Below are 121896 nucleotides of genomic sequence, written 5' to 3' on the forward strand. Positions count from 1 at the left end.
AAATACACAAATTCTAGCTCGTCGAACGTCTGGGGAAAAACTCAGTCGAAAGAGCAAAGCATGTCTGTGTTTCTTCACCAGTATCGCCACCTGGCATCAGCCATTAGACTGTCATGTTTGCCATGTTGGCACCATGTGGGCAGGAAGAGCAGAGGTTTCTGAAAACTATGCTCTGTTGAAATGGCCACACATCATAACTTAGTTCGGCTCAACACAGGAAGATGTGTTTTACCGTGTCAAATTCAATCTGAGAAACGGTTTATCTAAACACAGTAATGGTTTGAATAGCTGCATTTGAATAATTGTAAATCATCAACATGAGAGGCCATCTAAGTGCCTGCTGATAACTTTAGTAGACACTTGATCACTTCGAAGAGACCCTGTGATCTAATTTAAATGAGCCCAATAACCTCCCCTCAGATGGAATGAATCATGTAGAGTATGAATCTGCTGATAAGCCTGTTTGAACTCAGCATGCCAAAGCCACGATAAAGGAAACAAAGGCTTTTGGAATCAGGGCTTTGCACTAACCGCAGTTATGACGTACGACTGCACACAAACGTGCGTATAACAGAGACGCGGATATTCACAAACCGTTGTGTTGCTCACTTCTGAATACAAAAAGTACATCTGTACTGTAGATGATAGATAGGTTTATGCTTGAGCTGAAACTGACATTTTTAAATCAGTTCTGCGGAGACGCATTTCCTTTTTTGGCGGGCATTTCTACAGGTACATGATTCCCTTCAACGCTTTGTGGACTTACCAACATTAGGCCTGGAATCTGAGTCCAAATAGCTTTTACAACCTATGAAAAATAGGTGTCTTTTTCCTCATATAAAATAAGTTCAGCTACCTGATAATCTCATCGAAACATAATTGAATCTATGAAAATCCTATCTCAGTGTACATGCTCTGAAGGATTAAAGCTTGGCTTTACACATGTAAGCTGCACACTGGACCTGGACCCACAATAAGTTCACTTCTTGACCTCTGAATTAACAAATCAGAACACTGATAATCTGTATTTGTGAGTGAATATTTAACTTTATGAACTATCTAGCCTTTAGTGAGTATCTTCGTTCCATGTGATCTGCCTGCTCACTCCACTGTGGTCAGACAGACCCCCTGGCTGCTTCTTTCTCAAATAAAAAAAGGGACCTCAATATGATTTTGAATTAAAAAAAAAAAAAGCAGGGAAAAGAAACCCACATGGTCAGCATAATTTAATGAGACAGAGTGTGAAAGGAACTAAGTGGATAACCAAATGCAGAGTAGGCTTGTGGGTGGGTGGTGGATGAAGTCAGTAATATTTCAGCATCCCCCAGTGGATTGCCTGCTGACAAGGAGGGGAAAAAAACTGAAGTGAGAGACATTGAGGGAGGTGGTGAGTGCAGGGGGTGAGTGGGTGGGACGATCGCTGTGCCAGAAATTAAAACAGGTTTTACTGTAGTACATGTGTAGCAAATAAAGCGATCACAGAGGGTATAGGAGTAAGGATAAAAGCAGAGTCATTATTTAAATATCCGATCATTGGCCTGTTTAGACAGGCAGGATTTGCATGCTGGCTTTTCAGCCGGAGCCCCAGGGCAAGGCGAGATGGTGTGGGTGGAAATAGTAGTCTTCTCAGAGCTGTGGGTGTGGCTGCTCTGGGAACAGGGAAGGACTCAGCACAGGTCACACATTGAACCTCAGGACACAAGATCACGCTGTGTTCACGTGCAACAAAAGATAGGTTCCTCTTTTGTTTTCATTTCAAATGAAACTGAACTGAGGTCTGGATTGAATTATGTAAAAATCCATGCAGACAAATAAAAAATTGTACAGATATGTAATACCTAATTTTAGTGTTCTGTCACATCAACATAAACGAAATCACCCCAACAAGTTTTCTTGAACTGGTTGAATAACTGAAATGAATGCAAACTCTCATTTTAAGAATAGTGAGTTCAAATGCAGTTTTAATTTGTGACAAGAGCATAAGCGCAGCTATAGTCTTAACTTGGAATCTGAAATGGAGATGATGTCACTCTGGAGAGGGCAAATCAGTAATGCGATAACTGTTTGCATGTGAAACATTAGACGTTGAAATAGGAGTTGTGATGGACTCGCTCTCCTCCTTTTCCCTCTTTCTTGGCTGACATGTGAGATTCTTTGGAGGCTCAAGGGTCAGCATGGACCCAGTGTTGTGAAGACTCATCACATAATGAACAGAACACCAAATGCTCTTTTCAAACTTTATTGATATTGAAATCAGAGGAAAACATTACAAAGCATACACCTTTAAAACATCCAAGGTACAGACATCTGTCAAAGAAGAAATACAGGCCCTCACACAGGGAAATATAAACAACATTTCTAGACAAACATGCACACACACATTCAGACAGTCGTGCCAAAAGGGGGCTCCCTTATGGAACAGGACATCCTGAAACTGCCAAGAAAAACATTCCTTATGCCAGCAGGCCATTCCAGTGTTATTCCAGTGATTTTGCTTTAATGATCAAGAAAAAGTTTGACCCTTTTTGCTGTAGTCTAGAAAAAGAAGAATTTAAAATAAAACTGAGGCTTTGTGGCCACCGGTCAAGTGATGATTTTCAGCTTTGTATAAGTACCTATTTGCTGCCCTTAAAAAACACTCTCTCAAAAGAGTTGTTCCAATAAAATGCAGCCTCCTACAAAAGAGTGGGTATTGAGCAACAGAAGAAAGTTTTCAGAACAACAGAAGAGGGAAGTGTAAAAGGGAAGGTGGGAGCTGGGTAAGCACTTTGTGTGCTATACCTAGGACTGGGTGTCACAATGTGATGTGTTGCAATAAGGTGTGTACTGTTTGGATTCTCTGGAAATTTAAGAGGATTGAGCCAACTCTCTCGCAGACACAGAAGTACACCACTGACATCACTACATCTGCATTTACAAACACGCGAAAAATACAGTTCCTCACATTAAGCCACATAAAAACCCTCATAGACGTCAGCACAGAGGAAATAAACAATAGACCCACGTCTCCGACGTTTCAGAAGCGGTTGGGATAAAGGGAAGTGACATCGTTTCACACACCTCTGAATGGGAACTGATGCTAACTGAAACAATGACACTAACAGAAGGAGGACAAAACAGGATGCTGGTCAGATGAAAGAGCCCGAAATGTCAGACAGCCTACAGACTGTTGTCGCCTTGCAATCTTAACAGCCAACACCAGTCTGATAAGCTATCTGACAGGCCGAGAGAGTGAAGGACATGCCTGAGACATATACATGAACAGATACAACAACAATGGAAAAAACAAAAACAACAAAAAAAGACAATCCTAATCCTACTTACCGTGAAAGGAGAAAAAGAAGAGATGTGAATGTTCTAGACTAGAGCTGGTGCAGAGCACAGGGTTCACTTCGCTCAACAGTACCCCTCTGTTTTGAATCTACTCGAGTGATTCGTCTCCTGGCTCCATGACTGGGGCAGTGCAACGAGTTCATTTGAAGGTTCAGCTGAGGTAACGGCACAGACGTGCGCTTGAGAGTTTTTTTTCCCCCTGCTGCATGTGCCTGCTCTAGCGCCCACTGCTCTCAGTCCAGCGTAGCACAGCAGCGGTACAGAGAGGGGGAAGAAAATAGCACATTTCGCTGGCAATTACAGGGAAAAAAGGAGGGTACCGAATATAAGGAGAGCCAGCTGATGTTATCAAACGAGAACAAAAAAAAAAAACAGCTAAAAAGAATATTATTCAGATAAAATGTAGCTTTCCTTTTAGGACTGCGCATATGGTGTCATAAATGAGCTTCCTGTCCTCATCTGGGGAAAAAGGGGCTTCTTAAAAATGCCCCCAGACGAGTGAAGACAAAGAACACTTATCGTGACACTGAGACAGCTTCTAAATTAAAGACAACAGCTACTATCTCGCTTACTAAGACTGCCAGGCAGTAGTCTATTAGTGGAGCACAATCCGCTTTAATCCATAAAAGATAAAAGGGAGAGCAACAAATGTGACAGCCACACTATCTCTGTCTCCCTCTCCGTCTCACACACAGTTGTAGATCTGATTCAATATATATGACTGCATCTGGTAAAGTAGCCCCGGGCTGACTCATGCGCTCTCTTCCTGGAAGCAGAACAATAAAGGCAGACAAAGGAACCAGCAGGACAATTCATGGTTGATTTATCCTTTTTCATTCAAAAGTATTACGATGAGCTTTACCGCTCACACAAAAGAATCTTAAAGTGGTCATCTTAAAGCACCACGTACAGTCTGAAACAATCATTAACATCCCTACTACAACTGACTTACAACAGAACAACAAGTAGACATGAGATGGTTTTGAAGAAGACAATGTTACGTGTCTCATCCAACCAGAATCGTTACTGAGCAACAACTTAACATACAGTAACAAATACAGACCATCTTATCAATAACCTAGTAAATTCAGATAATAAATAAAGAGATAATTAAATGATTTTGCAAACCACCACACGATTAAAACAACCCTAGCTTAGTCAGATAAATTGAATTCAAGTTTCCTGACGGACGCAAAGTCATTTTAAGTTCTTCATTTGGAATAAACTGTACAACTTAAGGCTGTACTGGGGAGACTTAATGCCAACAGCTTCTTCTCACGTGCTCGGGAACACTGAAAAGCACCGACATGGACACTTTCACGAGGGAACAGCTTGCACACACTCACGCTCATCGCAGTAAACACCTACCTTACAGGAAAGAAATCACTACCAAATGCAAAGCCTTCACCAACAAGTAAATGGAAGTCCCAGTTGAAAATAAGCATGCCGCTACAGTAGCAAGAGAGAAGAGGATAATTTGCTTCAGATAATGGTGGGGAATCAGCCAGGAGCGAGAGCAGATACGAGCGAAGGAGTGGTGGAAGCTCGGAGAAAGCTCCTGAAGTTGATGGTGATCTCTTGCTAGCCTTCACTCTCTCTTGCTCTCCGAGTACTTCTCTTGCTGCTTGCGCTTGGCGTAGCTCTGCGCCATGGAGTTGACAATGGAACAGACAAAGAAGCATACCATGATGACCACAACCTTCTCGAAAAGCCAGGACAGCCAGCTCTCCTCCTGCCAGGAACCACAGAGAGAACACAGAGAAAGAGAGAAGAGCTCGGTCAGTAAAGCTGAGGGCCACCCCCTTCACCCCCACACCCTGCTCTCCCCTCTACTCCTGATGCTGTAGGCTAGGTGGGGATCCAGCTCCATGTGCAGGACAGATAGAGATCAGGGGTAATAAAACACGCGGCAGCCCCCACCGTCCTCCCTCCTAACGCCCCCACTGACCCCAGCCTGCAGCCTGCCTCCACCAAGTTAAATTGCCTTGCTTCTCTCCAGTAACTGCTAGAGGCTCAAGTTACAAGAAAAAAGGAACATTGTTCTAGAAAATGCCTTAATCTGTCCTTGTGCAACACAAAGTCTATCCCTTTTTTCTTCCCTTTTCCTTGTAAGCACATAAAAAAGAAAAGTAGTTTTCAATGAATCACTAAGCACAAGAGAAAAAAGAGGGAGTGAGAATCAGACGAGGGGAAAAAAGCTTTGAAAAAGAAATAGGCTTCAGCTACAACTGGCTCTTTTTGTTCTAGACAGGGGGGTTTTGATGGATTGTCACTGGCAGAGAGAGGGGGGGGGGACCCCGGTCTACAGTTAGAGCTGGGTTCAGGCGGGGCAGTGAGTGCAAGTGTGTGTGTGACACATAGGGGAGTGACCACACTCACACACACTCTTCCAATTGGTAAAATGGAGCATGAGTCAGCACGCCCCGCGCTACAGTAGTACAGTTCAATACAAGCCATACCCCACACTGGCCCCTCTCCTCCTCCCCCCCTCACTCCTCCCTCCCTTCAAGCCCGTCCAAGGCAGTGCTAACCTACTCTGTCTTTCTGGCCCTAAACAAGCCTCTTGTAATTTACCGTATCACTTCAGGTTTTTTGGTCAAATCTACAAAAACATCCTATCGGTCTTACAAGGAGTTTAGGTTCAGAAAATACGAGAATATATGTTTCGATATAAGAATATAAGTGAAAGCAAGTCGCACAGGTACAGCAGGTATGAAAAAAAAAAGCAAACAAATTATGTAGATGACAGAAAACAGATAGATATAAAGAAAGTAGATAGACATAGAAAGATGGATATAAAGACTAAAAAAGAGACAAATATCTTTTTTTAAAAAGTGGAGGGAAAAGGTGTAAAAGAGGCAAAAGTAAGGGGGCTGCATTCTTTTCTTGGCGCGCACACGTGAATGAATAGAAACTACGAGCTGGGGGCTGAGGCCCCTGTACTTACAGTTGGGATCCCCTCTCCGGTGAGATGGTGCAGCTTGGCCTTCTGGGCCTCCAAGTACTCCCTGAAGGGCTTCTGCAGTGCCGCACCCAGCAGTGGAACAGCTCTGTTTCCACCAACCGAGGAGGGTGGGGTGGGTGGGGGGGACACAGAAAGAGAGGAGGGGAAGGGGGAGAAGGGGTGGGGTGGGGTGGTGGGGCACAAATCACGTCACATCATTGTTACTCACCAGCCCAAGGGCAGCAACAAAGGGAGGCATGCTGTCCTATCTCCTGTACAGTGTCGGCCCGCTTCCTCTCTCCGAGAAGAGAGAAAGACGGCGAGAGCAGCGCGTGCGATCCCTTCATTGCTCATCCCCACAAAAACACACATGTAAACACACACAAACACACACACTCACACACGCAGACAAAAAAAAAAAAAAGAAGAAGAAAAAAAAAGGACTGATTGTAACAGAAAATAGTGACACTCAAAAAGGAACTAAATTAAAAAGAGCAAAAATAAAGTTGGCTGGTCCTCATACAGCAGCTGCGGCAGCAGTAGTCGCTCATATTCTGCTCCGCTCTCCCCTCTCTGCTCATACACACATACTCGGCTTCCTCTCCCGCTCGCTCACTCACACACACACGTCGGTGAACCCGTTCAACTCCCCTGCAGTGCCTCCTCTGCTGCTGCAGCGAGGAGAAATGAATGACTTCTCAGAACTCTCACATTTATCACTGGCGGTTCCTGTAAGAACTGGTTTCAGCCAATTAATGAGGAAGTGAGTCGTACCCAAGCCGTGTCATCACTGGCTGAGACCTGAGGGGATGGCCTACAGAGGGAGGGCACTGCTTTAAGACGGCCCATATTAGGAAACCCTTTACAAGATTTAGCCACCAACTACAAGCATATTACTGAGCCCCCCTTCCCAGCCCTCTAACACACACACACATACAGAGGGTAAGAAAAAAAGACGTGCGAGATTGCAGAGAATGTCCTAGAATCGCGAATTAGTGGCCCATCTCTAGGCTGGAGTTAGTGATTAATCACTAAACAAATACATACTAAAGACCTTCACTAATTTTCTTTTGTAGCTGTACTACTCCCCTGAGGTTACATTTCAACGCTTTCCTTTTGTTCCACCTTTGCATCTTTTGTTCATATTGGGGAGGCATCATCAAAGCTCGGAGGCACATAAAAGACTTTAGGGCAGGTTTGCGTGGGCAGCCGTGTCACATACGGTTGAGTTTATGGCTGATAACTTTCTCTGAAGGAGGCAAGTCATTTCCGTCCGCTTTCCACCTCTGCACACAGAGATACATCTACACGCACCTATGTTATGGCAAGAAAAAAAAACCCAGATCTTGTTAAATGATTGCATTTACAACAAGGAAATCTTTAAGTAATGATTAACTTTACAACAGTGAATGAGCACAAAGCAAACAGGAAGTCTAGCGATTTACATTTCACCCTCGATTTTGATGAGTGACAAATAGTAGACAAGTTATCAAATTATAATACTAGTTTTCTTTCTTTCTTTCTTTTTTTTGGAGGGAAACAAAGGGTATCATATTCCCATCCCCCACGTCAGTAAATTCCTGACATCACAACACAAAGAAACTTACTAAAGTAAATCTAAACTATCAAACTTGGAGGACAAGCCAAATAAGAGTTTACAGAAGGGGGAAAAAAATAAGAAAATACACGACAAATACACGAGTGCAGAACCCAAGAAAAGAACAAAGAACGAGGGGAACAGCTTTCAGAAATGGCGGGCGAATCATCTCCTACACGATGAGCAATACTGAGTCATGAGTCTCTGCAAATCCACAAAGAAGCTCAAAGCTAGCAGCCTAAAACAGAAATTATTGCCACACAGTCAGGAGTGCCTCTTGGTCTCTTCTTTACATATCTGATGATTTTGTATTTTTTGGGGGACTATATTTTCACTTTCTGCAGAAAGTGCTGAGAAATGTTTGGATTTAGGAATTTCCACTGTATGTGTGTTCATATTTTACCCGTGAGTACCTGTGCTGAATGTCTTAGTGAAATATGTGTGAAAGGAGTTCAGAAGATTATCTCTTTCTTAGTCTGAGATTATGATGGCTTTCTTAGGTGGAATTAGGTGTGAATTTCTTTTGTCATCTATGCATGTCTTAAATACATGTAATCAATAATAAAAGCTGTACAGTTACTGCTGTAAAAAGTTGTTTTTCATGTCCAGTAAAAGGCTTGGAAATTTAAAGCTTATTTTTCAAGTTTTCTTAACTTGAGCTGGCGAGAGAGGGGAAACTTTTATTTAAAATTGGCAACAGCAGTAAGACGGGACTTATTTCAACCTAACAACCGGTCTGTTAAAATCCCTTACTTTAAGTAGAGTAAAACCAATGTTTTCTCTTTTATCGTTTTCCCCTCAGTGAGACTTTGAGCTCAGTGGCCTTGAAAATCAGGGAAATAAATCAGTTTTAACAGAAAAATTTACAGAACTGTCCAAAAAAGCAAACAGCCAAAATGTTTCAGCTCGAAAAATCTCATAAATTTTTTAGCTTCAGTTTGAATTTTCATTGAAAGCAAAAACTCAATAAATTGAATTTCTGTGGCGGGTACAAATTGTTAAAAAGTAATAAAGCTGCATACTACTTGTAGTTTGGTACTTAAATGTGTTGAATTCTAACTTTTAAATTAAATAAGTCACATTGAAACTCTAATCTTATTAAATTAAATGAAAAATCTGCCCAACATATACCATACAGTGGGAGCTATAATGTACTTTTTTGTCCATTAGTTTGCCTAATCATTTCACATGGCTTCTATTGAGAGATATTAACTAACTTAACTTAATTATATTGTATTATTCAAAGCTATAATATAACGTATTGTGTGTTCCATATGATGATCCTTTGAGTGTTTGCATCCAAACATAAAAATGGAAATGATGCCTTTACTATCAAATATATATAAAAAAAACACTTCAGCTTCACGTTTGAGACACTGCTCACTTTATTTTCAAAGGAAAAAAAGATAGGATGGTGAAAAAGGATCATGATAACGACAAGGAAAAGACTTCAAATGTGTTACAACAGTAAAACCCTGCATGTGTGGATCCAATCAAGCTTTAACAGTCGTGCTGTAATTGATTAAATTACTTCCAGAAGTTGTGTATAAAGCAGAAACGCTTTTGCTTATATGCAACCGCATAATAATGTTTTATATAGCAACACATGATTCTACAAATGAGTTGTGTGGATGGTAATTACTGAATTAATTAATATTGCACAGGGAGGCAGGTAAGCTTCTTGACATAAAGAACAAATTCCAGTCATGTGATTTCCCTCTTATCAATAAATTGATTCTGTAAAACACTTTTACAAATCACTCTGTAGCAGTCAATAGAAAATATAAAAAAGTAACAACAGGGGTACTTTATTTATTAATTTATCAGATGAAATGAACAACAGAAGCTATATAGGTTTTTTTTTAAATAAAATGCTACCTTGTGGCGAAAGTAAAAAATGTGTAACCCCTTAAATGTGATGAAACCTGCTAACTTCCTTTTTTTCTGATGTTGGCGGAAAACAACGTGGGTTCGTCTGGACTTTTGAGTTGAAATAAAAAATAAATTGACCATTCACACTTTCTTTGTTAGCACCTGTTGAATTTAAGTTTGCAAAATAGCTTCAGTCTAAATATAGGAGTGCCACATCACACAGGCAGCCGGTAGGATAAGCCCAACACAATGTGATCAATATTTCTAAACGTTTTTCATGTCCAACAGCCCTGCCACCCTCCTATAAAACAACTAAAGTTGTCACTTTTTCCATTTTTCCTCTCAGTGCGGTCTCACAGTTAATCTGCGCAACATAACCATGTGAACAAAAGGGAAAACTTTGACAATTTGTAGTGGTATGTTTTGTGAAATTCAACAGTTCTGCCCCTCTGTGGAGCTTACAGTGAACGTCAATTATAAATGACCTCATCAAACCAACAAGTTTGGGCAGATAATGTGCCCAAATATCCTGGGATGGTAAAGAGAGCTGATCCCCACAGACACACACAAAATGCATTTGAATGATTAATGTCTTCATATGAAAATAAACTGTTTTTAAATATCAAAGTAGTGCCCAATCTTACAGGCATGACATGCAAAGATTGGGAATTAATTAAATAAGAGAAAAAACTATTTCCTGTGAGTGTATCTCACAGGAAATCTAACTATTGCACAGTATAAATGCTCACAATCACCTACTATGTCTAGTTTTTCTGATAAAAAACAAACATGCAGTATTTGTATGTTGTAGGTACAAAACAGCATTCTATGCATCAAATTTACAAAAAAAAAATCTGTATTTTTAAATGCATTTAAAAACAAAAAGCCGACGACTTTATAGTTGTGCTCCACTTCACTTTAGCGTACGGTATGTCTGAAACAAACCAGGGTTTGAAACTTCATTAACAAAGTAACGTGTCAAATGGGATCAAGCATGAAGCATGAAAGAAAGATTAGGAGAATGTCGAAACAAGGAAATAAAGAGGGGAAACCCCCACGTCTTTTAGCTTCCTGCAGCCTGATTATTGCTCCGAAGGGTTAATTCGTGAGCAACATCTTAGCCTCTTATTTTTTAATGAACTGTCATTTCCTGCTGCTGTTCATGGAGCGTGTTTAGGCATTTTGTGTTGGTTTTGTGGCAACTAAATTCCACAGGCCCTGAGTCAGAGGTAACCTTTGACATGGCTGCCCCTTCTGAGGGCTGCCACCTTCAGTAGCACATGAGCAACATTCATAAAATTCATGATTTCTTGTTCTTTATGTTAATGATATCCCGCAGGCATGCACGCACAAGATCGCTCTCTCTCACAAACACACACACACACACATGCCCTGACGTCCTGGGCAAGGGAAGATAGAGAACAAGGGCTCACATGACAGCCAAACCCTGGCCAGGTCCAGGGTTACGACATCATCACAACAACTGGCTTAGGCAATTGCCAGTGTTACCCAATGCTCCACAGGGCCATAGTTCACACCTAACATAACAGCACCCACACTGCAAGACGGATACGCACAGTGTGGTAAATTTGGTGTTCTGACCTGAGGTGCTGAAGCTCTGACCTCTTCACCATCTCTGTGCAAAACACCGTTCCTCTGAATTTCTATTAGCTCAAGGTTGAATAAATTGTTGCATCTCCGATTTGATTAAGTGTTGGAATAATTCAATAATGGAATTAGGAGAGTGGTTTCTCTTTATAGTAAGGAAAATTGTATTTCACGAGCAAATGTCGTAAGGTAATATCTGTCTGTGTTTGCCTGTGGGTGAGTGTCTGTTCCTCCTCCAGTTCAACCAAGCTTTTTCCCAATGACTTCACCACTAAAACATGGAGCCCACTCCTGGATGGAGATCCCCCTGCCCTGGATGTTTATCACATCCTTGCTCCACAGCCATCTGTGTCATCCAGCACACACACACAAAGAAATAGATATTATAGACACAAGCTCGAACAAATGCTATCTTCTTGGGTATGCACGGAGCTGACGGAAAAACAAGGGCACCAACTATAGAAGTCCAATATTCCTCTCACTTCCCTGACAGCCACAAAAAACCAACCCCAACGATCCTCCCGTGTTTAGGCCAGCGTGCCCACACAGACCCTCTTGGTCTGGGTGTGGAGGTGTGTGCAGTTGCTAGGTCACTGGGTAACCACACCTGGACCCTTCCGTTGGTGAAAAAGAGTTATTCAGTGACTGGAGACACATCCAGACAAGTAAGACTGAATGGCAGCAACAGGCAGGCCAGAAATAGAAGAGGAGGCAGATGAATTGCAAAGGATGAGGAGATGTGAGGCACCACTGGTTCGACATAATGTTATGTTTGGATGGATGGCCACTGTATGGGATCTATGGTGACCCTGTTTAATCCAGTCCTTGTTTGAGAGGAACACCTAATCACCACACCCACAATATTTCAACATGAATTTACACTTTGTTCGTTCCAAATGAGACATTTTGGCAGAGAAAGCCAGAAAAATTTAAAAGACAGGAACACACGAGAGGAATTAAATGAACACATTATGACATGTTAAATGTGAAAGACAACATGCACCACAGAAACAAGGACAGGCAGTGGAAATTAATGGAAAATGGAATAGATGAGAGGTGTCCTCTGAATGCAATGTACGTATGTCTTTAATCCAACACAGACACTGAGCACAAAACTGTATCTGTGGTACATTTTTCACCATACAGTACACTGTGGGACTGTATCGAGTAAGTGAGGTACATCATATACACTGCGACATGCTGCTTAAACAACCACAAAGGTTACAGTAATCCGTAGATAGCAAAGCCACAATATGCTCTTTATTTTCTGTTTTCAAAGCTACTCTAGCTGCTTCATAAGTGAGTGCTTTACTAAACTACAAAAATGAAGGTCTGAGGCAGGAAACAAGACCAGTGGCACATGTTTTGTGAGCTTGATACGAGATAGAGGAAATACATCAGGATTAGGAATACATAAAGTACAGCTGCAGGCAAATGTTTGAGCTTAAATCGCACAAGTTGTGGTTAGAAGTCAGCAAATGCAAAGTGAAAGTGCCTGATGTTTTCATGTTGGTATGCAACACCATGTCCTATGGTCTTGGAAAAATATACAAGTTTGTAAATCAAATATATTATTTTCCCATATAACAGTTAAATTATATGGATGTGACCTAGGATAGCAGTTCAGTTCTCGATTTGAAGAGTCATAAACCCTGTCATAATACTTATATTTTATCGACTATAAAATAGTGATAAATTGTTGGCTGTTCTGGTTTTCATGCTGAGGCTTAACACAACAAGTTGTTATTTTCCCAACTGGAGAACACAGTGCATATTTACTTTCAGACTGACTCCAAACAAGTCTCTTTAGTATCTCTCCCTCCTCCCTTCTATGAATTGCTGCTGCAGAGAATAGAGCCGATTGGTGACAATAATTCTGTTTTGACTGAGGTATGATTGATGCCGGACGTCTGCCCAGCTGGCCTCTGAGTCAAGGCATGTCTGGGATGACTCCTCTCTCAGAAAACAGACGCAGTCACACATCCTCATGACAACTGGTGAAAGATACAGCACACATTACGATGTTCATGGGATGTACGAAACAATACACTTCAGTGGATGAAGATGATTAAGAGCTTGAGGTCGTGCTGAGCTCCCCAGATAAATGATCTTCTCTAAAAATGAATCAATGGCAAACTGTTTGCTAAAACAACATGAAGGCCATTTGCCATCCACGAGTAATTTCAGAGGTTTTGCCTGAGCGTGTGCAGGAATGACCTGATGAGCGAGCAGCATGTTTGGTGCGGCACGGTGTGTGATACGAAACAAATGAATGTTGGATAAATAAAGCAGGAAGTCCTGGGGTACAAACTGTGCCAGGGAGGCACATAACATGATACAAGACCTGGAACTCACATCTGACCTCTCCCTAGTTTTGTGCCTTTCTTTGCCTTTCTATTTTTCACACACACTAAAGTTTAGAAAAGCTACAATAAAGTTAAAATCTTTGTGTTACCCCTTCAGAGTCCCTAAGTGCTATTAACGGCAGAAACAAGCCTTAAGTACACAATCTGAACAATCAGTCTTCCTGATATTAATCATATTAAATATGATTCTATATGGCTAGAGTAAGACCTCTTGGCCCTGAGTCAAAGCTGTTACTGCTTCTGTGCTTCTGTCAGAGCTCAGGAGCCAAGGTAATCAGAACTGAAGTGGATGAGATGAGAAAACAGACGCCCTGCTGAGCCTCGCATTAAACTTAATGATGCCATATAAAAAGAGAGTCAGTTGCTGCCCAACACGCTGTCCCACACTCCCACAGTCTTGCCCTGTTTGCCTCTGATCCCGTCATCCTGTACAAGGCGTCTGGCTGTTTTTTTGGTGAGTATGAGAGGCAGTGGAAGGACTGATCAATGCCATCTTTGTCAAGTTGCTTCTCAGGTGACATGAGCACCCAGTGACTAATAGGATCGAAAATACTTCCCTCCTGCAGATTGGGTTAACAGTAAGACGTTGCTCATATGTTCAAAGCGGACTATTTATAGGAGCAATAATGTCGGCAAATGGTTACAGTTTACTGATCTTCAACACAAAAATTGCCATCAATTTCTGCTTAGTCTGCTAAGGTGCAAGGCATCAGCATTCCCTTTAAAATCAATGAGTTTTAGCTAGGACTGCAGGGTACTTTTAGTTTTAAATTATTATTGCAAACATATGCCCATAGAAAAATTACTGCCCCACCTGGATGCAAGATTTATGTAGTGATATTGAGAACATAAAAAAAAAATCCCTTGCTGCTAGGTGACTTTAGATCTTATATTTCCCAGGTATTTACAACTAAGACAACCTCAGTGTGAAAGTACAAAACCCTTGTTTCTGTATGAGCTCGGGGTGTGCGTTGGAAACAAGCTGTAACAGACTTTTCTGCTCTCAGATAACAGCAGTTCAGTACATTTACATGCATACAAGTACTTGCAATACTGTGAATACCCCAAATAGTTTGATTTGTATGACTCGCAGCAATTTCACTTCTCCAGTAACCCACGTCTATTTGAGAAACAGAAAATGAACGGCTTTAAAAGATTTAAAGTGCATCCTAACATAATTTTTATTTCTTAGTGTTCTTTGTGACATAAACGAAATGTTGCTCCTCCAACCAGAACAGTTTGTTTTTCAACAACTTTGCATCAAATCTATTCTCTTCTCTTGTTTTTTTGTCAAAACAAAAAGGGAAAGAAACTGTGTCAGTGTGTAAATTTGCCAGTCTGACACATGACTAAACTCTGTTAACTAATTTATTTTTACTCCAAAAACAACCAGAGAGCCAGGTTAAGGTATAGTGCGGCAGTGTCATTATAATCATTATTACATTCACATGCTGATTGTGATCTGGAAAGTTTTAGTGTATTAGGGCGAGAGGCTCAAACAACCACCGGCTGTCTCGCCCTGACCCATGATTCTCCCCAGGCCTCCCCTGAGCTGGCCAGCCTGCTGTGAGCTCCTAATGCTGACAGCCTTGTGTAGCAGGAACAGCCATCTGGAAGCCCATTGTGCTGGTAATGGACTCCTGCCTTGGAGATGGACTCACATGGAAATAGGTGTATTCTTATTAAGACGTGCTGGGTTGCCCCCATGGACCCAACACACCGGCTTCTACTGGATAAGCTTTTAAGGTCTTCATTCTTCCTGTCTGCATGTCAATAGCTTTCTCCCCAAGAGTCCGACAGCGATACCCCATCCCATGGCACATGACTGAGAGATTTATCAAGCCCCAGACAAGACACGGAGAGAGGGGGGTGACTCAATTAAGATGATGGATTGAGAGGCGTTATCTTAAATACAAGTGTGAATCCAGAAGATGAGATACTATAAAGTTAAACTTACTTTGTTACTGTTGCTGTCTTTTCCGTATTCTCATAAAAATATTCCACCTCAAATTCTGTCCTCTCCCACATTTCCACCCAAACTAAAGCCAGTTTCACCATAGTCACCAGTGACAGGGAGTAGGCATACTGGAATCCTGCAGACAATGAATCACAAGCACTTGAGCACCAAATCTTCGGATGGGCCTCAACAGGTTTTCTCAAAATCAGGGAAGACTTCTGTTTTTTGGCTGCTGAAGAGTTAGCACAAATCACAGCATAAACACAGCATCTCATTACAGCATGCAGAGGGTGATTTTGAGCCCTTCCTGCTTTATATCACCACCTTTGCTGGCTGACAAAGCCCAAGCTGAGATAAGAGAAAGGAGGACTGGGAGGATTGGGCACAAAAGAGATAAATCTGTTGCCCTGTTGTTCTGTGGAGCAAAGCAGCAGGGCATCACCCATTCTCTGGAGTGTTTCTAGGGTTATCAACCTCACTTGCATTTTCAAAAAAAATCCTCCCTGTTCAGCTAAAAAACAATCAAGACAAGAAGAGCCGCATGTTGTGAAGAAGGCAAGATATTTTTGTAAAACAAAACAAATTTCTCTCTCTTTTTTTAGTGTTAAAGACCCAAAAAATTCGGAAATGATAAATCACTCAGCAGTGAAAGGCATAGATAGGGAAACCTGTGTGAATTTTTCATGATTGCAGGTGAAAAACTTAGAAACAACTTTTAAACAATTGCAGAAAGACCCTCAGGTCTTGATCGAAGCCTTTTTCAATCCAGGTTTGCAGGATTTTCTCCTCACTGAAAAACTGACTGCACACACACGGCTGATCTTGAAGAGGAGACATCTGTATGTTAGTCACAGGGTGCAAAAACAAGTCTAATCCCACACACAGCTCCAACCAGCCAAGATATCAGTTTTTGTCATCAGCCCTAAAGGCATTTAAAGAGGACTTTATTGTGACTCTGTCACAGTTCAAAGCAAAACTATATATAATATCATCAAACTACTGCAAACAAATTGTTACAGATTTAGCTTTAAATGGTTCACATGCTTAGAAAACGAGAGACAGATCTGTTCCCATAATATACATGAAAAAATACATTTTTGAGTTCTGACTGACTTTTATCTATTTATTTATCTTGTTCTGAACAAACTGTTGAATAATCCAGAAAACCCTTAATTTGATTAAGTAATTTTCTGGGTACAGTTAATGCCTTTTCTCCACTGTATCTTTTTATGGTCTCGTTCTCAAAAAGAACATCATACAGTCATAAATGCATCATGGAAATGTTGAGTCACTTATGTTCTACATGAGCAAAAATGTAATTTGCATACTGAACATTTTTAACTGGTAAAAAAAAAATTTGGTCAATTTTGTTGATGGTTTAGATGAGTGATGAGAATGGCTGCTGACAGTTTTACAGCCTGATGACAATTAAAAGTTCAGATGCAAACTTCTTCTATAAAACTTGAATTAGTTAAGACAATGTTTTCCATTTGTAACCCAAAGGGGAATCACTTCCCGTACTTAAAGCTACTCATGAATGACAGAAAGCTAAAACGTCCTTAAAATGTGGAACATTTGGAAATAAGCTCACTTTTAAAACCAACCGAGACGACAATTTACCGTCATGAAAAAAAGCTGCAAGTGCTGCAAAACAGAACCTTTTTTTAAATTAAACTTTTACGAGTGTTTTCTGGACATCCCGAGAGTATCAAACAAATAAAACATTGATAAAACCATAATTCAGTAATTCAACATCTGATCTCATCAACGTTCAATGATCACACTCAAATATAGAGCACTTGTAAATGAGGCACCCCTACATGCGCCCCAAATGTTAGTACTTGCCACCAAAAGGGTTAGGGTTACTCATTTCATTATCACTGAAACTCAAGCTTTTATGTTTGAGGGAATTCACCTGTTAAGATTTGCAATAAAAGCCAAATTCTCATGAACTCACAGCTAAAATTCTTATTTTTATTTTTTTCTCCTCAGACAGTTGATCATTTGACTGACTAAATAAACTAAATAAATAAATAAATAAATAAATAATAGCATAATTATAAATAAACAATTTCCTCAAAGCAACTGTGCAGGATTTATGTGAAAATCCTAAATTATTACAAAAAAGTCGTAACCCCTCAGACCCACGGTTATAGCCCTGGAAATCTGTGCCTGTGCCAACTAGCTCACCTATTAAGCAAACAAAAGGGGAAAAAATTGAAGTGTAGTATTGCATTATGTCATGCCAGAGTGAGATCACCAAAGCCAAAGTCCAAAGGCCACTTCAGTCGCTCACAAAAAAAATGCAATTCTCTCGATTTAAAAAGGAACTTAATCCAGAGCCAAGCAAAAAGAAAGAAAGAAAGAAAGAAAAAAAAAAGAAAGAAAGAAAGCCAAAAATATTCCAATTCCACAAAAATGACACATAAAGTGTCAAATAAAAAGATTTCGTTCCAAGTAGTTAAAGCAAAATTTATAGCTATATTTATATATATAAATGCTGAAAAAAAAACAAAAAAAAAACAAAGACCAGATGTAATCAATTGTAATACAGAAAGCAGACTAAACATCCAATTAAAAACTAGTTTGAGAATTTTCAAGATAATTTACAAGAGATCTTAAATCCCAATTCCAGGGACCTGTTTACGCAATACTGAGAAATCAAATTAAACTGGAAATATTTTCCCAGAGTTAATGAATCAAAGGATAAATGAAGCTGAATAAGCTTTCGCTGCTATTCTAGCAGAGGCTGTGTTTGAAAAGCTCTTTTAACATTTCCGGATTTATTTCAAACACGATGATTTGAGGCAAAAATGTTGCTCTGTGGCTGAGGTGAGAAGAGAACCAGGCCTCCAGAACATTAAGAGGAAAGGTGGTTGTGTGTGTGTGTGTGTGTGTGTGTGTGTGCACAGAGATTAGGGCCAACTACAGGCAATATTGTATGTGTAAAGGTGACAATTCTTTTCTTCAAGCAACTTTACAGTTAACACTGCGGTCTGGCAGCACAGAAATGGTTAAGGCGGTAAGCCTGTCACCCATTCATAAGGTGATAGGTGACTGAGAGTGAGAGTGACACAGAATTAGAGCTAAAGGTGGAAGGAAGCTAACGGTTGACAAGTAGTAATGAGGGAAACTTCCGATAGAGAAGAAGCGAGCAGTGAGTCAGACTGAAACCTGTCACTAACCAGTCATCTGTCACACTGAGTCTGCAGCTGAATGAACAATGACTGCGATAGGGTATAGATCGTTTACAACCCATGCATACACATATAAAGCTGTGTATGCTCACAAATACGACATATCTAATATTTTTTCTTTGTTAAGCTTCAGTGAACTAATCTCCTCTGATCATGTCTCATTTCAGCCACATATCATGGCGTTACAACAGGATAAAAGTGCTGTCTCCAAAATAAAAGAAACACCGAAACAAATATACACAGAGAAAAGTGCAACAAAAGTCTTCTTAATATTTGATCTTAACCGAGGCTTTCCAAAACTCATTTTAGAAACAGATAAAGTACAAAAACACAACATGGCAAGAAGGAGGGCTGATGCAATCTCATCGCCTGATTTCAGCACAGCAAATGTGTGTGTGAGACCCACAGTGCTTAAGTGTAAATGGTGCATGTGTGTGTGTGTGTGTGTGTGTATGCATGTGCAAGGAAAAGAGCGAGAGTTTGGGAGTATATGAATGACTGTGAGTGTGTGTGCAATAAAAGGCACTCCCACCAGCAGGTGTGTCGAGGGTAGTTTCCAGCTGCAGCCTCTGGCATCTCTACAAGGACACCCATCATGGCACCAATCAGCACCCACACCAAACACAGGGGCTCTTTCAACTTCTCTTACATCGAGCCATCATTTCAAATGCACCAGATTTTTAGTTGAAAAACGTGTCTTTACCAAGTTCATTTTCTAAATGCTTAAATATCTGAGTGTGTTTGGGATATTGAGAAAACCTTCAGGGCATTGATATGTCCAGCATCCCACCAGCAGCTGTCTCATATTTTATTGGTATACCCCACGAGACTAGGTACAGTAGATAAAAAAGAGAGTGATAAACCAGAGAAGAGGTTCTTATACTAGACAAGAGTCTATCATGTCCTGTGAAGCAACCAGAACATGTTCGTGCCCATAGTCATCCAGTGGAAAAATCCAAGTCATTAATCATCTAACTAAGCCGAGAGAAAACCCAAAACGGGAAAAAATGTGACAAAACTCCCATTTCAACGTCTGCACAAAGTGTTTCAAGCAGAATAAAGCCGTACATCGTCCTCCAAAACACAATGTTTAACTCAAAAGCCCTTCTGACAGTCCATGACCTTTATCAGGGTCATGGAGAAGAATAAGAGGAGGAGGCAGAGATCACACATCTCCCAAGTTACCCGAATGCCCCATGGCCACCCAAAAGTGTACATTAACTGTCAAGTTCTGCATTAACTCTTTGATGTGTGATAGGAGTATACACGCACACACACACACACACACAAGATGAAGCGTACTCACCCAATGAGAGAGACCATCTGCTCCACAATGTGCCTGCTGAAGGTGATGATCACAAACAGTTTCTGTATGACAAAGAAGCGCACACACATCGAGAGAAAAGAGTCAGTTACTGAACCATAAGGCCACTGCTGGGGTGTTGAACCACAGTTTGACCTGCAGTTCTTTAATTTCCCATCACACAGACACACACAGACTCTCATACAGACACTACTCATTATACCCAAACCCATGCCTTGTAAGTCTAAGGTGGTTTGGGCTGAAAGAAGCCATGACGGGTGAGAACTTTTGTCATGGAGGGCAAGAAATAAAAGGCCTGGGCTTTATGACACATAAACCAACATAGCACTCTAATATCAAAGAGGCTATCATCAGAAAAGTGAGTGTGTGAACTAAGAAAACACATGAAAAGAGGAGCGACGGAATCAAAGATGATGTGTCATTACTTCAGAGGGGGTCTGGATTTGGCTGCTGTCCGGTCTGATTGCTGTTAGTCACTGAGACAGCAGGAAAAAACAGTCGACTGGCAGCCTTTGTGGTTCATATTAGCTCTTTGTCCTCCTGAGAGGGGGGCAAAAGTACTCATACTATTTTCTATTGTCTGTTTTGTCTATTTCTTTGTTGGTCGTTGTTGGTAAGTATACATACACACATATACATATATGTACACACACATTTTTTTTGCACAAACATCAAGTGTTCAGCCTTTGGAACTCTTCGCAAATCAAGCATGGAAAAAAAAAACTGATAATGTGCAGAAAAAGCAATAGTTAAAATCTGTTAACCCTTACTCTAAATCATCTGAAGAAATAAAGAAAGATGATACAAAAAAGAATCTTCTGAATTTTCATTTAATGCTGAAGCCATGAAAGCGACATCTAAGATACAAAGATTTAAATGTATAGTCTGTCACAAGAAGACTTAATTCATTCATTTCTAACTTAGGCAACAATCTAAAACAGAGTTTTGATCCAAGATGAAGTATACTGCAGGTGGACATGCATAAATATAGTCAGTACAGCATCCACAACACCAATGATCAGGCTACAGATCGCTCAGCACTAATCGCCTCAGCAACAATTTTAATTTCATGCGACAGGGCGCTTTGATCATTTCTTTGTTACAGTGTTCCTGTGAGCTTATGTAACATTTAATCCAGGTCATCCATGTATTGTCATTTATTGTCCTTTACTTTGCGTGGGAGTTAAGCCTCAGTGTGCCACTGGAAATTTAACAGAATGAATGAGACTTAATAAATATGAATCAAACTTAAACAGGCATGTACAAGATTTAAAAAAGAAGAAGACTGTTGGTTGCAACTGTTTCATTTGAACTTAAGACATTTTGCAGTAATTAAACTGGGTTATGCTTTTGTGTGCCCGCAGCTTCTACTCTAACACCGACATATGATCTGTCATCCTAAACAAAGCAAGAGACAGGAAAGCTGACTAAGATGCCTCAGATGGGTCTGCTCGGAAACTGATGACATTGTCTTGACTCGCTAATTTCTGTTCACTGATAATGTCAACAAGAGGCATACACATCCTAGTCATGATCTCTTTACACATGTACAAACTACCCGGTGGAAGGCATCGCGCGAGTTTTTAAACAATTCTCAACATGTTTGTGCGGCTCTGACAATGCAAATATTCAGATTAAAAAGTAGTAACGTGAAACGGCAACATCCCTCACCCCGCTTCTGCTGAACCGAGGTCTATGTTTTTCCTCCACACCTCACAATGCCTCAGTTCTCAGGATAAACGCCTGTCCCAAGGTCCCAAAGTGAGCACTTCGGTGACATCACTCGTGATCCTCAAGTGACCTGCCGCGTCACAAAAGCCGCTGACGTTAACTATTCACCGGTGCAGAGGTGAAGCTTAGTGAGCAATAAAGGGCGGAAGCAGCAAAGAATAAAAAAGCCTCTCCTTGGAGACAGGTGAGAACACACCTGAAGCACAGGTACAAAGATCAAAAACATGCTTTGAAGCACAGAGGCTGCTCATATTTTTACACACACACACATATGCCTACACACAGAAACACAAGCCTCAAAATCCCCTTTTGTTCCGTCTTGGCCAATGAGGGAGAATGTCACCTGCTCCACGGATCTTTTTTCTAATACTTCTTGTTTTCTGCTCACGCGCTGCAAATATCGGAAAACAATTTTCTTCGGAAGCAAAACTCAACTTTGAAGAAAATCAAACTAAGCAGCTATGGGAGAAACGGGGCCCCCAGGCATGTCGGAGAGCCGGGTAAGGTCTCTCCTTCTGTGAGGCACAGAAGGACACACCTCTGTCAGTGGGGGGCCCCTGGGACCCCTGGGTGTAATCTGGTCCTGTGTGTGTGATTGTGCCTCCTGTGCATACAACCACCCTCCCTTTCCTCACCCCCCCATCTGTCCCTCTCTCCTCCATCACCTCCCACAGACAATGCCGATCTGCTTTAACTTGTACTCACTAAGTTAACACATCTTTTTTCCTCAGTGTGGTGTAGGACAATGCTTTCTGTGTATAATAAGAAATTAGGTAGAGAAGGGAAAAAAATGCTTTGCTCTTAACCCCCAGCTGTGTGTCACAATGAGCAAATTCCTGCATCTGCTTAGAAAACAAAAAGTTAAGCCCCTGACAGTAATCACAGACATACTGCAAATTCCTGGACGCAAATTGAGGATTTTCCAGGATTAGAAGAAACATTAGTGATGCCAAGTCTTCGAACTGCTGTTTCCTAGAGGTTTAGAATGTAGCTTTGACTTTCCTGTAACTTCTCAGTCTGCCGTAGTCTGACTAGTCTACTGCACTAAGCACATGAACTGCCTCAGCTGCAGTCACAAAATGGTTGACTCTCCCTATTTTGCCTCCACAAAATGGCCTCCTTACGACCAGCTGCTCCAGTGCAGAGATGCTGTGCGTGAGTGTGAGTCATTACTTAAACACAGTTCTCCCTTTGAATCACATTTAAGGTGTATTCATATCTCAGACTTTGTTTAAATGTTTCTCTGCGACGTGAAACACAAAAGATAAAAGACAAAGACTTAATATCAATTGTTATGAAACCACACAGGCAAATATAAGCTGTATTCTCATGTAACATTTGTTTTAGGAGCTTTGGGGAAAGGGATGACCCATCTTTGCATTAGTTACTTTAATGTACATATAGTCGCAGCTTACCTGAATGTGCATCTTGACAACCGCCTTCCCAATGAGTGTTGCACCAAAAAAAGTCCAGAAGGGGACCAGAAAATGTCCACATGTTATTCCTGCCAGGTCAAAAAGGGGATTTGGAATCTGGGGGGAAATCATTTATATAATCAGACTTAGATTAGATATTAGACAAGATTGGATGACATATTTTGTGAATTCCCCACAAAAAAAAACAGATGGGAAAAGATGAGACAAACTTATGTGACAGAAAATTAAAGTCCTTAAAGTCCTATTAATTTCTTTAGCCAATTTAGCCTTAGATTTGTATCCTACTGAGAAACCACAAGAAGATGACCGATTGTGCCATCTGTTACTGTCAAATATACATTTCGTAATGCTCATTTTTGCTCACATGTTGAACTATTCACCACTGTCACTTCCTTTGAGTAGTATGGAGAATGTGGGTGTGATAAAATGATTTGGAACGATGAATCTTAAAGTGTGAGTGAGGAAATATGTAGTTGTATGATTTGACTTACAGAGGCACAAGCTAAAATCCCAAAGAATCCAACTCTCTGGATGAGTTTCTGCACTGCTACTTTAGCCCGGGAGGCAAAGTCCTGAAAAACAGGAAAAGAGGGAAATATGTGATAAATATCCTTCAAACCTGATAATGTTTACTGATCATATGATGTCTGTATACTAAATGCTTGTCATAGACGACATATTGTCTACAAGACTCGTTTCAAACCTGCTTCATTGCCTTTTTTTCTCAACTGTAAATTTAAGAAATAACTAACATTGTTCTAATCACTGCTGCAGAGTTTCAATAAGACACATATAACATTAAATTTACGAAGACCAAGTTTTTTCCCCGTTAATTACAATTTCAAACAGTCTAAAACCAACTACATTCATACATTTAATGTGACTAATGTACTATTAACTTCAGGTACATTTTTAAATGATCAGTAGATTCGTTTGAGCTGAAATCATCTCTGTAAATAATTTGGCTGCTGAAAGATTTGTTGAAGGAGAATTAAAGTAACTAGGTTTAGTGTTTTTTAAGCATGTATGCAGAAGAGGGAATTTCACAGAGTTGTGTGAAATGAATGTGTGCAGCAAGCTGTAATGTTGTTTTTTCAGTGATTTCATACAAAATACTTTGAAACCCATTCAAATGATAACAAGTAATTTTAGAATCACTTGATATTGGCAAATGTGGATGAAATTTTATGATCTGCTTTTGGAATTCTTCTTTCAGCTCTCAGTGTTTTTGTTTCATCTTATTTATAATGAAGAGTCTGAGTACTGGCATTCAAACTCTATTTCAACTTCCATTTTTTTCTCTTTTCTTTAATTCAAAAACACCTTAATATCCAAGTGAAACGAAAAATGAGCGAATGATCTGTTTTTTAAAATCTACTTGTTTCCAAATGAGTGCAAGAGTGGCAGCTGCAACAGGAGAATCTTCCAACTCCTGTAATGTGAAATGTGTCTTTAAGAAAAATATAGCTTAAAACAATTACTGAGCTTCAAAGCAACTGTTCAGCAAAAAAATTAAATGCTCTAAAGTTAGATATACTTGTGCAGAGAGTGTTTAGAATTTGAAAGCACAAAGATTTCACTTTCAACACCCGAATGACTTTCAGATACTAAATCTAAGAGGTTGTACTTCTAAACCCTCTCAGGTTCCGGTGCTTCATTTTAAACATGAAAAATCTAAAAGAGCACTTCAGAATGTACTTTTCTAAAATATTTGCATGGCTGTAATTCTGATTCGTTCACATGTACGGAAATAAATGTGAAAAGTAGATGGGAGAAGAAACTTTTGTGAGCAGATGGCAAAGCAAAACATCAACTCTTTAAACGTTAACATGTCAGATGGGGCAAAAAATGACAGTAAATGCTTGACTGAAAGGTAGATTTCAATGTCAAAATTGTTTGTGCACTAATTTAATGATCGCCACCACAAATATCTTAAGTAATAAGTTTACTGTAAAATGCTCTCATTCACCTGTCATATATTCTAAAAGAATTACAAGGCTTGTTTGTCACTATGCTTCTTAATTCTAAAAAGATACTGAACTGGTTTCAGCATGTATGCATCTTACTTCTGGGGCTTTATTAATTCCTTTGACACTGGGGATGTAAGAAAAAGGCAACACACTTTTGGTCATTCCAGTGACTCACAAAGTAAGAGCTTTTCCGCTGGTTTTGCCCTATCACCCCTGACGGCTCAACAAGAGCCTCTTTAGACTGCAATGACAGATTTTTTCTCCTCAAAATGCATTTTCTGGGAAGAGAAGCTTCAACCTGTTGATTTACTTATCTACTTCTGGGAACACTGCTAATGCAAAAGCAATCCTTAAAGGATAGCACACATTTTTGGAGGATGCCTTCAAAATCTAGGTAAAAAATAAAATCATTACTTCAATACTATGATGAATTTGCAACTGTTTTTCATTTGCATGTTTCTGTTCTTGTGGTAATTATTCTTGTAGGTATCAAAATGCCTTCACTAATAACAGAAGAAAGTAGAAACCATCCCGATTTTCCAAAATCTTCTGCACAAATTTCTTTTATCTATAGGCCTTAATATGTTGATAAACTGATCAAGAGCTGGTGAAAATTACAGTCTTCCCTGCAGAAAACTCTATGGCTTTCAGACTTTATCATTATTATTTCTACATTTGTCTGAGCTTCTCTGAAGAATTGTGGCACTTTAATGATAGAAAAACAGTAAGATTCATATTTTTTTTGCAAAGCTACTAGATCTATTGTGGCACTAGCACCTCTTTTTTATTCCGAGAGAAGTTCTCAATATTTTAAAGTAATTATTTTAGGGACTCTGGAAGATACTCTAGGCAGCAAATATTTAGCAGAATTAATCCTAAAATGTATGTCTAATTTATCCAGGAATATGTTTAAAAGCAAACTAACAAACAAGCGATTTAAAATGTTCATTAAATGAATTTCAATCTTAATTTTCTGCAGTACTAAATGCATGTAGTATAGTTTGAATTAACTACATGAAATACAGTAGATGAATCATATGAAATCATTTGATTTATATCTATCAAAAACAATTTTAACCTTATTAAAGTTTAATTTTTAAGGCACTTTAAAGAAGATTTTAGGCCTGAATAATTTACAAATGACTTTGTGAATGCAAATTACATTTTGTACTTGTAATAATTGGATGTTTTTTGTTCCAAAAGGCCAAAAATAACCCTCTTTTTTAATTTACTGCTGATACAGACTCATAATTATGTTGGTTTCACAGTTAGCATTCATCTTATAATATAACAATAAATAACTAATAGTACTGATGGATGCTTGCTGAATGGCACATTTTTCCTCACCTTAAACAATATGAACTCAGCTGAAAGATAAAATAGAGAAAACCAATTTTTGTTTTATCGAATAAGAAGGCCTCACTTTCTGGGGGTGAAAAAAATCTTTTTTTTTTTTTTTTAAATGAGGTGTGGTGGGGAAGCTTGCAATCCATGATCATACCTAATATGGTCAACAAAACCAGTACAGTGCTGATGACATTCTTTACAGGGTGCAACCCAGTGGACAGGAAATTTGAGAGACATGGGAGGTCGCCTAATAAGGTGGTGGTGGGGGGAGCGAAGGGACACTGAATCTGATTGGTTCATGATTTGAATTTCTGCCTCCGCTGATGTCCAATCATGAAAGTTTCTCCTTGGACAACCCTGTAGTTTTAATTCTAGCCTGTCCCCATGTGTGCATATGTGTTTATGCATGCATGTGTGTGTGTGTGTGCATGTGAGCTGCTCAGCTGGTGGGAGACAGGGAGGGAAGGAATGTGCATGGTTGGTTTACAGCCGAACCGCTGAGGACCGTTTCTGAACCAGGGACACCTGACAACCACGACTGTTACAGTACGGACAGAGTCCTGCAGAAACAATCAGTACCATCCAGATGGTGTGTGAACCCCATTTGCTTTCAGACATCATGACACTTGCATTGTTACATTGGGTGCCGTAGTTGAACTTTTGGCTCACGGAGTTAGAGAGCATGAAAATATCACTGCTGCGTGAACAAAGGGTCCCTGAAGAGATGCAAGGGGAAGGGCGCAGAAGAGTGTTAGTATGTGTCTGTGTCAACTTGTGACACTGAGATTTACTACAGTTGAACAATGCGCTTGGATTCTCTCTCCATACTGCATTTCTGGACCATGGAAGCATCTATCTGGGATAGCTGGGATTCAGATTCCAGACTGTTGTTTGCGGCTTATGGAAAATCACCATATTTACCTGGCAGCTTGCCAAAAACTGCCTGCTGTGCTATTTGATCTGTTATGGGTTTGGATTTTCCGCCCATATACATCATATCATCAGTTGAGTCCAGTCTTTATTGGGATAAATAAATACATACAGTAATAAGTGCAACTACAGCTTAGTTTTTTCCAGATTTGTGTTTTCTGTGTTTATTGAACATGTGCTATTATGGTGTCAAAATGAATTTTCTCTAACTGTGGAAAATAAAGCATCTCTGACTGCTCAGTAAAGCATCTGTGCTGAGCATAACAAAAGTAAAAAATGTACCACATCTGTTTGATTTGATTACACTAAATACACTGCAGATGAATTAATGTTATACATGAGGGGTAGCAGAATGCTGGTCACAAGATACATTGATTGAAGAATGTCACTCGTATAATTATTGGAAATGAGGTTATGTCTGGTATTAAAATCTGTGAGGATGGATCGGTTACCTTTACATTTAAAATGATCCTCCGAATATCTGTGGCTGCAGTTGTCAGGTGATAGATGGAAAGTTCACAGGGTAAAACAACAGGAAGGAAACATTATTTTTAGTTACAATAACCAAGAAACATTCAGTTTCTTTAGCGTGGACAGTGCCATGACTTTATTATAGTATGTAGTTATAATTAAAAGATGTACTTGTCAACAGAATCAGTTTTAAAACAAACAGAAAGTGTGAGTTTTTGTGAACAACCTTTGATAGTGAAGTTCTTTTTTTTTTCTTTATTGCAGCATACAATACAACATGATATCTGTTTATTTTGGATCTGCAAAAACTCGTTGCCCTCTTGTCATTATGAAAAAGCTGTCGAATCCCCTTTTTTTTGGGGGGGTCGGGTTTTGTAGAGATACTTAGTTCAAACAAAGACAAAAAGCAAGCAGCAGGCAGTCTGCCCTGTTTGGAAAATTAAAGTGTCATACAAGGAAAAATCTATGCACAGCCTATACACGAGTCAACACCCACGCATAACCCCCCCCCTCTCTCCGTCTCTCTTTGCTTTCTCTTTTTTTTTCTCAATGAAAATCTTTCACACAGATGACACACATCTCCGGCACAGTCGCAAGCCCCCCGACACGAAGACGGCTAAAGTTCATCTCATTAACTCCTGACAAGCCCGCGCCCGCTCTGTCTGGCACAGGAAGTGGACTGATTAAGAACTACTGACGCAACTCAAGCTACAGTCCCCATTTAAGAATAAAGAAATGAGAAGAGGTACACATTCAAATCTGTCCACAGGAGCGCACACACAGACACACGTACACAAATACACCCCTGAGTCCACGTTGACAAATTCTTTAACAAGCTGCGGTTAAAGGGAAGCTGGTTTTACTCTGACTCACCCCCCTCCTTTCAAACAGTTTACTGGAAATAAAGAGGGAGGAGGAGGGAGGGGGTACTTTCAGAGAAGTCATGTGACGGGGCTGGGCAAACCACAGCACAGAGAGCCTTTGAGTGCAGTAGGCCAGGGGGGAAGGCAAGCATACGCCCAGCGCAGATGGCCCTGATTTGAGTTACAGGAGATACGATCCTGGGAGTTGGCAATCAAGAATTCACAGCCTGTTAACCCTTTCCTTTCCAGATTAAAATTTAAAAAAAAAAGAAAAAAAGAAAAAAAAAAAACAAGCCAGGAAATAATCAAGTTGCAAGCTATCACGCACACGGTCCATGCAGGATCCACGGAGACGGTCTGTCTTATTACTGAGGACTCCTCTCCGGCACGATGAGCGCTCTTGAACTGAACGAAAGATTTAGGAGGGGAGGGGGGGGGGGGGGGGGGGGACTGATGTTCATGACATCAGCGTCTGGAGCCGTTAGAAAAAGTATGACTTCATTATTCTTGAATAGTGCTGTTGAATGAAGAAGAAAAAAAACCAGACGGCTTTGCTGCTGTGCATCACGTGCACTTGTGGCAGGAAGTTGGCTCTGTTGGCTGGGAGAAATACCATTGGGTTTAAGTCAAACTGTTGCCACCTTCAAACCTCAGGGACTTGAGCGACAGGGACGAAGTCAGCATCTCAATTAAGCTCTGCAGCCTCAGGATGGAGAGTGGAAGTGATGTTGCAGGGAGGGGGTGTGGAACCATGTTAGGTTCAAAAGGGGTCGCATCCTTGACGGCAAAATTTAACCTCTTCCTGTCTAATAAACAGCAAACCCACACATTTTCTCCATTCCAGTTCCAAGGAAGTCTGTTTTCACTTTGTTCTACAAGTAATGCTGTTCGGCTCTCAAAGGAAAAAAACAAGAAAAAAAATCCAACATAAATTCACAGCTGATGAAAGCCTCACTCCACTGTGGAAGATGTAAAAAAAAAAAAAAAAAAGGTGAGAGGAGGACAAGTGGAAAATTAGAAATGTGTTGCGGGATCTCCTTGAGCAAAAAAGGGAACCCTGAGAACATCCGATTAATAGCAAAAGCCCTGGAGAGGAAGAAAAAAAAGTTTCCACATGTCACAGGTCCTTGGTGGTGCAAACAACCTATGTCCAGATGCTGTTCCAACAAACAAGCAAGCGCACATCACATCCATTCAAACACACGCACACCCAGCTGCAAAGAGAAAGAGAGATAAAGACAAGGTGAGCAATGCACTACGGAAGAAGAGAGGTTTGTGAAAAAAGATACAAGGACAGGAACAGAAAAAGAAAAGTGTTAAAGAGACAGTAATCCTGCAGTAGCTGCGTCACTTCTAATCTGCCTTTCCACAGAAGCGAAACAAACAGACGATGCTCCTCCTGCGTCACATCGTTGGTTTTCTTGGAAAACGTAGACATTTCGAGGCAGAGATGCTCATTTAGACAAAATCTCTTCCTCTGATCACCGCCCGTTCGCCTCAACACCGTATCTTCCACCTTCACTGCACTTTTTTTTCTTCTTTTTCTCTTGGTGGGGAGCGCCCCTGTATCAGTACGTGATGTCAGAGCTGCACTCTCAGGCATATGGTCTGAACTCCGGGACGGATGTTGTTGCCAGCCTACACAGCTGTCCGCAGTATTAAAAGCAGCAGATCTTAAAGCAGGTGCAGCATCCCTGCTCTCGTTCTTCTCTCCACTTAATCGCTTGATTCCCTTGAATCTGTTTCTGTCTACAGGACCAGTTATGGAAACTAACCCATGTGCAAAAGAAACGGGAGAGAATAATGTGCCGTAAAAGCCTATTTCTACCCAGTTTCATGTAAACGGATGACAGGAAAAGGAGGAATGTGTGTTTCATCACCTGTTGCCACTTACTTCTGTGACTATCACATCAGTAATAGACATGCAGCAGAAATTCTCATGGCTGAAAGTTTTTGACTCAAAGAAGCAGCACAGAAAGAACTTTTTGGCTCAAGTAATTGGTGCTACAATTCCAGGTCCAGGAGCTCTTGCTTGGGAAGAGAAGAAGAGAATAAAATGGCTCCCTCAGCAACAACTTGTGTGTCTATCTCCACAGGATGACAAGAGGGCAAAAACTGAGTATATTCTTTCCCTTGGACAGTAGAAACAAGTAACTTTACTGATAAATGACATTATTGATATGGATGGATGGATGGATGTTGGCAGAGTTTTACAGTGATCCAAAATAGTGAGTTTACATATATTAATTAACTCTTCTTACAGCGTTTTTTTTTAACTTCTTAATTAGCCAAATAAACTTAAATGATGAAATTGTTTAACACCTAACAGAATGCCATTATGGTAGTGTTATGAAGTAAAAATAGAAAGGAAATCTTTGGGAAATAATGACAAAGAAACAATAGCTATGAGGATTTTAAGATAAGGGTGACATTTGTTAAATAGACTACATTTCTCATTTTTAATCAGTTAATAATTTCTCCATGTTGTAATGCCTTGTTATCTGGGATACCCTCCCAAAAACATTTTGATCTATTTGTTAAGAGTTTGGTCCTGTCTGCAAATGCAAGAGAGAGTTTGTCGTAAAGTTTCAAACAAACCATTTATGGACGCAGTAGTTTTACTGCACTTGGCCTGTGTGACTGTTTGACCTACACTGGAAGAGAAAGAAAAGCATTCCTGAAAATGAACACTGAACAGGCAGGTCTGATGAAAAGCCTTTTCAAAACCGCACGCATGTCTCCCTTCATTCCTCCCTCCCCATTCATAATCACCAGGGGTAAGAAAATAAATATTTACAATGAGCTACGAGGCATTGTTGAAACGCTTGCGGGGATGTTTGATATGAGAGCGTTTTTTTTCACAGGAGATTTCTAAATGAAGGCCGGAAATGGCAGGAGCATTTTACTCAAGAGCATCACTGCTGTTCTCTTAGTCATAATGTTGTGAAACACTCGATTCTGGTTGTACCATTGAGAAATTGAGGTGGGGCTGTCTGAGTTGTCAACCCACGCAAAGAAGCAATGTTTGAAATCCAGCACGCCAGATTTCAGCGCAGAGAAACTAAAAATGGACGATTTACAAATAGATTGGAAGATCTACAAAACGTTTTCGGCAAAGAAATGGCGATCGCTGAAGACAATGACTAAGAACTTTATAAATTGAGGACAGTGGGGAGTAAAGGATGGATGCATAAAAAGTGAGAGTGTTTTGGATAACAGAGAGAATGATTGCGGTTATGGATGTTGCAAAGAGAGTGTGTCACCTGTGCGGACTCAGTCTGGTCCAGCATCTCTTCAAAATTCTGGTAATCTTCATCATCAGGTTCAGCCCCAGAGAGCCGTGCAGCCCGTGCCATGAAGTAGGGAGGAAGCTCTCCTATAGCTGTCCCAGCACCCTGTTTACACACACACACACACACACACACGCACACACAGATGCACGCACGCGCACACACACACACACACACACACACACACACACACACACACACACACACACACACACACAGAGTGAAATATGAATTACTGCCTAATTCAAAAGAACTTTAAGAAAGAAGTCCTGAGCCACCATTGATTTCAAGTATGAGCATCTTTATTCTTCAACAGTCTGAACCCTCTTAGACAAGCTTTCCCAAAACATCCCAAAGCTCTTCTTTGCTTTTTGTTCCGTTCTCTGTCAAGATGATCCCACAATGCTTCAGTAATGCTGAGGTCCGAACTCTGGGGAGAATTCAGCTTAAGAGCCAGATGCATATCTCTATTTCTTAAGGACATCGCTTTCAGATACTGTTCATTTGTTGTGTTTTTAGGCCCGATTCTTCTTTTGTCCTCCACTTTTCCAATTTTCACAATTTCCATGCTTAGTCATGTCAAGTTATCAGCTAATAGCTCTTTGGGAATCACCTTCTTGGTGAAAGAATTATTTTTTCGCATCTGTCAAGCTTTGTTGTATTTGGCATATTTTGTGGATGCATCTAAAGAAATGGAAACAAATGATGTGACAGGCCACTAGTAACAGAGTTCATAAAAACAGTATAAAATTGGTTCCTTAAGTTAGGTGAAGACACAACACTGGTTCGTCTATTGAGCTAATGTCTTTCTCATTGCTTGAATGATTCATAGGTCAGTGTTAACTGTCTAAATAAAATAAAAACAAAAATAAATGTGGTCAGGTACAAGGACAGGACTGCATTTCAATGGAAAAAGAAGTCCAAAGAAAAACTTTGAAAGACCTTCAGAAAACCTGGAGAACTATTGCTCGAGACCACTTTAAAAGATTACAAGAAAGTAAATCCATTATTTCTGTCTGTGAGCAAATACAGTTTTTTTTACTCTAATTTTGGTTATCATTATGACAAGCATGTTGCCACGGTAACTAGGTAGGTAAACAGGGAAAAATATCAAAATCTACAGTTCATAGAAGCTTGCACTGCTTTATGCTTGGGATTGTGTGATTGGAACTCGAATTGTAATAAAATGGAAAGCATTAACAAGAGTGAAAAGCCCACAGATCTTTAAATGATTGTGTATACATTATGTACAGGCCGTGAAGGTGAAAAGCCATATGCTACGTCCTAAACAGTGCAACAGCCAAAAGGAGCTTGTAGCCATAAAGCGCTGGAGCCTGTATGATTGAAGACGGCTTAACAGAAAGAGAGCGGAAGTGATTTGTGGGAAATAAATCCTCAGCACTTTGGTCGGTTCACCAGGTTCATCCGCCAAAACATGAGAAGAGGGTTACAGACTTAATTAACACAATGAAAACAACCGCCAAGAAATGCAGTGTTTTTGGAGTTGCTCACAGCTCATTACTTTAATGTTTCCACACACAAAGGGGCGAGTATGGGTTCAGGGGAGATGAGAAGATATAGTTACAGTAAGTTACAATTACAGATCACAAATGTACAATTTCAAGCCTGAACTAGTCCCTAAATGCATACATAACAGAGAGAGCAATGGAAAAAAAATCTGAACGTCAGTTGTAAAGGTGGAACACACAAATCACAGCATCAGTCTCACTCACAGAAGATCGTAACTGACTAATCACAGGCACATTATTGGTACGTTACTGAGTGGCAGAGCCAAAAGATGATTAGCGGGTAGTTAGAAACCATGGCAGCGACAACAATACCAAACAAGCATTCTCAAGAGGCGATGCTATCCCCAAATCTGGCAGACCCCATCTTTAATCTGGACATCCTGTTCTCTTGTTAACACAGAAGTCTTTGATGAAATCTGCCAGTTTTTTCTCATACTGGAGACGTGTTTTAATCTCCCTGGCAGCTGCTCCATTCAAATGCTCTGCCTCTGTTTGTGAGCGTGCGGCTGTTGGTGTCTGTGCAACGGGCAATGAAACACGTCCACCTGCACCGTGGTGACGTTTGAAGTGGAGCACTTAAGGGGCCGGCTGTAGTGGACTTCAAGAGGGAACACAGAAAGACAAGGACAGAGGAGGAAAGAGAAAGTGGGAAGGAGGAGAAGAAGAGGCACGTGGTGATTGTGAGAAGGAGGGGAATGTCTCAAGTCTCATCCCAAGCGTATTCAGAAAGCTGGCAGAAGCAGGGGAAATGTTGGCGTGGGTGCTTTGAAAACGTGTGTGCAACAGGTGTCTCCAACTGTAGAGCTGACAAGCCTCGTGGGTGGTTTCGAATCCAATGGGACCGGCTGGCAGAGACATATTCAACAAACAGACTCTGAAAGCACTCCTCAGATCACGATGCTGTTGCATGTATTAATAAGTGTAAAGTTTACTCATAACAATTCTGAGGAAGCCTGAGGGTCGGTTACAGTAGAGAGTAAGCTGCTTTGTTCCTGTAAAGGAACCAGTCGAGAGGAAGTAACAGAAGATCTCTATTTCCCCCTGAACTCAGCACCTTCCACATTATGAGGAACAGGGAAACAGATAACAATGAATGATAAAAATCGCATAATGTATCATCTAGCAAGTTCTCTTTTCTCAATACTCAGCAGTCCTGCCTTTATATGATGAGAAAAGTAAGTGAACTGGTGACAAAAGTTGACTTAAAAAGATACTGTGTCTGTAACAAAGTCTGCAATGAAGTGTGAATTTTAGATCAGTACCTGTTCTTGTGTTTTCATGCATCCTGTCTTTGTGTGACAGCAGCATAGGCCATTGTTGGTGGTTTCACGGTAACTGTGAGACACATGTGAGTCATTGATAAACCACCAGAGGCCCAGTCTAAAAGTAACTAGACACCAAGTATAGAAGTATAGAAAGCTGCTCTTTCAAGTACAAGGTTAAAAAAGTAATACACACACTGTAAAACTTAACAAGCTATTTATGCATATTCTTAGAATTAAGTGGTAAAAGTTGTTTCTGTTCAGGCCCTGCAAAAAATATCATAGACAGAAACTGTCTAATCTGTTTGGCAGCCACAGGAATGGTTAGACGTGTGAAACCATTGACGCTGTTTGGCGGAAATTCAGAGTAAAGACCAGGGGTTTTCCAAGTAATTGAGTTATCAGTGTGTACATTTTGTACCCTATGCAAATTTGTGGCATTTCTAACTTGATTTTATTTTTCTCACCAGTGGGTAACACAGCCCAAATTAAATAAATGAATGAATGAGAAAGGATAAAAGAAAAAGCAAGTACACCATGAGATAGATGTGAGTAGTGATAAAGACATTGTGTATAGTCTTTTAAAAGGTAAGAGGGGTTCACAAAAGATGTTAACAAAAAGTTCATTCACATTGCTTTAGCTGCTCTGTAAAAGTATAAATTGTGTGTTAACTACAGGGTACCTGATTTGGATCCGTCTCTCAGTATGTAAAAGCTCTCACTTTTGGTCACATTCATGTTTCTATCATCCTCTGTCTGGAGATTAATTTAAAAAATGCACAAGGTAAAAGAAGAAAAAATGTACAGTGGCCATGAGCTTTGCTGTTGGGAAAGTTGGGTTTCACCTGATTGTAAAAACATTTATAAAAAATGTGTCCAGTGCCGATTCTGCTTCCGGCACAGAATTGTCATGTTTCTTTAGCTTTTGCTCACCACAAAATCCAAAAAAAAGTCAGTCTGCTAAAGGAACTCACCCACATACAAGCTTCCAGGCGAACTTTTGAGATGATGGTCCAGAGAGAGATGCTTCCCTGGAGAGCTGCTGTCCCCACCATCCTGTCTGCACCCACATCCTCCACGCCCACCTGCTCAGCTTCAGGGCCCGATGCTGGTGCTTCCTGCTGGGGACAGACTATTTGGTCCGGATAGGGAGGCTCAGGGAAATCCACAGAGCCGCATTCATAGGCTGCCAGGGTCACTGATGCTATGTGTGGTCCCTGCAAAACACAGAAAGACAGATATTGAGAAAGATTGAGAAATAGGCAAAAGATGAGGTAAAAGTGGGAGTAAATCTACCTGTTTTGAGTCAGACAAAGACCCTGTGAATTTAAAGCAAAGGAGGAGAATAGCAGCAGTCAAACTGACTGAAACATAAAGACAGTTATATGTGGGCCAGTATCTGGATTGTATCACCTGTACTTCAAAGCAGTTTAACTCTTTCTCTTCTTTTCACCATAAATTAGCATAAAAGGTTATTGTTCCTTCTGATTTCATAGTAAAAGCTAAACAGATCATTAGAAAAATGTCACTGCTCTGAGGTTAAATTGGAGTATTACACCTTTTGAGACCCATTACAGCAGGCTCAGAGTCAGCAGAGAAAGAGGGGAAAGCCCCAGATGGAAACGATTAAAATGGAAATCATTGATACATGTACACTCATCCCCCTATTTTTAACTATAATGAGAAATGTTAACTAAAACAAAAGGTGTTTCAATTTAAAACAAGGAATAAAGACTGATTCTTGCCACTATTTCCAGGTGCCCAATGTTTCATGCAACAAAGTTTTAAATTGAATTTCTCATCAGATTAAATGCATTAAAGTTTGACTGTTTCTATTGAACAAATGAGGCATGAGCACATTTCAGGACCTGCTGTGTTTGAAATGGCCCGGTAGGGTTTACATGCCTGCCTCTTGTTTATTTATTGTTTCAATTAGTCTTCCAGTAAGAAAACAGAGCGAGGGAAGGAAGAGTGGTGCCGGTTTAATGTCTGCTGCTTGGTTAAACTTTGTTAAGTTGCCAACTTTTTCTTCCTCGGTCTACAAATCCCGAAGTAAATCAGTCACAATATCCATAATGTTGTGGTGTACGGTACTTTAGGGCCACATACAATTGCAATTAAATTCAAAATGATCACACTGAGATGGGAAATGTGAATTCCAACACATTTATTGAATGTTTAGATTATCTACCAGCTCTGGTCATTTAAAGTTTCCTTTCTGTAACTGCATCATCTTCCAAAAAGGGTTTCAATAACTTCACAATAAATGGCTGACTGTTACCTAGTTACTGCTTTATAGAGTAAGCTCTTTTTAAGTTATTCAGTTTCCTTCTTAGATGGAAAAAAAGAGGTCAGCTTGTGAATGCTGTACCTGCTAGCTTTGTAGGGCACAAAAACAGATCAGTTCTTTTGTAAACTGTGTTGTTCCTTCGGTGATCATAGCTTGATTCAGAAAAAGAACTAGGAAAGGTTTGTACGACTCATTACAAAACGTTAGGCGATGTCATCGCCTGACAGCACAATTAGTCAATAAGTCTTTTACTGAACAGTCTGGAAGGGAGGGTCATGTAACTTTCCATTTTCATTGCAAGAATACACATCGCACACTTGACAAATATCAAAACAGATATGAAAAGACAGAGATGATCAAACAAGTCTGTGTGATCCGTGTAAATAAAGGCAAGTCAACGGTGTGGGTCGTACAAGTAAGCACTTTGTATTCTATCTATTCCATGTGTTTACAGTCAAGTGCATGTGCGTGTAGGAAGGGTGCTCCCAGTGACGCAGAGGCATTTTGGCGTTACACAATGAAGCACCAAAGCAATTTGGCAAACCTGGGGTGGGGCTGGAACTTCCAGATCGGCATGGGACAAGGCAGGACAGGACATGATTGGACGTGGGAAGGCAGGACAGTGGTGCGTTAGGCAACAGGAAACTGCAATGTCTTCTAAAGGACAAGCGCACTCCCTTTAGATGACACTGATTACATACAAAATATACAACATCATAAGCATCCACTTTCACTGGTTCTGTACTGAAGGAGAAAACACGCCCAGGACTTAGATTAAAGAAGATCTGATGCGCACACACGTGTTACGAGTAAAGAAGACAAATAGAAAAATCTTAGCGACCCTGAGGGAGAAGTCAAGAAATTCCAGCATTGACCCAGCCAGAGTGGCTACTCCTCAAGCTCACATCCTCCCAACTGATTCTCCAGTGGGTTTGTTCTGCCTTCACACGTCCACACACATGCAGACAGTTCATGCACACTTATAACTCATCAAGGAGACAGTTGTGTGGGCAGGAAAAACGATATTCCTCGCGTTCATACCCCACCTCCCCCCAAATACACGCAAACAGCATGACAAAAGAGTCTGTTACGTGACATACTCGTGACGTGCGAGAGTACCTGTTCCTTATCTGTTCCTCTGTCTAAATGCTGTGTCACTGCTTCTCACCTTACGCAAAAATCCAGCCCTCTCATGTTGTCTGGGAGGCTCAACGACCAGGTAGCTGCCCTCCGTCTCATTAGGTTTCTCACTAGATGACACAGACAGGCAGGCACACAAAACCCAGCCCCTTTCCCAGGAAGATGTTGTAAATGATTAACAATAAGATACACACACACACACACACAAAAAAACACTGTTTACAGTAAACAAAGTGACGGTTTATGTATACTGAAATAACTTCTACATGTTCCACCTCTGACTTCTGCTATATGTGCCTTATGCTGATAACGTTTGCAGCCACACACACAAAAAGAAAAAGGGAAAAAAAATTAAAAAAATCAGAAGTGGCAAAGTTCCTTTCTTTGTCTCAGTGGGATTCATACTGAATGAAACATAGCTGACATTCCTATAGAAAACAGGAATGCCAGGAAGAACACACCGACTGACCTCTAAAATGAGTGTAATTACGGCAGCAAGTGTGTGTGGTCACATCACTTCAGACACAGCAAAGAAGTGCTGTCACATAAAAAGTTATCTAAGAGGAAATAATCCCTCAAAATAATCGGAGATCTAACAGGACAGTGAAAACAATCCCACCCTGAACGAGTATGCGGGGGAATTCTTTAACACCTACCACAGTTATCAAGACAGTTACCCCTGTTTTCAATCAAATTGGCTCGTCCTCACATTTAAATATCCCCTTTGGACTTTTAAGTAGGTTTCCCTGCTCAGTTTGAAACTTTTGGGGAAATGAAGGGGACTGAAATGTGTTAATGTTGAAAAATAAACTGATTTGAGAACCTATAAAGCAGCAAAAGAAATTAAAGCCATTTGAAGACCAAGAGCGCGTCGTATGAGCTGTGGTTAACACAGCATCATACAGGTACTGATACCTTAACCGGGAGGTAATTGTTTTATTGTAGAAAATTGTTCCACATTCTCAAATTTGGACAAATGTCCCAGTTCTGACTGTCCCACCTCAACTGGTCCACATGATCAAGCACAAGTGTAATAATTGTTAAGGCAGCAGTGTCATTTATGTAGTTCACACACGCACACCAAGATACAACCAAGATGACTTTAATGCAGCAAAGCTTACTCGAGGATGGGGTACTCATTATGTTAATTTTGCACGTCACAAACAGACACTGTGGAGAGAAAACCTCATATACTAAATGTAAAATTTCATCTTGTGGTTTCACGTGAAATCTAGAAAACAATCTCACAGACATGGAGTGGCACATCACAATAAGAGTCTGAGGTCTACTATTCTATACTGAAACTATTAAAGGGACAGTTTTTGTGCCTTGCACTTCTTTTCTGATTGAAAGGTTTCTGCGCTATGATACCGCTCAAATTAAACGATCGGGAGCAGAGCTTTTTTTTCCTGAACAGATACAGCTTATGATTAACCCAGCAAACAGCCACAGAGTGGACTCCTCGTTTTTGTTTACAGTGGCAAACGTAGTTGCTCACGGTGCCCAATCCAGACATTAAGGGGTGACCATAAACTGACCAGTTCTCTGTGACCACGACCACAGGATGGTCCAGTCATTAACAGGTCGCTGTGGTTGTCAAGGGCAATTTAGGCACATTAGACACGGTCAAGCTAGCATAACCTGCTAACCACTTCTTACAGTGGGAGACTGCTGGAGGCAAAGTAGGACAAACATTAGAGGTTAGATGGTTATGAAGAAGCTCTGGTCAGGATCTCAGAGGGAGGTAAGAGAGCTCTGGACTGAGGCCATTGGAGCAGAAATGGAGAGGAGGGGCAGGGGTGTATACGAGTGGGTGGTAAGTAGAAACTATGAGGAGGTTTGGGGGATTTATGTTCTGTTTGTTCTGCTCCACAGCAGACAGACACACTCATTCTCTCATCTCACAGTACAATGGGGGATACTTGGGAAAAAAAATGATCAAAGAATAAAACAATAATGACAACAACTCTTTCATTTGAATCTTAAACGAGCTCAACGACGAAAGCACATAAGCAGAAAATGCAGTAACAAATTAAATAAGCTGACTGTACATGTGCTTAAAAGAAATGGCATCATTGAATTCAATATTCTGTGTTCATTTGCAAAAGATCCTTCTCAAATCATCACATAACTCAAGAAAAGCTTGCTTTTTGATTGAATGAATTACTTTAATTAAATTATTTCAATACAATTCTGTTTCTGCTACAAAAAAAAGAAAAGAAATAATCAAAATAAAATAAAAGCCAAAATAAAAACCTAATTTCTGAGTTTGCCAAAGATAATTTTATGCTCTATATTTGCCTCCGTTTAAAAATATACAGGATAAATTAACGAGCTCTAAGGTTAATATACAGTGAAATACTAACGTGTCATGTTTCATTTTTCACTGTTGTTAAAACTTCCATTTTTACCATTGAACCTTTACTTATTTATACTTTTGTTGCTTATCATTTCAATAAGAGCAGGAACATTTTTGATTGATCGATTAGTTGAGGGAGAGGAAATTAAAGTGTTACTTAGATATGTACAGTATCAAAGGTAAATAGAGATTGAGTGTAAAAGTGAAAAATGGTCTCTCACTCAGGGTGCTTTAAGCATCTCTACAGAGAGTTTTGGCTACATTGACTTCTCTAAAACTAAAATGAATATCTCTGACTGTTAGTTGGAAAAATGAAGACATGATCTTTGACTTCTTGCGATTTTTCAGTATTCAGAAAATTTAGATTTATTGAAAAATGAAAAATGTTAAAAATCTAAATCTGCACCTGAAAATGATTTATTTAAGCTAATGTATGTTTTATTCTTTTGAATGACGCTGTCTATTAATCACATCAAAAGAACGTGTGTGTTGTCTTTTTTTTCTTTCATATACTACGAGAGCAACTGTTTTAGAACAGGATGATGGCACAGCAACATAAAACAACCTGTAGGTATAAGACGGCTAGCTGCAAAGGACAGAGGGACCTTTTCAGGAAGGATGTAACACAACTATACTTTAAAAATCAACACGTGCAGTCTGCCGACGGCACTCTGGCTTGGTCTGCTCAGGTTTGGCTTGTTCTAGACGGGCTGTTGGTATAACTCCAGTATGGCAGCACACTGAACCCAACTTGGTCCAGGATATTAGGATATTTTTCGCGTGGGCAGTATGTGTGCGTGTCTGTCTTTTTATATATCGAACGGTAATTGTATTTGGTATTTAGAGGACTCGTGAGGCCTTCAATACACAGACGTCCGCATGCCTTGGATGGCTGAGGTGTGACAGTTAAGACTGAGAAGCCATTAGAAATACCACACATGCACACACAAACCTTTCATTTCCACATTTCTCTGGCATGAAGGGGTTTGGTGAAGATGAGTAAGTCACAAGACGTTTGGGCATATCTTTGCCTCCAATCTTATGAGTAAGAGAATGAATTACTTAATAATCATGAATGAATGCAATTGTGCTGCTTCTTTCTTTTTTTCTTTTATTTCCTTTGCCAGAAGGAGTAAAAGCTCTTTTTGCATCTAAATCCTAATTTGGGCATCACCCCTCATAACTGCAGCTCTATAACTTATTCGTGCAAAATTCCCAACCAGCGTGTCTTTATGGCATGTAAGTAATACTGCCTTTTCAGCAGTGAAAGGATCAAATCCCTGTGATAAAGCTCTGACACACTATCTAGATGTAGTTAAAAATGAATGGCTTCAATTGGAATTTAAGAGGTGTTGAAGTTAAAGTGAGAGATCCGTTACTACCAGCCAGTAGTGAGTCAAGAGCAGCTTTTCAGCTTTTCAGAGAACTACTGAACTTGATCCCCATGTGTCACTCATGTTCTGGGTAACATGTATGCATGAGTATCAATTCTCGTTTTGCTGAACAGAGGGTGGATTGTGCAATGCTGAGTCACGTTTATCTCAGCACGCGCAAGAAAAGCCAAAGAAATTCTGAATTACTGTCTTGGCAAGACTTATACAGTATATAAATAGGTTTCCACCATTCACGGTAACTGTAGCGGCTAAGGTGCTTATCAGCGCTGAGTTCAGAAACAACGCTCCTATAAACACTTGTTCAGTGACATAAGATCTACAGACAAAGAAACAAAAAAAAACATAACCAACAGATAAATAATTGTGTGTTATATGATAACAAACCAGGCTGAGAGCAGCACGGCAACTGCAGCCAGAGTCAGAAAGGAAAACTGTGAACATAGTGCCTGTGTAAATTAATTCACGTAACCAGTATTACTGCCACACCTTTAACATACAAAGTCATTGGACTATGTTGAAATTGGTGGATTATGTTGAAACAATGTGTTCCAAGTGTAATTTTGTGGTATGTAAGACTGTCTTGAACCTAATTATTGCAGATGCACCCCTGAAAACTTGGAAGAATTTCAAAACAGTGGGTGGGCTTCTACTTGTAAAACTGAAAAAGCTAATTTTCATGTCATCCGGTAAAAAGAAATGGAAATCATTTGACAGGGCCAAAAGATTTTTATTTCACAGGATTTTATTTTACTGTATTTAATGTTTCTTTTATTTTAGTTGACTCCTATTTAATCTTATTTCATCTTACACCTCTGATGTCTTTGGAAGTGAGCATACAGACATATTATCTCCTGCATGAAAGGTACTACCTCCAGTAGGGGTCCTTAGGCAAGACCCCCTTCCCCTACCTGCCTACCAGTGTAAGTCGCTTTGGATAAAAGCATCTGCCAAATGCATAAACATAAACATATTGTGTAGGACTGAATAAATATGGCGAAAACCACCTGAAGAACTGAAAACACTGAAATAAATTCTAGGTTCAAATTCATCATCATTAATATTCACATTAGAAAGATGAAAGAGACCCTCTTGCCACCTACACACCGATAGCTTCATTCACCACCACAGTTAGTTGGCCAGTAGGTGGTGCTTTTAACCCGAACCTGCCCCAAACAGGTTAGGTTTCCAGCATAAGGTGAGTAAGAAATGAACAATCTTTGTGACACCCAAAACCCAGGTTTGAACCTGCAGTTACCTCAACAAGCCACTAACCCTGCTTCAAAGTAAAGCCTCCTCCCCGGTCATACAGACCAGCAAAGTATGTGAGTCACAATTCAAACAAAGGCACCAGGTTTCTATCGATGTGAATGATGTGAAAGGGTGACCTATTTCTTCTGGAATAAAAGTTAGGCTTGTCGCTGCAAATGCCACACAGTGATCAAGAGTGAGGCATATGGCATCACACACACACACACACACACGCATACCAATCCTTTGTTCAATACTCTGAAATGACGTGAGTGAATTTCCTTCACCCACATGTTCTGGTCAGGCAGTGACTGTTTGAGCTCACTGCACTTCACTAAATATCAGCACCTGAGCCACAGAGCTGTGAGGACTCGGGCAGAGGTGTGTCACTGCGAGAGCAACAACAATGATGGGATAATGTGTGGAAGCCACATTTTCAGACCTGCTCATTGCTTACAGTGATAGTTAACTGTAATTAAGGCTGTGCTTTTGGTAATTGCCAAGAGTCAAAACTTAATTTTAGGGGGGTTGCTGGGGAAAATCTGTGTACTCTACACAAGCCTCCCAAGCAACCTATAATTTAGCAATCCTAAAAGAAACAAAATGCAGAAAACTACAGAATGTTCCTTTATTTAGATAAGCCACTGGTTTATTTTTTGAAGGAAAAGACTAAATCATAAGTCGTATGCACATACGGTTAAAACTTTTTATTCCCACATTTCCCAGTGACTGCTGACACTTATGTTCAAGGAAAGACACAACATGCACACCTCTCACTCATAAAGTCACCCAGAGCCCACAAGACTACCCCAGTTGCTATTACGTAAACAGCAACGTGCACTCTTTCAATTATAATGACTTTAATTCTTTGTTTCTGTTGATTTAACGTCGAGCACAACAATTTTTATGCTGCCCATAATGACTTAATAGCAACAGCCATTACTGAAGTCATTTAATGGTGGATGACTCAGATGAGCTCTCTTCTAAAATATTTACAGCATTTCCCAAACTTTCAAGAGTCACACACATCGCTAACTCCATCTGAGTTAAAGGTTTTATGGAAAGCTTTGACAGTGGTTATCACTCGGAAACAAATACTTAAAAACCAAAGAGGGGATGAAAGCTGATGCCTCTCATAATTGTGATTCTAACAGTCCGACACAGGTGCAGGACTTTAAGTGCCCGTATGTGCATCCGTGGTATGATCCTTCCCTCCGCAGACCACGCTGAAACTAGATCTCTCCTATTTTCCAGTGCATTTAGATTGTTTTCATGGTCTGTATTATGAGCATCCACCCGCTAAGTCTTCTCTCAGAGCAGTTGGATAAAACACACTTGTTGATGTGCCAAGTGTGTCTTTTTTCGTCTCTACGCCTGAGCAGCAGCGTTTTATCTTTCTCCATTAACCAGCCCTGAACCATGTACAATGCTCTCCCGCAGTCTCAGCAGGATGAAAACACAGAGAGAGGACACAGGGCAGCAATTGCTCATGTCAGGAACAGGAGAGCTGCCACTTTTACTCTGGTTTCACATACTGTGATGGTTTGCATGTAACTAGCTCTGCACCCCCCTCTGCTGGTGGTTCTGCAGTACGCTACCCTTATAAACATGTGACTTGTGTTCATTTACTTAAGTCTTTACTTTAAGTCATTTACTTAAGTTCAACAGAAACCTTGTATTTGAGTGAGTCCAGTTAAATGACGTCAACCCTACATCTGCCAAAAAAAGCAACCAAAATATTTGCTGTACCTAAGATGACAGTTGGTGAGGTAGGGAAAGTCATGTGACCAAAATGACACACATTAAGTAATGTGAAAATAGCAATACGCTGGAGCTTAAAGAAGACATATTACACCCTTTTTCACAAGTTAAAATACTTTCTTCAAGTCTCAATGAATTGTTGGTGACATTAAAGTCTTCCTTTTAAAACTGTTATTTCACAGCTCTTTTTTTGCAACTCATTTTAGGGATTGCTGGGTAAGCAATTCCACTCCACTACCCCCGTCTCATCCACTGGGTGTGTCCTAATTGAGATCAGGGGCCTGTGCTAGGAAGCACGATTTAGTGGCTTAGTGAGGTAACTTCAGATTCAGCTATGAATTTTCAGCATCACGAAAACTGGTTCACCTTTTATCAGGCTGTATCACCATGGTAACCTACTCTGGAAACCTAACCTGTCCCGGAGCAGGTTGGGTTTCCAGATCAGAGATCAATACACATGAAAGCAGTGCTGTCAACAGTGAGAGTGCCTCAGTCCAACTCCTACTGGAATTAAAAGACAAATTATACTGTTTCACTCAGAAGCACCTTTTTTTGATCTGTCAGCCAAAGTAAATATTAATGTACCTGAAACAGGAATTTAATCACTCTAAAGCATGTTTCTGCTGATTTTTAAAGCTCTGAAACTAACATTTATGACTCTATTAATCAAAATCATCACTGAAATATGGAAGATTTCCTTGTGTTTTCTGCATTTATTAAATGAGTGATTAGTGTATCATATTCATATCCATGCACTTTTACAAAGTGTTTTGATGCTTCATCAAAATCAATTGGCAACTAAAAACCTTTTTGTTGTGAATGAAATAAGATATCTACAAATAGGCCACTGACTGTCTGGAATTGCTTTTATGTTTGTTCTATTTGGTGCAGAGAGCATTCAGAGCATTCAGTATTAAACCTGATACAGTAGGAGTGAAACTTTCTCAAAAACTTTAAAAACATGTCTGTATTATACATTCATTTAATGAAACACACAATCTGCAGCAGTAGCAGTGATACTGATCAGCTTATTAATTAAGCCTTCACATAGCTGACTGCTGACACTTTCTCTTTTGTCAGTTTTTCTCATTCCATACAATACTGACACAATTTGGATACAAATCGCACTCATTCACTCTTGAAGCGTGCTATTAGCATTTGAGAGTGCACACAGTACCTAGCCTGAGAGCTTATATCATCACAAACAGCATACTGAGCTCACACTTCCAACCACCATGATGAGAGAGAAATACTTGACTGGCTGTTTTACTCTCAAATACTTATATTTCTCTCATCTGCTGTTCAGCCAGCTGGCACAACAGGTAGGTTGATACTCCTTTCGAAGCTTACGAACAAATTCCTCCTTCACATATCAACTCCATAAACCTTGGGCTTCAATGTCAGTCCATCCCTCTGTGTTTTGTTGAAGTCTTTAGCAGCCACTGTCAAGAAAGAATGCTCATAAGAGCTACTTTTAACTGAGGTTTCTTAGGGCAGAAGGTGGTGTATTCAATGACAAATAATAAATATGAATTTCCAATTTTGCACAGGAAAAAAAATGTTCAATAAGAAGTCAGATTTCCGAGTCTAGATGTAAAATAATTAAACAAACTATTGGTTGAGCATTATTTGCCTGTTTTGTTCGTTGGTTAAGTCCGCTAACTATTGTCCACAGATGAGAATTTGTTGTTAATACGAAGCAAAAGTAAAGAGTTTGAAATTCCCAAATCCCAAGAACAGTGACTCCAGTTTGACGTGAACTTGAAGTTGGGAGATGTTAAAAACAAGGAGGCTGGATAATAATGCTCTGAGCTGGGAGTTGGAGGTACTTTTTCACTACAAATCTGAACAGCATGCTGAATAACACATTTTCAAACCTAGGATCCTCCAAACAAAGTGACATGGTTGAGTTTTTCTAATGTTTTTCCGTTGGCGGTGACTTCAGAAACCCCAAATATGTTCTCAAGCACAGAAAAAAAAGAGAACATTTCAATATATGTCCCTTTTAATGGCTCTAAAGAGTTTGAAAAGTTGCTATGCGTCTTCTGCTTTCATATCAGTTTATCTGCAGAAAGATGAAATATGCAGCGCAGGGTCAAACATCATATGACTTCTCAGCTATAGCCTAAATATAAATATATAAAATATAGCTAATAAAATATTGATATTTGGTATCAATATAACAATCAAACGCTGGTTGTGAGGTATATTTAGCAGAGATACTTAAAGTTTATTTATTGACCGCTGGCACCCTCTACTGACTGGGTAAAAATTAATCTGGTCAGTTAATCTGGACCAGTTAATATTTGGTAATTGAGAAAAATAAATGTATGCATTTTAAAAAAAAGAAGTCAAAATTAGTTTTTAGAACTGATTAGATGCTGTGCAATGACAAATCAATATAGCTCCCCTTAGTTGGAGTATATCTACACTTGGAAATCTTGATGGAAATCAGAGTCAAGCTTCTGAGAACTTAGATATAATTCAGTCTTTCATTTAATGGATAGAATATTGACAGAAAGGTCAAGCTGCAAGTATTAAGCCAAAAAGTTTGTGAAAACATAGCGTGTTCTCCGAACTTGTTTGACCTAATTGCAAGTACTGACCCAGTCCCAGTTACTAAAAACAGAGCAACACGCCTGCTGGCATTCTCCAGTGTTAACCATATAAATTCTCAAACTACTTCACCTTCAGTGATTAAAAAAATAGGACCCAGAAATGTGCGAAAATCACACAAGAGCTAAGCTTTGGCTCCCAAGGAGGAAGTAGTTTCTTACAGAAATACAGCGTGACCAATAACTAAAACCTTTAATCGTTAAAGTAACGAACAATATTTACTGTTAATGCTCAGTTTAATTTGATCAAGATGTGTAACCAAAACCATGACATGTATATATAAAGAGGTTCAAGTTTCTAAGTTCAGAGGTATTTCTATTAACGTGATCGTATACAATACTTCTTTTTTGCATCTGATACAACACAGCTAAATAAAAAGATACAAGATGTATTAACCTTAACTTAGTTAACATTTTATCTTCACTCAAAAACTGAATCAACAAGATAAATTTCAACCACATTCAAGATGACAAATGTTGTATGATGTGTTAAACACAAGGCTCATTAACAATTAAAGGTATATAAACACAAAACCATTATACTGTTTCTTGATGTTAGATTTTTACACACATTGTGGCAGTGAGGACCAACTTAACACTAATGCACTCAGTTGAATGTTTGCGAGGAGCACCGAGCAGCAAATAATGTGTGTTCAAATAATCGAGATAGGGTTTCTGCTTAAACAGGGAGAGCTGTCTATTCAGCGGGGTGTTTGTGCAGTTTGTGGTGCTGTCGGACTGTATTGTGTTAACTGAGCATGTTTCCATGCCTTCTCAATCAATGAGCTCAGGTTGAAGATCCGAACCAACTTTTGTGTTTCATTTAGCACAGTTTAACACCAGCAGCACCTCAATTTATGCCCTTTGAGAGTTGAAACACTGCCTCCCCCTAACTTCTTCAGCATAGATTGAACATTGTTCTAATCATAACAGAGAATTCACTGAGGACTCCATTAGCAGATAAGAGGCAGTTTACATGTCAGTGGAATTCCGGTGGCAACAGCAGTGACTCGTGCTATTAGGTGTAACACTAGCAAGAAACAAAAGCCCTAAGTGAAGTTTCCTGTTATCTAAGGCTGTTATCTGTAGGAGTAAGGGGGTGGTACACCCATCGAAATGTCTGAGACATGTTAGACACTGTAGTCATGCAGGCTTTCTACAACCATCCACAATGACAAATTAGATCTAGGTTTTACTTCACAGGCTGATTGAAGTAGGAGCACTTTGCTTGGAGGGACGCCAACCAAAGAGAGGTTTTTCAAGTCCTGCAAGCATGTGTGGCTGGTTGAAGGCTCGCTGAATTATGATTTTCAATAGGCATTGCTAATTATGTACCGTCTCCATAATGTAATTATAGAAACAGTAAACAGTGTTCTTGCCATTAATGATTTAATCATTCAGCTTGGAATGGCAAAGATCTTCCTTTCCACTGTTTTCCACTCAGGTCATGTTACACAACACTTACTGATGACTGCCTGTAGAAAGGCGAGGCTAAAATAAGAGGGAATGCAAACACTGTTTCACAGCAGCCATCCTGACAAGGCTGACCTCACTCCACTTTTTGTTTATGAAGTTTGAGAGTCTAAAAAGTGGCCAATGTTGACTACCACAAATAGACACATTAAATGTCTAATCAATCCTTCAACCATTAACTTCCATCCTCCAATTTGTCTTTTAGAGGAAGAAGGGACAATCAATTAAAAAACAACATATTGTTAGATTAGAGCCTATAATATCTGTCCCAAAATCGGCCTTTAAAAAACAATATCTGTAAACCTCTTCAGAAAATCCACAGCCGCAGCACCAGCAAGGAGCACCAAGTTCTGTCATGAACTCATTGACACCATAACCTGCAGTTGCACCCACTCTCACTAGATGGTGACATCCCACTTTAAAAAGCTTCCGAAGAAGTAAGCCGGATCACTAAGGGAGACTAGAAAAAAACCGCTCAAATTACGTTTGGGAGCATCAGAGTTTGGCTTTTAAAAACAGCAGAATGGAGGGCAAGCACTTCAAAGTTTCCAGTTCAGCTCCACTGGGCAAGGCCATCCGAGTGTGGCAGTGGACTCCCTGATGACAGATGGGGTTTGCGCAACGAAGACAAGCAGATGTTTAGGGACCCTGATTTGATCAAATCAGCAGTACAGATCCGACATCCCCCCCAAGTGCTCCAAAAGAAGGAAAACACTTTACAGAGAGACACAGAGAGAAAGGGGGGGAAACAGACAGAGAGGATGGAAGAAAGGAAGGCGTGAGGAAAACTGGGGAAAACTGGGAATTGGGAACATAAGAACAGAAAAACATTAAAGGAAGCTCGAGAAGGGAGGTAGCGTCAGAGAAAGGGAGAGTGAGCGAAACAGTGGGGAGCAGGAGAGTGGGGAGGAAGGAAAGAAAGAACTAAGATAGGGGGAGGGAGAAAGTTTTTATCCTCATGTGCACTCAGTCAGAGGGGTCATTGAGTGCGATTGTTCCTGGTCTGCCTGTCAAAACAGTGTGGCTACCACAGTCCCTATTCATCTCCGCCCCACTCTGAAATGCATGCGCACACAAACACATATGAACACACTCACATATGCATGCTCAATTGCATAAGAAGCCCCAAAAAGCTTTTGATCTCTTTAAAACCCTTAGCAACAACCTAAATACAGCATCAACAGAGTCTTTAAAGACCTGCGTCACTGCACCACCATCTTCCCCTGTGCTGAGTTTGAGCTGGGTCATAAACATGCACAGGCAAGTGGATAACTGGAGTGTGGCTGTGGTGGACTACCTGTTTGGAAGAGTTATAGAAATTCTGTCTTACCAAGTAAAGGAGGAAGGTATGCAGGCCGGTGCCGAGACCCACAGAGGACAGGATACCCAGGCCAACCCAATAGGCACACCACAGTGTCTTCTTCTCCATGTAGCGTACATACTGCAGAGGCCAGAGAGAGGGACGGTCAACCACATGGCAGAGACACATGCACAGAATGTGAGGAAAGCATGGGAGGGGGGGGCACAGTATGAGGAAGGGAGGGACATATACAGAGTGAGAGAAGGTGCGAGAGTGAAAGTGTGCAAAACAGAGGGTACTTTAAAGGGTGGAAGAGGAAGAGAGAAAGAGAAACCTTTAGAGACAGAGGTTGTTGTTGAGTTTTGAGGACAGAGCTGTAGGGTAGGAGTGTTCAGCACACAGAGAAGAACAGCTCCATTATTCTTATTGGTGGCAACCAGCTATTACACAACTAGTGGAGTAAGGGAAGCCAAGATCTATCTATCTCTCTCTGTTGCTCTGCTCCGATCATTTCATCACTCCTTTAACACCTCCTTCCCCGTGCCAAGGCAGGTTGTTTTCTGGAGGAAGCATCTAGAGTGTAGCTTACGGGAAGAGGGGAGGGGACTGAGGGGATTTGGGAAGGGTGAGGGGTGATGGTGGAAAGACTCCATTTCCCAGGAAACTCAGTAAAACATAAACAGCGCACACTCCTCTCTTTGCTGGCAGAGTGCTGGGAAGTGCAAGGGCCAGCCATGAGCAATTGTTACGTGTAGTTACTGAGAAGTGATTACACAACTCCTTAGTGTCTGTATTTACTTCTTTTCAGCAGATTATAAAATACGACAGCCAAAACACGGAAAGTTGGAAAAAACAAAGTGGCAGGGTTCTAGTCAGATCTATGGCACAGTCTGCTGTAGTTTATAGGATTAATTATTGCAGTTAAACCTCAAGTTATAACACATCAGAAGGTAAAACAGAGCTACAGCTGAGCTCCATCTGTGGATTGGATAAGTCAGGGATTTCATTTACGTACAGTTGTAACATCATGACCATCACACAAACAAAATCTAACAAAGCCCCCCCTCCCTAACTTCTGATCAGCTCTGCAATCTCAGCCTAACAAGGTGGGCGAGCCAAGTTATGTCACTCACCTATCATGGTGGTATTTATGTAGGGTGATATACTACATACAGCGTGCAGTCACCTTCTGGTGTGATCCTTCAATACGATATGCAATAGAGAGGAGGATGAGGAGGATCAGCAGGCCAAACACAGTCTGTCTTTGCTGCCAGAGTCTAGTTAAAAGAGAGGAAAATAATTAAATAGGCAATAATGTAAAGGGGCAGAGGAGAAAAAAAAACAAAGAAAATGGTAGTTATGGGTGGAGAAGTGTGGAGGCAGAAAAAAAGACGAGTAATCTTGGAGTATGATTGAATATGAGTGAATAAAAAGATTTAATCTTTCGGAGAAACAGACATCTGCTGAAGAAATCAAGCCTCAACAAGTCCTAACCAGTTTTTAAGAGCAGCAAGTTGTTAGTTGGTTAACTTACTGGATAACACTCACTCAATCTAATGCAATCCCATACAACATTTCATACACTTGAGGGGACAAATGTTGGGGACAATTTCACAATAATTCGCCCTAACACAGCACCACTACACATTATGGCATCAGTTACACACATAAAGTTGAATTATCCTCTTTTTGACAATGTCAACAGATGCAAAGGCGCTAACAGACGAGCAACTACTTGACTCACTAAATTGAGGTCATGTTGCATCCCCTAATTTTTTAGAGATAAATAATTCTGGGTTATCAAAATAATTAACATAAATACATATACACATATATTAAGAGAGGACTTCCTAAACTAGTAAGCTAGCTATAATTAGCATTCTGAGCTAACCTTACTTAGCTGCCGTCTCTCGTCGGCAGTCTTCAGGTGTAACTTGATGATTTTAAGAATGACATAAATTCATGTAAACTGTTGCTTATCTGAATGAGGCTGTTTCAATTAGCTTATTTCGTGCCTATGATAGCTTCAGGCCGGAGAGGCGATCTTGTTCGACTTCTTATTTTCCCTGTCAATGAGTCACCAGTCAGACAGGAAGGTTCAGTCCAGGCTGGACCCAGTAGAATGTAATATAATTAGTAGAATGGAGCAAAACAACAACCTACATGCTGTTTATCTACAAAAGAAAATACAATTTCAGTGGATAAAACCTTCATCAAATTGACTGTATTCAATTACAGGCATGTCTTAACACTTGAATCATCACTGTTCATTAGTTTGAGTCACAAGGGCAGCAATAGTTTCACACATATTTTAGATGCTTGATTTTAAAGTGCAGACTTTGAATTAAAGTGCAGAATTCCTAACAAAAATGACAACACCTCCCATCCAAGTCCATCACTTGTTTCGCAGCTTGTTTAAGAATAACAAACGCAGAGCCACAGCACTGAACAGCATGTTTCCCAAAGGACTAAATTACAAACCACTTTTAAAAACATTCACAATAATGTCTGTTTGCATGTGTGCCGTAATGTGCTCCTATGTAGGCTATGCTAGTGCAGCAGTTGAAATACCATGTGTTTTCAGTGTTGGGTGAATAGCAGCTTCTCTCAGTCAGAACACTGCTCGTGGTGCTTGCGGCTCACCACATCCTCTTGTAGTTTAAGAGTAAACACGTTGTCCTGACACACGTAACCACAAAGGCCCCCGTGAGAGATCACTCTGACCTTCTTTTGGGGCCCTGGTGTCAACAAAGATTATTTAGCGAGTTGAAGACATATTGTACTGCACGTGGAATGCGCTATCAAGGCTATCAAAACTGTGACGTACTCTGGTCTGATGCTGTTGCTTTGTGGCCGAGGTGGAGGGACCTTTAATGATCTATGCATGCTGTAAGGATGAGGGTTCATGAAGAAAAACATCATGAGGAAATTCTGTTATGTCTCCTGTGTTGAATTAAAGGCATGTGACTGAAGACTAAACTAACAGAGTGAATGCCTGGTGGTTTGATAGCACTGAGACAACCAAGGTCAGCTTCTGTCTGGAGGTGTTTATGCCTTTTTCTAGGAGGGTGAGTGTGAAGAGTGTATGATGACAATTTTCTTGTTTCACAGCCCCCATTTCCTCTATTTGCATTTAAAGAACAGCCACATTAACACCCTTCTATGTGGGCAAAATGGGTGTTTGAAAAATACTGCTTAACTCCAATTAGTTCAGTTGTGACATTAGTAATTTATCAGTGCATATAGGTGCTGAGTTTATCACTGAGAGTTCAGCATGTTACACTTCATCTCTGATGATATTTTTAAAGATTTAAAACATGCATCAATACTGAATTTCTCCAAACAGTTTGTGTATCACCTGCAATGAGTGTTAGCCAAATCTGAATTGCAGCAAAATAGTTTTTAAGCACCAATTAAAAGGAAAATAAAGAAAGCAACTGTGTGTGAGTGAGTACCGCTCTACAGAAACAGGGCAGCATTTGTGGGGGAGTTGCATCCCAGCCGTATCCTCACCTCCTAATCCACCCTCTAAGGGTAATGAGCATTTCCAATAAGAAGTAGTGGAGTGTTAGCAGAGGTTTCTTCCATAACACCAAGGATTCACGTTCTTCTCTGTCTCTCTGCTTCTGCTCATCCACCAGAGGTTCTGAGTCTTGCCACACACACAAAGTAGAGGACTTAACATGTTAAAACAAAAGTCACAAATACAGAAAGAGGTTTTTATAATTTTAAGACATTTCAGCGCTTATGGGCTAATAGTATATCTACTCTTTAAGACCTAAGCTGAGCCTAAAACCTGTATATTTCCTTCTCTGAATCAGTTGAATCAGAGACAGACAATACGGTGTAAAGTTTTGTATTGTGAATAATAAATGTTCTGTATTTTTAATAAATGTTTTGTATTGCCCTAAATGTTCATGAACGTTGCACCTGGTTTGAAATAGACATACACTGAAATGTTGCATCGACTCTTGATGTCTTAAACATTGCGCATTACTCAGCTGTACATTATTGCTACCTGTCAGCTCTCCATTTTTCTGCTCCTTGACACCGAGACGCCTCTGAGGTAGCTCACTTTTGGCCTCACTCGCCGTCATTTTTTTCATTTGTGGGGAGTCCTGCTGAGACAAGAGACAGGCCTTCAGCACAGCATCACACACACTGCTCGCCAAACTGATACTACTCCAAAACAAATACAGACTCACATCTAACAACACACAGCAACCCCAAACACTCTCAAACTCCTGTGTATACACTCCCACACACCAGCTGAGCAGCCTGTGTTTTCCTGCTCCTGCATCCTACATTTTACAGGGAACCTGATCAGGCCTGTGCACGATTTAATGAGAACCTTAAGTTGAATATGGCATTGAGACTGTGAGAACACGTTAATCTTGTTGGTTTGTCTTAGAAGTTGATATCCTCTGAATATTGAAGGAATACACAATGTGCAACTTGTGGGGCAGTCGGCGAGACCCACCAGTGACAATGTCCTGAACTGCAATTTCCAGATTTGCACCAAAGTTTTGCGTGGAACCAAGCTCTACCTTTGTATAAAGTTTTAAGAAATATGGCTTGGTGGTTCCTGAGGTATCTTACCAACAAAAAGAATAACATACCCAATCATGTGACTTCACCTTAGCGAAACAATGGCTTTAAGTGTTAAGACATGATGAAACACTTTGTTTCCCTGTTACGTTTACTCAAAGGAAGTACCCTCAGGCATGTGAGTGTCTCAATACGGAACTTCTGGTCTCTCTGGAATCTGACAGTGCGCAGTGAGACGAGGATTCTGACACTGAGGTATGCAGCTCACCATCTGGTGGAATTGTCAGTTCCTCGTGCAGAAATGCGCAAACACTGAGCTTAATTCTTCCTTCCTGTGCCCTCGGTTCGGGCCTCTGACTGCGGGAGTTAAATTGATGCATTCTGAGATTATTCCATGAGTTTAGATTTGAGGCAGATTTTTGACTACTCTGTTGGTCCAGCATGTATAAGTGTAGACAGCCAACCTGAAGGACACACACGATCTCTAAACAATGAGGCTACAAGCACTTTACAGTCATATTTATTCATGTCTCATGCAGAGGAAAACAAACATCTTAGACAACTAGATTGCAGGGCATTTGGGGAGCTACTCTTGGCTTTCTCTATGAACTGCAAACAAAAGCTTTTTAACCCAGATTTTGAACCTCAAGGCCACACACGTACCACATCCACAGAAGTGCTTAATATATCCTGCAGGGAACAAAGCGTTGTACAGAAAGAAAAAAAAGGATTCAGAAAAGCATGTTTATGTAAAATATCCTGTTGGAAACCTCACTTATTGAAACTGGTGCCAGCAGGGCAATTTGTGCAAAATAAGAACCTCAGCTGCAAATGCATCATATTTAATTGATATTACAGAACAGCTAATTTGATTAATCATTCATTAAATTCCTGTGCATGTCAATACAACAAATGCCTTGTAAACTGTTTCATAACACCACTTCTGCTTGTGTGAGACTCAGTAGCGCAGTGCTGTTCCAGCACTCGATTGCGCAATCTCCCCCTCCAAAAAAGCCCAGACCTGTTGAGTAACTCCAGCACAAGGGACAATGTGAATCTCAACACACGGCACATACACTCCAGGAAGAGTAATTTAATAAGCTGTAATCAGTTCCCACATTTCAAATAAAGGTAATTACACATCAATAAAGAGAGAGTTTAAGTTTACAAAGTGTAAAAAAAAAGCAGGGTTGTTATTTGTTCTAGCAATGCATCATGCAGAGAGCAAACTCACCGCTCAGTTGGTGTTTTATCCACAAGAAGCTCTGAACTCAAATAAAAGCCTGTGGTGGAGCCCCAGTGGCAATGTAGGGCAATGGTACGCTACCCATGAACTGCATCATAACTCGAGTGCAGGGTGTGGTGATGAAGGGGGCCAGTGAGGGACAGAGAACTGATACAGGGTGACCGGGGGAAAAGAGGGGGGGGATATGACAGAAAAGAGACGCAGAAAGTAGGAGAGATTTTTGTCATTTGCCCGTCAAAACCCCACGAGGGCCAGTCTAATTAACGGTCTAAAAATAAGTGGATCACTTTCCTGGAGTGCACTTCAAACACTCTTCAGTCCTCCATAGGTTTCACACAGACGGCAAGTGAATGGCATCTGGGCAAAGAGAGCTCAGCTAATTCCCAAAACGACCACAACACATCACATTTTTCAGGTCAGAACTGCAGAGAATCTCAGATCTATTTCGACATGTGCGAGTGTTTCAGAGCACTTAATGTTCTCCAGCAGGTCGCTGTGACGCCACCGGTGGCTGCTGTGTCTGACTGAGCATGATCAAAATTCATTCTTTCTAAATGACAGTTTCTTGGGAGCTCAGTAAAAAAATAGTTGCAGAAAGAGCAGCAATTGATAGGACAAGACCTCCTGTGTCAAATACTAACTGAAGCAATTACAAATATTTTTAATAGTTTAAAAACATGACACAGCTGATATCTGTTAAAACCATAGCGTCTGGTGGTTGCATAGAAGCTGTACCACTGAAGACAGATCAGTTACGCCTGACTGGCTGCTGACCTGTAAAACTGATGTGAAGTGAAATTGCTGAGAGGCTGTTATGTTCATGTCAGAGAAGCACAAGATTTAAAAGCAAGTGGGTTGGTCTAAAGACTGATGCAGAAATGAGCTTTAAAAGTGTACAAAGTAAACAGGTGGACAGCAAACATCAAATCAGTGCTTAGAAATTAGTGGGTGAAGCAATTTCTCAATGTCAGGTGCAATTTTTCTTTAAAACTATACGAGCAACGGGCTGGTTAAGATTTCTTTCTGAAAGAGAAAAGGTGAGGGATCACAATTTATCGAATCAACAATTTATTGAGATCTATAAAAAATGTAGACCTAATAGTCATCTTTTCAAAAAATATTGTTTAACGTTAGTCTCGTCTTGAAAGCAATAATGTTTCAGAAGAAATAAGTCGTTAAATTTCACTGAATATAGCAGATTTCTGTACAGCAAATAAGTCATTGAGGTTATGCTGGAAATCACATCACGGTCTGGCTGAGAAGCTGGGAATACTAGCTGAGTTACATGATCATATATAACACTTCACATGTACGTGAACAAGAATAACTCCCTGCTCTGTTAGTTCTCAACCAGCTGACATCTTGCAGTTGTCTCAGTTTACAGCACCATGTCGGCACATTTTCAGTATCTGCAGACTCCATCTTGGCAGGTGATATTTATGTCATTTAAACATTGAGCACATTAATACTGGATGCATGGGAGGAAGGCATGCAGAGGGGTGTCTCTGATTTGGCTCCGTTTCTGTTTAAACTCAAGAAAGAAAAAAAAAAATTGAACCCCACAACTCAAGATAAAGGTCCTTTTAAGTGACTGTGATGCATAAAAAAAACATATATGTTATACATGCAAAATTATATGCAACATTTTTAATGTTTAATGCTCAAATTTATCTTAACCTTTGCCTCTCTGGGGGAATAGTTGCATCATTTTTTTCACTCAACCACATAATCTAAATGATCCATAAATAATGGAATTGTAAGAAAACACGTTTTGTTTTTGTTGAACACTGTTGAATGGATTGTAAAAGAGTGAGTGGGTGTGACAGTGTTCTTGGTGTCGGAGCAGAAAAAGAACTAAATACAGCTGCTTTTGTACTCGTTCAATAGGTTATTTTCAATAAAAGTCCCTGGTTTCTTCAACAGAGGGCAGTGTAAGCCCAGAGTGAAATGTTGGGCTGCACCATAAACTGTCCCACATGACCTGCTCCAAGGACAGTGGTATTTGAGATTCTCGTGTTTCACGTAAGCAACAAGATAGGATTCTGCTAAACTTTCAACTCAAGGTTGAAACATGAAATCAAGGGATGATCGATTTTTGCAGGCTGGATGTCACTATTTTAGTATTGTGTAAATGATACACTCCAAACTGTATCAAAAGATATAAATCAGATGAGCACAAAGACAAACGTGCCATGATCATTCATTTGATAAATACTTTTGTTCTGCAGCGTCTCTAATTGTATCAGCATCATTAACAGCCGATCTAATAGCATTAACTAAAGAATGATCTTTTTGCAGGTGTGAGAAGTGGTCTTAATGTTGATAAAAATGTTTTATTACAGTCTATATATCAACGGACTTCATCAATATTCATGTGCATATTTGTGTGTGGGTCCAAAAGGAGCCAAGGAGCCCACCATACTTGTGTTGTCCAATATGCTTTGTGGGGATCCACATGTTTAAGGAGGATTAAAGCTTGGTTTTATGGTTTGGGTTAGAATTAGGTTATGGTTGTGTGTTCTGTTATAGAATCCAGGCACTTGTGACATAATTTAGCATGTGCCCTTGATGAGTCATTCTGGAACACCTTTGGAACACCAGAATTCCATTTGATTAGGCACATAATTAATGTTGGACTTGAGCAGGACACATCTGACACGAGTAGATCACTCTTCAGACGAAGCAAGCGGCAAGATGGAAGAAGTATACTTTATAGGCATGGGGGCCTACGGAACTTATGATGAGAAAAATAACTTCGAGTAAGTGTCTTAGAGCCAAGTTTTGATTGAGAATATCTGGTAGAGAAAGCTGTCAAAATAACTTTCTTATTTTTGGGGTGTGTCTGCAGAGAAATGGAAGAAAACAGAGCAAGATTTGAACATGCTTTACACATGTACAAAGAGAAGAAGGAGATATATGAGAAGCTGTATGAGCATGAACTGATAGTTGAAGAGATGATAAATAACTTGGAAAAAGAAAATAAGGACATGGTCAACAGAATCAAAGAGTAAGATACCAAACCAACTATATTTAACATTTCGCTTTATGTTAGGAGTCATGATGAGACTGTGACTGTATCTACCTACAGAGAAAGAAAGTACATACTCTTTCAATTCTCAAATTCTATGTGTCAGGATGTTAAAAAAAATCATCTAGTCTTTACCAGATACTACTTGAATACAAACTCAGATGAACAACAACACATGATATATTACACTGTATCATCATGTATTTCACAACAAAATGAAAAGAATCCAAAATGCTGTGTGAAAAACTTAATACGCGAGTTCGTAGAATCCCTTTTAGCACCAATAACATCAGTTTCTCATGTATTTTCAAATATTTGGCTATTTTCTCATGATTGTGAGAGCTAGTTTTAGGTAACTCGCTTTAGTCTTCCATGTTTGGCTGAGTGGTCACTAACATTTGTTTGTGATGTAACAAACTTTATTCAGACTTTTAACATTAAACATACAAACTATAGAGCCTGTAGAGTCTGAGATGTCGCTTTTGTTCATGTTTTTCTTGTTCATCATATGTTCTATTTACCTAAGACCTGTTAAGGGCTGGATAATTTCTCTGTAGGTCCTGATATGTAACACCCATTTTCACATGAATATTCACCCTGTCTGTGTGGAGTCTAGAATTGACCTTCTTTACTGTCTTGTTAATTTAAATGGTTTATCATCAATGACACATCTGTACACCTCTCTAAAAATGACATTTAATGCCTGCAAGTATCTTTTCCACAAAAGATATCATAGCTTTTGGATTCTTGATGGTTGGTTTTGTTTTCAGCTTAAGGCAAGAAATTGATGAAGAAAAGCAACTGTTTGAAAAGCAGACAGAACGAGACCTGCAGCATGAATTTGTGCCACAACAAAGATGTTATTTAATCCAGACAGAAAAAGTGGTAAGTGATGAGTCAAATGTCGAGCAGGGGGCCAGTAGTTAGTCTCTATATAAAGTAGTTCCTGATTGTTTTACTTTGATTTAATTTTGAAAGGAAAAAGAGATACAGAGGCTGAAAGAAGAAAATGAACATATGACTGCTGAGGTGCAGTATAAACTTTAAGCTTTGAAATAACAACAGAAAGTAAATATATAGCTGTCTGAAATGCAGACAAAACATAGAAAATAATCCCAAATGAAAACAAGTAGCTGTTGTTAATTTGACACCATCCTCCTCCTAAACCCACTCTCACTCTGAGGCGCTTGTCTTTCAGCTGGAACAGCTAACAAAATATTCCCAGGAAGAAAAGCAGCAAATAACAACAGCTGAGCAGGAAGTAAAAGTAACCTTTCTCTTCATCTAAAGGGATGTGAGGGACAAACTGTCCCAATATCATATTCATGGTAGTTGTGATTTATTAGATGGATAACTTTTCATGTGTTTTATAGTGCAAGATGGAGGAGATTCACAAGGTCTTTTGTAAAAAAGACGATGAAATCAAGATGGTAGGAACATCCATATCAAAACATGCAGAGATAATGTCTCTGAATTGTCTCTTAGCTTCTCTTCCAACATCATAGGTTTTGGTAAATTGATGAAAATGTTAATCTTAACGTATTTCTGTCTGGCAGCTGACAAGTACTGAGACTCAGAAAATGAAAATGATAGAGGAGAAGTATAAGATAATTAAGGTATGTACAATGTTAAGCATATTGTGTATCTGTGTGTGTGTTTGAATGCTCCTGGTGGTGTTCTGATATTTGTTCATCTTTTTTCTGCAGGATCTCAAAGAAGAAAATAGAGAACTGCAGAAACAGATGAGTGACATAGAGACGGAGGAGATAGTGTGAGTACAGAGTTGTGTTCATGTTATTACATGGTTGGTCGCCAGCAGCTAATTTTACTGTACACTGCACACTACAATGAGCAGATGTAGGGTCAGTTTTATCATATCTGTCTGTTCTCTTGTTTGACAGAGCTTCAAAGAATTGTCTACTGCTGTCAGAGACACAAGATTCAACAGTAAATATCCAAACATAAATACTTTATGGGCAACATTATGCAACACATAGAAAATTCATTAACGGCACTAAATCAAGTTCAATACTTAAGGAAATATACGTGTTTGCTTTCTTGCTGAGACGATTTCACTGAAATTGCAATGCTTGTTTTTGTGATATACATGTTTAAAGCGTATTCACTTGTCATGTCTCTGTATTATGGGTGGGACCATTTCTCACTTTAAAGAATTAGTTCTCACTTTTAGATGTCGTACGTTTTTAAGGCCTTGTGCTAACCTGGCCATCTATAGCTTTGTATTCAGCACACAAGTAAGACAGTGGTATTGATCCCTTCTCTCACTCAAAGCAAGGAAGTAAATGAGCATTTCTTTCCAATCTGGCAAGCTATTCTGCTTTGCAACGAGGAAGATCAAATCCTAAACTGCATGCTGAAACTTTCTTTTGTCTTTGTAGGAGCAAGAAGCCCTGAGGACTAAGAGGTGGGACTTGTCTTTCATACAACAGACAAACACAACAACAAGACAAACAAGTTCTCACACTCATTTAATTCATTTGACTTTCTTTGTTTTTAGCTTGTCAGAATTTGGAATGAAGATCCTTGGTGTCATCCTGATTGCAATTATGCTTTTAATTATGGATTTCTACAGCATTCCAGATCTTAGTGACAATATTAGGATCACAGTTTTCGAACTAGTCGAGCCCTACGGAAAGCTAAGTTACCCTGTGCCTCCTGTTTATTAGCTTATAACTAAACTTGGGATACTGAGCTTTACAATATGAGACACAAGGAAAGTAAAATAATCAGATGAGAGAACAAGGGACTAAAATAAGGAGCACCCCCCAAAAAAACAAAAACAAGAATTGAACTAGAGTAACATACATTCAAAAAGAAACATGCAAAAAGAAAACTAAAATATATAAATAGTTATTTCATACACAAATAAAACAGTGAAAATATTAAATACCAGTCGAGAGAGCACATTTAATTGACAGTACAAGGCTGTTCCACAGCTTCGTAGCTGCCACTGCAAAGGTGCAATCCTTCCTCACTAACTAAACTCAACAGAGGAACAGCTGTTTTTCAGAGGATCCAAGAGTAAGGGCAGAAGGGTTCAGAAATACAGTCAGGTGTCAGCCCACGTAAAGCCGTACAAACTAGTTTGTTTGTGCTCTCATATGTATATTTCTTTGTATTATTGTATGTATTTTGTATATATGTATGTTTGTATACTTGTATGTATGTATAGTTGTGTTTTCATATGTTTTCATGCATGTATTTATGTTTCTATGTGTTCATATATGTTTGTATTCAGTAAGTATATTTCATACTTTATAAATAAACTGGATTGTACTCAATTGAATCATCATTATCATGCTGTATAATGACATTTCGAGATGTTTTAGTTTCAGAGTTATGCACACCTTGAAAAAGAAAAAAAAAACCCTAGCTCAACAGTGACGTAGCTTAAGGGAAAGCAGTCAAACTCGGAGGAGCAATGAATGTGAATCCACACAGGAATGTGACTGTGAAGAGATCAAAAATGTTATGCATGAAAAACCAATGCAAAAATCCATGAAAAACCACAGAATCATAATTATGAGCCAGATAGGTATCAAAGAACAAGGATAAAGAGAAATATCTTTCATCAGAGAGACATGAATTTAAGGTGTGAAGAGAACCAGTAAAGAAAGCTAAGAGAACTAAGCAGGTATGCTGGTGAGTTGCTTATTTTAACTCATGATTGTGACCATTGTTTACATGGTCATTTAAAGTCTACATCTGCATGTATGCAACATAGAAGGGGTTGCTTACTGCTAGAGTATTGAACAGGTTACAAATCAGAACCGAAGGGTCAAGAATATAACAAAGAGAAGCTGCTTTTTACAATGTCCAAGATGCAAGCGCATGAGAAGGGGGTAAATTAAGAGAAAAAAAAAATCAAAGACAAATAATTAAATTAGACAGTTCCTGTCTCTGTTGGGCTGAATCTCAGCTCTCTGTCATTGTCAGTCCCTCAGTCATATACACTGGTGTTCTGACAGGTTAATGCTAATGGAGGGCTGGAGCTCAATAATTCTTTTGAAGCTTTTCTTATGGTGCAAACAGACGAATGTCTCTTCATCAGAGTCTAGATGGACTTAAAATCAAGGTAGGCAATAGTAGTCAACCTAAAACAAGTGTGCATAAGCAATTTAGTCTATAGTTACATGCCTGTTGGAGAGCCAATACAAAGTGTCCACATATCACATCCCTGATACCACCAGAAATTAAAAGAAAAACAAACATTCTACTATATTACAAAGGTTAAAGAGATAAAAGTGAATTATATAAACATAATTAAAAGGTAAACTAGCACGAGGACATGATCAACCAAGCCATTCACTGATGATGTAAGACAACAACATCACTTAGAAACTAAGTCTGACCTCTCCCTGACTAACAGAATGTAGGAGCAAAAATTTGAACATCTGGCATGTATAGCATTAAAGAAGACGTAACTGATTAAATAGTTAATTATCGATAGCAAAGGGTTCATGTTTGAACATATACACACACAATGCACATATATTTAAATGTCCTTGTGGTTTTTTATGTGGAAGAAACTAAACAGACTTGATCTTAACATAAAATTGAAATTTTAAACGTGGATCATGGAATTGCCTGACATTATGCACACACTAACCAAGTCTCTGTGGTAATTCTGAAGTTTTGGGTAATAGAAAAAAATCTCACCGCTGCACAGCTGTTTTAGGTTGACTATAATTGCCTCCGTTGAGTCTGTGTTCATCTTGACTCTGATAAAGATAAAATAGTCTGTTTGCACCAGCCAAACAACTCTTTTCAAAGTTAACCCAAAATACATTTGAGACTTTCACAAAAATGTCCAAACATTGGACCCAAACAACAAGTTGCTATGTTGAAGTTTGCCTTGAAGTGTTCAAATATTGCTTGAGCTTTCGAGCTCACGATTTATATCCATTGTTTTTCCTTCATGTTTTTGTTTTTTCTTTTTTCATAACAATGTAAAAATTTCAAATGAGCCTACCCAAACTATCAAAATTTTGTCAAATATCATTCCATCCCAAATAAATCAAACTTCAAAGTCAAAATCAAGTTTCAGTGCAGTATTTCTGGAAATCACTGAATGTTTAACATCATCACCTAGTAACCCGGTGTGTATATATTGTAGAATTGTTTGTGTTATTAAGGAATTACATTTAATAAAAGAGTGTGGGTCAAAACAGTTCCTTAGAAGGATTTAAATGGACATTTGAGGAGCTAGTACCAGGAGATGGCGGTGACGGGACTTCGACGTTGTCGACTGCCGTTAAACCGGTTGTGTAGGAGGAGGAGGAGAAGGAGAAGAAGAAGAAGAAGTCGTTGTTATGGATGTAGTAGCAGTAGTAGAAGAAGACGACGACGACGAAGAAGAGAGGAAGTCATCAGAAAATAAATGAAACTTCATTCATGCCGGCAGGGCATCGCGCGTAGCAGGTATGACATGTGACTAATATATTATTTTCAGTCAGGTCTACTGCTTTGTGTTCTCACGGTTAAGTGTGAAAATGTGTGAATGTTCGTCTGTTTTTTTCGTAGAGTGGAGCTCACGAGCTTTAACTATTTCAGTTGGGCAGTTGGTGCTCGTAGCCTGGAAGCTAACTCTCGTTAGCCCACTCCATTAACTGGTCAATGCACAACATGCGGTGTTCAGAAACTGAAACCCGTTTAAGTCTTTATCTCGGGCAACATTGAGCAACTACAATAATAACTGTTCAACGAGTATATGAAAAAAACATGTGGTCAATCTGGAGGTAATTTGTCCATGAACGTTGGGACGGCTGTTGAATTATGAATGTACAGTAAATGCAACTGTTGTGTATATTTTACAGATTTGACCATATGGACTTGTTAAATGCTCCGCTGGGCTTGGGTCTGGTAGCAGGACTGGGCTGTGGACTCTTCCTCGGCTGGCACCTCCGGGCTCGATTTGGCCCCACATCCAAGAGCCTGATGACAGCAATGGGAAACGGCAGCGGAGAAGCAAGCGTGATGGGAGAAGGAGGCGAGTTCAAGATGATTCTGGTGGTCCGAAATGACCTGAAGATGGGCAAAGGGAAGGTCGCCGCCCAGTGTTCCCATGCTGCTGTGTCGGCTTACAAGCAGGTTCAACGCAAGAGCCCGGATCTGCTGAAACAGTGGGAGTACTGCGGCCAGCCCAAAGTGGTGGTGAAAGCCCCCGATGAAGACGCCCTGATTGATCTGCTGGGTCATGCCAAAGAAGTAGGCCTCACTGTCAGCCTCATCCAGGATGCAGGGAGGACACAGATTGCACCTGGGTCACGCACTGTGCTGGGTATCGGCCCAGGCCCAGCTGACCTGATTGACAGTGTCACTGGAGACTTAAAGCTCTACTAGAGTTTTCTACTTGCATCTCTAAGATGACAGAATTTCCTTGCTGATAAAATTATTTTTTAATATAAACCAAACTGTGCTACCGTGAGTTTATTTTTTGTATCTGACAACTATCTTAGTTCAGCACAGAAATCAATTTACTGTTGTTTAGCAGTAATGACAAATTGGCAAAGACAATTTATTCTGAATGGTCAGTGAATGTGCCACAAACTCATTAAACGGATATAATGCTGCAGTCCTCTACCTGCTGCTCATGCTCGGAGACAGATCTGATCGTACAGCGTGAAGCCTGAGAAATTTTTGTTTGTTATTAGAGGTGATGCCTTTTCTGATCTTTAGCAAGTACAAATGTTCTGGTATTGATATATTTGTTGAGTTTTAATATATATATATATTAATACAAAGGCCTTAAGAACATAAAACCACAGTAAAGGTAAAATTATAGGGTCATTATTTAACTTTCCATCAATTCTCCACCAAGAACAAATGATCCGAAAGATGCCGCTTGACTCCACAAGTAGTGGAGTTGTAGTGGGACGCTTTGCTTTATTTTATTCTTGATGTAAATAAAGGCGGTCAAAAAAAGAAATGCAAATTCTAATTTCTAAATAACTGCAAATAGCTTTTATTTTCCCCAAATACGTGGAATGAAGGCCATGTCTACAACATGCAAGCTGATATTTGTGAGTCAGTCTTGGCTGAATTCATTAAACGATGCATCTGTTGGGCTCTTAATCCCCAATTTAAGTATTCTTAATAATAAAAAATACAACCTATGCTCATCTTTCATCAGACTTGCCCCTGAATGTCACATCCCCGTGTTTTTCTGCAGAGTGTAATTAGGATGTAGTTTCCAAGCCCACCGCACTGGTTACTGGGCACATGTTGATTCTTCTGCACAGCCACGCAGATCGTTTCTTTTTATCATCACAGGTACACTGGTTTTTATGTGAACATGTTGGAAGGCTTCTTTGAGTTACAGTGGCATCTTTACTCGCATTTTTCTACTTTATAACATGAACACTGCATTATAAGACCAGCAGTAACTGGCACCAAGCAGAACAAAGTATTTATGGGGCTACTTCACTTCTGACACCTGCCTACATGTACCAGGAGAGGGTGCTGGAACTACATGTCTGAATGAAATGAGTGTTTTTGGTTTTGAACTACAGCCCCTGGCAAAAATGATGAAATCGCCAAGCTTGGAGGAAGCTTGAATTCTCCGAGGACCTTACTAAAGAAAAACAATATTCTTCTCCTGTTAGAATCCAACTTTCTTGCAAAGCAGGGTGTTGCAGGGTGGAGCCTCGTCATGGGCCCGTTTTTTTAAAGTTTCAGCTGTAAATCTCAATTCAGATTGAGATTCAGACTGTTTACTGGTCACGTCACAGATGATATTTCCTTCCCAAAGAAAGGTTTGATTGCTCTGTGGCAAAATGTCTTCTGAAAAATGACATCAATTCTCCTTCTGACTGATGGAATGAGTTCAAACGATCAGTGTCCATCTGAACATTTACTGAAGAGGTAATGAAACTGCCATCTTCCCTGGTCCTTGACCTGACATCAAGACGATATCATCAGTTACTGTAGAAATTAGCTTGTTTTCTTCAGGCGGTCATCTTTCAATGTTTCATTTGACCAAAGTTCCAGCATCATCTCCTTATCCAACACTAAATATCACTTTCATCCTATCATCCACAGTCCATCACTGCTTCTCTTCAGCCCGCTGGAACCTTGTTTTCTTCTCTTTACTGACTTCTGTTTCTACTCACTTATCTTTAATTTCTTTTGTTTATTTTCCATTTTGAGTTTTCTGTCCTTAACCTTGAACATCGTCCTTGGTCGACCTGTACGTTTCCCTTTTGTTTGCACTTGTTCCAAATTTAAAACAAAGCAGACTGTGGACAACCAACATATTTTGCCACATTCTGAGCAAAATAACCTTCTTGAATGAGCTTCATAATCCTCTCGTGTCCACCGACAGCCAGGTGCAACAGCTCGTTAAGCTCTGCAATCACTCCTTTATCAGTAGACTCATTAGCATGTTTAAACTGACACATGTATTTGTTTTAGCCATGAACTAAAATAGTATTGACACATCTTAATACATCCATAACAGATTAAAGTTCAAAGGTGAACCTTCCATAAATCAATTAAAAAGTTTAACTGGAAGCTAGAATGTTATTCCTCGAACATATCAACAGAATCCAGAACTGTGGCACCTCTGCCTGTTCATCTGTGCTGAAGAACCAAGAAGCCATAAACATAAGAAATCACACTGCTCTTGACAAACAAGAAGCCTTTATTTTTAAGTGGAAAACAAAACCGCTGTTTCATTCATTATGATCCTGATTATGCACAATCAAGTCTTGTAAGTGCACAATTTAAATCTAAGGTAATTTAGACAAGAATATAAGGAGTTAATGATTGATTTCCTGTATACACGCAAGCCTTTGATAAAACTTCAAACCCCCACATGTGATGCGATATCGTCTTGGATTTGGATGAGCAGGTCAAACGAAAAAAGTGAAACACAACCACAACAGGACATGAGAAGAAAGTGTGAAAAAAAGAAAAGGAAAAATCTCCTGCACACTCAGTGACAAGTGACCAAAACGATGCAGAAAGGGGGCATGTTAGTCACACACAAACAGGTCTGCAGTCCTTCCTCGGGTCCCACGTTAGAGCACTATGTAAAGCACATGGAAATGTTTTTTTTGGAAGAAAATTAGTCTGGAGAATTCTGCATAGGCTTTTCTGGAAAGAACCGAGCTTCCCCGTAAAATCGTATGTAAAATCTTCTTCAACAAACAAGCCCAAAAGACCGAGAGTGGGATTATGAGCAGGAAAACGTAGTGTTTCAGGATGGTGGTCATGAAAGCGGCAGTCTGAAGTTGCAAAATAAAAGAATACAGTCGCGGTTTCTGTGGCTGAATATACAATAATTAAATGCATTGTACAGTTGGACAGAAGAAGCTGCTCACACACATGAAAGGAAGAGGTTTTACATTAATTTCTTCTCACTACAGAGTGCAAATCAGATGCTTCACAACAGACCTCTTTCTAATCTGGGAAGAGGACTGGCTCTTCCCATAACCCCCCTCCCCATTGTACATAAACCATTTCCCGTTCAAATAAAATAGACATGAGAAAAATTAATCTAAGTAAATATGGAATGTGAGAAAATTAATCTTTATGATTCAATCTTTTAATATTTTTGACAATAGAAACAAAGTCCTTCATGACAGTTTTTTTTTAAAAAAAAGGGGGAAAAAGTAGAAAAAAAAAGGAAAAACAAGTTTGTCAGTATTATCTCTCACTCCAAACAGAGAGAGCAGAGAGACAATAATGGCCTGGTGAAGGACTGTGGGAGATGGATGGATGCTGGCTCCAGCCTGAATGTGAAGGGTTCTTTACATGCCGTAGCCAAAGCCTGGCTGAGCTGCTGGTTGAGCGTATCCCGCGGGAGCCTGGTAGCCGTAGCCGTAAGCTTGCTGAGGGGCCACAGGTACGCTGGGGCCCGCTGTCAGCATGAGCTGAGGTGTTCCTGCAACACACACAAACACAAAAGCTTGGTAAACCGGCTCCGATGCAAAACTCAAGTTATTTCTCGTTTTCCCCCTTGACAAAACAACTTCGAAACCCTTTTCCCGTCAACAAAGAAGAGGCTTTAAAACGTCTTGACAAGCCCGACCCATTCAATCATATTTAGATTGAATGTATGAAATACTCATCAATCATGTTCCTTCTGTTAGTGATGACATCCTACAGCGACTCACCCCGTTCTTGTGGTTATATAAGTCCTTGCTATTCTCACGTTGAATTACATACCGACATATTTGGAGCTCTATCAGGCTCGAGGACAGCAGGAAAGCCTGGATAACCTTAAGAGCTACGTGAAAAGAAACCTGCTCCTGTTGATACTGATCACAGTAAAGTGGACACTGATGCCACTGTAGGACCGTTACCGTAGACGATGGGTTGCGTCTCCGTTGCCTGCTCCTCTTCTTTTCTTAGGGACTCTGAGGTTTCAAGTTTATCTACCTGCAAAGGTGGAAAATAATCCCAATTAGAACAAAGTCCAAACCTTTTACAAGTAAACATATACATTACAAAAGTCTTAAAAAGAAAAAAGAAAAGAAAAGCGACTGATGTTTAGGTTTTTATCCATCATGACAACCACAAAAAGCAACAAGTCCCGTCGCAGATGGTCTGACCAACACAGAGCCCGAACCCAAACATCATGGAGGCAGTCTGGGTTTTTAGAAACGCACAGAAGCAGCCGAGGACTTGGAGCAGAAGAGCCGTGGCAGTGTCCACGCTTCAAACTAAAAAAATCTACCTGATAAATACATTAACATGCTGCCTCAGCGTCCACGTGCAAGTTAAAGCTGTCATTTGACTGCTTATTGCTTAATAAGCAAAGAACTTCCACTGACTGATGCCCTGTTTGACAGATATAATGAAGGAAAAGATCATTTTTTACTAAAGGTTATCTTAAAGGTATGAATAAATAATAAAGTCAGATGTAATGATCAACATGTACATATCAAGTTCTGAGGGGGAAAGCAGCAGCACTGGGATGCAGATCATTTCTAAAAATAATATGAGCTTGCTGAGCAGTGCACTTCATTTCTTGTTTTCTTAAACATTCATCATTCAGTGTGTCCATGCGCCTTCACAAACACAAACTCTTCAGATGATTTGTCGACTTTCTGTAAACGGAGACGGTCCCATGCTGTGTGCGCGCGCGTGTTTGTGAGACACTGCTGGCCATGAAGCTGCAGCACTGAGATGCAGTGCAGTGACTGAGGAAGTCTTCAGCAGGAAGCCAGGCACAACAAACAGCCTGCTGCTACCATCAACACGACACGTGTTCACATGCATCCTGCAGTAACCAGGTCAGAGACGGACCATCCCTCTCAAGAACATGTAAAGCTTGAAATGGAAGGAAATGCACTTTTTAAGTAGCTTACATATAATCTATAATTGCTGAAAGGTTAAAAAAGTAAAGGATTCACATGCTCATTAATCAAAGTAAAAGGTTTAGCAGTAACGGTTCAAGTTATTGTTTAAAGTGCATTTGCTCCAATAAGTGAATACACAATTTTACTCCCCTATTCTTGCAGACTGCTACAGTTCAAAGGTTTTTATAGCTGCAACACTTCCCAACAACTGAAGTGTGAGCCTAACAGATGTCCACGTGAGAGTGCTGTTTGTGTTACAACTGAAACCATGCACACTCCAGGCTGCAATCTCTCGAGCTAAAAACCAGACCAAAAACAGCTTTGACTTTCACCTGTTCCTTAACTGCTTCAACCTGGAAGAGAAGAGGTGCAGCACAGGAGATCATGATTTAATATTCCCTAATGAGGAAAACTGGCAGAGGTGCAAAGCAATGCTAATAAATATAAAACATCAGACTGAGATTGACATTTTTGAGAGCAGTTATTTCTATTCAAAGGAAAGAAGCATGACCCTATGTGGAATACAAAGAGGATTTAAATCAAGACCAGCATTAAAAGGACGGACGCACCTTTGAGAGGTACTCCCTCATGACCTGAATGAAGTATGGCATAGAAAAGTCCATGATGTTGTGCCTCCAAGCGGTCTCCAGAACCACATCAGGTCGCAGAAGGTCGTAGCAGGTGAACAGGCAGGCGGCGAAACACTCCTTGTTGTTCTCCTGTAGGAACCAGGACAGCAGCTCCTCTGCCAGCTCCGTGTCTTTGGACTCTGATGCATACTGCATGGCATCCTGCCGGGGTGAAACAGCACAGACGGGCTCAAAAACAAACAAATACACAGCGTCTGGTCTTTCACACCCCTCCCCTTCAACCCTGTCAAGTAATTCCTCATCTATTTCCAACAGAAAGGAGGAGTCAAATATTAGTGGAAATAGAAAAAGCACCTTATAAAGCCGGTCCTTCTTGCAGAGCTCCACACTCTGTTTCCAGCGGTTGTTGCCTTTGAAGAGGTAGGCAGCGATTCTTCTGAACTCAATCAGCTCATGTTTCTCCAAGCGTTGGGCCAGAGAGATGTTGTCAAAGTTGTCGTAGGCATCTATCGATGTCCTCAGTGCCTGAGAAGAGACATAAAAAAAATCAAATCAAAGATCAGTGAATTTCCTAAATAAACAGCAACAAGAAACCACACAGTGACGTTGAAGACGCTCACCTGATAGTCCTCTTCTGTGATGAAGAGGTTGTTAAGTGCTTCGTTGACTGATTTGTTGTTGTGGTTCTGTACTGATCGTAAGTAAGGTTTGACCAGAGGCAGCTGTTTCACCTGTTAACAGACATGTCCAGTGATTATCTCAGTTTAAACCTCACAGAACATGTTCATGTCGCTCCTTCTTCATCAGTGTGAGAACAATTTAAGTGTACCTTGCTGAAGAAGTTGACAGCGCGTGAGTGGTCCAGTCGAGGGGAGAGTACTATGAGCAAATCATTCAGTAACAAAGGCTTGAACTCCAGATAGAACTGGATGGCTTTGTAGTACAACTCCACGTTAGCCACCTACACACAGTGAGGGAAGGTTGTCATTACTACAGGATTAATTAAATACCATTTAAAAAGAAATTCCACTGGCTAAAGAGATGCAGTTAAATTATAAGCATGGCAATCATAATTCTGCTGGAATGTTGCCAAAACACAAGATTCCTTTATTCAGTAACAGTTAGTTAAGATATGTACTTTGGTGATGATGTCTTTGAACTGGCCCTCCTTCCAGGCGTCTGTTGGGTGATTCATCATGGTGATGATGGCATTGTCGAACTCCTCGTACTTGTCGTACAGGAAGACCAGCTCGGCCCACAGGTGAGCCTGCTCCGCTGCTCTCAGGACCTTTGGGATGTTAACTCTGGACCAGAAGAGCTCCAGATGCTCCCTCATCTTCTGAGGCTTGAACTTGGAGTACAGGATGGCGAGCTCTGTGAACATCCCCATGTGAGCACGCTCCAGGCCCAGGGCGGCCTCCAGCATGGTGATCAACTCCTCAAAGTAGCCGCGGTCCTAAGACAGAAGGATGATGATGGCATATTGTAAAAAGGCTAAATTATATATAGAAAATATATATTTTTTTTATCTTTTAAATAATTGAATACAGTTCTCTTACCTGGTAATAGTTGATGAGTTCCTCCAGCTCGTCAGCGTGCACCACGATGTGGAGGCCGCACATCTGTGCCAGCCTGAACTCTTGTCCATCCACACAGGCGAAGCACACCTCCTTCCAGGTGCGGGTGCTGTTAGCCTTACGGGCACCATCCACAGCAGCCTGATACTCTCCCAGATGCACCAGAGTTGAAGCCAGGCGACCAAAGTTGGAGACGTTGTTGTACAGCAGTTTAGCGGCATCATACATTTTCTCATCATAGCAGCGGTCACCGACCTAAAAAAAAAGTGTCAACACAATAAAAATAAAGTGCTTCCATTTTGATCCGACAGATTAATTAGACAAAGGTCGTATCCGAGGGAGACCAACCTGTTGGATATGAGCATTGTTGGGTCCATTGATGAACTCCTCAAGTTCAGCCAGGCGATTGGTTTTGGCCAAGGCAAAGATCAGCTCCGTCTCCACATAGGATTCACGGGCCTTCTTACGAGCCATCTGAAGGAATTTGACCAAGTCCTCCCAGTTACCTGAAACATATTTACAATAGTGAGTTTAGTTTTAACATGAAGCCATTCGTTTTCCTGGTAGATGAGGAACACTGCTTCAACTCCATTTTATGCTGACAGTGCCGTGTTGAGTGGCGCTGGCTTTGAAAAGCCTTCTTACCACTCTTATCTGCAGCCTGCACCACCTCCATGTATGCAGAGGGGTCATCAGCTTTGATGTACGAGTCAATGGCCTCCTTAACCAGTTCCTTCTGTAGCTGAGCCTTGGCAAGCTGGCTCCACACAGCTGGCTCATTGCAGCGTTCAGCAAACTCGTAGGCCCGGTCTAGGTTGCCAATATGTTCGATCAGCACCTAAGGAAAAAATAACAAAAAAACAGTAAGACATTGATCAAATCTTTTTCAGTCACTGAAGGATGTGTCTAAATGTGGAAAAAAGTGATGACAAACCTGCACAGCAGAGGTGTTGACATCAAACTTCTTAAAGATGGCAAAGGCCTCCTCGAAAAGCTCATTGCTGATGGCGATGTTTGCGATATCAGGAGCATCATAGTTGTCTAGCCTGCTGATGTACTCCATCACACGGGTACGGTCAGCTTTGATTGCTGTCAGGATCAGCAGGTTCTGCAGATTTCTAAGGCAAAAAGAAAACGACATCCTGAGCACACTCACTCTCCAGCTGCCTATGCAATATCAGAGTGACTCTGGGATCAAATGCAAGCCCAGCATGTTGAAGCTAAAGACCTGTGTTCACTGAAGACAGAGTTGTCCAAAACAATCTTCTCCAACAGTTCAATGAGCTCATTGGGTAAGTCGGCGGTCATGAAAGCTTTGACGGTGACTGATACCTCCTCTGGGTCCTGGGTCTCTGACAGAGCGGTTTGCACGACCTGAAACCACAAAGAGAAGAACTGAAGCTTAGAGCGACACCCGGCAAGGGTCCTGATTGAGATTAAACGTCACTCGCGTGGACCATACCTGATCAATGAGCGGCCGTCTGAAGGGGTTGCTCTCGAACAGCACGCTGGCCCAGAGCTCGGGGTCTTTGCGTCGGACGAGGTAGCGAGACAAGCTCTTGAAGAGTGAGTTCTCATTGCAAACCTGATGTGACAAGGACAAAATTAAAAATGCTATCTGCTATGGAGAGAGCAGTGGGACACAGCAAAAAGAGTAGGTGGACTAAAACAATAAGTCTGAGAAGGAAGTAAAGATGTATCCTCACATTGATTAGCTCCTGGTCACACTGTCCTCGCTCATAAGCCACACAGGCCAGATGAGGGTCTCTCTTCTCGCAGTACTTTCCCACCACGCGGCTGTCATAGTAAGGGTTTTCCCGCAGGAAGCGTTCAGGGTTGTTATTGCTGTCAATGTAGATTTTTGCAAGGGCATTATGGGTAGCAGGCTCTTCACAGCCTTCGTGGATACGAGACTCCAGCCAGGGCAGCAGCAGCTTCAGCCTGAAAGAAAAGGAATGTCAGGACTCTTGTAGGCTCCAAGAGACAAGGCAAAATCCAATCCTCTGAGTACTAAATGGAGTTCCACACATTTTGGCTTGACGGATAGGTTCAGCTCTTTTCTTTAAAGTCCTTCATTCATTCAAATTACAAGCATAACTGCGTCAATAAAAGTTACACATGAACACTGTGAGAAGATTAATAAATCCATGCTTTTAAGACAATTTACAGTTAAATTTCTGTTAAGAGTGAATATATTGAAACACATCACCTGTTCCTCTTTTCCACCTCAGCGACCAGTTCGTCAGTGGAGAACTGTCCCCTGACAACTAAGATAAGGCTCTTGATTACGTCCTCAGAGCAGTCCACATCCAACAGACCACCAACTACAACAGGCAGACGGCTGGGATTCACCTAAAACAAAAGCGCACAGTGAATCTCACACTTTTAAAGCAAGTGTACAGTGGCGGAGTAGTTAAAGAGTAGTGTTAGGAGAGGGATAAATCAAATCTTAGCTGCATCGTGACGGGAACGAGGAATATTCAAATTTGATTCACAAATGTCAAATATTGGCTTTCTATATGTCAGCTGATCAGGTAATAATGATGGGACACAGAAGGAAGAACTTGGAAAAGCAGAAAACTTTCAGTGTGCACAAGTTAGAATCTGATCAGCAGCCTCCAACTGGGAAGGACAAAAACATCCAGGTGTAGTTCCTGCCAACCAGAAGGCCACTGAGTCGGTGATATTGACAATAATTTGGAACTGTGTTCAGTCTGAGAACCACAGCTTTTGTACAATGTTGTACATTTTGGAGAACATCCCATCTCGAAGATATCTTATTGACACAGATATCTCCACACTTTACGAGACCAAAACTGACGTAATGGAATCACTTAAGATAGCAGCTGTAACACGACTGGCAAAAACATCTTATGCAAACATAACTGAGCATTTTTATCACAGATGATTGGCAGATAGCAATCGTGAAACAATAAATGAGGGATTTTAATGCTGATTGCACACAACAAGAGAATATTTTTTAGAATTCTGTAATATTCAATAAATATAGTTAGGGATTGTTACATATACTTGGCTTTGAAAGTACCAAGTAGTCCACACAGTGAGAAAAAAAAAACAGAAGCCCCGTAAAGGAAAAAAAACAATTTTTTTTATAAAGGTTTTGCATCCCTCTGAATAGTAGTTAGACTGTGAGGTGCCTTGAGATTCCAACCCCTAAAACTAATCTGAATGTCTCTGCCATCAACACTTACCTTCTGAACGTAAATCTCAATGTACTTCTGCAGGTTGTTACGGTACAGGTAGAGGACCAGGTCGTGGACAAAGTCAAAGCGGTCACAGACAATGATGAGTGGCAGCTGGTCGGTGAGTTTGGCTTCCTGTGTCACACAGAGTGAGGAAGAAAAAGATGAAAGAAAATTATTGTAACCTGCAGGGAACCCTCCACACAAGCCCAGTGTCCTCAAATCTGACACAGCAGGGTTGATCTTCTATGACTTGTTAGAAGAAGAAGAAATTTCCAGAAACATTAGACCAAGTGACACCTGAGAGGTTCTGCAACTACTACACAACTGATGGGCTGAAGGATGGGTGTGTAGAACACAACTGGGACAAAACCAGTTCATAAAATTCTTCTAACACAACATTAGGCAGACAGCTGCCTGTTGTCAGGTCGAAGCAGAGATGACCACTACTCCCATGATGCACTGCTGCCCTCTACAGGATTAACAAACTGGGAATGTGTTCTATTACGCAGGAACATGCTGAGCTGACTACAACCTTATATTAAAGAACTAAACACTACACACACAGACAAGTATTGATTCTTTATTTAAAATACAGGAACCTGACTTGTTAACCTATATCTGTAATTACACACAAGAAGGCATAGAATGTATTACTAGGACCAAGGGTGTAAGGATTGGTGTATAAATATACTTCTATATATTTCAATCCCATGTTTCAAGTTAAGGTGTATGGGGGGAAATGGAAGGTCCTGCACTTTGGGGGAAAAATAAATTTACCTGATACATGTCCTGCCATTGCAAAAATATAAAAATAAGATGAAATAAAATAGACAGTTGCTATCAGGATCGTTCCTTGAACATTTATAACTAACACAGACATCCTTGCTGGGGTCAGTTAATGGTATTAATCATTTTATTATCTGAACAAATGAGTCAAAATGTATGAGATTATGTGGCAGGAAATGAAGATGACAAAACTGCATCACAAAGAAGTCTAATCCTTAGACCAAGATTACAGAAAACTCTGAAAAACTGATTTACAACTAGATGTGACAATATAGAAAAAATGATTTAGTGTAAAAAGGCCTGAGAGACCACATATAAATAATAAAATAAAAGATGAAAAGAACTGTTGAGTGTCTGTTTCAACATTTCCCGTCCCTGTGGCTTTACCTTGAGGAAGTTCTTGACACGTTCAGGGTCGTAGCAGTTGCTTTCTCTACAGATTCTCTCCACCTCTTTGATTTGGCCTGTCTTGCACGCAGCCTGAATGTATTTGAAGTGAACCTCAGGATCCTGACTGAAGTTTACGATTGAGCCCAGGAAGTAGAACAAACCTGAAGGAAACAAAAACAAGTTTTCTCTGTCTCTCTCAGTCTAATGACCACATTGTGGATCCAATAATACATCCTGAAAAGATCAGACTGCCATTAAAGTATTGCTCCACGTTGTATTTTTCGAGGATCTAACTTTTCCGCGCCATTATTCTAATAAAAAAAAAAAAAAGAATCCAAAAAAAAAAAAAAAAGGGCTGCTTTAGTTCAACTCCAGGCACAAACTACTGCCTGTGCTCTGGCCTAATTGTCTGATTGATAGTTGAGATATCTCTGAGTACATGGGCAGGGCAGCATAAGACTAACTGTGCTACTCTAAAATCTAGACTGAGTACAAAATAATCTTAAATTAACTGTCAACTGCACATTCAGTTGTAATGTCTGCACTGGCCATTGTTTCCCTGCTTCTTATTTCGAGGTGAGCTTGATGTGCGGGATTTTTAGAAGAGTAAATTAAATTCAAGTATATCAACATTTGAGCTGATTGGATGACATTGCTTAAGTCTGCACAGGCAGGATGCCAGTACAGAGGTCTGGTTTCTTACCCTCAAAGCTCTTGAAGGACTCAAAGAGTTCAGTGAGTGACTGGGTCGTGAGCTGTTCATGGTACTTGGAAGCCACCTGGACACAGATCTGCAGGTTCTGGCGGATGTTGGCCGACAACATGGCCCTGAGGCACTCCAGAGAATCTTCAACTGAAAGCGAACCAAAGTAGTTCACCAGCCACTGTGAATGGGGGAGGACACGTGTAAATCATACTTTGTTAAATCTAGAATGACATAATCAGAAATGTTACACTGACAAAAGCAGCTGCTAGTTTTAGGCTGAGCTCACACTTCTGTGTCCTGGACTGGACCAAAGCACAGGTTAGTCCTGGTTTAATTTGCTGTTCACAGTGGCATTTTCTTTAATCAACCAACAGATGCCAGATTTAAAAAAAATCCTCCGGATAAGGTCACACCCTGAATAGAGGACTTATTTGATGTATATTCTGTTGACAGAACCTCCAAAAAAAAAAAAAAAAAAAAAAAAAAGCATTGTGTCAGGACAGATACACTCTTTGGATTCAAGTACACGATACACAAACCAGCGGCCATGTTGCAAAGAGCTTTTGAAATATTAAATTGAAACTGTGTTATGACGAGCAACAAAGCTCCGTGGTCGTTAGAGAAATGAGGTAGACCTGAAATAAAGGCTCAAGTCCTGTTTGTTCAAATGTCTTTGGTTTGTACTGCATGTAGATTTCAATGGTACCACACCAGAGTTTGTCTGTAAGCAGACCGAGACCCACATTTTCAAGAGGTCTCAGTCCGCAGGCATCTTCAACTAACAGAGATCCACACCAGAGTTGATTTTAATCAAACCAAATATCTTAAGTGTGAGCACATCCTGAATTTACTTTCACACAATAAGTAAGTGAAGGCTACCTCAGGGTTAAGCAGGTGCGTGTGCACCACAGCGCGCTTGATGTCATACAGGTCTGTGTAGTGCTCCAGTGCTCTTTGCAGGAGTCCAGCCTTCTCACACAGCTGGGCGATGTGAGCGCGATCGTAGTTGGTGAACATTTGGTTTCCAAGGATAGCATCAGCGACCTATATCCAGAACAAGAAACATGAAAAAGAAAAGTTAGGGGGGAAAAAAATGTGTTTAATGAACTGAACTCCATTTAGCAGAATCAGAAGACTGGTCCACCTGTGGAGCATGCATGAGGTTCATCTCCAACAGGCGAGTCTGCAGCGGCCCCTCTGAGGGTCTGTTGTTCTTTAGAGCATCAAGGAGGAAAGAGGTGCACTGCTGGATCAGGTTGTACTCCATGAATACATCCACAATCTAAGAGGACAAAGAAACACACTGGTGAGAGATTGAATGTATATGTGTAGCTGTCAAAAGTCACAAGACTATTACTATTACTACTACTACTACTACTATTACAAGACTATTACCCGGCGAAGACTTTGTATCAAACAAGATACTACTCATGTGTTAGCATTACTCAACACCTCTGTATATAAATCCAACATTCCTGCCACAGTCTAACAGTTTAAAATGTGACAGATGTGAGCAAACCCTCATGCAATATGTGAAATACTTCCAAATTATGTCATCTTTCAAAAAAAATAATGGATACAAATCAGGCAACATACTTGGTCGGGTCATAGGTTTAACATTTCTTCTTTTATAAAACTCATGCAACAACTCAACAAACTAAGCAAACCACATAATCTCCATGAGGTAACGCCAAAAAACAACTAAAGGACTGTATCCATGTCAACGACAATAGTGAAGTTACTACAAGAAATTAGAGTAGCTGCACCCGTCCAACTACTGAAACTCTGATGAAAGGTACTCTGGCCTTTTTTTTCTAGTTAGTCACAGATCTTTCTGTATCCTTTTCCAATATTTGTGTAGACTCAATGGTATTTTTTTTCCAATTCATTTCTAATATCTCTGGCAGCTCTTCCATATAAAGCTTGGTGTAAATTCTCTTATCAACTTAGAAATATTGCAAATATTGAGAGGTAAAATAATTTAGAGTTGACATTTAAATGCAGGGTTATATTTACTTCAGTTGCATGCTGTACAGTGTAAGGCCGGCGGAATAAAACTTATTTTGTGCTCCGATAAGAGGAGAACTCCTTAGCTGCAATGTGTTATCCTTATCTGCCAGTACAGCACTTTAGGCACCATAGAAAATTCAGTCAGCGGTTGACAAATGCATTTCAGAGATTCTGCAGTAGTAGGAAGTAAAGAAAAACAGGATTTCCTTTATACACCAAGATATTTGAGATTTGCAGTTGTTACCCTGTGGTGAGACACATTTTCTGCCCCACATGAAGAGATATTAAGGGTCTGCTTGTTAATAGCAGACTAGAATCTGAGAAGGTGACTATGTCGATATTCATTATCAAATATCGGGTTGGCCTTTACTTCAAAGACCCCAATCGTGTGTAAAAGAAGAAATAAAAACAATGTCAAAGAGCGAGTACTTTCCCATTTAATTAACAGTAAAAGCATGGGGTGTCTGAGAGTCCTCCTGATTTCCTCTGACCTGTGTGATGTCGGCCAATGGTTCTTCATCCTGGACCAGCATCTGTGCAAATTGCAGACCTTGTTCTGGGTTTATGCGCATCACATTCCTGAGCAGAAAGATCCAGTCTGGAGTGTAGCCCACCTGGAATAAACACAGAACAATACAAGTTACAATTAAGTTTTAAAGACTTTATAAATGACAAATACAGACAACAAAGACCATAAAGAAGTGCTCAGAGGCTGATTATTTCAAATGGAGACAAACAACTTTGTTAATTTAGCATTGTATTGTCAGATTTATTGAAACTAATGAGCAAATATGATCTCGTACCTTCTTGGCATACAGGACAATCTTGGGGAACTGACCAGTCTCTGCAAAGCACTGAATGACCTTGTTGGGAACGTTGGCCCTCAGGTAGACACTAAGAGCCAATGTGGGATCCACTGCCTTCACAAGGTCACCCAGTTCCTCCGAACACTCCAACTGAAATGTGGAACCAGTAACATTAGCACTTTAATTCACAAATTCAACAGGAATGCAAACATAAATGTGATTATTTTTAATTTTTATTTATTTTGTTTTTCTTCTCCATCAAATATATCTATTTTCACCCTAAATCTAAAATGACCTTTTTTACTTGGGAAAACTCTAACACAAACTCACAGTTTCTAAGGGAAGTGTAGAAATTCCTGGCATATCTTATGTTCTCATGTAATCCACAATAATAACCAAGGCATGTAAACAAATCAGCCAGCTCAGGAAGTGCCTCTTTGTGAGAGTGGAGGCGAAGATAAACGTCTGGAGTACCTTATCCTCCTTCAGCCACTTCTCCAGAAGCTGTTTTCGTCCCTGCTGGAGGACAGGCCTGCAAAGCTCCAGGGACTCAAACTTGTTGAGCTGGCCTTGGTCCAACAGGATACCAAAGTACTGCAGCAAGGGAGAGGTCTGGCCTGGCTGAGTGGGAACGCTCTGGAAGCGACGAATGGTGTCTGGGGTGCGCAGGATACCCTGAGAGGGGAAAGTTTATTTGAAGGTGAGAAGAGATGTAAGCCAATATTGGTAGGTACAAGTAAATTAAGTACAATCCATAAACTGTACAAGAACTACAGCCAAACAAAACAGAACTTATTGTCAAACTGTGTCAGTGAGGTGTTGCTGGTCTCTTTGCTGAAAGAAAGAGTACCTTTGGTGCATTAGCAGCAACTTTGGCAGCTTCGGAGTAGTTGCCTGCTGCAAACAGGTTGTTGAACTTGCGTGCAAAGAGCTCCTCACCCCCTGCAAGGTTGTTTCGGACAGCTAATCGGAGAGCAAGATCTGGATTCTGTAGCACGTTGGTGATGTATGGAATGATGTTTTCCTCTTCCACACAGACAGACAGCACCTGTGTCAACACAGAAAATTCCCATTAGGACATATGATTGTGGTTATTTCAGGGTTATCCAGCTCCCTTCTGCTGTAGGTTCTCCTTTTCAGAGGCACAGATGTGTTCATCCTACTACCAACGTGCTGTACTTTCATTAACATCCCCCTTCATATGCCTTTATCATGTATGTACCATAAATTATTATGAAATCAAGTTCACTGTTTCACTAAACCACAAGAAGAAAAAATAATTACATTTTGCTTCAAAGTAATGGATGACCCTTTTCATCTTTTTTTTTTTTCATTTGAACCAATGACATATAAACTAATTCTTAGTTTTTATTCGGTAGCAGAAATCAGCGGAGCTGTGAGCAGTAGCATCAAACTCCACTAACGGTCTTCTAGCCTCGGGATGTGGATGCTGAATGCAAATGTTATCTCGGTGGGTCAGTGTAACGCAGGGCTTTTGGGGGTGGTCTGGCAACTGAGACAAAAAAAAGAGTCAAATGAAAAGAGCAGGATGGAGGAAAAGGAGGGAGGGGGCTAAAGGAGAAAGGCAGCTAGTGTTGGCCCCTCTACAAACAAGCCCAGCTGGTCAGTGCCCCAGCTTTTATGTGTTCAGGGTCACTTACTCTCTATAATGTGGGGACAAATTGGAGGTAGTTAAAATACATGGAAATAACTTCAAGACTAAAAACAGGTTTCTTAGTGGAGATACTGGTTTCTACACAAGATGTAGTGGGTCTTGCTGGGAGTGTGAGCAAGACTAAACTAAATTCTCAAAATTCTCAAAATCTGACAAAATACTCAAAAAATAACTCAAATGAGCGAAGACCTGAGAAAGGACAGAGCAACATCACCTTCAGACCTGAGCCTTAAGTGGAAAAAAAACAAACAACGAACCTGCCTGAACAACTTAAGACAGCACCAAGCATCAGATGACAGATGAGCTGCAGTATCAGGTGATTAACTGACCCAGACACAACCGTCCACAAAAAAACGTGAAGGCTCGTCACAGGCGACTGCTGTACTGATGACGTGGAAAATAAGGAGGGGACCGAGTGGAATAGAGGACCTGCACTAAGAGGATTGAGGGCACCAGGCTGTGCCTCCCACAACATGTCATGTGTTTAGGGGAAGTGGCCCCTTCCCCCTTTCTGTGTCCTTTAATTTCGCTATTTTTAAACCTCGGTTCGTCTCCATAATTTGTATGGACTAGTTACATGCAGCACATATACACCACGCAGTGAGAGTCGTATAAAATCCTGATACGGAGACTCAAACAGGAAGTCACTACCAAGTTTAGAGCTAAAAACGTTTAGCTCGCTGGCAACTACAGAAAAAACTTAAAGCAGTGTACAAACAATTATAATCAAGTCATTTCAACAAACTGGTGAAAAACAACATACATTTTTATCCCCCTAAACATCTTGGCATATTTCCAAGCATAACATTGTTGTATTATTGATTTTTGCCAAATAGATAAAAGGAACAAACATCTTTGTAGCTGAGCAAAACTTTTGTGCTTCCTGATATCATTTTCAGTACTAACATAAATATTTAAGTCTGTACTTGTTGCAAAAAAAAAAAAAAAGAAGAAGAAATAAATCAGGTAACAGGTTTAAAATTAATTCCAAATTTCCAGTCATTTCAGTTACCGTCATGAGTCTTTCTGAAATATATGCAGCATTGTAGTAATATATTGATGAGTATCAGATTACCAATTTTGTTGCTCACTTTAACTGGCATCATTGAGGGGCCTCGTCAGAAGCCTATAATCTCTCAGATCACCACGTCTGTAGATGTGTGCATGTAATGTCGCACACACATTTTGACACTTGACTGTCCCAGCCTCCAGCAGGATCTGCCACAGCTCAGATCAGCTTTCCTCTCTACACTCAATAATTCATGTGTGGCCTGGCTGGAACATTATTCATCAGCTGGCTGTATCCAGTTCTCCTCTCTTGTTCAGTTTGACAAAAACAGTCAAGCCACAACCCTCTTCACTACTCTGTGAAACACTATACCTTGGATTATTTATAATGCCTCCTGGCAGGGTCTGAACTTGCCAGATGATGACAGACAAACAAGGAAATGCTGTCGTCATCGGCACAAGCCACAACTGATGCTTGATGTTGTACTTTTGATTTGTGATTGCTGATAAAAAAAAAAAAAAGGCCGTATACACAGAAGTGGTTCCATCAAGGTTGTCTTATAAAGGTTATAAAGAATAGTTTGTGTCTTTGGCAAAATTCTATGGCGATATTAACACAACAGTCAGGATGAGCCGTAGTTGGTCATCTTACCTGTCCCTTTCTGTTGACCCCGATGATGCCTGAGGTGGCTTCATGTGGAGCCGTGACAAAGATGGTCTCTCCACTGATGCGGTTCATATAGATGCAGGTTCCTGTCTCCAAGTCATACAGGTGGATGTAGCCATATTTAGTAATAAGGAAAACCACATCATTCTTGGCGCTTATCTGTAAATTAAAAATAAACAAATAAGTGTCCCTCCACATAACCTGTTTTAAACAGAGGAAAAAGAGGTAAGGAGTTTCAAATCAAGAAAGAAAAAAAGTGTTTATGTGAGTTTTCAAAGTGTATTTAGGAAAGTCTATCATTCAAGGTGAGGTTTGACGATGCTATACGATGATGTATATTGAGGACAGTGGATAAGCGGTTTATCATCATTCATCTTATGTCAGCGTGCTCAATTATGAAAACATACCTGCATGGCCACAGGGAAGTCATTCAGGGCTTCTGGAGGAAAGAAGACATCCACAGCTTTCTTTGGAAACGGCTGATTACCAGTCGGCGGGGTCCCCACTTCAATGATGTGCAACTGGGTCGAAGACAAAAGCACAGGTGAAAAGTAGGCTCATTCAATTTTTCCAATAATATCAATGACGTTCGGTCAGTTATCCCCATCAGGTTAATAAAATCAGTCACCTTCCCTCCAGCCTGGCCTCTGACAGCGAAGCAGAACAAAGTTGACTCTTCTGAATTTCCTTCCATCTTAAACTGAGCAAAGCTGGCAGCGTGGCCTTCAATGGGCTGAGAAACTTTTCTGTCAACAGAATACAGCTGCATGGCTCCCACCACTCGATTTTGCTAAAAAACAAACAAACAATAACATTCAAGTTGACTCACAAGATGCCCAAAAAAGTTCTACACATTGATCTAACACACAGGTACTTTGTGCATTACAGAAAGTACAGCACTGACATCAGTATGTTTGATGTTAATTCAACACATGCACAATAAAATTACCTGGGCTGAGATACCAATGAGGAGGAGCCATTTCTGCTTTGCGTCAGTGCGGTAGTTAATAATCTGGCAGCCTGCCAGGCTGGAGTGGCGATCAAAGACTTTCACCGGCTGTGAGTCGCCCTCCATGCTCCAGTGGTAGACAGCATTGTCAGTCACAAGTGCAACTGTGTTAAGGGAGATCCACTTCCAGAAGGTAACATCGTCTGTCATGGTGTGTGCCTTCATCTTGCTCTTCATCTCAATGTTAAAGATCTGAAGGGTTTTGGCCGCTAAAGAGGAAAGAATGAGGGCACGAACCAGGCCAAAGGGGAATATTATATTTTCTGACAAGAATGTCTGTGCGCAGACTCACACACACACACGTCCACACACACACACACCCACCCACCCACACACAAACATACTGTGCATTCGAGGGAAGATAAACACACTGAAATTAATTTGATACCATAGATTCAAACTGAAATATCAGTGATTTTACAACAATTCCAAAAAGAAGGGGGATGCCGAGCATGCAGGAGTTGGAAGTCTCAACCAGTGTAGTGACAGTAGCATGGAAAGAAAGAGGAAAGGAAGTACATTTCTGCCTCCAGTGAGGCTACACAAGGTACCTGATTGTGTCAATTGTGTGCAACTGAAGCAAATAAACGTTCTGATTCTCAACTCTTTAGGCAAGTAATTTGGCAGGCCAATACGAATACAGTTTACCTAACACTAATGCACAAGGAGTAAACAAGACGAACAGCCTGTGATGCATTTGAACTGTGAGAGTGAGTGTTTGAATACACGCATTCCTCTGTTTTCAGCAGTCTTACAAACTAAGCTCTATATTCGCCTAGCTCTTTGAAATGAACTTGTTGTGTTTTAAGCCAAAGTGGCAAACCCTATCACGTGAACAGCCTTCACAGAAGAAAAACAAAGCAGAGGTTGGAGAAAAGAAACACAGATCTCACAAATATAGACACATCTGCATCTGAGTCCATTCATACCAGCAGATGACAGCTACACAGAACTGTAGAGGCTTAATTGAAGGCTAGGGGAACTGAGAATGTCTTCCATAATGATTATGTTTAACTACCTAAAGTTAAAGTCAAGTTCTGTGTTTTATGATGTCTGGACAGCAAACCAAAGGCTAAATGTTAAAAAAGAAGGTTCACTCACCTGCATTTTCTGTTTTATTAGTTGGGGTTAATTTAGTGAGCTAAAGCTTTATTAAGAGGAGACGTGACTTTCTTATATGTTCATTATTTGATACTCAACAATGTAAGAAAAAGCAAAGAGAACTGCGTTAGCACATTTTGCCATCACTATGCCATGAGATCAAAGTACAACAAGAGGTGTGGCAAATGGACTACTTGCAGCAGCAGCCAAATTTCAAAGAGCAAGCAAAGGGATTTTTAACTGAATCGTGATTAGGAGTCGAAGGTGTGCATGCATACTGTCCCCCCTTCCTTACGACGTGGTTAAATTAAAACATTAAGGTTCATACTGTGTTGCACGGCAAGGTCGACACAAGAATCATTACATTATTCTGAAGAGAAAAGACAGCGAGTGGAAACAGAGAGAAAGGGTCTATGCTGACATTACGATGGATAAACAGAGGACAGAGAGGCTCTACAACCGAAACCCACGTGGATCTGAAGCTCTCAATGTATCAAGCTTTCAGTTGCTTTATTCCCATCATTCTCCAAAATTATACAGTTCGTATCTGCAGTTGATAATGATGATGAATGTGAATTATTCAAGAGCTACCATGTATGTTTAATGTAATGTTTAGGGAACCAGTTTAAATCATCAAGGCATATCTGCCAAGTTGCCTAACCACTCAGTATCATCTCCACCAACAATGGCCTCCTTCCTAATACTCTCTCCTAATTTGACCATAATCACATTTAGCCAGCCCCATTAAATACATTTGCTTAAAATCATTACATTCCAAGACAATGACTAGCATATGGTAAATGAACGGGGATACATAATTTAGCTTGGAAGTCTCAAAAAGGGTTTACAGTACAAGCTTTTTGGCTCGTATAATGTTATTTTAATGGTTAAATGGGAAAAAGGCCAAGAGCTGAACACAAACAGATGACCGGTGGGTTCTTTCATCTACAGGACAGTAAGTGCTTTCTCATTTTTAATAGTTATAAAATGTAAATGTACTTTGTGACTTAACAATCCAACAAATAAGCCACACAAGCTTGAATCTGTGTTTACTCCTCATTTGGGACTACTTATGATAACAGGACATCCCATGAGTAGCATTAGAAATCAAATCAAAACTGCTTTAAAGTGCCATCAGATGGCATAAAAATCCCCAGAGATTTCAAATTAGCACGTTTATTCTCTGCTCCCTCACAGCTAAAAGTGGCCTTCAGTTTTTCATGACTTACAAACTTAATTACCAAATATTAAGCCCAGATCGAAGACCAAAGGAAAAACAGGATTTGTGTAATTACAACTTCACAAAGATGGAAGAGCACATGGATTTCAAATGGAGAAATGTGAATAAAAATGATTTTTTTCTTTCTATTTTTTTTAAACCCATGGTATTACCACACAAACAGGTTCTTAATCACTTATACATGTAATACAAATGATGGAATGCCAGCAAGCTGTAAGGTTGTGAAAGCGAAATCCTGTTTATGAAGGAAAATTCCAATGATCTAGATGTGGAAAAAGTTCCAAAAAATTAAGTAGAATTTGTGGGGAAAAAACCCCAAAACCTTGTCATTTACAGCCTAAAAGATCTTTCTTTGTGTCAAAACTGACACATAAACTCAGCAATATGACATGTAATCATTTAAGAGCAGTTCAATTTGCTCAGAAATATTGGTCTTTAAAACAGGATTTGCCTTCCACAAAAGTATTATAAATTTCAACTCACCGTCTGCAAACATATAAGAAAGCAGTAAAGGAAAAAAAAAAAGAACATAGAAAAGACAAAAACAAAACAACAAAAAAAGTCAAAGCGATCATGGATGCTGGACAACAGAATAAAAATTTGCTATACTGAATATCTATGAGACAAATGTTCTGGAAAAACATGCTGGCCGAGAAGATTTATTTCACAGCAGAAAACTAAAGTAGCTGGATGTATGTGGACATGAAAAATTTAAATAATTCCAAATATTACTACTTAACTTAACTGCTTAACAAACATGTGAGAATTAAATGCTGCAAGCCCCTAACAGGTAGTTAGTTAAAAATATTAAAGTAAAAATCATGTAGTCTTACACATTTCTCTCTAAATCAGATTAATTAAATACAATCTCTGTGATGCAAATAAACTGACATACCTTTAAGAGCAATGACCTTGCTGGCTGGATTCATGATGGCGCTGTCTGCTGAGATAGGCCTGCGAATAGGTGTATTGGGGTCAGCCAAGTCGATGATGACCACCTGAGTCTGCTCACCCACTTTTTCCCGGACACAGATGAACTTATCCGACTCCATGGTTAGAGTGCTGAAGCCTATGTTGGCTGGATTGATTCCCAGGTTTTGGAGCTAGGACAAATGTGGGGGGGGGCAGGGGACACCATTAGATTGAATAGACACGGGCTGCAAAAGGTTAGTTGAGATCATGTCCAAAAAGAGTCGAGAACAATGCTGACATCACATTCTTCCAGCCAAAATTTCATCTCCATTGGAGAAGCTTTTTTTTAAAGCTATAAAGCAGTTACAACTTTTAGGGAGCTGGGTTGTGTAGTGAGCTAATCCAGAGCCAGGTTGTAAAAGCATAAGAAAAGAGGAAGCTCCAACCATACAGACTACTACACTGTAGTCTCGCTGCAGTCTGACCACCACAAACTTTTAACGGTTGACCTTTTGAACCTACATTTGATGAGATGCAGTTTGTAAAGGTGATGAGGCACAATATAAAAGATGTGAAGACAAATTTGCCACGAGACATAGAACAATAAAGTGTGCTTTATTCATTTCACCTCCCTAAAAACATAAAGCCTGGGTGAACTGCAGATCCACCGCAGCACTTTAGACCAGCTGGTTCTACAGACCGGCTTATTGCCTGTGATGGAAACGGGCCATCCTAGCTGCTTAAACACTAGCCCATTTCTCATATGCCTTCTTAATGGTGGGACTGATGTGTCTTTGAGTCGTGTGTGAAAGTACAGAGGCAGGAGTCAAGGTCTGTCTGCTGCTATTACACCTGTGTCAGCAAGGAAGGTAGTAACAGGGGCAAAACAATCTCACCTCCTGTGTGCTTTCACGGATCAAGCTGGCATGATCAAGTGCCACTCTAACAGACGTTGACGTTGTCACTCCGCTGATTCCGAAACATCAGTTTGATGTGTGAAAGGACACAGTGATGCGGGGCTGATCTGACTCTATTTGGCATGTGTAATAAGGTGCAAACGTATGTGTGAAAGAGGCTACTGACAGCGGTACTTACTGAGGATAGACACAACTGATTGCCGTTCCACATGGGCTTTTTTTTTTTTTTTTTTTCAGTTTTTACAGTTGTTGGACAGTAAAGTGGGTGGGAGTGACGGGACGAGGTGCAGCAGGGAGCCTCAGGCTAGGATTTGTTGAGGAACTACAGCCTCTGTGAGTGGGGCGCCAGCTTAACCAGTTGCGCCATATGACATTATTTCCGCAAACTTGACGGGAGTGTCAAAATTCTGGTGAAAATGAAAACTATGCACCAATAAACAATGATAAATTTAAGTAATACACAAAAAAAAATATTCAATACAAATTCTCTCTTCTAGCAAGCCAACTGCTAAAGGCAGTGGTGTAATGATGTAATTCAGAAGGAAATGAAACTACCAAAAACACTTCCCAAAGGTCATGTTGTGCTGTTGCAACTTCCCCTACTTTTGCAACCTATCAATAATATACCACAGTTGTACTATTACAACCAAACGCAAAAAACCTGGAACAGGAGCTGCGTTGATAAACTAGGTTTAATGGGAAGGTAGTTGCACGTTTGTTCCGAAGCAACTTACATTTGCCATGAACCTAAAACAGATTACTGATAAAGTACAGCTATTATCAGACAGCAACTCATTAAAAAAAAAAGTTTAATCAAAACTCACAGGAAACCAAACACCAGCAGATATTGATGAAAAAACACACTAAATCATGCAAAAGTAAACATCTGGGCAAGCTTCAGGTTTTAGGACCTTCTCAAATTCTTAAGAGCCTTAAACAACTTGATAAATTGCATGCATGTAAAATCTGCCTCAGCAAAATTAAAACACTTTGGTAACACAAATAATTTGAGGAATGCTGGCCTCTTTTACTTTGGCCTAATGTCTGATACCGACAGGAAAACAGCCTGCCCAACTAATCAGCCAACAATGAAGGAGGCACCATCAATTCTGCCCTCCATCCCTTACAGAGGGAGAATGAAAAGATGTGTGGTAATCTTTTGAAATTCTTCCTGGCTGTACAATGCTGGTTGTAAATCTGAATCATGTCACATAGCATTACTGTTCTGTTTTTAGTCACGGTAATGTTAGGAGAGCTTGGGCAATGCAATTTTCTGACCAATATAACAAATAATAATTAATACTGATGCATAGGGATGTCACAATTATTACATTTCTTTAGCCGTTATTTAGCATTCACATAATTGAGATAAATGTCTTTGTCCAATTTTATACTTTAAAAAATTAACCATCCACCATCTATTAGAAATTATGTAAAGAACATGAATAAAAATGTCTGAGGTCATTACAAAGGTGGCAAGTTTAAGGTCAGTTAGTAAATTCTATTAACTCAGTTATTTTCTAAATAGATAAATGAAGACTATTGTGACAAAAATAAAACCATGATCATCACAAACAGGCCTAATGATGCATAAAGAATCATGCAAAAAGGTATTTATTTCAAAGGCTCTTTTTCTTTATATACATTCTACAACTCATTTGGATGTATATTCTCCTGACAATGGTCAAAGCATTCGGAACAGCCTTCTCTCTGGCCCTAAAATACACACATCAAGGGCTGTTTTATGAACACAAGTTGGATGTCTGCCAAAGAGCATGCGGGACCTGCCAGCAACTATTTATCCATCATTATTGGCAAAAGGACATCTTAAGGCCTGCTCATGATAAAAATTAGACTCCACTCTCAACAATTTGGAGCTAATCGGCAAACACAAACCACAATTCTAAGAACTGCTCAACGAAATCTCAACATCTTTTTATCAATGACAGGACACACCCTCCCCGCAGCCGTGCCCCACCCACATTCTTTCACAAGAGTGTAACCTGGTTCTGCCTTCATTACATTACAATGTTACTACCAGCTATGAGGAAAGAACTGAAAAATTATCTTAAACAGGAGTGCCCTACCCCCACTTCCATGAAGGGTGACATCATACAGTAAATTAATGACAGTTTTCTAGCCCCTTATTGTTGCCATTGTCAAGAATGGAAGCTTTGTTTACTTAAAATTCCTTAAAATGCATGTGCTGAATATGGATTAAAGTTCAGAGATCACTCGTCATTCGTAGTGGCGATCAGATCCAAGTTTGTGGGACTGAACCGTTGGACTTTTAATCATCTGTCTAATCTGAGCAAACCAGACTGAAGCATGTGCATGTGTTTGGAACAGAAGGAGGGGAATCCTGACCTCTCTTATTACAAAAACACTTTCTAGACAAATTAATGTGCTCCGTCTCTCACTCTCTCTACCATCTGTCACCTATTCTGCGATCAGCAGGAAGCAGTTTAATTCACAACAAAAAGCATTTGTATGACAGGAAAGGCCGGTAAGGCCTAATCATTAAAAAATGTTCCCTCTGTGCCTTGAAATAAAGAATAGCAAACGCAGACAGATGTTGCAACAGCAGAAGACTGACCATGCCAGTCTGGTCTGGCAGACCGGTTTGCTATGGAAACTTTATGGTAAACTACTGCTGTGGGCAAAAACTGCCTTAACATAAATAAGCAGGAATTTGGGTGAAAGCAGGTCAAACCTGTGGAGCTACAACCAATGTGGCAAATCAATTAGTCAGCCAGTCTAGCCTGTCCTGGCCTCGATGCTGGTGCTTTTAGTCTAGCTGCAGACACAAGCTCTGATGAAACCTCTCAATCCATTAACGGTTGATTAACAAAAGGGTTACAAAACAAGAGCGTTGGAGAGACTGGGCCTTAGACGAGAGATGAGTGATGTTACACAACGCAGAACTACATTCCATATATATCTAGTACAAAAAAGGAATATAATAGTATTGTACACCAATATGCCAAAACGTCTCAACCAACTGCTTAATACTGCATCTGTCTTTCTCCCTCTGGGATGATTTTTGTTCCTGGAACGGTTGTCACAGTAACTTCAAATTTGTAACAACACCTCTCAGAACCTTAACCTTTTCATACCCAACTGTCTCCCTCCTCAGGAGGAAGCGTAGGGGGTTAAGGATGCTTTCACACCAGGATAGTACGGGGGACCCTGTTTGAATGGGCAGGGAATGTTGAAAAATTTCATGCTGCACTTTTGAAAGCAGACCAAATCGCCTGGACAATGTCACACAGTTACAGCAGCTGCTCTTTTGGGGCAGTATTGCCTGAAATGAGCACTGACCATGAAGTAAAAAACAAAAAACACAAGGAAGAAGAAAACCTGGCTCATTGATTGGTCGGGGGCCAGAAATGAAAATCCATCCCCTTCAGCCGGCTTCTTCACAACAAAAACAAACAATGGATTAACAAAACCATTATGCAGTCTTGGGGTTTCTGTTTTTTACTTAATTGCTTTTTCACAATAAGTTGCCCAATATGAGCCATCCTACTTTCTCCCTCTGATTCGCTGGATAGTCCGTTTGCATTTCCGACTGCAAGCGAACCGCACCAGGTTTCACTTGCAAGCGGAACGAGACTCGCGTTTTTAGCCGAACCAGAGGTCGCTTGTTTGGTCCACACCAGTGTTCAGATGAGCTTTCACACCTGCCCAAACAAAGCAGACCATTCGAGGAAACCTACTCTGGTCCGTTTCAAGTGGACCAAACAGCTCTGGTGTGGAAGCATTCAAGGAGTCAGTGGCCCACAATGAAGCACTTTTCAATAATCATTAGACTCAAATGGTAAGGACAGCTTTACTGTTTAGGTACATTATAGATATTAGTAATGGAGAAAATTTGGTGTAAAAACATGGTGGGAATTATTCTTTGGACTTTATGTCATCAAGAAAAAAAATAAAATAAACATATGTAGTTTTGTGTATGCATCAGTGTATACCATATCTGCATCAATGTATCAGCCATACATTTGATATTGCTGTCAAAATCACTATCGTTATTCTTCATGAAAAAATAACAGTTGCCAGAAACCTTTGTCAAACTGGATCATTTCCATTAAATAACTTCTTCTTGTTATTTTCAGTTCTGATTCATGTATAATTGAGTGTGTTGTGCATCACTTTTTACTTTTGTTTTTTCAGAGGTGAAATGTAAATAGTCACCACTAACAATTTAGTCAATTGTCACAAGCTAATCTTAGAGAGATACAGAATCTGCCAGCACATTTCAACTCTTTATAATGACTTCATGCGAGTTTCTATTTAGTTTTATTCCACCTAGCTCTTCTTTTAAAAGGATACCAGAATTTTGCTCAGCAAAAAAAGAAGCCCCATTTATATCCCACACATGAAAAGTTCAAGGCAGGGCAGGGAAGGATGTGCTATGCAATGTGCTGAGGCTTGCAGCAGTTCATTGCAATGCTCCACAACAGGAAACCAGGGACCCATTGTGTTCCGGGACTGAAACAACAGGTCTGCTGAGAACTAACTCCTCCACTACCATGGGCCACTCGTGGGGGACATGTGACCAGCCCAGGGGTGAAGAGCAAAAAGGGCTGCCCTCACTGTAAGATAAAGACAAGGGGAAAGTAGGAAGGAAAGCATGTGTTTCTACAGCTCGTCCATCTCTACTCCAAACCAGTTATTGCTGAGGTGGTGGTGAGAATGCAGTTTCCTTTTTCTCCACGTTATCTTACATTTAGACAGCGCAGCATAAAGTCAAATGTTCAGCAGATCAGCATCCTCACCAGCCTGTCACGAGTTATCAGCTGGTCATTTACTAGCATAGTTCAAAGTGCAACATGAGATTTCAATAGCATAGCACTATAAACTACCAGGAGAAACAGGCTGGATACTCTATGAAACACCAACTGTAAATAAATCTTCACTAAATGCATTTAATGATGGTGTGACTAGCAAGCCAAACATTTAATCTGCATGACTCTCATGACCAGTTACACTTTTATCCACTTATCTGCACTCTCGGGTTAAGTGTGGTTGCTTTACTTTAATACTGAAATGAGGGGTTTCCATATCAGACAAATAAATTCAATAAAGGAAGTATAATACTATAGTATAATATAAGTAAAATAATTTGGTCCTCTTCAGTTTTTTCCTGCCTGTTTTGCATAAATAAATTATTATAAAATTGAAAACACACCAAATTACTGTATATAGTTAGAAACATCCATGCAAGCACAAGTAAATTGAGCTCATCGTGTAATTATGGTTTTGTACGCGAGACCAGTGCTGATGAACACACAATCAATGGTTTCCAGAAATCATCAACAGTGTCTCTTATTGCACCAGAAAGGAAACTTGGCTTGCCAAGGTCTGTTTAGTAAATATTAGTTACAGTTAAGCTTTTGTCAACACAGGAGGGCTACCATGTTGCCATTACATAAAGTGAATTTAAGGGCCGTTCTTTAAGATTTCCCACAGCCAAATCAAGTAAACGCTAGTTTTACGTTGACAGTGGTTTGCATCTCTGTTCAGCTAACACTCAGTTGTTTCACACAAGTTATTCTAATTTCATTTAATGTCAAACTGTTTTGTCCCATGTTTAGCTGTACCACATCATCAATGTGTTCAGTGGTGTTTTGTGACCATATAGTGCTGTACACTGATGCTACAATATAAACAGCAATCAAATAAATCCTAACAATAATCATCCCGACCACCAACTGATGTAGACATTTGAAATGACACAGGTGCAATTAAGCTGATTTAACTGCAGTCAACACTACACTATATAAATGGTTGATATATAAAAATGCCAACCCTGCAAGTTGAACGGATGACAGAGAGCACATAGTTGCAGAGGTTGAGCGAGAGTAAAAGGAGGAAACAGGAGATAGAGGAAAGAACAAGAATCACACTTTTTGCTGACTCTACATTATCTCTCTACACTAGATTAAGAAATAAAAAACATGCACCATACCAATGAGTTACCGGTGCAACAAACTGTATTCTGTATTTCTGTATTCAAGTTTATCTGAACCTACTTTGCTGAGCCTGCATGTGTTTAAAATCACAACAGAGCCAAAGCAGAACCTGTGAGCTGATATCAGGATGGGCTCTATAAGATCATGTGACTACTTTAGTAATTGAGGAGGCAGAACTTGCTTCCTGCCATCTTCAAAAACATCTAATTGTGGCTAAAAAAACAATAAAAAATTAGCTGTTTAAATGTTACAATAGGCAATCAATGCCGATACAAGCGTTAGTTTATATTCTCCAATTCCATTTTCCTTCATGATCTGCTCAACTGATGTATGTTGTGAAACATGTATGAAGCAGCATATGCAAGTCATGCATTAGTGATGGTCGTTTGAGATCTCTTGGGAGTTTATTAGTCACACAATGGTGTTGTGAAATGATGATGTGAAATTGACACTATCAGGGAAAGCAAACTCAAGTCACAGCCTGGCTGCAACAGCAATAACTAAAATATTCGCAGTTGAACGTGAAAATGTATGTTTCTTTGATCTGAAATTAATGTTAAATTCAAAAGTTAGGCATGGATTAATTTTCTGGTAAATATGTAAATACATGGTATTGCACAAGTCTTTCCTTTACATGAGAATTAAACAGTTCAATGTCAATGCATAATCACACTGTAAATCACCATCTTTGTGTTGTTCTTTGCTCACTCCCACTTCTGCAATCAAAGGGCCTTAACAAAGGAGTCCATAATAATTTCATTATAATTGTGAGCACAAACGGTCTTCGCTCAGCTTTGTAAATTTCAGCCTCCATACAATCTCTTGTGATAGGCCCACATATTAACTCATGGACTGCCGTCACATTAACTTGCATAATAATATGCACTTTGCTGTGACTGCGGTTATTTTCTGAGACAATGTTACACATCTGTTCAGTTTTATCATTAAAAGCAAACAAAAGCTGGACAAAACTTGCAGTGTCCACCTGCTTTGAAATGGGACAATAAACCACTGCTCCTTGCATGTGTAATTTGATCCTAATTTGTGGAGAGCAGCAATAAGATCAAGATCCTTCGGTTCAAACATCAAATCTGCAGCACTATCACAGAGCCACTCTTAAATGACAAGAACGTTTGTCTGACTTCAACAGTACCAACCCTGACCTCTGCTTATGGATTAATGTGTAGACTACATTCAACTATCTTTGCTGAAATGTAAGGCTGAAGCTATTGGAAACAAATGAAAAACTGGACATACAAAAACAACAGCCTGACTCACAAGTAAATAGTTTAGAAAAAAGCCTCAGATTCCAAGTCTAACTAAAACATCAAAAATTATTCTGTGTGATTTGCTACATCTAGAAATCTAGCAGTTCAAAAATAGGCATCCTGCGTCTTCAACCTGACCAACAAGCAGTTTAATGGGGTTATGGTGCAGGAGTGGTCATTTAAACTAAGAAAAAAACCCATCAAGGTAGTACATGTGGCCTCACAAGGAAGGACGACAGATTATATGTAAGATGTGATAGCAGCTTTATTGAGACAAGTTAAGATAATAATTAGACTCATTGATTAAAAACAAAGTAATACAGCAAGATGTCATGTTCAGTGAGTGCTTGATCCTCAGCCAACTTAAGCAAAGTCTTTGAGCATGGGTTGATGGATAGTTATCTGACACACCACATGACCATTTCTACAACCAGCCAACGTGACGTGCTCCCAGGGTCGAAAAAAAAATCACTTCCAGAGAAGAAGGACGATGCATACATATAAATAAATTCACCATAATGGTGTTATTAATCTCACTTTATAAGTGGCTGTCAGCTTGTATGCATTGGTGGGTTTTGTAAAGAAGTTGGTACGAGTGATATATAATAGATTTAACATCTATAAACCTAAAATTTATGCTCAACACATTATTGAAAGTGAAGATTAGTGACAACCTCAGCTGTATGTACTCAGAAAAGACGAACACTTTTTTTTTTTCAAAAAGTCAAGGACGATCAAACTTTAGAAAATTTTAAATATTTTTTAATTGCAACGTCACTAAATTGCTTAAATTAACTCTACTTTAAAATGTCAGAGTTTCTTTATTTAAGTGGGGAACGAGGGTGGCTAGTCAAAGTGTTAGCCAGCAGGCTAGATGTTAGCTAAGATAAACGTCATCCACCCTGTCAAGCTAGTTAGCATGGCTCGCAAAAGCTAACTTAGCTTGTTAGCAATCTCATACTTCTCTTAAGAAACTCTCTATAGCAACAGCGTATGTTTAAATGTTTGAGACTGGAAGACAAACTTTACCAAACAACTTAGCAATTCATTTATCCACATACCTGCAAGTGCTCCTGAAAGCGAATAGGTAGGATCTGAGCCATGGCGGTTCCTCTGTCACTCTCCTCCGGTTTCTTCCAATGCTAACAAACTACGGCTGCTTCTCTCAGGTCCTAGCCGGACAGCCAGGGAGCCTTTAAATTAAAGTCCAATTATGAATAAATTTCAAGCTGTGTTTTAAAAATGTTGTCGGCGTTATGGTACTTTTTAAATTGTTCCTTCACTGTTTACTTGAGTACTTCCCCAGGCTAATTACTGTCTGCCACTACACCGACTCCCTGGACCTGCAATGGCGATGGAGGTTGGTCACCAGAGAAAAATCCCGGAAATGGAAGTGCACTCAGTAAGGCGGATGAATACGCATCTACACCTCTTAAGAAAGTACATAATATCTGATTAAATTGTTATTTCTTTGGAATATACAAATTGTTTTATATCTTGTTTAAATATCTAGCACCGACGCTGGACTTAAACATATAAATATATGAGAACAAATGTAGAAGTGGAACTACTTCTTTCTATTCGCCCTTTGATTTTTGCCACATCATTCGTCTTTGTAAATTAACGTCATTCCTACGCATTATACAGAGGTTGTACACTTGTTCCTCACAGCCAATCAGATCACTCTGAACCCAAGCTAGATTAATTAATTGATTAATTCAATATAACGTTAACTGCAGCTTCATCATACTTTTTATGCATATATACACACTACCAGTCAAAGGTTTGGACACATCCTCTCATTCAAAATATTTGGAAGAGAGTGTCCAAACTTTTGACTGATACTGTCTCACACATTACCTGGACATGAGTTCATGATATATGCTAAAACTACCTGACAACCAATCCAGTTCATACATTAATTTGCATGGCAATAGACAGTCTCTTAAACAGTCTGAACAAAAACAAATACATTACATGATACTATTCATGCATTCATTTTCTTGCTATACCTGTTTTAACCTTCCCAGGGTCATGGTGCTGAAGCCTCCTATAGCTGCCATCTGGTGAGAGTCAATCCATACCAGGGCCAACACTGAGACAAAAGAAGAACAATGCACGCTAACACTCATACCTACGTTGAATTCAGAATCACCAGCTTGCCAAACATGCATGTTTTTGGATTGTGGAAGGCAGCCAGCTTACCCAGATAAAATACATAAAGTTGTCTTTATCAAAACCTCTAAGCAGAATTTGACTGTTTGAACAGAACCATGCAAAATGTGTTTAGTTGGGAGTGCCTTCCAGTATTCATTTCCCTTTTTTACATCCACAATTTCTGGTGGCAGCGGATGTAACCTTATTGCTCAATGTAAAAATGAATACCAGGACCCTTAGGCAGAGATCTCATTTTGTTGAGCCAGCACTTATGGCATGTGATGAAAGACAGGCTGCAGGAAGATGAGTACATGGTATTTGTCAACTACACACCACAAAGTCCGGGAAAAGCAATGTTTAAGATCTTTAAACATTTTGATACAGAAAGACTATAAAGCAAAAAACTTTAGATTATACAGCCCTCATTAAATAGCATCTTTGTGCCAGAGAGGAACGTCTGATTATGTAACAGTTTCAGAGAGTGTCAGATAAGTATCAACCAGAATACTGATTTTTACACAGTGTTTTGTATCAATATCTGATGAACAACATGACGAGTTCTCTAAGCCAGTTCTGTACATTAAAGAAAACAAGTTTAGACACTAAACCTGAAATTAATTAACCGTGTTGTACCTGAAATTGTTACAGGTAACAGTGCAAACAAGTGTTTTTGCATTGTTGGATAAACTATCTTGTGCATTAGGGCATAAATAATCTATGAAACAATAACTTTCACAACATCTGCTCCAAGATCAAGAAGATCATTCACACAGGCTGGAAGTGTCCCGATGCATCCAGCCTATTGTTGATTTATTATCCACGAATGAAGCTAATTTAAACATAGTGTCAAGAACATTGATCAAATGTTTGCAAGGGAAATATATATACACACACACTTACATATATATATACATATATGTATATATAAAGAGGTTTAGATAAAGATATATGTGTATAATGGATATAAGCTTCTGTCAAATTATCTAGCTTTTGAGAGGCACAGGGCCATGAAGGCTACCTTCTATAGCCCATTTAAGCTGATGTTGCTATGGATTCACAGACTCAGGAAACACCAGACACAGACACTCACTGAGAAGCAATGTGCACTTAAATAAGTGGCCTTCCGACTGCCACACTGGCCAGCTGTGGCTGGACTTAGCTTCAGCTTTCGTGCAAAACGAGGGAGAATGCTGATAGTTTTGTATTCTATGCCCTCGTCTTTCTATTAAGATTCTAGAACAGCAGTAAACAGAGATGGGGATGTCCCACCTTGGTTTACTGCAGAGTCAGGTGAGATCAACAGAATAGCAGCCATGCTTTGAATTCAAATATGTGAAACACATTGAGTGAAGTTTACAACAAATTAATTGTGTCTTTTACAGATTTTTGACCGCTAGTACACTCTAGTGCTTTGGCAAGGATTTGAGAACAGATGGGAGCTATGTCTTCCTGTGGCTGGGAGGATCCCATCAGGGATGACTGAGTGGGACTGACAGTGGGATTCAAAGCCAGGATTTAAAAACCCCACTGGGTCCTTTGCTTTCTCAGTTTCCTTCCCATTCCTTCTCCTCTTGATGTCCTTCTGCAGAGGTTCAGAGAATCATACTATATATGTCTACTCTCTCTGTTAATTTTTTGTTGATTATTCATCAGGATGAAATTAATCCCCCCATCTCTGTTATATGAAAATGGCAGTACTACATATCTGGGGTTAAGAGCACATAAGCTTTTGCAAATCCTCTTGACTGGTTATATTCTGTTTCCTTTTTACAAATAGTCTTTAGTCACATGTGGCATATAGCCTAACCTTTGAACACTAGTTCAAGTGAAGTTACTAATTGACTCCGTGTGGGCCTTTGCTCCTTTGAAGCAGACAGAAGGTAAGTTTGCCATTGCTTACAAAAGTTACCCTAAAGAAGGCAGTACATTTCATATAATGCTGAATTACAGATCTAAACAGTGAACTTCTCACAGTCACAGATCAACAATAGGGAGGTCATGCCTGTTTTTACAACAAATGATCCCAAACGTTCCGGGCTTGTGATTGACTTGTCTTCTTATGGATACTGACATACTGTTTTGTAATTATTAATTGAAATCACATGCAATGTAATTAAAAAGTATATCAGCTCTTTGACTGATGACAATATTCTTTTTGGAGTTTGTTGCCATCTAGTGGACTGATGCTTTAGTGAGGCCTCGAAGAACAACTGTCAACTTGGAATACCTTTTTAACTTGTTAAAGAGTCTTGAACATGGTAAAATAAAGTTTGACGGCTCAATTATAGTGTAATTTAATGTGCAAGGACCCTTCTATCTGGTCAGGTATTCAAAAAAAATATTGTTTTCTGACAGTTTAAAAACACAGTGAGAAGGATATGAACATTGATTACTTTTATTAGAAAACAAGAAAAGCTCCTAAAACATGACAATCTTCATTATAATATCATGTAGAATAATTTGGTCAAGCTTCCATACCACCAGAGCTTTTGATTTGATGTCTACACCCAAGGCTCACCATTTTTATTGCTTTGCAGGCAAACACATGCAAAAAGCATTTACTGATAAAAGCAACTGAATACTTACTTTTGTCGAGCAGTGAGTGGCATTACCAGTCTGCTTCTGTAGAAGTACATCTATTTTGTCTGGGATACAAGCGAGCTTTTCCTTAAATCTAAAGCGTCACATCCTTGGTGAAACTCCTACCTGCTCTGACATGCATTGAGCAAGACAATATTCTGAACTAGTGTGCATTTACCCACTCCAAATCATATGAACTGACATAATTTAATGAGAACTTTTAACTGCAGCAGAGAGTGATTTACAGTGAGTGAGGGGAAAATACCTAACCAATAAAAAAAACCCAAAACTTTCCTTTATTAAACAATCAGTAATGAATTTTGGCAAACTTTTCTATTGACTGAGAGCGCTTGTTCATGAATAAAATGAGTGCTCAGCTAACAGGAACTTCACTGCGTTGACTGTATCTCTTTCACAAAGATGTTTTATCAGTAACACGACCTCACAATGTTCCAGTCAATAGTTACAATTCCTTGCAATGCTTCAACTGAAATGCCATAACTGTGTCAAAACATCTCTTCATTTTCTCTTTCCTTGGAAATCTTTTGAACACAATTTGGTGAGAGGGCAAGCAATATACATGTGTGTGGAAGAGAGAGCGCTGGTGTTCTGTCTTAATGTTTTGAAAACTCTTCATCTTTTTTTAATCTCCTTTCATCTGTATTTTCGGGCAAGCTGTCAGAGTTTAGATCACTACGTACAGGTAACAGATGGTTATGAAAAGTGAGTGGTCGACTACAATGTCCAGTGATATTTGCTTCCATCCTGTATATTTACCTTAAATCTGCTCTCATGCTCAAGGTGTCTTGTTAAAGTCATTTCCCAGAAATCTACAAAAGTCAAGTTTGAGCACGGGAGAGCTACTTTCCACTGCCAAGCTTTTTAAAGGGCCTCAGGATGGGACTTGAATCTGAACAGTTTTCCTACACGAGGCGCCTGCTTCACCAGATGAGCTATCTTTTTACCTCCTTGTATTACTTTTAGTCACTCTCACAGTTTGGTTGAGTTATAGCATCACAAACTACTAAGTTAGGTTTATGAAACAATTGTGGTCAGGTTTAAAATATACATAAACATTAATCTGTCACTGTTACTCTATATTTCAGTTGACATGTTGAATGCAGTGTATACAGAGTGAAACCATCCACAATAATTTGTTTTCACACTCAGTTAACTGTGTTTTTACATCAATAGGTCACTCGTCTGTGTGACCTGTCAAGGTTTGGCTTTGACCCTGATGGTAGGTCCCAGAAGTCGTATTGATTGCTCCTGTATACAGTGATACACACACACACACACATATATGTATATAGATGGTTGCAACCCTTGTGGAAACACTATTTAAAAGGAAATTATATAATGACTTTTAAGGTGGGAATCTTGTTCAGTGTTACAGTCCACAGAGCAGTGCAACACAGAGTCACAGATAGGTACGTGGGCTCACAATATTAGACAAGAGATTAAACATTAACCCTGGTATCCCTCATGGGGAGGTGTCTCTGCGCATACAGCACTCCCACAATTCCACCTCTCCGTGTGTTTCGCTGATCTGATGGGTAAGAAACAACATGAGCTCAAACGAAGGTGAGACATTCAAGCCTTTTTGTAGTTTCGTAAGTTTTTCAGGTATATCGTATTGTAAGCCTCACCCATTTCTTTTAAGTCAGCTTATTTGATAATGTTTTACAGCATTTAGAACTTATTTTTTTGTTGTCTTTCTTGTGGTTTTGATGAAGAGTGGCAGCTGCACAGTTGGCTAAACAATGGCAATGAAAGCAGTGAATGAAGCTAACAAAATAATGAATTCAAATGGCTTGATTGTGTGAAGATTCAGTGATGTTAAAAAGGTTAAGAACACTAAAACTGTCCATAATTCAGCAGTCAAATGTTTATAGAGTACAAATACTTAATCATAGCTTTACACAGAGTCAGCTAAGCTGTCTATAGCACTCTGTCCATACATGTGCCTGTGTCCTAGAGTATTAAAAAGAAGGTTTATGGGGGGAAAGCAAACAATAACCCATTAGCTCTTCAGAGGTGCCTGCAGAGAGCGACATGTGCTGTGAGAGCTGGATTTCTGCTGAGGGCAAATGTTTTGAGCATTGCCTTGTTCATTCATCATTTATCATAACAGTTTGTTTTTTTCTATTATTCCGTGCCAGAGAAGCAAGGACTTTGTGTTAATGACATGTTGGACTGCACCGATAAGAAGTGTTACAGATTAGTAGACAGTGAGGACTCAGTGTGACCAATGAAAACATTTTCATATCTCCTAATGGCACCTGTGGGTAGGTAGGGATACTTGTTCTTGCTATTTCATTACAGCGATAACTTAAAGACAGCAAAAATTACACATTTTCTGAAAAAGGGTCAATGAGTAAAAACAGACTTTCTTTCAGATGAGGAAAACCAACTAACTTTATGTTATAAAAAGGGTTTTGTGGTTATAGCCAAGTACAGTGATGAAGCCTTGGATAGATCAGTAAATGGAATCTATGGAGCTCAGCAATATGCCTATAATATGACATCCTGGGTAAAAAAATAAATACAAATGGCTTCATCACACAGCTCATATGAAGGTTGTTTCTCTTCGCTCAGATGCCACAAAATTTGGTGCAATACCTGAAAGGTATTAAAAAGAACATCAACACGTGTATTTTTGTAATGTATACCTCTGTTTCTGAGGAACAGCATAAATCTAGCTTTCATTTTATAGTGTTACTCTAAGTTGTCTGTGGCTAGAATAGGCAGAATTAGAGACATTGTGTAAAATAGCATAATCTACCGGGGTGTTGTGGTTGCCTAATGGCTGAGATGGATTCCAGAGAATTGTTCCACTTCTGTAGTTCTACTCCCTGACCAGCGACTTTTGCAACAGGTTATACACTCTCTGCCCACACATTTCCTGGCTACCTCTTTTCTGACTCTCCTGTATCATCTTCTTTAAAACCATAAAATAGAAAATTCCCAAGGGACAATATTACATAAACAGACAAAATGATGAGCAGAATAGATAAAGAATGTCTTTTACTATCATAAATACCATATATATTAACACTCAGGTCCTTTGAATGTAATATGAATTAATTTAAACCCAAAGATTGTTTCACACTCAAATAGTTGTGAAATATAACAGAAAGCATGGAAAACAACAACAATTACACTTTTGCTTGAAAGGTGACCTATGGCTCAGATGTGCAATAGTGGGAAAAGCCCTGTGCATTTCTCTCAGAGTTCAAAGTGTCCTGATGCAATAGTTTGATCTGATTTTGGGACTCAAAGTAGACTTAGAAACAGATGCTGATTCACATAAAAAATCCTGTCATGCACACATTATAACTTTAACGGTTCCTATGTTTTGTTATTCCTCTCCTGTTTAAAGGGGACAAAGACTAAAGATAATCAAATAAAGTCAAACCCTGTTTTATGGTGTCTCAGCTGATAGTTAAACTCAAGCAGATGTGTCATCCAAGGCTCTGATAGCACTCTGGCTGTTAAGCTGAGGTGTCACAGTTAAGTAGACAGAACAAGAGCTGTAAGTTCCAGTTAATAATGTCATAATGCCATAATGTGAAAATGAACAGTCATGTGTGTTCAGTGTTGGTATGCGATGTAAATTTTACAAACAGATTGAAAATTACCATGGAAACTGTATTGCATAGAATTGTAAATGTGTAGATCTGTGTTGATAAGGACTTTCACAGTGTGAATTATATGCTGCCAAAGTCATTCACCTCATGTGTTATCTGTTTTTCATGGTGTGCTGGAAGTCATCAGTTTAACAGAGTAAGTCAGCATTTTGTTGTTTGCATCAGCGCATATGGAATTTGAAATACTTTTATTGTTCTACTGATTTTTTAAATGCTTTTGTCACGAAATGTGATTATCAGTCAGAGAAGTCTTTTTAATGCAATAAAAGCATTCTATATATACCAGGATGGCCGAGTGGTTAAGTTGTTGGACTTAAGATCCAATGGGCAAATGCCCATGTAGTTTCAAACCCCACTCCTGGTAGCAACATGCATGACAAGAACCAATACCTCCATTAGGGCTCCTTAGGCAAGACCTTCCTACCTGTAAGTTGCTTTGGATAAAAGCGTCTGCTAAATGCCTAAACATATTGATAGAATTTTAAAAAACACTGTATTAAACTTTCTATTGCATGTTGACTTTTGGAACATAGACTTCGACTTTGAGCCAAAGATAAGGCCTACTGTACAAAGATCAATACAGATTTTTTAGGTGTTTATGCAATAAAAGAACACTTAAAACTGTAACTTAATTATAACTAATGTAAATAATTCATTCATTATACAGTAATTCTATTTTCTAAACATTTAGAAATCAATATAGCAATGCTTGGAGAGTAATGTTTAATTTTTTGCTCAGTAGACTGGAAAATATGGAATATTTCTTTAGAACTTGTTTGATTTCAGGACCTATGATTTGACTGAAGGAGAATGTTTGCAACTAAAGTCAAATGTCTTTGATTTTTCTTCCTCAAGGAAATTTACATTTAATCCAAAAGAGGGAATAGACAACCCGGTGATGGTTATCACAGACAGTGCAGGTATCCTGCATGCATAAGCAATTCATAATATGGCATGAGGAAAGCCTGCTCTATGTGACAGCACTTTCCTACTTCTTCTCATTCAGACTCCGTGTCGACACCCAGGCCACGCCTGTCTGTTCTGAAACGAGAGGAAGGGGAGTCTTATGGCTTTAACCTACGGGTGGAGAAGGATCGCCATGGACATGTGATCAGAAATGTGGTGTCTGGGGGGATAGCAGAGCAAAGTGGCCTTCAAGATGGAGACAGACTCTTGGAGGTCAACAACAGCTATGTCGATGATGTTTCTCACATTGAGGTAAGATGACTTTCCTCCAGATGTAACTCTTGACTACTTACGGGATTTTAACAGAATGTGCTGTGTTTCCCAATGTGTGAATCAGGTGGCTAGGAAAATTAAGCAAAGTGGGCACCAGTTATGCTTGCTAGTATTGGATGGGGAGCAGTATGAGCGGGCTGTGTCCCAAGGAAAGGACCTTCGGGGCCTGGTTAGAGCCTACAATGAAGAAGGTTGTAAACCACCCAGATTGTGCCACATCACAAGAGATCCTGTCTCAGGTCTGGGCATCAACTTTACACCGTTGGAAGGTAACGCATCTCCTCTAATCTTCAAGATTAGATGTTTGTTAGGTTGAAGTCAGTACAGTAGTACTCAGATGCTCCTTCTGTGTCTGCTCTGTAGGGGAGAAAGGTCGCTTCTCCGTGAGCCTGGTGACAGGAGGTGCAGCTGAAAAGGCAGGGGTGTGTAAGGGAGATCGGCTGGTGTGGATGAATGGAGCAATGGTGTCCCATCTCACACACTCTGCACTCAGCAGAATGGTTTGTATGATCATATTCAGATGGTGTATAAATGCTGTGGCAAATGATAATGATGCAACGATCAAATGAATGAAATCTAAAAAGGGTATGAAATTTTTGACTGATAACGTGTGGCAATGATAATTTCTGTTTTGTTTAAGATGAAAAAATGCGGCAATCACATCACCATCCTTGTGATAGACAGTGAGAGTGAGAACATATACGTGCAAAAGAGGATCCCCATCCTTCCCGCCATGGCTGTTCCGCACAAACTGCCTTTTAGAGCCAGAAAGCTCCACCTGATCTCTGGGCCTGAGGGCTACGGCTTTCTCCTTCGTCTAGAAAAGACACCATCAGGGCGCACATGTGAGAAGACACAAAATAGCACAAACTCAAATATAAACATTCATTGTTTTAGTTTGATTTATATTTGTGACACTTTTGATTAATAGATCATGTTCTGCGTGAGGTGAACAGAGACAGTCCAGCAGAAAGGGCTGGTATGCAGGATGGAGAGATCCTGCTGGAGGTCAATGGCGAGTCAGTGGAGTCACTGAAGCATGACGAAATTGTGGACAGAGTGAGACTTAGTGGACAACAAGTCTCCCTCACCACCATCACTGCTGCAGGACTGGAGTTTTACACCCAGGTAGATGTCCCTTACAATCTTTCAATCTTTTCCAGAACACGTTATTTTAATAAATGTAGATGCCTGGAACGGTGCCCCCATTGTAAACATATTTCATTTATTTGCTTACGTTTTTATGGTTTCTTTCCTTTGTTTTCTGACTGCAGCTGGGTCTATCTCCTCTTCTCTTTTGTGATGATGATGCTGCTGAGAAAGAAATGGAGTACAATGTGCCAGCCTCTACACAGGTTCAGTCATCACCAAAAGAAAAGAATGACTTGAGCAGTCCCAGACTTTGTGCTTTTCACAAAGGCCCTGTGGCCTTTGGTTTTAACTTCGGTTGTGACCCACAGAGTCCTGGGGCTTTCATCAGTAAGGTGGGGATGAAAAATATTGTGTGCTCTCACAAAACACACACACACAAAAAAAAGGAGCACACATTTCACTTTTTGCCAGATGTGTTGGTATGTCTTGTTTGCTTATTTTGCTGTTTGCTTATTTCACCCCTGTAGGTAGCTTCTGGTGGTCCTGCGCAGAATGCCGGGCTAGTTGTGGGAGAAGTAGTGATAGAAGTCAATGGACAAAATGTGGAGCAGAAATATCTGGAGGAAATCATTTTGCTTGTGAATAAAGGGGGAGATTTTCTTTCTTTACTACTAATGGATCAGACAAGCTACGACAAAATGAAAAAGACTGATACACCAACCACTGATGTCACAGAACGAGAGGTGAAAGAAGTATTAAACATTAAATATATTATAAATATCATATATAACTTATACAATACTAAATAGCCCATTTTCTCAGTTTATCAGAGTGGACCATATTTACCACATGTTCTTGTGTCTATCTCAGCAGGAGGAAGAAGACAACTACGAAATATCAGTTTTGTGAGCAGCAGCGATACTGAATCCTGAAGATCTTCCCTGGCAACATGTGACTACTGAGTAGACTCCAAACTGATCTGAACAAGCAAAAAACTTATCTAATGGTGATGTTTTACCATTTAAGTCCAATACCAGGGAATGAGAGGGAACCCAGACAAGAAAACAGATACAATAAGCTAAAAACTAATCTGATTTCAAGAACTGAAGCAATGTAGTGTGTTTGTGTTGGTCTGACAATGCCATTGTGTTCAGTATTATAGACTAAGAGTACTTTTACTCTACCATTCAATTACAACACTTCCACCTCAGTTGGATGAAATACAACAATTCCAATGCAGCAAATATAATTGAAATTAACAATGCTCTGATTTTAAAACAGCCCTAATCACTACAAACTGAGTGGTTGAATGAAAGGAAAATAATGACTGTGTGAATGAAAAAACACGTTCAGAACTTCCATCCTCCAATAAAGGGCATGTAGGGGAAGTGCTGTAATATGTTGAGAATGATCCAAAGCACCTACACACTAGTTCAGATATTATAAAATGTTCATTGTGTTTCCTGTGGTTGTATAAAGATAAGTTGTATAAAGATGATGTATGAAATGTTTGATGCTGCTTGAAATGATTTTTTCATCTGATATATCAACTTTTAAGCTTAATCTTAAGAGTTTAATAGACTAAATGGAATAAGAACAGAGAAAATAAACGTGTACAAACTTTATAAGAGCCTGGACTGATGATTTTAGATCATTCTGAAAGCAGCGATGAGCACAGTAGTGTTAATGGGTTGTCAAAATGTATGAAACCACAGCCCAAAATGTTTTTCTTTGTCTGACCAAACCTGTTATGATACTGATATGACATACATTCAATAAACTGCACTTTTATTGCCGTTTCTCTAAGTAGGGTTCCAGTTAATTATCTTTACAGGATCTGAGGAATTTCATGATTAGACTGAGTGTTTGCAGCTTTTCTAACACCGTGCAGACAGAGATATTCAGCTCTGGCACACTCTGGTGTTTCCACATAGACACAAGACCTCAAAGCAGACGTATTTAGTTGCATATTCTGCTCATGTGCTCTGAGAATGAAAGTGTTCAATAATTTGTGAATAAAGTATATTAATCATGTTATAGAGATTTTTTTTTTTTTTTATCAAAGTACGAAATGATGGCTCCAGATTGTTTGACCCTTTTCCCACTTTTTCACAAAAAGAAACAGGTTCCTTTGGATAAACCTTTTTTATGTGTTTAGTCCAGTCTAAATCTGTGTCAGTCAGCATTATTTAGCTATCTCTGCTCATGTACAGAGTTCTTTGGGAAAACTTTCATGTGACTCCTCACTTGATGTCCTGGATGAAAAAGCAAGCATTTATACATTAGTTATTAATTATGCCTCCTGGAGGCCCTCATTCATTGTTGTCTTACAACATTAAATCCAAGCAGATTGTGTTTGGCTCTTTTGACACCGACCAATAGAAAATGAAAAACGGTTTATCCTCAGATTCCATTGAGTAAAGAAATGGTTGAACAAATATTCAACATTCACATTTGTAAACTATTGGGACATTTTTATTATACTGACTGATTTGTTTGTAGTGCAAGAAAAGTGGGAAAAAAATTAAAAGATGGAATCAATGGCAAACAAGACTTAACAAGATACATCATGTAATTTGGGATTTTCAATCAGAATAGATCCAGCATGTTTCATAGTGTATATTCAGTGTATGAGGAAGAGATTAAACATTTCAAAGATGCATTAAAATATCATAATCTTGATTCAACAATGAAAGCTCTCACTGTGGATAACATTTTGAAGATACTTGGTTCGTTGATGTCATTCTTGAAACATACTAACCTAAAGCAAGACTAGAGAAGTTTATGAGCCTTAAAACTCTTTGTTATGCACAGTGTCTCAGTCCTGAAACAGCTTTAAGGTTGCTTGACAGTTTTGTTGTCTTTTGATGGCATTTTTTGTGGTCTCCTCACCATGAGAAAATCATGCTGTACATGTGCAGGGCTGACAAGGAGATTTGTTTTATGACACTGGTGTTACGTCCAACAAGTATAGGGAGAGTCAAAGAGTGGATTTAATGCCAGATTCACTAGTATCATTATAACAGGAAGAATTTGCTATTGTTATTTAACAACCCACATTTTTGTGGGTTAACTGATCATACCGGCCACTTCAGATTAATTAGTCTAATTAGTCCTGGTTGGGAGGAGACATCTGTGTTTCCCTGCCAACCTGTTGCCCCTTACCTCGGATAAGCGGAAGCAATAAATGGATTGTTTTGGCCAAATTTCATGTTCTTCATATGAACATAACATGAAACTCCAGGAAAATAAATGATAATTTCATTGTACATTCAAGCAAACTAATCTTTTTTAAATTTTTAATCTTTGTTTAATCTAAAAAATCCTAAAAAGAAATTAACAAAATTCTAAATGTATGTAAAGACTTCCTTTTGTGTGTGCGTTTGTACAGTTCATTGTCTCTTGTTATGAAATTTGAATGTTGCCATTAAATGGTTTTATAAACTGCTGTTATCAAACAAAAATATTTTAAAAATCTTTAATAAGAAAGTTTTTTTATTTTTTTACAGGCAGTTTCTGTCCACACTCCAAGTCAGTAGATGGCGGTAATGCACCTTTTTAGTCGGTTCACCCATACCAATTAAACACTAAAGTAGAACAAGAAATGTAGCGTCCTGGGTTTCTGAGCAGGCAATTGTGTGGTCAGCTACAGTCGCTGGTCCTTCAACTGGAGGTGACATTCAGTCGGCTAGCAGAAACGGGGAACAGTTAGCATCGACAAACGCTTTAACATGGCGCAAGCAGTGCAGAAACTGGTTGCTAAAGTACCTACCCTGGTCGGCGGTAAGATATTTTGTTATTTTCACAGCATGTATGCAGTAACGAGCGCTGATGTTCGTAAAATCTTAATTTAAAAGATTCCGATCGACCCGATGCTGCTCGTGTTACCGTGACCCAGCCGTCAGTTGAACAAAGTCGGGTTTATATTAGGTGATGCTCTTAAGTGTCCCTGCATTGACTGCTTTGACTTTTCCTGTTGTTTCTTGTTGTCTTTTTGTGTGTTCTTTCCAAATTTATATTAGAAATGTTCGTACTCGCTGAACAGTAAGCATATAGTTAGCGGCTAATGCAATCTAGCTGCGTGCAGCAGTTTAATAAAACCCTGACCTAAGATATGAACTTTTGAAACGTGTGTTAATTTGGTATTTTCTTCTATCTTCCTCAGCCGCTGTCACCTATTCCAAACCTCGGTTAGCAACCTTTTGGTACTATGCCCGTGTTGAACTTGTCCCCCCTTCCCCTGCGGAGATCCCTAAAGCCATCGAGGGCGCCACAAACCTCATCAAGGGTTTCCAGACAGGACGCCTCGGTCAAACCACTGTGAAGGTACGTGTATGCCGCAGTTGTTGTTTTCACTAGTATTGATAGTACATCACCCATGGTGCCACGTCTTAAATTGAAAACTTCAGTCCACCTGCATTGATTTATAGAAAATATACCTCTTTATTTTTGTCATAGTGACGTGCTAGAACATAAAAACATACTAACAAGTAACTTTCAGACTTCATACCTTGTTCTGAAGAAGTTTGTCTCCGAGGTTAAGTGACAGAATAATAAGTTGCTGCAACTGCAGTTTCAAATCTGAACAACAACAAATAACTAGAGTATTATTTCTAAAACGAAGGGAGACACTGCTGAGTTTAAAATCGGTGGCAAAATGTTGACCAAAGACTGTCGACTTTCATCTAAAAGCTTTATTAAAATCTCATCATAAATTGAATGTTTAATTCCTTGATGATAATTATAAAGATGGTTGGTTTAATGTTTTCAGGAAGAATGTTGTTTACTCAGACTTCACTGAGAACAGGTTTATAGCTGGAGCCCAGTCTCAGCAATACAATCCACTAAAGTAATCGACTCTAATATGCTCTTTCACAGACAAAAACAAAAAATTCCAACCTGTTTTACCGGGAGATGCCATATTTAGCCAAAAAGTAATTATTACAATGATAAATATTTTTAAAATATGGATGTGTATACTAAACTTATTTTGTATGAGTTAAGAGATTATATGGAGTATCGCTTATTGGACGTTACCTTTGTTGGTCATTGCTGGACGGTAATGAAGTTTCTTTTTTTTCATTTAGCACATTAATCTGTGCTACTCATCTTAACACATTGAGACTTACACATATCCGTACATCAAGAACACCAGAGTTGTCTTGTTTCCAACAGTATTTGGTTGGTTTGCTTTTCGATGCATTGTGGGGAAAAATTATAACAATAAAATAAACTCTACACCAAAGGACTTCTTATATTAAGAATGGATGTGTTTAACAGAGGTGACCTGATAGGACTATTATAATTATAATAATAACTCGTGTGAGTGTTTTTACATTTCAGGACTTGACCAAAATATTATAATTATTGCATAAATTTGATAAACCTATACACAAGTAAAACAACGACTGTCTTGTTGTCACAGGTACCTTATTAATGCAATATTTAGCTGGTTAGATTACAATAAAAGCATATGAATTCTTTTTGTTTCAGGATGCTATAAGGAACGGGCTGGTGGCCACTGAGGTGCTGATGTGGTTCTACATTGGAGAGTGCATCGGCAAAGGAGGCATAATTGGCTACGATGTCTGAAGTTTGGACTGTCATGAATTTTTCTTTTTTGTTTCTGAGCGTTGTATGCTCAACTTCCTGTGAGAATCCTGGGAACCAATAAACAGATGTCTATTGTTTCATGTCTTTGACTTGCTGCCTTCTTTAAGTTGTCACACTTGTAGCTACTTGCAGATCTATTAAGATATAGGTTTACCATAAAATGCATGCGTTCAACATAAGGGTATGCATTTGACCCCTTGCAAAAATGATGCACTCGCCACACCTTGAACATGTTGATACCGCTTGTTTTATTTTGTACAACAAAAGCGTATGACTCGTGACAATTTTCTTTGATAGCTGATCATTCTGGTCTTATCAAACATGCCTAAAATTTGATAAAACTGTTGTAATGTTTGCAGTTAAGGAAAAAAAAGAGAGACTTGCAGTTAGTAATTTGTCGCAGTACCTCTTGCTTTTCCAATGGCTTGAATTTATCACGGACTTCACTATTTAAAAACAACATTCTTCATCAATGAGGTTCCAACTCTCTTCTACAGCTGTTGACAGATAATTTCTGCAGGATGGAGATCCAGACTGTTTGCTGTCCATTTCACTGAGTTAACATGCATTTCCTGAAAAATGTTTGACTGTTCTTTGCTCTGTGGTTTGATGCATTATCAGCCTGAGAAATGACCTCAACATCATCAAACCTCCTTTTGATTGATCATGTCAATTTCAATGTCCACCTGTTCATTTACTGTTGAGAAAATGACTGCCCTCTCCCCTGGTCCTCTACCTGATATCGACCCCATATTATCAATGATTGTAGCTATCAGCTGGTTTTCTTCAACCAATCATCTATATGTTTAATTGCAGCAAACTAAAGCTCCAGCATCATCTTATTCTCTGCTGTCTTCAGGAAGGCTGTTCCATAGATGTGGACCATAGTAATTGAAAGTGGTCTCACTGTGGATTTTAGATCTGAGTTTAGGGACAATTTAAAAGCTCTGGCCTGAAGACCCGAGGACTCTTAACAGGCACATAATATGAAAGGATTTACTGATAAAGACTCTAATGAATTACGATCTTAAAGTAGTTTCATAATTCCTTTCCATTGTTTCCACTGACAGCTCTCTTGTTGGGACAATTTTTCCTGCCAACCAGTCAAGTGTAACAGCTCATTGACTTGTGTAAGCAACAAAAAAATATAACATTTTTTTAGACTGTTAGCACCGTCACCTCACAGCAAGAGGGTTCCAGGTTCAATTCCTGGCTGGGGCCTTTCTGTGTGGAGTTTGCATGTTCTTTACATATCTGTCGTACTTATTTATTTATCTTTTTTTAAGACTGAATGAGCATACTTCCAAGTGTGTTGATTGCACAGGGGTTACATACAGCTAAAGAGATGCAGCTGGAAATGGAATGCATCTTCCATCCTGTAAATATATGTCTATATTCGATGTAATACACCTGTAGAGGATGTTTTGATGTGTCAAGTTAGACATGAATAATGTGGACATATTTGAATGCTTTATTTTCAGACCTTTGTGTTGTCCTTGCAGGTAAACTGCAAGCCAACTGTAATGTTTCAGTCACACCTTGTTCAAAACAACACTTTAACACCAAACAAAGCCATTGTCAGCAAGAAAGCTGAGTTGATGACAAGCAGTTGCTTCATACAGGTTTTATTATACATATCACAATATCAAAAATACCAATTTGTTGTAGAAAAGCAGGCAATATGTGAACATTGATCACAACACTATCTTTTCCCTTCAAAACGGTTTTTCAGTAAAGTTTCAGTAAGTTCAAGCTATTAAAAACACATTTTCATCAAAAGCTGTTTTGTAAATCTCTTCAGACAAAAAGTATTCTGTGATTGTACATTTTGTATAAGCATTTGCTGACATCTTATATACTTGTTAAGATACAGGCACATCAGTCTGGAGTTGGTTTATTGATTATTTAACATCCAGTCATATCGATCTTATTTTACTTCAGTTCCTGGAGTCAGTCAGCAGAGGGAGCTCCAAGTATTGTTGGTTTTCACTTGTCAAGTCTTGTTATGTTTATATTTTTGGAGTAAATAATTTGATTATTGGGATATGAATGAAGTGATTTGCACTTGAGTTAAGTGCTTGGTTAGACTAAAAGTTCAACTTCTACTACCCAAAATTCGTACAAGGACTGCTAACATCAGACATTTAGTTTCTATTCCACTTAAGGATTTAATTGTAGGAGTATAACACAAAACTCATTTAGTTCTTTATATGGAACCGCCAATGAAAACCTTTGTTACAAAACAACTGTTTCTGTATAAGAATTATACTCTGGCTGTTCATTATGTTGGTAAACGTACACAAAATTAAATAAGAGTTAGTTCAAGTGACAAAAAAAGGAGAAAAAAACCTGTGACGACTGTCAGGGACCGATATGAATATCAAAAACATGGCATGGTGAGATGACACTGAAATACTCTCCTGAATCGATCAAAACAGTAACAATAATACCTTTTAATGAAACACATATCCTTTAAAATAGTGAAATATATCCAGAACAATTCTGCAAAAATATCAGCCAACACTGAAACAATACATCATAACAAAATTACAATAATTACATCATTATTTAGAATATGCCAAGCTTGTTTTGATGAAATAGTTGTGGGTAACATGGATCATATGTGTGTGACTCTTTGATAATGACATACATTACACTGATACGTAAAATGATCAAGCAAATATTAGCTTCTCATATGTTGTGCTTGTGTGATTATGCAGCAATGTATTTCAATTATTTTTTTAGATTAAATAGTAATTTGCCAGCACAGTGCGAAACATAATAATGTATGTGACATTTTCGAGTTAAAAAAGTAAATACATGCAAAACATTTTCCTTCATAAATAAACAGTAAAACTCCATTAAGCTGGTTTGCTATGGTTTTAAGATGGTTGCAAAAATATATATTCCAGAAGCATCACTGTACTTTATAAGAATGTAAAACATCGAAATATAATATAATTCGATGTTCACTTGATGTTGCAGATTTTGACAGAGGTTCCAACTCCGAATCCTGGATAGAGGGGCTCAACAAATGTGGTCTGAAACCGGTGCAGGAGGGTCATGGTGTTGCTTATGCTGTAGAATGCTAGCACACCTGCACTGTGGTCCAGGTACACACCTATCCTGGGGGAGTGAGGTCCATTGACGGCTTTGTCCACACGGTTGTGCCAGGCAGAGTAACCCGTGTCAGAGCAGAGGAGACTCCAGGACTTGTCATTGTAGCCCAGCAGACACAACGAGCCTTTGCCCTTTCGACTGATGCCCCTGTAGGCCACCCCAATAGAGAACTCCCCACTCCACTCGATCTCCCAGTAGAAGCGACCTCCGGACAAGGCCTCTCGGCACAGCACTTGGGCAAAGCTGTCAAATCTCTCTGCGTTGTCTCCGTAGGGCTGCAGGTCCCTGGTGCGAATTACTTTTCTGTTGTTTTCAGAGATGTATAGCTCCTTGTATGCTGTGCTATGGTCAAGTTTAAGCTGGCAGAAGTCTGAAACAAGGAAAAATGATGATTTTTAATAACAGTGGTGACGGAAAGAGAAGCAGTCAGAACTTCAGCTGAGAAACCAGTGAAACACTAGAAATTTCTGCATTCTCACTGCATAAGTCAGTTACTTCCCACAATTGAACTGTAAAGACATATTTCAAGCAACCATACCAGTTACTTACATTTCACAAAATCAGCTCTGGTCTTTGGCTCTGGAGGAGGAGGAGTGTTGTCCACCGTCATTTCTTTGCCTGTGTATGAAGAAACACTGTGTCAGGTCGAATTGAACTGCATACACCCACACAAATGCCTTTAATTCTTTTGTTGCTGTGGTTTGGCAGTGGTTTAACTGAAGCGTTTATGATGCAATCAGTTTGTGGTTTGTCTCTTTCTATTTATCGCAATATCATCAACCTAAACAATAATTAACGTCTACTGACCTCTGCTCCTTCTGTCTAGCGTTCGACTCTCTGTGGTGTAGACTGGGACCTCGTTTACTGTAAAGCAGAACATATTCATATTTAGCGAACTGGTGTCTTAAGCCCCATCATCAAAAGGTCTTGTTTCTGCTACTGAGATTGAACCTGTCTTGGAGATCTTGAGCAGCTCCTCCCTGCCAAACTCTTCGAGGCGTTCCTTGATCTCAGCCACGGCTTTCCTGACAGACGCGAAGGAGAAGTCTGGGTTTACCGTCACTTTAGGTATGAAGCCGTCGTCAGTGGGTGTGCAGAGGTAGTTGAAGTTCTGATAGGAGATGGAAGTGAATATTAACACATAGCACAGATCAAATTTGCTTTGGCACAGAAAGTTTGAGCAAGACTCAGAATGAGATGGTGCCATTTTATGTAATACATTGTATTTTGGCCCAAATCAAATTAACACAAAGCTGAAGGAGCAGCTACCAAAACTGACTGAATTACTGGGACAGTGAACAACCTTATGCATTGGATGATGCGGCCAATTAGAATGCCAGATTTGTTGTAAAGTTGCATCTTACCTGCAAAAAGTGGATGTGGTCCTCAGTGCTGTACAGCTGCTTGAGGCCCGACTCTTTTTTCTTCAGTTCATCAATCTCTTGCTCCAGTCGCTCGATCAAAGCCTCGGCCTGGTTGAAAGCAGCCTTCTCGTTGATACCAATCAGCTTGGTCACCTCCGACCTCATTCTCTCAATGGAGCGTATCATATCCTCGAACATCTTCTGGCTCTCCACCATGGCTCTTTGGGCCGAGTTCTGCACAGAACAGTCAGGATATTCAGTGATTTACAGAAGAGACCTAAGTGTTTTGATGTTAAACTTAATCATCTTTTTTTGTGTGACAATCAGCACGTTGGTGAAAAGATAATATAGCATAAACACGGAGGCCTTACTTTCAGTGAATCCACAGCAGTCTTCAATTCCTCAAGCTCCTTCACCCTTTCCTGGCATTTTTGTTTAATCTCAGCTTGGGAGACTCCCAAGAGTTTCTGCAGAGAAAAGATTTATTACAGAGTCGCCTACTTGACTGTTTCTTAATACACACTCCCAAACTGGCAACTCTATAGGCATCCTTGAAATTATGAAGAAGTGTTACAATAACTGACAACATAATTGGCATTTAGTCAGATTCACAAGATGCTGCTGAATATTATGCAGTTTTATAGTACAATACGTAAAGCCTCATATTTGTTGGACCAGGACAGACATTCTTTCTCATCAAGGAATATCTGGGGAGGCCCTCTGGCATGGTTAATAAACCCCACTCAAAGAAGCTTCTTAATGCGGCCTGCTTTTATCTCAGAGGGAGACGGGGAAAAAGAAATCTTCAGAGGAATTCTGTTCATGTCAGGAATGTGAAACTACTGCTGCCTGACTTTGAGATGTTTCAAGGTGCACACAGCGTTGACATGCAGAATAGAAGGCTTCTAATTCAGCTTTTACTCAAGCCCACCAGTCTATTCTTCAAGATAAGCTTGAGGAATGTGGGGAATCCAGGGAGGGGGGAAATGGACATGAGGGGGGGAGGGGAGAAAGAGCGGGATATGGAGTGAGATGTGTTACACTCAGGTTGTAAATCTTTATATGAGAGAAACCAGACTCCCTATGTTGTAAATGTTCCATTACTTTAGTATGTCTTTTAAACCCTTCATCACATATCCCCTGGCAGCCATAAAAACCCTCCAGATTTACTCTCATGGTGTAACAACTCACACATTAACATGACAGTATCTACTGACATTCTTATCTACTCCACATTGTTTTACAGGAAGAGTCATTTATGAGTCATTTGAATGTGCATTGCCGTGGTAACAACGTTGAGATTGAACCGTGGTGCCGAATGCCTTCACTCCCTGACATTCCAGTATTACTGCAGACCCACTCCCACAGGTGGGAACCAATGCAGCAAAAGGGAAGTGTGCAGTTTCTGTGTATTTATCCCACAGCTGGAACACTACATTCTCTTCACCACTTTCAGGGGGTGATAAGTAAAAGACACGCCCACCTGCTTCCATGCAGCTAATCAGAGAGCTGGATTTGTTTTGGCGGTGGTGAATGCCTGCCCGGGTAGCTGATAGTGCTGGTGAAATGGGTCAAAGTACAACCAACAATCCTAGTGCACCCGCCGGAGTTGGGAAAAAAAAACACCCTATTTGCTTTTATTCAAAATCTCTCTCAGACAATGTAAATGGAATTTTCAGCTTGTGGTTTCTGTCAGGCAGCTATTTACATTTAAACATGACATATATGTGGTTCAGTCTCTGAGCAGCTGAAAAACAGTGGCTTTTCTGGCAAGTCAGCAATGCTGCAATTGTGTCTTTAAGTAGGTAAGCTATGAAAGGATTTCTATGAGAAGAGGATATCTTACCTGTTTCTCACCCCTCTCTGCCTCAGCAGACACAATATCATGGCCTCTGTGTTCACTGACAGTGCAGATAGCACAGATACACATCTGGTCTGTTCGACAGAAAAGCTCCAGGGACTTCTGGTGCTGTGGACAGATCTTCCTGTCCAGGTTTCCCAACTCATCCACCAGCTTGTGCCTTTTGAAAGTGGCTGATTCATAATGAGGCCTCAAATGCTTCTCGCAGTAAGATGCCAGACAGTTCAGACAGGACTTCACAGCTTTTAATTTCTTCCCAGAACAGAAGTCACACGGCACGTCGCTTGGTCCAGCATAGATGTTCCCCTGGGATGTGTTTAGGTTGAGGTTCAGACCGCTCTTCTTGATCTTCTCGGCCACCATGCTAAGAGTGGCATTAGGTCTCAGCACAGGCCTCTGGGTGAATGTGATCTTACACTGGGGACATATGTAAATCCCTGTGTAGTCTGCCTCATTCCAATAGCCACTGATGCAGTCCATGCAGAAACTGTGGCCACAGGGGATAGCCACAGGGTCCCTCAGAAGGCTCTGGCATAGGGAGCAGCTGAAGTAATCAGGAGAAGTCTGATCAGCCATTGTGATGGACCTAAAACCCAGTCAGACCTGCGGAAACAAACAGAGAAAATGCCAGAAGCGGATAGAGAATTCGTTGAGTGTGTTTTGGAGCCCGCCCTCAAGAGTGTGGTACAGCCTGTCAGGGACAGGACCTACTTGTATTTCTAAATTCCAGAGGTTATTGATTGAAAGCAGACAAGGCCCTCCCACTATGCCGTGAGTATATCGAGCCCTGCCCAGTTCAGATAAGCAGGTTGAGCAAGAGGCAAGACGGAGAGAGAGGAAAAAGAGGGAAGGAGAGAGGGCGGGCAGACAGTAGAGGGGAGAAAAGAGTGTGTAAAAAAGAGAATGAATGAAATCTAAAGAGTAAAAGTAGTGACATTTAACGTGCAAAAGAAAACATTTCCTTTTCCCCTGCTGTTTCCTTTCCTTCTCAAATTTCTCATGAGGCTCATCTGCGGGTGAATAGCGCACACACTTCTGGGCAGCTGTGTTTCCACCTATTGTTGTCAGATAGAATCGCCATTGTCTTAAACCGGTTATAGTCCGACAAACATTAAAGTAGCCGAGTGCTGTAGAATTCTGTAGGAATTTAAGGGACCACCCAATAAACAAACAGGGATAGACACTCTGAGCACAAGCTGAGCACAACTTATTTCCTCATCATTATTTGTCTTGTTTAAAAATGTAACAGAGTTGTATTATTTGCACTGTGACCAGCCAGACCAGTTTGTTCACTTTTTTTACAAGCCCATTTATAACTGTAGATATGTGGATAGTATCTGTTTGGGCAGCAGAAAGAAAAATGTTGATAGTTGAGACAGCAAATGGAAACACAGAGTCATGCATGCACTCTCAAAAACATAATTCCTGTCAGGCTCAGGTGTGTTGGAAAGGCTGGTTTACGTATTTGTCTAAATGCTTTCAAGTTGTGTTGAAATTTCTTACTATTTTACACCAATAAATACCCTTCTCATAGTGATCTGACATTATGATTTTTTAGTTTTTTAAAAAAAGGCCCAGGGTAAAAACTCCCTAAGAAGACTCCAACTCTGAGCATGAAGTGTCCACTGACATAATTGTCTCTCATTAGCATTTCAATCACACCTAATCTATTGGTTTCCGTCAATACTAATCTGCCATTCACAGTATTTACTTCAAAAGTCCTTAATTCAAAATAAACCTTCAGTTTGAAATAAATTTTTTTTGGTCATGTGCTGGGAATTTTCTGGTTGATCTTGAATCATGCAGTGAAGAAATGTAAAGGTTTGAAAAGACACACTTGCCCCACCTTATCATATCTTGCATTACTTCATACATTTGGTAGTTTCACCTCTCCATATTTGGTTAGGTTTCTGATAAGCCAGTTTTTCCTTCCTTCCTCCGGAGTAAAGGGAGCGCTCTGTGCTTACAGATTAACTACCTGTTTGTGGAGAGCACCACTAGAGATTGGAAAAAGCTCTCAATCTGACTTATTTATACCACAGTGTTAGACATGTCACAACTTTGAACAAATGTGTCAGTTTCTTTGAGAAAGTTAATATGAAGTATGATAATGTTCAATATGCAGGACTCTAATAAGATTAAATTACATGCCTCTTTTAGGCGTCACATGGTTATATAACTCTCTTTTCTTTGATGAAGCACACAGAAACTCCACTGTCATCTGCAGCCCAGTCCAAGTGCAATGTGAGGGGTCAGCCTTCATTAAGGTGCACAGTGCTCTCCCTGCAGTAAGAGTGCAAAAGAGTACAAATGGCTGTTTGATCAAAGGAAACAAAGATTTACTTCACTGAGGATGAGTAAAAGATAAAAGAGACAAGACATTGTATTTAAACTTGTCATCAGGATACAATGTACACACTTGTTAAGTTCAAATTAAAAAAAATGTTTGTGATTAGTATTGCCTGCAGTGCCAGTGTGCTAAACATGAATGAGTAAGTTTTCTAAAAAATTGACCAAACCTGCAATAGCAGTTCTTTATTTATAAGTCAAAACTACGATTTATTATGCAGGATGAATACGTGACACAAGATAGCGTGGCCAGGTTTTCAAGTGCATGT

At 39.9% G+C, this 121896-nt stretch overlaps 6 protein-coding genes across 9 annotated transcripts; 3 read left to right on the plus strand and 3 right to left on the minus strand.

Moving 5' to 3' along the window:
* Window positions 1-4139: 4139 nt before the first annotated feature.
* On the minus strand, window positions 4140-56520 carry LOC140280203 (vacuole membrane protein 1-like). 2 transcript variants are annotated; one of them, XM_072375498.1, is made up of 12 exons: window positions 56390-56520; window positions 54626-54725; window positions 54121-54259; window positions 51794-51884; window positions 50638-50748; window positions 36002-36244; window positions 32210-32341; window positions 23857-23937; window positions 23345-23461; window positions 20181-20242; window positions 6281-6383; window positions 4140-5065 (listed from the first exon to the last, which is right to left on the minus strand). In XM_072375498.1, the coding sequence occupies exons 2-12, from the start codon at window positions 54711-54713 to the stop codon at window positions 4922-4924; spliced, it is 1311 nt and encodes a 436-aa protein (XP_072231599.1). In that variant the 5' UTR covers window positions 54714-54725; window positions 56390-56520; the 3' UTR covers window positions 4140-4921. The 2 variants fall into 2 exon arrangements, with proteins under 2 accessions (XP_072231599.1, XP_072231600.1); XM_072375499.1 differs by lacking the exons at window positions 50638-50748; window positions 51794-51884; window positions 54121-54259; window positions 54626-54725; window positions 56390-56520 and adding an exon at window positions 38491-38548.
* Window positions 56521-64791: 8271 nt separating this feature from the next.
* Window positions 64792-66525, plus strand: ptrh2 (peptidyl-tRNA hydrolase 2). The gene is made up of 2 exons (XM_072374631.1): window positions 64792-64871; window positions 65267-66525. Exons 1-2 carry the CDS (start codon window positions 64831-64833, stop codon window positions 65790-65792), a joined length of 567 nt encoding a protein of 188 aa, XP_072230732.1. The 5' UTR covers window positions 64792-64830; the 3' UTR covers window positions 65793-66525.
* A 1548-nt stretch (window positions 66526-68073) lies between these two features.
* On the minus strand, window positions 68074-97978 carry cltca (clathrin, heavy chain a (Hc)). The gene is made up of 30 exons (XM_072375497.1): window positions 97664-97978; window positions 88423-88630; window positions 85127-85395; window positions 84806-84967; window positions 84585-84698; window positions 84163-84336; window positions 81678-81875; window positions 81302-81502; window positions 80825-80977; window positions 80513-80635; window positions 79156-79293; window positions 78891-79055; window positions 78009-78189; window positions 77303-77466; window positions 76136-76261; window positions 75133-75275; window positions 74630-74864; window positions 74386-74508; window positions 74152-74297; window positions 73858-74041; window positions 73569-73761; window positions 73272-73429; window positions 72906-73178; window positions 72485-72802; window positions 72176-72307; window positions 71967-72077; window positions 71701-71871; window positions 71326-71547; window positions 69758-69833; window positions 68074-69336 (listed from the first exon to the last, which is right to left on the minus strand). Exons 1-30 carry the CDS (start codon window positions 97703-97705, stop codon window positions 69203-69205), a joined length of 5037 nt encoding a protein of 1678 aa, XP_072231598.1. The 5' UTR covers window positions 97706-97978; the 3' UTR covers window positions 68074-69202.
* A 4876-nt stretch (window positions 97979-102854) lies between these two features.
* nherf4b (NHERF family PDZ scaffold protein 4b) lies at window positions 102855-109116 on the plus strand. 3 transcript variants are annotated; one of them, XM_072374855.1, is made up of 11 exons: window positions 102855-102923; window positions 105110-105125; window positions 105845-105909; window positions 105996-106207; window positions 106293-106497; window positions 106592-106728; window positions 106869-107073; window positions 107160-107356; window positions 107503-107712; window positions 107848-108063; window positions 108194-109116. In XM_072374855.1, exons 1-11 carry the CDS (start codon window positions 102908-102910, stop codon window positions 108227-108229), a joined length of 1515 nt encoding a protein of 504 aa, XP_072230956.1. In that variant the 5' UTR covers window positions 102855-102907; the 3' UTR covers window positions 108230-109116. The 3 variants fall into 3 exon arrangements, with proteins under 3 accessions (XP_072230956.1, XP_072230954.1, XP_072230955.1); XM_072374853.1 differs by having other exon boundaries at window positions 102856-102923; window positions 108191-109116; XM_072374854.1 differs by lacking the exon at window positions 105110-105125 and having other exon boundaries at window positions 102877-102923; window positions 108191-109116.
* A 1835-nt stretch (window positions 109117-110951) lies between these two features.
* On the plus strand, window positions 110952-113010 carry atp5l (ATP synthase, H+ transporting, mitochondrial F0 complex, subunit g). The gene is made up of 3 exons (XM_072374224.1): window positions 110952-111103; window positions 111486-111646; window positions 112814-113010. Exons 1-3 carry the CDS (start codon window positions 111052-111054, stop codon window positions 112910-112912), a joined length of 312 nt encoding a protein of 103 aa, XP_072230325.1. The 5' UTR covers window positions 110952-111051; the 3' UTR covers window positions 112913-113010.
* A 1535-nt stretch (window positions 113011-114545) lies between these two features.
* ftr82 (finTRIM family, member 82) lies at window positions 114546-120351 on the minus strand. Its single transcript, XM_072374223.1, has 7 exons — window positions 119264-120351; window positions 117789-117884; window positions 117418-117651; window positions 117005-117164; window positions 116861-116917; window positions 116603-116671; window positions 114546-116423 (listed from the first exon to the last, which is right to left on the minus strand). Exons 1-7 carry the CDS (start codon window positions 119852-119854, stop codon window positions 115903-115905), a joined length of 1728 nt encoding a protein of 575 aa, XP_072230324.1. The 5' UTR covers window positions 119855-120351; the 3' UTR covers window positions 114546-115902.
* Window positions 120352-121896: the final 1545 nt, after the last annotated feature.

The sequence above is a fragment of the Leuresthes tenuis genome, unplaced genomic scaffold (genome assembly GCF_036924035.1).
Source record: "Leuresthes tenuis unplaced genomic scaffold, fLeuTen1.0.hap1 SCAF_21, whole genome shotgun sequence".
NCBI lineage: Eukaryota > Metazoa > Chordata > Actinopteri > Atheriniformes > Atherinopsidae > Leuresthes > Leuresthes tenuis.

Bases quoted from the DNA above. Each gene is read 5' to 3' on its own strand.
- LOC140280203 (XM_072375498.1), bottom strand. From the start codon at position 54,713: ATGAAAAAAATGACGGCGAGTGAGGCCAAAAGTGAGCTACCTCAGAGG. The intron at 36,245-50,637 runs GTAAGACAGAAT...TGTGTTTTGCAG, and splicing joins ATACCTTCCTCCTTTACTTG to GGACCACACATAGCATCAGT. The intron at 6,384-20,180 runs GTGAGTACGCTT...TGGTGGAAACAG, and splicing joins CAGATGGTCTCTCTCATTGG to AGCTGTTCCACTGCTGGGTG.
- ptrh2 (XM_072374631.1), top strand. From the start codon at position 64,831: ATGAAACTTCATTCATGCCGGCAGGGCATCGCGCGTAGCAG. The intron at 64,872-65,266 runs GTATGACATGTG...TATATTTTACAG, and splicing joins CAGGGCATCGCGCGTAGCAG to ATTTGACCATATGGACTTGT.
- cltca (XM_072375497.1), bottom strand. From the start codon at position 97,705: ATGGCTCAGATCCTACCTATTCGCTTTCAGGAGCACTTGCAG. The intron at 88,631-97,663 runs GTATGTGGATAA...CATTTGTCCTAG, and splicing joins GCTTTCAGGAGCACTTGCAG to CTCCAAAACCTGGGAATCAA. The intron at 74,042-74,151 runs GTCTTTAGCTTC...TTTTTGCCTTAG, and splicing joins TCTGTCTTCAGTGAACACAG to AAATCTGCAGAACCTGCTGA.
- nherf4b (XM_072374853.1), top strand. The intron at 106,498-106,591 runs GTAACGCATCTC...TCTGCTCTGTAG, and splicing joins CAACTTTACACCGTTGGAAG to GGGAGAAAGGTCGCTTCTCC. The intron at 107,713-107,847 runs GTGGGGATGAAA...TCACCCCTGTAG, and splicing joins CTGGGGCTTTCATCAGTAAG to GTAGCTTCTGGTGGTCCTGC.
- atp5l (XM_072374224.1), top strand. From the start codon at position 111,052: ATGGCGCAAGCAGTGCAGAAACTGGTTGCTAAAGTACCTACCCTGGTC. The intron at 111,104-111,485 runs GTAAGATATTTT...TATCTTCCTCAG, and splicing joins AGTACCTACCCTGGTCGGCG to CCGCTGTCACCTATTCCAAA. The intron at 111,647-112,813 runs GTACGTGTATGC...TTTTTGTTTCAG, and splicing joins TCGGTCAAACCACTGTGAAG to GATGCTATAAGGAACGGGCT.
- ftr82 (XM_072374223.1), bottom strand. From the start codon at position 119,854: ATGGCTGATCAGACTTCTCCTGATTACTTCAGCTGCTCCCTATGCCAG. The intron at 117,165-117,417 runs GTAAGATGCAAC...ATCTCCTATCAG, and splicing joins ACCACATCCACTTTTTGCAG to AACTTCAACTACCTCTGCAC. The intron at 116,672-116,860 runs GTCAGTAGACGT...CTTCATACACAG, and splicing joins GCTAGACAGAAGGAGCAGAG to GCAAAGAAATGACGGTGGAC.